Below are 135285 nucleotides of genomic sequence, written 5' to 3' on the forward strand. Positions count from 1 at the left end.
TCAGGTAAGCATCCAACTTCAGCCCAGGTCATGATCTCACAGTTCGTGAATTTGAGCCCTGTGTCAGGCTCTGTGCTGACAGCTCAGAGCCTGGAACCTGATTCGGATTCTGTGTCTCCCTCCCTCTCTGCTCCTTTTCCACTCACACTCTGTCTCTCTCTCTCTCTCAAAAATAAATAATCATTTTAAAAAAGCAAAAACAAAGAAGCACAACACCTTCTCTTTGAAACACAAAGGAATACAAGGTAAAATTTATTTAAAGAGCTTAAAATGTCACTAATGTCTTTAAATTTAAAATGATAATATGACATTAAAAAAAAAAAAAGATGGGTAGCTTGGTGGTTAAGAGGATTAGGTTCTAAAGTCAGGTTGCCTGGGCTGATTCCAGATCTGCTCTACGTCAGCTGGAGGAATTCAGAGAAGTTCAGTCCTCACCTGTATGTGGATATAATGCTACCATTTCATCCAGAGGCTTGTTCTAAGCATTCTATACATATTAGCCTATTTAATCCTCTCAATAACCCTATGGGGTTCCTACTGGTATCACATTCATTTTCTAAATGCCTGCACACCCAGAGTTCATATAACTTGCCCAAAATGGTGGAGGGGTGGCCTATATACCACCCCAAAATATGCCGTTTGGGCATAAGGATTATTTTGAGCTAAAGGCACTTGAAAAATAGCAGGTGCAAGAAGGGCACTCTGACCTGCTCTTTCCTTCCCGAAAGCAGGAGATAAGACCCCTTGTGTCAGATACCAGGAGGAAAGAAGCATTCTTATCACCAGAGGTGGGGAGTCAAGGCCAGGAGAACTCTGTACAAACAGACCCTGTTAAAAAGAACTCTTATCTTCCTTTAGTCTCCTCATCTACTTCACTTTTCCACAATGGCCTCTTTGTTCAACCTGGTATATAAGCACATAGGTTTTGCCACTTCTTTAGGTCTTCATTTTCCAAGGGGTGCTCCTGCGTGCATGTAAAACCCTGTACGCATATCTCCTATTAATCTGTCCTTTGTGTATTTCCTTCTCAGGCCCAGGCAGAGACCCTCAGAGGAGAGAGGAGGAGTTCTGCCTCCCCTCTAAGATGGAGACTCCGGCAAGTTGTGGAACCAGGATACAGAGCCAACAGGTCTGGCTCGAGTTAGGATTCTTATCTGCACTTCACTGCAGTGCCTCTGAGGTGTTCCTGAGGAAGAAAGGAGGTGGTGTGATCGATGGGAAGAGAAAGAAGACACAGGAAGAGAGAGCCAAGACTGATGCTGACTGACATCCTCACAACTTCAGAAGAATAACTATGCTCACAGAAGAGTAGGCACGCAGAGATTTTTCATGGAAGGTGGTGAAGGGCTAGAGCTTTGCACCTGGGCAGAAATGGGGCTAAACAGAGACGGACACAACACTCACGGAAGCTGGAGGAGGAGACAGCCTCAGCAGACATCCAGGGGACTTATCTGGTTTGGATCATTTGAATGAGGGTGACCACCAGCTTCACCTCAAATTACATCACTGTCCTGGAATGATGACGGATGTGATTCTTCACCATGACTGCCAGGGACACCAACGTTACAGGTGAGGTATAGTGCAGGGCTGAAACCCACCCAACTCAGTCCAAGATGGTTCTGAGAAAGCACCCTCAAAATACAGCGTGTCAGCTTTTGGGAAAGTACACCCTTAGGGCTTAGGTATATCAGAGGGAACAGCTGGAACATGAGAGCAGATTAGAGAAATAAAGGGCTGGAAATTCCCTCATGAGTGAGCAAATCTGAAAGTTTCTATGTCTTCTGAGGCTCAGCTAAAGACTACTTCTTAAACCAGAGTCTTTCCTAGAAGAGGAAAGGTCCACAGCAGATCAGCTTCAGCTGCTGAGGCAGAATACACTGGAAACTAGGCCCCTGTTGGGCTAGCTATAACTGAAGCATCTACACGCTTCAAGCTACCAGATGCTAGAGACTTTAGAAAGACCAGCAGCAGGGGGTTTTCAGTTGTGGTTAAAACTTACCTCTGAAATGCTGCAAAGCTGCAGGCCACGGAGCCAGAGAGGTAAAGAAGATGTATAAAGAGCATTAAAAGTTGTAAGTGCTTGCAAAGATGTCTGTGCACTAAACTCACATCCTTTCAATGGCTATTTGATTACAAAAAGAGTAATGCCGATTTCTAATCATGATACAACAGAAAACAGCAAAGCTCTCTGCACATGTGTTAAGACTACAGAGAAACACAGAACAGAGTTTGGAAAACCAGGCTTTGTTGAAGCACATTTCTAAGAATTCTATGTGAGATACCTAAAGACGCAGACGAGAGGCATCCCTGAGGTTTAGTTAGTGAGGCTACTTCAGGAGCTAAGAGGGAAGCAAAACTGGCAGCTTTCAAGGAACAGAAGTTGGGACTGACAGAGCCAGTTCTGACCTGGATGCCAAGGCACAATTCCTGAAGTGGTAAGAAGGGCCAGAGAAGCAGTCATGAGCATGGGACCCCAGTTTATAACCATCAGAAAGTTCCCCAGAGAAACCACTGGCCCTGATCAAACAATGCCTCGCTATTTTGCCTCAGGCACAGGGGATCTGGACAGAGAGGAAACGACACTGAGCACCCGAGTCATTGCCCCTGTCCTCGGACATAGGAAGCAGATTCAGAAACACTGCCACACGGGAAGGGGAATCTGCCAGCGCTGCAGGCTGTGGCCTGCCAGAACTCGACTGTGGAAAAGATGGCATAGTATAAGGTAACATTTAGCCACAAAAAAACTGTAATATGGTCTCCCAGAGATTAAAGCCTAGAAATGGAAGACGGCCAGGCAAATGTGTCCTTTCTGTGAGAGACTGGATCATAAAAAGAAGGGCTAAAGAGGCAGAGACCTACCCACACCTACTTCTACAAGTGTGGAGAAAGAAGCATGGCATGAACCCAGCTCTGAGAGGGCTGGAGCTGAAAATTCAGGATTGCCCTTAAATCCACAGCACCAACCTCCACTTTTCAAGACATGTGAAGCCAATGCGGGGGGACCACGGTCTGAATGCACCAAGATAGAGACCGTAAGAGGTAGGAAACCAGAATCTGGCAAAAGAGAAACCTGAGAAACATCCCACATAGCAAATACCTATGAGTTCATGCAACTCCTCTCAGGGGAGGAGCGAAATTTGGCGGGAGGGAAGTCCAGAGCAGGAGAGGATGTGTGCTACGTCGGAACACTGGGTTTTAGCTCCCCACGCCTGGGGACAGAACTCCTGAGAACTATATATAAAGACTACAAAGTCTGACTGACTGAACTATACAAAGTCTTTCTCAGGGGAAAGACACACAACATGAAGGAAATGCTATTTTTCAGAATTCTCGAAAGAGCATAGTATTTGTTTGAAAGAAAATTTTTTAAAGTCCCCAAAATAGTAATAACTGCAGGTATCAATTTTATAATAGAAAATATTCCAATCTTAACAAACATATAGGAGATGCTATGTAACATATTTTGATTTAAAAAGTATACTTCATTCAGCAAATGATTTATTGGATGCCTAATTTAATTTCAGATGCTAATTTAAGAGGCAAGGTTTGGTGCTATTTATAAAACAGACTTTATCAAGGATCCTTCAAGACTTTTGGTTGTTTGTAGTTAAAAAGGTTGACCAGCTTACCACATAGAAAAAAAGAGATGATTTTTACACATTTAATTTCAAGGATACAGACAAAGTAATATATAAGAGGTGTGTGACTTGACAAAAATATTCTAAGTGACTGGAGAGCTTTATGTTTATAGGCTTCATATACATAACTTATTTCGGGAATTAGTAAGAAAGAATGAAAAAACCAATCATACAATTTTAAAGTAAACTTTTAAAGGAAAAATAATTCATCCAATTATGATTTTGTTTTTGACAAAGGCTCACCTAAAAGGACAAATCCATCTGCTTCTGTCTCTGGTACTGAGGGCTTTTTAGATTCCGGGAACTTTCTGAAGAAGTGAAACATCACCGCTGTCTGAAACAGAAACACCACACGATGTCAGACTCAGATAAAAATGTAAAAAGTCTTAGTAAACTCACAAACATAGAGATATCACAGTGATTACTTTTAGGAATTCCATTACCAGACTTAAAAACATAAGCCCCCTCTCGGTGTCAGAAGACAAAGTGAGAAATTAAGGGGCACAGACTTCCAGCTCAAAACCATGTGTGCCTTGAATCATGCAACCTCTCTCAATTTCTGAACATGCAGGAAATAACCCAAGAAATTATTACATGTAAAACTAAAATCAACCAATAACCCTAGGATCTGGAAGGACCTTGCTACCTGTAAATCAGACCCTGGATGGGAAAAGAAAAACAAAACGAAACCCAAACTTGTCCAGGTTTCTTGTCCTGCCAGGGTCATAAACCTGAGGCCATCGGAAAAAAGAAAGGAAGGCACCTCAAACATCCTCTACAGTTAGTTACTTCATTCAGACACTCAGGATTGTATCCATTGCAACCAACTTTAAATTCCCATCAGTGTAGATCTTTGTATTGGCAAGACTGTGTGCTGCCTCCAGCACACACACACACACACACACACACACACACACACACACACACGTGTGCGCACGCCTCTTTCCTCTTCCTCCTCCCACCTTTGTACCCTCAGGGAGGACACCAACTCCTAGAAAACTACTGGGAAGGAAGTTGAAGGGGATGCAGGACACATCATGTTCTGAGGACAGTCCCTATAAGCAAAGCGATGTAAGAGCAAAGAAAGCACTAAATGCTCACATTTTAATTTTCATCTTCATATATTCCACCCATACCAGAAAATCAAGCCGGGAGGGGGGTGGGGGGCAAATAAAGATTTCATCTGAGCAACGGCCTTCTAGAAACTGAGAAGTGTACTGGGGCTTGTGGAGGTCGACATGCCCTGAGCTGCAGACCTGGGTGGATGACAAAGGAGCTGATTTGTTGATAGAAAACATATTTGGCTGAGTTCACTTTTAAAGGAATAAAAACTGGAGAAGAAGACAAAACATGTGATAAAGAAAATAGTTCAGTAAAGGAAAAGGAACAGCCCCTGAAATTCTCAAAGAAAATGCTTACTGGATATGGTGACGGCTCCAAAAGAAAGGTCTGGAAACAGTCTGGCACCCTCAGCAGAGGACAAGGAGACGTGGCCTGTGTGGAACTGGTGAAAGACAAGGTTAGAGGCAAAAACAAATGCAGAAGATGAAAAGACAAAGAGTGATGTGCTAAGAATCAGTGAGTAAGATCGAGAGAAACCTATGCAGGAAGAAACGGGATCAGAAGAGAACTGGCTGGTTTACAAGCAGGAACATTAGAGAAGAGAGCTCAGATTCAAAAACTTGAAAGACTACAAAGGCAACTAACTTCTCAATCCCAAGCAGTTGAAAATGGAGCAGATAGGCCTCTGAAGGAACAATAGTTAATTAAAACTCAATGCTGGGTCAGGATCAAATCAAGAGGACACAACCACTATACCTGGTATTAAACCTCAATGTGGATCAATGTGGCACACAGTAAACTCCTTCACTTGGGATAAAATGGTTCAAGAAAAACAGATGAAGTGAGTAGGTCTTCAGGTGAAGGCTGGCAGAGAAAAGCACCCTCAAATAATTAAAAAGGGAGGAGGCACGTGTGGGGTGCAAAAGATGAGAAATGTAGCAAATCTGAGAGAGCAAAAATTCTAGGTCTGGTTATTGACACATGAAGCTGACTGGAATCAAAAAGCTGGGAAGCCAACACAATTTTTGAGAGCTGTACGGCCAAATGACTACTACTAGTCTGGATTAAAAGAGGACCACGACAACTGGATTTTTAGGACAGGAAGCTGCCAGAGAAAACTGCTTAGCCCCCACAGCCAGCCTATTCTCCAGTGCCCACTTCAGGGAGAGCCAAGGAAGTTACTGAAGGGGGAAAAAACTCCAAGAGGATGGAGCCAATGGGCACAGAGAACAACTGACTGGGGGCTTCTCCCAGGAAGCAGAATCTGGGGGCATAATTAATGAACATCCTCCACACCAACGGGGGTTCCCTCAAAAGCCTGCTCAGTGGGATTTCAGGATTGCTACCACTCCACGATGGTTGTGTATCTCCCGTTCCCCCCCTTTCTGAATGGGAACGGTTTGGGCAGGGTGTTTCCCAGTTCCACCAGAGTGGGAGGGGACAGAAGGGATGGGTCTTTTTAATCCAGGAATTCTCCAGACCAAGAGATGGCACAAGTGGGCCTGACGGTGAGATAGCGGACTTCAGGCATGATGCTGGGACGGAATGGGGTCATTTGGGCTACTGCCCTTGGGGAGGGGTGAGTTATTTTGCCTAGAGTGAGAAGAGCTTATACGTGATGACCACAAATGAGAACCACGGAATCACGAGGGTTGTTCACTGGCTCTCTGCCTTATGGAGCCGTAGGACTGCAGTTTTCTTCTCTCCCTGGAGGTAGGTGTGGCCATGCGGCTTGCTTATTAGTTCACTGCATCGCATGTCATTGGGGTGCTAGAGCAAGGAGCTTTGAGAACACACAGAGAGAGAAGCCCTTTAAAAAGTGATTCCTGCTCTAAAATATAAAGAATAGCCTTCTAATAGAAGAACTCAAACTTCCAATACTTTTTCATGTCTGGCCACAAAACAGAAACGGAACAAACATGGAAATTACAAAAGTAGTTCTGGTAAAGTCAGTCTCAAGCCCCAAAAGTTTAACTATGTTGTTACAAAAGCCAGGCCAAACTCCGGTGTAGTGTCAGAATCTCTCTTTTTTTTTTTTTTTTTTTTTTAATTTTTTAAAATGTTTATTTATTATTGAGAGGGAGAGAGACAGAGCATAAACAGGGGCAGGGCAGAGAGAGAGGGAGAAACAGAGGCAAGCTCCAAGCTCTGAACTGTCAGCACAGAACCCAAGGCGGGGCTCGAACTCACAAACCGTGAGATCATGACCTGAGCCAAAGTTGGACGCTTAACCAACGGAGCAATCCAGGCGCCCCAAGAATCTCTTTTTAATGAAAGTATTTTGTACAGCAGTTATAACCTAATTAAGTGAAGTATCACAGTTTTTCAGGACCCAAAACATCACTTTTAAACTATATACAGGCTGCATCAGTTTGTTGCTAGTACGACTAAGTGGCAACGCGTAACATGACAGTCCCTGCTTTTAGAACATTACAAACATTACAAAAGGAGAACAACTTAGGTTCCAAGAGTCAGGAAACTTCCAGGCATGAAAGAAACAGAAGAAACAGAAAGAGAAAGGAAGCAGAGACAGTATGAAGAGAGCTCGGAATGGCAGCAAAGGAGAGCTGGCTACAAATATTGATCTGAAACAGCTCTAAGATTGTTACGGAAGTATCAGTCACCCTCACACCCACGGCTCCACCAATCTGACCACCACCCAACTCTCTCTTCAGGGTGTTTTTACATGAGAATAACGTTCCAACACGAGTCTTGGGATTCCCTTGTATGATGAACAGTACTGCTGGCACTAATAATTGATTCCACAAGGTACCTAACATCAGTCTAACCATGTTATCTTTATAGAAATCACTCCATGCATGAAAAGACTATGCCCTGGACACCGTGATGTACAATCAAATTATCTTTATCACATGATATTTTTTCCTATCACTGAAATACACAGGTAGGTCCCCACTCGAGCAGCAGACTGAGATGTCTTAAGACTAGAAACAAGGGGCGCCTGGGTGGCTTAGTCGGTTGGGCGTCCGACTTTCACTTAGGTCATGATCTCGCAGTTCGTGGGTTCGAGCCCCGCGTCGGGCTCTGTGCTGACTGCCAGCTCAGAGCCTGGAGCCTGTTTCAGTCTGTGACTCCCTCTCTCTCTGACCCTCCCCTGCTCACGCTGTCTCTCTCTCTCTCCTAGAAATAAATAAAACATTAAAAAAAAAAAGACTAGAAACGAGAAAGGAGAGGGGAGTAACTAAAACTCCACTAACATGGGGTGACACTGAGCTCCTACAGTGTCCGTCACTGTACCAGAATGTCTTATGTACGCTGTCCCCTATAACTCATGGTCATCTCACCAGGTACACCTAAGTATTCACAGTGTGTAAGTGGAAGAAGTGAAGTAGATTACATATAGGTTCAAGTTTATGTGGCCTCTAAACAGCACAACTAGAATTTTAAATCAAGTTCTTCTGGAATCAAAACTGAAACCTTTTCATCAACAAAGTCCCAGAAACAAGGAGTGCTTCACACTTGGGTTGGACTTTAATACAACGGCTCCCAATATTAGTCACGTCCATTTCATTAATTCCATTTATGTCTTTATCCTGTCCCGTCTTTCCCAAGCCTTGTTCGGCTCTAGGTTCTGAAGTCATTTACTAATTCTACACCATCTAAGTTCAAGACATTCATTTGCTTTCTATTTTATAAACATTTATTAAGTGCTTAGGCCAGATACTGACTGAGTGTTGTAGATGCAAGCACTCAACTTCTACCCGGGAGGAACAAACACTGCAGCCTCAGCCCACCACATTTCTGAGGCAATCTTCAGCAAAAATAAGAGCAATTTACGAGCCCTATTCCCCAAGCAGAGGAAGCCAGTAACAGTCCTGCTGCCCCTAGCGGAGTTTATGGTAAGCGCTAAGCACTCATGCTTCTGATGGACGTGCCTTCATAGTTGGGCTTCTGCTCAGACTTCCCAGTCTCATTTCCTTACTTACAATTTTGAACATTTTAAAAATTGTCTATAATAAGCGAACTTTACACTCATAAATGGGAAAAATACCAACATTTGTACTTAAGAATCCCTTACGAGCCAGCAGCAGCACTCTTGCCTGCTTGAGCAGGGATGCAGGCCAGAGTGAATGTCTCCTAATTCTCAAACATGGAACTCCTAGAGCTACCTTGACAGAGATGGGGATGAAGAATTCACCTGCCCAAGTCACAGGCTGAGAGAAAATACTCGCAAGACACATATCTGTTAAAGAACGCATATCTAGAAAATAGAAAGAACTCTTAAAACTCAGTACTGAGAAAACAACTCAGTAAAAACTGGGCAAAAGATATGAACAGACACTTCACCAAAGATGTGTGGATGGCACACAATCACATGAAAAGATGTTCAACATCCTTAGTCATTAGGCAAATGCAAATTAAAATCTCAGCAAAATACCACTACATACCTATTCAAATATTTACATTTTAAAGGGCTTGCCACGCCAACATAAACGCACACCTAGCGTATGACCCAAACCCTCTCCTTGCAGGTATTTACCTAAGAGAACTGGAAGCATATGTCCACACGTGTCCTCAAACGTCATATAGCATTTTTAGTAACAGCCCAAAACTGGAAACAACACAAATGTCCAAAATCAGATAAATGGCTGATCGGTGGCATATCTCTATTACTGTTTAGTAATAAAATGGAATGAAGTCCTAAGATATGCTATAATGTGCATAAATCTCAAAAAAATAAACAAATAAGCTGAGTGAAAGAAGCCAGACCAATTAAAAAAAAAAAGAGAGTTCATACTGTATGATTCCATTTATATGAACTTCTAGAAAATGCAAACTAATGTGTAGTGATGGAAAGCAGATCAGCGGTTTCCTGGGGAAGGGGGACGTACAGGGAGGGGAGAGAAAGGAGGGGTATAAAGAACTATAAGGAAACTTTGGGGGTAGTGAATATGTGCATTACAGTGATCACAGGGATGGTTTGAGGGGCACAGACATAACTCAAAACTCATCACACTGGACACTTTCAGCATGTGCAATTTATTGTTATGTTTATAAAATACCTCAATAAAACTATTTTAAAAATTCATTATTAGCACAATATCTTAGATGTCATATAACCGTTCAGTTCACAATTATTTGGAAAACTGTCTCAAATCACTTAAACCACTGTGTGTGTGTTAGAGTCTTTGTACAAAAAGCAAAATGCTTCTCTTCTCTATGCATTCACGCAAGACAGAAAAATAAAAGGATAGTGTCTTCACTTTTAATGGTATACAGAGACTGCATATAAAAGGGCCAGCCTGATCACTAGGCAGGGCAAACCCTATTGTTATGAAGGGGCAGAGAGTAGGGGAAGTAATATACCAAGTAATATTACCCATGACAAAAGGATTCAGGCAACCTGGTTTTCTCAATTTGATTATCCTCTTTCCATTTCGACAGACTTCTAGATAATGTGAATACATTCCTCTCTGTGACTGATCAACAAGCAGCCACTTAACTGTAATGAGAATAACATACAAGTCTCCCCTGCTATCTGAAAGGAGACTGTTTCTATGAAAGCTTTCATAAGCCAAATTGGTATAAAGTGAAGAAGCCATTGCCATTTCAATTTATATGGAAAATTTTTTGAACATTCCCAGACTCTAAAATAACCTCTCTTGGGCGTTTTGGATACCTTAGGACACATCTTGCTAAGGCACACACAGGATAAATGCAGATGAAACCCAGATGCTCACGGACTCAGGTCAGAGCTCTGACAGGCTTGATGCTGAGACACTAAGTGTATGTAGTTCCCAGGGAAGGAGCTAGGCGGGGTCACTCTTGCTGCACACAGCCTCTAGAATAGCCCGCAGTAAACAAACAGTGGACACATTTTCACTTTTCTCCTTTTTTCATAGAAGTGAAAAATCCTCTTCAGATTTGTTTCAGTTAGCGAAAATGGGTACTAAAGTAGGACTTTCCTTAAGAGCCAACAGTAGCATACATAATGTGACCTTTCAAAACGCAGGGGATAACTGTATGGAAGCGTGCGTGCGCGCACGCGCACACACACACACACACACACACAGTTTTTTCTTCAGATTTGCTCCAGAAGGATTCCAGAAGGATCAGTGAGACTTAGAAGAACCCTGTTGGACTTCACAAATAGGTAGCCTTGACTTCAACTTCATCTGCTGGGCACGGTACAGACACAAACAAGAAGGAAGGCCTTTCCTGTAAGAAGGGTCCCGATGAACAAAGAGCACAGTGTGTTTAGAGGACAGCAAAGGCAGTGACCTTTGCACAGGCATGTAGATGAGCAGCAGAAATCAGGACTGAAAAAAACAAAATCAAGAAATCAAGACTCCAAAAAAAAAAAGAAATCAAGACTGCAGAAGAAAGGTACAGGCACATTACTGAAAGGGCTGAAAAGTTAAGAAAATGTTAGACTATCCAGAGTGGCAGACCAGGCTCATTTCCTGTGCAGTCTCAGATCTTGAAGAAATTAATGTTTCAGAAAGATTAAGTTTAAAATAATATGCTGAAGAGGCTGATGGAGAGAATGGAGTTAAAAAGTTAGAAAGTTGTAGCAAAAAGGGACTGGATTAAGATGGGAGACGTGTGAATGAAAAAGAAGGGATGTGCAGGAATACAGAGCAGGGCCTAGGGACTGTCAACTCTACAGAACAGACGGAAAGGAATTAACACAAGGGGACTGAAAGGTCAAGCCTGACAGACTGAAGAAAGCGATAGTAGGATAAGAAAAGTAGGAAAGGGAAGTTCACTTTAAAAGAAGAAAACAGGGGCGCCTGGGTGGCTTAGTCAGTTGAGCGTCCGACTTTCGCTTAGGCCATGATCTCGCGGTTCGTGGGTTCGAGCCCCGCGTCGGGCTCTGTGCTGACTGCCAGCTTGGAGCCTGGAGCCTGTTTCAGTCTGTGACTCCCTCTCTCTCTGACCCTCCCCTGCTCACGCTGTCTCTCTCTCTCTCTCTCCTAGAAATAAATATAAATAAATAAATAAATAAATAAAAGAAGGAAACAAAATGAATTCCATTTCAGACAAGCCAGATGTAGGGAACCAGTGACTGGTGCAAATGTAAATATGTAAAGTGTAGTTGGAAAAATAGGACCTAGTGCCCCAGAGAAAGGGAGCCGTTAGCATGTAAGTGGCAGCTAAAATCAGGAACATCAGCATTACTTCAAACGGAAGAATGTATAAGTTCAGGAATTGAGATCATGACCTCTAAGATCTCAAATTATACTATGAAAACGCATACCCTTAATTATCACCAAAGTGATGTGTACACTCCCCTTTCTTCCATATTTTCAAAAACATACTTGGCTGTCTTCTCAGGACTTAAATGTTAACTCGACTATATTGTTTCACATTTCAAAGCTGCAGAAACAACTAACCTCTGCAGCATTACCCAGGGGTGGTAAATTCAAATGCCAAGCAGCTAAGTACGCACGAAGCCAGCCTCCTGTGAGACAGAAGGCGTCTGAAGGGAGAGTGGGCCCAGGCTCCCACAGGCACCTCAAGATAGGGAGGGTAGGAAGGGGGAGAGGTGCTCCGGGAGCCGTGAGGAGGAGCCCATTCACCAAAACAAGGCTTGTGAGGGCTTGAGTCGGGAACCAGTGAAAGAGCTTCTGAAGGTTTTGAGCTAGGAAAGCCCGGAGTCAGATTTGCACTGGCTGTTATGGGCAAGGCTAACACAACAACAAAAATAGTAATCACCACAAACAAACCCAGGACCAGGCTGAAAATGTGGCTAGCTCATCTCTCCTCTGTGAAGATGATCCCAAGGCATCTAGAAAGCTCTCTCCTGAAGGTCTAAAACTGCCTCAGTCTGAGGGGCCCCTTTTAACACCTGTGAATGGGACCAGGAGCCGGAGGTTACCTACTGCTGCTCCCGCCGGCCAAGTCCTTAGAGAACCTTCTAGCTGAAGACACCTCAAGCAGGTTTTTAATATGTCATTCTAGCTGATATGATTTACTTGTAGTTCTTTAATAATCTGTTTTAAAATCTTTTTTGTATATTCTTTACAGTATGTCTCTTTTTTTTAATGTTTTTATTTATTTCTGAGAGAGAGAGAGAGAGAGAGAGAGAGAGAGCGTGAGCAGGTGAGGGTCAGAGAAAGAGAGGGAGACACAGAATCTAGAGCAGGCTCCAGGCTCTGAGCTAGCTGTCAGCACAAAGCCCCGATGCGGGGCTTGAACCCACGAACCATGAGATTATGACCTGAGCCACAGTCAGACACTTAAGCAACTGAGCCACCCAGGTGCCTCTTACAGTCTGTCTTTTTACTGTATTTGTTTTATACTATTTTTATCCTTTCTGTAGTTTTCCTTATTTGTTTCTTTAAAAAAACGGGAGGCAAGATGGCGGAGAAGTAGGGAGCTCCATACATTTCCCTATCCCCCATATCTCAAGCAGGGAAGGCCTGAAGCCATAGGACACTGAACCCCGGGAGTCTGGGAGGAAAAGAGACAGTGTCCTCTGAGAGGACGACCTCATAGTTGCATGAGTGCGGACTAGGGGAGATAAGGTTGGGCAGGGGCCTGGAGACACAGAGGGAGGGGAGGAATCCCCTTCACGGGGAGCCGCTGAGAGTAGAGGGGAAGAGAAGGAGCAGCTTAAGCTGCTCATAGAAAATTAATCGTTGGGCTAGAAAAAGGCATGGAAGACATCAGAGAAGCTACTGCTACAAAGACTATGGAGCTTAAAAATAGTTTTGATGAATTTAAAAATGCTATAATGAGATGCATAATAAAATAGAGGCGTCCAATGCACAGATTGAAGACCCAGAGAGAAGAATAGGTGAATGAAAAGACACAATCATAGAAAAAGAGGAAGCTGAGAAAAAGAGAGATAAACTGATCTAGGAGCACAAAAGGAGCCTCTGATAACTAAGTGATACAATCAAACGGAACAATATCCTTATCACGGGAATTTCAGAGGACAGAGACAGAGGGAAATGTGTTGAAGGAGTACTTTAACAAATTATAGTTGAAAATTTCCCCACTCTGGGGAAGGAAACAAGACACTGAAATCCAAGAGGCACAGAGAACTCCCCTCAGACATAACTTGAACCTATCTTCTGCATGACATAGCCTAGTGAAACTGGCAAAATATAAGGACAAAGAAAATCCTGAAAACAGCTAGGGATAGAAGGGCCCTAACATACAAAGGGAAACCTATCAGAGTGGTTACAGACCTGTCTACTGAAACTTGGCAGGCCAGAAAGGAATGGCAGGAAATCTTCAATGTGATGAACAGAAAAAATATGCAGCCAAGAATCCTCTATCCAGCAAACCTGTCATTCAGAATAGAAGGAGAGATAAAAGTCCTCCTAAATAAACAAAAATTGAAAGGAATCATCACCACTAAACCAGCCCTGTAAGAAATCCTGAGGGGGACTCTTTGAGGGAAATGTTGCAAGGAATGCAAGGTACCAGAGACACCACCACAAGCATGAATCCTACAAAGAACATCATGACTCTAAACACATATTTTTCAATAATAACACTGAATTCAAAAGGACTAAATGCTCCAATCAAAAGACATAGGGCAGCAGAATGGATTAAAAAACAAAGTCCATCTTTTTGCTGTCTAGAAGAGACTCATTTTAGACCTGAGGACACCTTCAGATTGAAAGTAAGGGGATGGATAAATATCTATCATGCTACTGGAAGTCAAAAGAAAGCTGGAGTAGCCATACTTATATCAGACAAACTGGACTTTAAAGTAAAGACAGTAACAAGGGATGAAGAAAGGCACTACATAATAATTACAGGGTCTATCCATTAGGAAGAGCAAACAATTATAAATGCCTACGGACTGAATTCGGTAGCACCCAAATACATAAAACAATCACAAACAGAAACAATCTTATGGATAAGAAAGTACTAATAGCAGGGGACTTTAATACTCCATTTACATCAATGGATAGATCAACTAGACAGAAAATCACTAGAGAAACAATGGGCTTGAATAACACATTGGACCAGATGGATTTGACAGATATATTTAGAACTCTACATCCTAAGGCCATGGAATTCACTTTCTTCTCAAGTGAGCATGGCACATTCTCCAAGACAGATCACATACTGTGTCATAAAGTAGCCCTCAATAAGTATAAAACAACTGAGGTCATACCATGCACACTTTCAGATCACAATGCTATGAAAGTTGAAATCAAAAACAGGGAGAAGTCTGGAAAACCTCCAAAAACACCCTACTAAAGAACGAATGGGCCAATCAGGCATTTAGAGAAGAAATTAAAAAATATATGGAAACAAATGGAAATGAAAATACAACAGCCCAAACTCTATGAGATGCGGCAAAGGCAGTCATAACAGGAAAGTACACGGCTCTCCAGGCCTATTTCAAGAAATTAGAAAAACCGGGTTGCCTGGGTGGCTTGGTCGGTTGGGCGTCTGACTTTCGCTTGGGTCATGATCTCGCGGGTCATAAGCCCCGCGTCGGGCTCTGTGCTGACTGCCAGCTCGGAGCCTGGAGCCTGTTTCGGTCTGTGACTCCCTCTCTCTCTGACCCTCCCCTGCTCACGCTGTCTCTCTCTCTCTCTCCTAGAAATAAATTAAANGAAAAGAGAGAGCACCCAAAGAGACAAAATCATGAATGAAAATGGACTTATTACAACCAACCCCTCAGAAATACAAGCAATTATGAGGGAATACTATCAAAAATTATATGCCAACAAACTGGACAATCTAGAAGAAACGGACAAATTCCTAAATACACACTCACTACCAAAATTCACACGGGAAGAGAGAAAATCTGAACAGACCCATAACTAGTGAAGAAACTGAATCAGTTATCAAAAATCTCCCAAAAAATAAGAGCCCTGGGCCAGATGGCTTCCCTGGGGAATTCTACCAGACACTTAAATCAGAGTTAATACCCATTCTTCTCGCTATTCCAAAAAATTGAAATTGAAGGAAAACTTCCAGACTCATCTACGAAGCCAGCATCACTTTGATTCCCAAGCCAGACAGAGATCCAGAAAAAAAAAGAGAACTACAGGCCAATATCTTTGATGAATACAGATGCAAAAATCCTCAACAAGATACTTGCAAATCGAATGCAACAGCACGGAAAAAGAATTATCCACCATAATCAAGTGGGATTCATTTCTGGGTTACAGGGCTGGTTCAATATTCAAAAAGCAATCAATGTGATACATCACATTGTCAAAAGAAAAGATAAAAACCATATGATCCTGTCGATAGATGCAGAAGAAGCATTTGACAAGATACAGCATCCCTTCTTAATAAAGACCCTCGAAAAAGTCGGGATAGAAGGAACTTACTTAAACATCATGAAAGCCATTTATGAGAAGCCCTCAGCTAACATCATCCTCAATGAGGAAAAACAGAGCTTTCCCCCTGAGATCAGGAACACAACAGGGATGTCCACTCTCACCACTGTTGTTTAACATAGTGCTGGAAGTCCTAGCATCAGCCATCAGACAACAAAAGGAAATAAAAGGCATCAGAATTGGCAAAGATGAAGTCAAATTTTCACTTTTCACAGAAGACATGATACTCTACATAGAAAACACGACAGGCTCCACCAGAAGCCTACTAGAACTGATTCATGAATTCAGCAAAGTTGCGGGGTACAAAATCAACGTAAAAAAATTGGTCACATTTTTATACACCAATAATGAAGCAACAGAAAGAGAAATCAAGAAACTGATCCGATTCACAATTGCACAAAAAGCCATAAAATACCTAGGAATAAACCTAACCAATGATATAAGAGATCTGTATGATGAACACTATAGAAAACTTAAAAAGGAAATTGAAGAAGACACAAAGAAATGGAAAAACATTCCATGCTCATGGACTGGAAGAATACTGTTAAAATGTCATTACTACCCAAAGCAATCTACACCTTCAATGCAATCCCAATCAAAATTGCACCAGCACTCTTCTCAAAACTAGAACAAACTATCCTAAAATTTGTATGGAACCACAAAAACCCCAAATAGCTAAAGCAATACCGAAGAATAAAACCAAAACGAGAGGCATCACCATCCCAGACTTTAGCCTCTACTACAAAGCTGTCATCAAGACAGTATGGTATTGGCACAAAAGCAGACACATAGACCAATGGAATAGAATAGAGAACTCAGAACTGGACCCACAAATGCATGGCCAACTAACCTTTGACAAAGCAGTTAAGAGTACCCAATGGAAAAAACACAGCCTCTTTAACAGATGGTACTAGGAGAACTGGAGAGCAACATACAGAATGAAACTGGACCACTTTCTCACACCATATACAAAAATAAATTCAAAATGGATAAAGGACCTGAATGTGAGACAGGAAACCATCAAAACCCTACAGGACAAAGCAGGAAACAACTTCCTTGACCTCAACCACAGCAATTNATGTTTCATCTATACAATGGAATCTTACATGGCAATGAGAAAGAATGAAATCTGGCCATGTGTAGCAACATGGATGGACCTTGAGGGTGTTATCCTGAGTGAAATAAGTCAGGCAGAGAAAGATGGATACCGTATGTTTTCACTTATAGGTGGATTAGGGGAAACTTAATGGAGGACCACGGGGGAGGAGAAGGGGAAAAATAGTGGGGAGAGGGAGGGAGGCAAACCATGAGAGACTCTTGAATGCTGAGAACCACCTGAGGGCTGATGGGGGTGGGGCAAAGAGGAAGGGGGGAGATGGGCATGGAGGAGGGCACTTGTTGGGATGAGCACTGGGTGTTATATGGAAACCAACTTGACAATAAACTATGAAAGAAAAAAAAACAGGCATGCTAAGTATGAAAGTAATTTCTATTTTGTGTGTGAAGGAGAAGAAAGAGGCATGTTTATTCTTAGAATGCAAAAATATGGAAAAATATATACCAAACCTAATCGTTGTTACAGGATGTGTGGCCAGTTTATATTCACTTTATAGTTCTTTTGTGGTATTTGTAGTTTTCTTTTTTCTATTAAAGGAAAACACAAAGAAGGCGCCTCTGGCATTTCCAATCATAGTTCCACATAGTAATGTGGGCCCAGTATCACCAAGTCTGATATTTCAAACAAAAGCAGAAATCAGATTATTTTGGGAAAAATCTACTTTTTAGCTGATAGCAACAAACTCGAAATATGTAAAAGTACTCCAGAGATTGAATAAATCTTCCACAAACTGGATGTGTCCTTCGGGTACCAAATTTCAAACCTAGACAAGGAATGGGCTTAATAGCTTACATCCAATCAGTATAAACAAAAATTGTGAAGGCTTTGGAATTCAGTGAATATTCTGGCTAGCTTATCCACCTGGGTTATTGTAACCTTTGTTTATCTTTGACCAGGTTATGTTACAACTCTGTAGGAGGTAACCTGTAGAAAATTGACAGCCATGCAAATAATTCCTGCCCACCAGAATGTATCTGGTAGAATGCATTCATTACTGTGGATAGTGACCAGTTTAACACCATTTATAAACTCAACATTCATTTCCCTCTTTGACTATAAATGTGCATGATACTTTGAGTTCTCTTTTGAACCAGTTATAGCTTACTGGTTCCCTCCTTAATGCGTTCAGTAAAGTCTTTGGCAGATTTTATACGAGAGGACTTTAAGCTCTTTTTAGATTTATCCATTAACTTTGGACCACCAATTAGGATTACCCAAAGACTCTCCTCTGTTTTGCCATCCCACACTGGTGTTTTATTTTTGAAGGTTTGTGATACTGACGTAAGAGGGGAAAGGTACAGACACAGGAGAGGATAAGCAAGAGGGGAGCAAGGAAAGAAACTGATGTCACAGACGAGCTCCCCAGAAATTTGAAAGCCAATTAATTAAGCTGAAGCATTAATATAAATTTATTTTATTTATTTTATTTCCGCCTCTCTGATTTTTCCACTTCCCCGCCCCCAAAAAAGAAAAAATACTCAGTAAAGGAAAAAAAATAAAGAACTGAATCTTGGATCTACAGCTGTGTTTCAAACTGCAGGTCCCCGACCTTCGGTGGAAATAAACTCGATTTAGTGGGTCATGACCGCATGTTTAATAGAATGAAATTGAAAAAAGGTCTCAGTTGGTTGAGCATCTGACTCTTGATTTCAGCTCGGGTCACAATTCCAGGGTCGTGAGATTGAGCCCTATGTCACGCTTTGAGCTAACTGTGGAGCCTGTCCCTGCATCTCTCTCTCTCTCTGTCTCTCTCTCTCTGCCCCCTCCCCTGCTCACACGTGCTCTCTCTCTCTAAGATAAAAAGAAAAAAGAAGAAAGGGAAAAGGAAGCAAAAAGATTATCAAGAGAGCATCATATATGGTAAGTAATGTTTTATGAACTTTTGCTTTTGGGTACACGTGGTAGGCATGATATGAAATGTGTTTCTTAGTTTGGGTTACAGGCGAAAAAGTCTCAGAGCCACTAATCATACTTTAGTGCTCATATACCCCCTAAAAGAATTGTGAAAAATTATGAATCCCTGCATTTTTAAGTTAAAGGTTTAGATAAACCTTTCCATTGAAAATTATAAAAGATGCAGTTTCTAGCATATTATAAATATTCACATGTTGAAATAAAAATGTTGTAACATTGTTTAAACTTATCCAATGGAGGGGGCACCTGGGTGGTTGAGTCAGTTGAGCATCTATCTGACTCTTGATTTCAGCTCAGGTTCATGGGATCTGCACTGACAGTGCGCAGTCTGCTTGGGATTCTCTCTCTCTCTCTCTCTGCCCCTCCCATGCATGCTCATTCTCTCTCTCTCTCTCTCTCTGAAAATGAATAAACATTTTTAAAAAATAAAATAAACTTATCCAATGGAATCTAAAAACCAGTGCATTTTAATATCCACCATCAACCATTTAAAAAACACATGAACAAGCTCTTTTCTAACAGAAACAAATTTTACATTGTTCTTTTTTCTTCTGGAAGCAGTATTTCCATTCCATTTCTGCTGGTCTGGAGTAGCTCACACCAGTGCAGCTTTTAGACGTACCCAGATGAATACTAAGGGGTGGCGGCAACCTCACTTCGAAGAGTGCCTGTCCTCTAATATAACACTTTGAACCTTTTCACTTGTCACTTAACCAGAAAGTGACATCATGCACATATATCATAGCCATTAAAAACTGAAGATAAATGATTTAGTAAAACTCACTTCTCAAACATGACCGCATTGTTGCTTTTAGCAAATTGATAAATTAAACAGGCATGATTTTTTAACCAAAACAGAATACCTAAAATACTTATAAAGTTGGAAGATCTCGAGCTACAAATTGATAACTATATAGCATCAGGCAAGACGGGATTCTGGAAAAGTGCAAAGGAGCTCCAGAAAAGGTCACAGTGCCGATTCCAATAGGGCCCAAGCTGGGATTGTTTTTTTCTCTTCATTTTATAGGGTTTTTTTTTCCTTGATCTGGGTTAGGGGTGTTTCCAGCTGATCACCACAACTTGACGACTCTTAACAGTTGGCTGTATCTGCGATGGAGAGCAGCACAGAGGCTGCAGCTGGTAATCTCAACCGCCAGCTTCTCATCAGCATGGAAGATGCATACCGTTTGGAGCTGTTGGCAATCGCTCGCTGTTGACATAATTATAAAACCCTGCTATCATGCAAGCATTACATAATCGGGAATTACTAATTTTCTGGAATTTTCTCTAGCAGAATTGTTTTTCAAGCATATGATAAAGTCATCTTGAAAAGTCACAGGTTGGCCCAAGAAATTTTTAGGACAGAACATTTCTTCTTCTCAGATCCTTTTTCCATCATTGCATACAAACAGTTTCATTAAGAGTAAAATGGACCGCATGCAATTTTACTCTCCTCCATTGCTTTGTAAATAAACATGACCCCCAAAGTCTCTGTTAGAATCATCAGCGAAGTTTTGCATAGTTTTGATGTTGTTGTTGTTGGATTTGGGGATTTTCGTTGGTTTGTTTACTTTTTAATTAGCTGCCCTATTAGTTTCAGGATCAAGACTGGTATCGTGACAGTGAAAAGAATTGGCTGGGGTTTTTCCCCTTTACTGCCCCTTAGTTATAAAAGAAAATTAAAAAATAGAATGCATAGTAATGTCTCCCCTGATTCTATTAATTTAGGAAGGTAAAATCTCCCATTACATTAAACCAGGGTTTCTCAACCTCTTCACTCTTAGCGGTGGGGCCAGATAATTCCTCATCGTAACCAGTTCCTCTAAGGATGGGTGTGATCACCTAATATGTGATGTACTCCAGTCAGCAGACATCTTAATTTCAAAAGGTTTTATCTTCTTTAAAAAAAAAAAAATCCCTTTTTAATGCAATGCATGTAAAAACCATAGATTCTTTTTCTAAAGAAAGATGCGAAATGGTGTGAAGAGAGAAATTTGGAAGATAAAGTTGTTGCCTTTTAAGAGCTTGCAAACAAATTTTGCGTATGATTTATATCATTTTGGTCTCATTCATTCACCAAGAAGGTAATTTAGAGTCAAGTTTTAATGTCACCCTGACTGGAAAGTAATGACACAATGATATGTTTTTATGTTTTAGAAAAGCTACAAACATAATTCTACCTAACAGCCACCAAAAAGCCATTTAAGGTTTTTTTTTTATTATTAATGATTTAGGTAAACTTTACCCCCAGTGTTCGGCTCAAACTCATGACATTAAGATTAAGGGTCACATGCTCTACCAACTGAACTAGCCAGGCATCCCAAAACCATTTAAGTTTTGCTTTAAATAACACAGATTCCAATGAATACAATACTAATTTCTACCGACTGCATTCAATGTTGCTACTCTGAAATGAAAATACATCCTGAAAAAGACTCCAGACAACTCTATCAAAAAGCATCCCTTCACATAAAACAAATACCTCGGGGCATATTTAAATAATGTTCTATGGGAGAATGCAGCCCTAAGGGAGAGTGATGTACAGTCCCACCTCCTTACAACTCTCTGTAGCACAGAGAAACCTAGAATGAATAGAAACAATAATAATAAAACATTCAGTGCAGGTCTTCAAACTGCTCTATCTTCTCCCTTAAGTACATTTAACACGTAACAGGAACCATCACATTCAACTTCCAAATGGACTCACTCCCAAAATCGTCTATAAAAGTCTGCATCATTTGACCTTCTTTTCAACTCATAAACAACAGATTTATATTTCATAATTCTAGAAGCTGGAAAGTTCAAGATCAAGGTCCCAGCAGATACACTGCTTCGTGAGAACTTGCTGCCTGGTCCATACATACACAGCTGTCCCCCGTCACATAGGGGAAGGGGTCATTTGACTTTCAAAACAACCTAAATGTATCACCAAAAGTCTTTACCTCCTCTCCAAATAAAAGTAAACTGCTATGGGGTTATCTGCCAGGCTCAGTCAGTAGAGCATGGGACTCTTGATCTCAGGTTCGTGAGTTCAAGCCCCATGATGGGCATGAAGCCCACTTAAAACACTAAACAAATAAATATACTGCTGAAATACAGCCATTTGTTCACTTGTTCACTTTTTAATTCATTCAACCAACATGCTTTAAAGGCCAAATACTGGACAGGCACAGTGCAAGGCCCTACAGAAACAAAACCAGACAAGGCACTTTCTCCAAATTCAAGGAAGTCCCCAGTCTATTTGCTGCCTCCTGGCCTGCTTCTCTACCACCCCTCCGTGCACGTGAGTATGAAGCATGGTGCTGAGTCCTGGGTAAAAACAGCACTAGCATTGCAAGTAGCTAACAAGTTGCTAATAGTCTAGTCAAGAAGTATTGCTATTTATTGGAAGACTTGTTTCGGACTCCTGAGGAGGGAAAAAAAACTGGCTGTTTTACTTTCTTCCCAAGTTTTCATCAAAATGCACATAAACAGAAGACAAAAACCGGCAACAGCTCTGTCAACCATATGTCAAAGTCTGACTCAAATTCCTATAAACTGCACAATCAAAGGGGACTGACCAAGAAGGACAATGGAGCCAGAATTCATTACTATATTCTCTGTCACTTTTTATGTCTTCTGAAATCCTAGCCAATGAATGACCTTTTTAAAACAGCTTAAATTTGTTTTTGGTTGATTTGACTGTGTGAAAGGATGAAAGTGTTTGTGGTAACGTCTTAAATATGAATATGGTTTTAGGTATGCCCAAGCAAACAAAAGAATAAAGAAATCCCATTAGAAACCAGAAAGGACACAAGTCTACAAATCCACAGGAGTATATGCAGGTACAAAAGAGAACGTTTTCCCTGTGGCCACTCTCAGTTTTAATGGCTAAAAGTCTGTGTTTTAATGATCTATGCCCCATAGGACAAGGACAAAGTCTGGGGCTCAAACACCTTGGGAGGTAGGAAACACAAATCTTCTCTGAAGAAACACATCCTCAAACTAAATTTCAAAGAAATCAACAAAAACTTGCAAGAAGCATAAATTCATGATGAAAAATTACTATACAAATGAACAAGCCACAGCAAGGATAAGTCAACGGAATCAAAAAACTCCACAGAATGAGACCCATTAGGACTGTGGGTGTCAAAACTAGATTATAAACAGATTTACTTTATATCCTATATTTGTAGAAATAAAGGAGACTTGAAACTACAACAAAAGAATACTAATAACAACTCCTAAGATCTCTAAAAGGAAACCAAACAAGGTTTCTAGAAACAAATAAAAAATAGCACTGAAATTAGATAGAGCAAATGAGTTACAACTGCATAAAGAATTAGTAAACTGGAAGATATGAAAGAAATTATCCAGAATTCAAGAATCAATATCAATGAATTATAAAAGAGAGGTCAAGAGTACATGAGAACATCTTCCCTATTTCTAATCAGAAGGAGTTAGAAAATAGGAGAGAGGCACTATTCAAAGGGATGATGGTTGAAAATGCCCCAGTACTAATAAAGACAAGAATTATCAGATTCACGAAGAACAGTGTATCTGCCAGCAAACTAAATGAGAGAAACCCACATCAGGATACAGTATACAGTAAAACTGCAGAACACTAAAGATAAATTGAGGATCAAGCAGAAAGAGACATGACAGCTTACAACATAATCACAGTTTCAAAGAAAAGTATTAGAAGAGTAAAATAGTATCAAAGTGGTTTTTTTTAATTTTTTTTTAAATGTTTTATTTATTTCTAGGAGAGAGAGAGAGAGAGAGAGACAGCGTGAGCAGGGGAGGGTCAGAGAGAGAGAGGGAGTCACAGACTGAAACAGTCTCCAGGCTCTGAGCTGGCAGTCAGCACAGAGCCCGACGCGGGGCCCGAACCCACGGACCGCGAGATCATGACCTAAGCGAAAGTCGGCCGCTTAACCGACTAAGCCACCCAGGCGCCCCTCAAAGTGGTTTTGAAAGAAAGTAACGGTCTATTTAGAATTCTAAACCACAGAAAGAGGGGTAAACCTATTCGTTGAGGACAAGAACGAAATATATTCAGAAAAACACACACCCATACAGTTTATTACCAAAGATTCTCACTAAAAGAAAATCAAAAAGAAGGAAAATAACAGCAAGTAAAAGGTTGAGGTATAAAAAGTAATTGTAAAAATATGATAAATATGTGAATAATTCCAAGTAAGTAGTAACTGCATAAAGCAATACTAATGCCAAGTTTGTGGGGTTATAAGAAATCAAGATAGAACTAAAACTCTAGACAGCAGCCTAAAACTAGGGAAAAAGGTAAATAGGGATACAGGTTCTTGTTGTGACACAGAGTACAGTAACTTTAGACCTTAGTTTCAATACACATGTTGGCCACCAAAATTGTAAAAATGATACATAACACTTAAACTAATACAAAGGAGGGGTGCCTGGGTGGCTCAGTCAGTTAAGTGTCTGACTTTGATCTCAGCTCAGGTCTTTATCTCAGGGTCGTGAGTTTAAGCCCCATGTTGGACTCTGCACTGGGCATGGAGCCTACTTAAAATAAAAACTAACTAACTAATACAAATGAATAAAATGGAATAAGGGAAAAAACTGAAAAGTCAATTGAAAAAAAAGGCAAGAAAGGAGAAAAAATAAACAAAAAAGCAGAACACAGGATGCACAAAATGACTTTAGAAATGAATCCAAAAATATCAATAATAATGAACAGAAGATAGGAAAACTGAACCTCCAGGTATACCGCCAGGTATATGCATGGGCTTCTCTCTCTCAAAATAAATAAAAATAAAAATTTAAAAAATATCATTTATAATAGCAACCAAAACAAGGTTATCTAGGAATAAATCTATTTTTTAAATCAAAACTCTTCTATAGAAAATGATGCAACTTTTTGGAAAGATGTCAGTAAGACCAAAGTAGGTCAAGGAGAGTTAAGTTGTCCTTATATGTTACTTCTCCTGAAGTTAATCCAAAGATTCAATACGATTGTGATCAAAATAGAAAACCTTGCCCCTCCAGACATCAAAAATTAACACAGGGCCACAGTCCTGAAGAGCTGGGTACCAGTGGTGCAGGGACAGACAAACAAACCAATAGAACAGAAGGGAGCTCAGCTGACCCACACATATGGGAAAACCTGGGGGGGGAGGGGGGGGGGCTGAAGGTTTGTTGCCCATGGTGACGCCAATAAATGATGCTGGGACAATTGAAATGAAAACAAANAGATTGAATAAATCTTCCACAAACTGGATGTGTCCTTCGGGTACCAAATTTCAAACCTAGACAAGGAATGGGCTTAATAGCTTACATCCAATCAGTATAAACAAAAATTGTGAAGGCTTTGGAATTCAGTGAATATTCTGGCTAGCTTATCCACCTGGGTTATTGTAACCTTTGTTTATCTTTGACCAGGTTATGTTACAACTCTGTAGGAGGTAACCTGTAGAAAATTGACAGCCATGCAAATAATTCCTGCCCACCAGAATGTATCTGGTAGAATGCATTCATTACTGTGGATAGTGACCAGTTTAACACCATTTATAAACTCAACATTCATTTCCCTCTTTGACTATAAATGTGCATGATACTTTGAGTTCTCTTTTGAACCAGTTATAGCTTACTGGTTCCCTCCTTAATGCGTTCAGTAAAGTCTTTGGCAGATTTTATACGAGAGGACTTTAAGCTCTTTTTAGATTTATCCATTAACTTTGGACCACCAATTAGGATTACCCAAAGACTCTCCTCTGTTTTGCCATCCCACACTGGTGTTTTATTTTTGAAGGTTTGTGATACTGACGTAAGAGGGGAAAGGTACAGACACAGGAGAGGATAAGCAAGAGGGGAGCAAGGAAAGAAACTGATGTCACAGACGAGCTCCCCAGAAATTTGAAAGCCAATTAATTAAGCTGAAGCATTAATATAAATTTATTTTATTTATTTTATTTCCGCCTCTCTGATTTTTCCACTTCCCCGCCCCCAAAAAAGAAAAAATACTCAGTAAAGGAAAAAAAATAAAGAACTGAATCTTGGATCTACAGCTGTGTTTCAAACTGCAGGTCCCCGACCTTCGGTGGAAATAAACTCGATTTAGTGGGTCATGACCGCATGTTTAATAGAATGAAATTGAAAAAAGGTCTCAGTTGGTTGAGCATCTGACTCTTGATTTCAGCTCGGGTCACAATTCCAGGGTCGTGAGATTGAGCCCTATGTCACGCTTTGAGCTAACTGTGGAGCCTGTCCCTGCATCTCTCTCTCTCTCTGTCTCTCTCTCTCTGCCCCCTCCCCTGCTCACACGTGCTCTCTCTCTCTAAGATAAAAAGAAAAAAGAAGAAAGGGAAAAGGAAGCAAAAAGATTATCAAGAGAGCATCATATATGGTAAGTAATGTTTTATGAACTTTTGCTTTTGGGTACACGTGGTAGGCATGATATGAAATGTGTTTCTTAGTTTGGGTTACAGGCGAAAAAGTCTCAGAGCCACTAATCATACTTTAGTGCTCATATACCCCCTAAAAGAATTGTGAAAAATTATGAATCCCTGCATTTTTAAGTTAAAGGTTTAGATAAACCTTTCCATTGAAAATTATAAAAGATGCAGTTTCTAGCATATTATAAATATTCACATGTTGAAATAAAAATGTTGTAACATTGTTTAAACTTATCCAATGGAGGGGGCACCTGGGTGGTTGAGTCAGTTGAGCATCTATCTGACTCTTGATTTCAGCTCAGGTTCATGGGATCTGCACTGACAGTGCGCAGTCTGCTTGGGATTCTCTCTCTCTCTCTCTCTGCCCCTCCCATGCATGCTCATTCTCTCTCTCTCTCTCTCTCTGAAAATGAATAAACATTTTTAAAAAATAAAATAAACTTATCCAATGGAATCTAAAAACCAGTGCATTTTAATATCCACCATCAACCATTTAAAAAACACATGAACAAGCTCTTTTCTAACAGAAACAAATTTTACATTGTTCTTTTTTCTTCTGGAAGCAGTATTTCCATTCCATTTCTGCTGGTCTGGAGTAGCTCACACCAGTGCAGCTTTTAGACGTACCCAGATGAATACTAAGGGGTGGCGGCAACCTCACTTCGAAGAGTGCCTGTCCTCTAATATAACACTTTGAACCTTTTCACTTGTCACTTAACCAGAAAGTGACATCATGCACATATATCATAGCCATTAAAAACTGAAGATAAATGATTTAGTAAAACTCACTTCTCAAACATGACCGCATTGTTGCTTTTAGCAAATTGATAAATTAAACAGGCATGATTTTTTAACCAAAACAGAATACCTAAAATACTTATAAAGTTGGAAGATCTCGAGCTACAAATTGATAACTATATAGCATCAGGCAAGACGGGATTCTGGAAAAGTGCAAAGGAGCTCCAGAAAAGGTCACAGTGCCGATTCCAATAGGGCCCAAGCTGGGATTGTTTTTTTCTCTTCATTTTATAGGGTTTTTTTTTCCTTGATCTGGGTTAGGGGTGTTTCCAGCTGATCACCACAACTTGACGACTCTTAACAGTTGGCTGTATCTGCGATGGAGAGCAGCACAGAGGCTGCAGCTGGTAATCTCAACCGCCAGCTTCTCATCAGCATGGAAGATGCATACCGTTTGGAGCTGTTGGCAATCGCTCGCTGTTGACATAATTATAAAACCCTGCTATCATGCAAGCATTACATAATCGGGAATTACTAATTTTCTGGAATTTTCTCTAGCAGAATTGTTTTTCAAGCATATGATAAAGTCATCTTGAAAAGTCACAGGTTGGCCCAAGAAATTTTTAGGACAGAACATTTCTTCTTCTCAGATCCTTTTTCCATCATTGCATACAAACAGTTTCATTAAGAGTAAAATGGACCGCATGCAATTTTACTCTCCTCCATTGCTTTGTAAATAAACATGACCCCCAAAGTCTCTGTTAGAATCATCAGCGAAGTTTTGCATAGTTTTGATGTTGTTGTTGTTGGATTTGGGGATTTTCGTTGGTTTGTTTACTTTTTAATTAGCTGCCCTATTAGTTTCAGGATCAAGACTGGTATCGTGACAGTGAAAAGAATTGGCTGGGGTTTTTCCCCTTTACTGCCCCTTAGTTATAAAAGAAAATTAAAAAATAGAATGCATAGTAATGTCTCCCCTGATTCTATTAATTTAGGAAGGTAAAATCTCCCATTACATTAAACCAGGGTTTCTCAACCTCTTCACTCTTAGCGGTGGGGCCAGATAATTCCTCATCGTAACCAGTTCCTCTAAGGATGGGTGTGATCACCTAATATGTGATGTACTCCAGTCAGCAGACATCTTAATTTCAAAAGGTTTTATCTTCTTTAAAAAAAAAAAAATCCCTTTTTAATGCAATGCATGTAAAAACCATAGATTCTTTTTCTAAAGAAAGATGCGAAATGGTGTGAAGAGAGAAATTTGGAAGATAAAGTTGTTGCCTTTTAAGAGCTTGCAAACAAATTTTGCGTATGATTTATATCATTTTGGTCTCATTCATTCACCAAGAAGGTAATTTAGAGTCAAGTTTTAATGTCACCCTGACTGGAAAGTAATGACACAATGATATGTTTTTATGTTTTAGAAAAGCTACAAACATAATTCTACCTAACAGCCACCAAAAAGCCATTTAAGGTTTTTTTTTTATTATTAATGATTTAGGTAAACTTTACCCCCAGTGTTCGGCTCAAACTCATGACATTAAGATTAAGGGTCACATGCTCTACCAACTGAACTAGCCAGGCATCCCAAAACCATTTAAGTTTTGCTTTAAATAACACAGATTCCAATGAATACAATACTAATTTCTACCGACTGCATTCAATGTTGCTACTCTGAAATGAAAATACATCCTGAAAAAGACTCCAGACAACTCTATCAAAAAGCATCCCTTCACATAAAACAAATACCTCGGGGCATATTTAAATAATGTTCTATGGGAGAATGCAGCCCTAAGGGAGAGTGATGTACAGTCCCACCTCCTTACAACTCTCTGTAGCACAGAGAAACCTAGAATGAATAGAAACAATAATAATAAAACATTCAGTGCAGGTCTTCAAACTGCTCTATCTTCTCCCTTAAGTACATTTAACACGTAACAGGAACCATCACATTCAACTTCCAAATGGACTCACTCCCAAAATCGTCTATAAAAGTCTGCATCATTTGACCTTCTTTTCAACTCATAAACAACAGATTTATATTTCATAATTCTAGAAGCTGGAAAGTTCAAGATCAAGGTCCCAGCAGATACACTGCTTCGTGAGAACTTGCTGCCTGGTCCATACATACACAGCTGTCCCCCGTCACATAGGGGAAGGGGTCATTTGACTTTCAAAACAACCTAAATGTATCACCAAAAGTCTTTACCTCCTCTCCAAATAAAAGTAAACTGCTATGGGGTTATCTGCCAGGCTCAGTCAGTAGAGCATGGGACTCTTGATCTCAGGTTCGTGAGTTCAAGCCCCATGATGGGCATGAAGCCCACTTAAAACACTAAACAAATAAATATACTGCTGAAATACAGCCATTTGTTCACTTGTTCACTTTTTAATTCATTCAACCAACATGCTTTAAAGGCCAAATACTGGACAGGCACAGTGCAAGGCCCTACAGAAACAAAACCAGACAAGGCACTTTCTCCAAATTCAAGGAAGTCCCCAGTCTATTTGCTGCCTCCTGGCCTGCTTCTCTACCACCCCTCCGTGCACGTGAGTATGAAGCATGGTGCTGAGTCCTGGGTAAAAACAGCACTAGCATTGCAAGTAGCTAACAAGTTGCTAATAGTCTAGTCAAGAAGTATTGCTATTTATTGGAAGACTTGTTTCGGACTCCTGAGGAGGGAAAAAAAACTGGCTGTTTTACTTTCTTCCCAAGTTTTCATCAAAATGCACATAAACAGAAGACAAAAACCGGCAACAGCTCTGTCAACCATATGTCAAAGTCTGACTCAAATTCCTATAAACTGCACAATCAAAGGGGACTGACCAAGAAGGACAATGGAGCCAGAATTCATTACTATATTCTCTGTCACTTTTTATGTCTTCTGAAATCCTAGCCAATGAATGACCTTTTTAAAACAGCTTAAATTTGTTTTTGGTTGATTTGACTGTGTGAAAGGATGAAAGTGTTTGTGGTAACGTCTTAAATATGAATATGGTTTTAGGTATGCCCAAGCAAACAAAAGAATAAAGAAATCCCATTAGAAACCAGAAAGGACACAAGTCTACAAATCCACAGGAGTATATGCAGGTACAAAAGAGAACGTTTTCCCTGTGGCCACTCTCAGTTTTAATGGCTAAAAGTCTGTGTTTTAATGATCTATGCCCCATAGGACAAGGACAAAGTCTGGGGCTCAAACACCTTGGGAGGTAGGAAACACAAATCTTCTCTGAAGAAACACATCCTCAAACTAAATTTCAAAGAAATCAACAAAAACTTGCAAGAAGCATAAATTCATGATGAAAAATTACTATACAAATGAACAAGCCACAGCAAGGATAAGTCAACGGAATCAAAAAACTCCACAGAATGAGACCCATTAGGACTGTGGGTGTCAAAACTAGATTATAAACAGATTTACTTTATATCCTATATTTGTAGAAATAAAGGAGACTTGAAACTACAACAAAAGAATACTAATAACAACTCCTAAGATCTCTAAAAGGAAACCAAACAAGGTTTCTAGAAACAAATAAAAAATAGCACTGAAATTAGATAGAGCAAATGAGTTACAACTGCATAAAGAATTAGTAAACTGGAAGATATGAAAGAAATTATCCAGAATTCAAGAATCAATATCAATGAATTATAAAAGAGAGGTCAAGAGTACATGAGAACATCTTCCCTATTTCTAATCAGAAGGAGTTAGAAAATAGGAGAGAGGCACTATTCAAAGGGATGATGGTTGAAAATGCCCCAGTACTAATAAAGACAAGAATTATCAGATTCACGAAGAACAGTGTATCTGCCAGCAAACTAAATGAGAGAAACCCACATCAGGATACAGTATACAGTAAAACTGCAGAACACTAAAGATAAATTGAGGATCAAGCAGAAAGAGACATGACAGCTTACAACATAATCACAGTTTCAAAGAAAAGTATTAGAAGAGTAAAATAGTATCAAAGTGGTTTTTTTTAATTTTTTTTTAAATGTTTTATTTATTTCTAGGAGAGAGAGAGAGAGAGAGAGACAGCGTGAGCAGGGGAGGGTCAGAGAGAGAGAGGGAGTCACAGACTGAAACAGTCTCCAGGCTCTGAGCTGGCAGTCAGCACAGAGCCCGACGCGGGGCCCGAACCCACGGACCGCGAGATCATGACCTAAGCGAAAGTCGGCCGCTTAACCGACTAAGCCACCCAGGCGCCCCTCAAAGTGGTTTTGAAAGAAAGTAACGGTCTATTTAGAATTCTAAACCACAGAAAGAGGGGTAAACCTATTCGTTGAGGACAAGAACGAAATATATTCAGAAAAACACACACCCATACAGTTTATTACCAAAGATTCTCACTAAAAGAAAATCAAAAAGAAGGAAAATAACAGCAAGTAAAAGGTTGAGGTATAAAAAGTAATTGTAAAAATATGATAAATATGTGAATAATTCCAAGTAAGTAGTAACTGCATAAAGCAATACTAATGCCAAGTTTGTGGGGTTATAAGAAATCAAGATAGAACTAAAACTCTAGACAGCAGCCTAAAACTAGGGAAAAAGGTAAATAGGGATACAGGTTCTTGTTGTGACACAGAGTACAGTAACTTTAGACCTTAGTTTCAATACACATGTTGGCCACCAAAATTGTAAAAATGATACATAACACTTAAACTAATACAAAGGAGGGGTGCCTGGGTGGCTCAGTCAGTTAAGTGTCTGACTTTGATCTCAGCTCAGGTCTTTATCTCAGGGTCGTGAGTTTAAGCCCCATGTTGGACTCTGCACTGGGCATGGAGCCTACTTAAAATAAAAACTAACTAACTAATACAAATGAATAAAATGGAATAAGGGAAAAAACTGAAAAGTCAATTGAAAAAAAAGGCAAGAAAGGAGAAAAAATAAACAAAAAAGCAGAACACAGGATGCACAAAATGACTTTAGAAATGAATCCAAAAATATCAATAATAATGAACAGAAGATAGGAAAACTGAACCTCCAGGTATACCGCCAGGTATATGCATGGGCTTCTCTCTCTCAAAATAAATAAAAATAAAAATTTAAAAAATATCATTTATAATAGCAACCAAAACAAGGTTATCTAGGAATAAATCTATTTTTTAAATCAAAACTCTTCTATAGAAAATGATGCAACTTTTTGGAAAGATGTCAGTAAGACCAAAGTAGGTCAAGGAGAGTTAAGTTGTCCTTATATGTTACTTCTCCTGAAGTTAATCCAAAGATTCAATACGATTGTGATCAAAATAGAAAACCTTGCCCCTCCAGACATCAAAAATTAACACAGGGCCACAGTCCTGAAGAGCTGGGTACCAGTGGTGCAGGGACAGACAAACAAACCAATAGAACAGAAGGGAGCTCAGCTGACCCACACATATGGGAAAACCTGGGGGGGGAGGGGGGGGGGCTGAAGGTTTGTTGCCCATGGTGACGCCAATAAATGATGCTGGGACAATTGAAATGAAAACAAAACAAAACTCACAACACTGGGTGGCTCAATCGCTTAAGCACTCCACTCTTTTTTTTTTTTTAAAGTTTATTTACTTATGGAGAGAGAGAGAGAACACGCAAATGAGTGTGTGTTTGCACTTGCATCTTTGCACTGCCAGTACAGAGCCCAACAAGGCTCAAACTCATGAACCTGTGAGATCATGATCTGTGCTGAAACCAAGAGTGACTGAGCTTAACATGATCTGTGCTGAACTGACTGAGCCACCCAGGTGCCCTAAAGCATCCCACTCTTCATCTCAGGGTAGGGAGTTCAAGCCCTGTGTTGGTCTCCACACTAGGCATGGAGCCGACTTAAAAAAAAAACAAAAACAAAAGAAATTAGATACCTCCCTGACAACATACAGAACTCAATTCTAAATGACGAAGTAATTTTAAGTATTTAAGACAAACTATGTTTTTAAATACATATCTTTAAGAGCTTGTTTTAAGACAAGATGCTTATATATGAGATTTTTAATTGACTTTTTCAACTATATTAAACAAAAAGGGAAAGCATTTTAACTGTAATAAAGGAACCCCTTCCAATAAAAGGGAATAAAAGACAGAAAGAAAAACATAGATAAGTCAAAAACTGGGAAACGTAGCATTGCTATCCACACTAATACAAAAAGCTCTCAAAAATCAGTAAGAACAGGGGCATCTGAGTGGTTCAGTCTATTAAGCATCAGGTCATGATCTCAAGGCTCAACTCGTGAGTTCAAGCCCCGCGTTGGGCTCTGCACTGACTGCTTTGGAATCTGTGTCTCTCTCTCAGTCCTTCCCCCACTCTTTATCTCTCTCTCTCTCTCTCTCTCTCTGTCTCAAAAATAAACATTAAAAAAAATTTTAAATCAGCATAAAAGAGCAAAGAAGTGACACAAATGGCTAATAAATATTTGAAAAGTTTTGAATCTTATTGGTAATCAAAGAAAGCAAATTATGACCACAACAAGAAACTATTTTATCTCTATCAGATTAGGGGTAAAAAACTTTCAGATTTACCAAAAATGTGGATCAACTGAAATTCTCCTACATTTCTGATAAAAGAATAAATTGGTATGACTAGTTGGAGATCACTACAGCTGACCTTTGAACAATGTGGGGATGGGGTGCACACCCTGCCCACTCCCACAATGGTCGAAAATTGAATATAATTTTTGATTCCTCCCAAAACTTAACTACTAATAGTCTACTATTGACAGGAAGTCTTACTAGAAGCCATAAAGAACTGATTAACACATATTTTGTATGTTATATGTATTATACACTGTATTCTTAAGATAAAGCTAGAAAAAAGAAAACATTAAAAAACTTTTAAAATGTTTATTTTGGAAAGAGAGCGAGCAGGGGAGAGACAGAGAGAAAAAAGAAAACATTAAAAAACTTTTTAAATGTTTATTTATTTTGGGGAGAGAGAGAGCGCAGGGGAGGGGCAGAGAGAAGAGGGAGACACAGAATCCGAAGCAGGCTTCAGGCTCCAAGCTGTCAGCACAGAGCCTGATGCGGGGCTCCAACTCCGGAACTCACTGTGAGATCATGACCTGAGCAGAAGTCGGACGCTTAACTGACTAAGCCAGCCAGGCACCCCTCAAAAAAGAAAGTATTACTATTTTTTTAATTTTCACTATTTATTTATTTTAGAGAGAGACACACAGAAACAGCGCAAGCTGGGGACAGACAGAGAGAGAGGGAGACACAGAATTTGAAGGAGGCTCCAGGCTCTGAGCTGTCAGCACAGAGCCCGACTCCAGGCTTGAACTCACAAACTGCAAGACCATGACCTAAGTCGAAATCAGATGCTTAACCGACTGAGCCACACAGGGTCCCCCAAAAAAGAAAATATTGCTAAGAAGATCTTGAGAAAATACATTTACAGTACTGTACTATGTTTATCAAAAACAGATTGCAAGCACGTGGACCCATGCAGTTCAAACCCGTGTTGTTCAAGGGTCAACTGTATTTGGTTCTACTAGTCAAGCTGGAGACACACAGCCCAAGTCCTACTGACGTACATTTGCACAAGTGCACCAACTAATAGGTACAAAAGCATGCATAGCCGCCCTGTACAAAATCACAGTCAGTCAGTAACAGCAAAATAGCAAAGTGAAAAGAATGAACTCCACCTACATACGTCAACCTGGATTAATCTCAAAAACAACCAAAAGAAACAGTCAGAGAATAAATATCATATGATTCCATTTGTAGAAAGGGCAAAACCAGCAAAATCAAACACACCATTTAAGAATGACAACATGTATGGTAAAACTACATAGAAAAGCTTACAGTGCTGAACACGAATTTCAAGATAGTGTTTATTTGTGGCTCCTCTAGAGGGGGATATAACTGAGGAAGCACAAACTGGCTAAATTCCATTTCTTAAGCTGAATGAGTTCATTTCATTTCTCTGGAAACTATACATATCAGCTATATATACTTTTCTCTGTGCATTATGTATTACATAACACATTTAAATGACCCAAAAAACATCCAAAACGCTGTTTTAAATTATTGTTTATCTTTCTGTAGTTTTTTTTAAAAAAGCCATTGGTATGTGAGAGCGGTCTTTTATTTATAATAAAACACTGATATTAGCATCTGGTATATTAAGGGCTGCTTCTAAAAAAAACTATTAAAGATATTCATGCCTACCCTGCCCTTTAGAACACACATCAACTTGTTTTCCAAAACAACACTGCAAAAGAGGCCAAGCTTTTGTGCAAAAATATAAACTTTATTGACTTGCACTAGTACAACCACCATTCTTGCATACACCAACCCACATGCACGCTGCCTCTGCTAAAGAAATCCTTTAAATTTGTTTTGGTGACAGGGAAATTAAAAGACAAATATATTCAGCTAAATAAACACTGAGGGAGGTCATCACTTAATTATGGTACATCTATCTTAAACTGCCACATGAAATCTCAAAAAGAATCTTCTTTGCTTAAGGTAAAGTAGGAGACTCCATCTAGTACCTGAATCTGAATGGTGACAACTCATGATCTTTAGGCAAATTCATGGACTCAGTTTCCAAAAAATAATAAAATTCCAATAAAAAGTTGTTGTCTCCCCCCGCCCCCAATTTTCGCAGCAGCGTTGACAGGTATTTTGATGAGCGCTCATTCTAGAATATCCCGGGAAAGGCAGTACCGACCCCAGCAGATAAAGCCCTGAAATCAACATTCACCTGAGCCAGCTACAGTTTTAAGAATCTCCCCACCCCCCGAATCTCCTCGAAACAAACATGTTATCTTAGACGCGTCTAACGTCCTGGTGCGTGGACAGCAATGAGGGTAAGATTACCGGGGAGTTAAGATGAATCCGTGAATCACATGGACAAAACTTGGCTAGGATCTTGCAAAACAGTCATGTTACCTAACCCTTTCACTTTGTGACCAGGAAATTATGTCTCAGAGAGAAGCGCACCTGCTCAGGATCTAACAGATAATTAAATTCTTCTGAGCTCAGTGATCCTTACCTCCACCCATTCCCCAAAGCTTCAATTTGTTGCTAACACGGAGGAGGTGATAAAACTCGCACCTCCTTAGTGTGGCCAGGTTGTAAGGGCTACAAAGAGTCGAGTCGTCGAGATCATCAGGTCAACTCTTCTTCTAACAGGTGGGAAACAGAGCGGTAAGTGACGCAGCTTAAGCGGTTAAATCACCGACCCTCTGATACCTAGCAGCAGGAGCCTGACAAAGGCAATGGAAGAGCCCTGCCGACCCCGCTTTCCACCTCCAGGAGGGCAGGTGTCAGAAACACCCGACCCCTCTATTTCGGCAAGAATCCCGCTCTTCCCACGCAGAACCGGGAAGAGGGGAGGCGGGGAAAGGCGAAGAGTCGCTGCGCAGCGCCAAGAATGCCGCGGNAGAAACAGTAAGGATGCGGCGCCTCCCGCGAGAAGAGGTACCTGAGGCTAGCGCCGCAGTCCCCCGCCGCTACCGCACAGGAGCCCAACACCCAGCTTCCGGGGTCAAGTCCGGTAGGGAGGCCCGAGACCGCGGGAGGGAGCCTCAAGCCCCGCCCCACCCAAGCCCCGCCTCCATTGCCCACTCTGCGGACGACCCGGGCAACTTCCGGGACGCTGCACGTCACTAAGCAGCCGATCCCCACTTCCGGAAGCAGTCTTCCGCGCTCGGGCCTTTTAGCGCACTGCTGGAGTTTGATTGGTGGAGGGAGAGGGCTGGTCTCCGCCGATTGGTGCCGGCGTCCGCCGATTGGAGATAGGCGCCGCGGGGCGCACAATTTCTGTCGTCTCTTTCCCGCCCGCCGCCGGTCACGCACCGCAATCATGGTGGACGTCATGGAGTTGCCCAGGTCGCGCGTCAACGCCAGCATGCTGGCTCGGTTCATCGACCAGCCTGTCTGCTTCGTAGGGAGGTTGGAAAAGGTGCGCGCGCTCGCCGCCCTGGGGTCCTCGCGGGGTAGCAGAGAGAAGGACCCCGTGACCGCCAGGGTAGCCGCCTCTGGGTGGCGAGGGAGGGTGAAGGAGGAGGCCGTAGAACATCACTGCGCTTCTGATCGCTTCATTTTGCGCGAGGGGACTGTTGGCACACTTTTTAGCCACTACAGCCCCATTTTGGCGCCACTTTCATGGCGCAGCATCGCGACGTTTTAGTATGCGCTCCGTTATGATTCTAGCGCTCTCCACTCAGGTTTTTGGGTTTGGTTTTTTTTTTTTTTGTATTTACATAAAGAAAATTACAGACTTGACTCACATATCTACCTCCTGACCTTTTAATTTAGCTAGACTTGACAGCTTCTGTATTTTTCTAGTTTCCTTCTCATGCAATTTTGTCTCTTCTCAAACCTCGTTTTCTCGTTTAAGTCACGTTGCCATAAGACATTCTTCCAGTGCTTTATAGCACATCTATGTCCCTTCCAGATCCCATACTAGTATGTTTTCTTACACCAGTGTTAAGAGTGCATCGCCATCATCCTGCTGATGAAAAGCAGGCTCCAAGTTTTCCAATTACTGAACCGAGAAAGCTGAGAGAAGGAAAACTACTATAAAGGCTTAGTAGTTCATTTCACCCCCATATCCTCTTCGAGAAATAGGTGGTGTTCGGACTTCACAGGTAGGGAAACTGGGTAGGGGTTGTGTATGGTTAAAACACTTAAGGCCGCAGCAAGTAGCATAGCTGGCATTCAAACCAGATCTGACTTCACTCTTTACATCTAACAGTAGTAGAACCCAGAACTTCTGACATAGTTCTCTCCTTCATCATGCTTAATTTTTTTTTGTTTGTTTAAGATTTTAAGTAATCTATACACCCAAAATAGGTCTGGAACTCACAACCCCGAGATCAAGAGTGGCCACTCTCTATGGACTGAGCCAGCCAGACACAGGCATCATACTTCATTTTTAAAATAGACCTTCCGACGGGATACATACAATTTAAAGCATGGGTGCTAGTAGATCTCAGTTTTAGATAGTATGGACCCTATTTAATTTGTTGTTAGTGCAGGGTTGTCAGATTTAGCAAATAAAAATACAGGACATATTTGTACTAAAAAATATTGTTTATCTGAAATTTAAATTTAACTAGGTGTCCTTTGACCAGATAGGGTAACACGATAATTTGAACCAAATAAAGCGTTCAAAGGCAATTGCTTTGCATCGACTAAGTGTGTTTGGGTCAGTCTGCTGATTTTTATCAAACTTTTAATACTTTTATTTTAATGTTTTTAAAGATTTTGTTTATGTGGTTGTTTTTGTAATTCTGTGTTTCTTTTTTAGATTCATCCCACTGGAAAAATGTTTATTCTTTCAGATGGAGAAGGAAAAAATGGAACTATTGAGTTGATGGAGCCTGTATGTTTAAGTATTAATTTTATGTATCTTACAGTTAATTCTTATATCTTGCTGGTGTTTCTGATTCTTGGAGTGGGTGGATAAAGCATGAGTTTATAAAACTTCCCTGCTGTAAAATTAAACTTTTATCCTCTTCTTACATTATAAATACCTTTACATTTCTAATCAATGATTCTTTGGGCTTCATGATTTTTTACTTTTTATAATGTTGCCTTAAGTGAATGACCATTCCCATTCCTATGAAAGACCGTAAAATCACTTTAAAAATCTTTTAAGTCACTTTTTCATTTCTCAAAAATTTCCCATTTTTAAAATTCTATTTTTGTTTACATGTACTTTCAGTTATCACTTACTGTTTGTACATTTTTTAAATTTTTTGTCCTAATGTTTATTTATTTTGGAAAGAGAGGGAGACAGGGCACCAGTGGGGGAGGGACAGAGAGAGAGAGAGAGAGGGAGACACAGAATCCGAAGTGGGTCCAGGCTCAGCTGTCAGCACAGAGCCCAACGCAGGGCTTGATTGAACCCACAGACTGGGGGATCATGACCTGAGCCAAAGTCAGACGCTTAACCGACTGAGCCACCCAGGTGCTCCTTTACGTTTTTTTTTTTGTTTTTTTTTTTTTTTAATGTTTACTTTTGAAAGAGAGAGACAGAGACTGAGCATGAGCAGGGAGGAGCAGAGAGAGAGAGGAAAACACAGATTCCGAAGCAGGCTTCAGGCTCTGAGCTGCCACCACAGAGCCCAATGCAGAGCCCAGGGCTCAAACTCACAAACACACAAGATCAAGACCTGAGCTGAAGGTGGTCGCATAACTGACTGTGCCACCCAGATGCCCCTGTGTTTATGTTTCAGGTTTATTGTACTCAATTTTCTTGTTTTTTTATGAAGACAAATCCATGAGCTGTTAGTATATACAGAACACTACACATGATATAGAAAATAGAAGGTTCCTTTCAATAGGTCCTTTTAAACAAATACTCCTTGTAGAAAGCTGGACATTCTCAGTATCTTTAAGTGATTTTGTCTTCAACTTTAACTGGATCTTTGGACCGAGGTTACTGCTAAAGGTAAAAGGATTATGACATGCTGATATTAAGTGCTTAAACATTTTTAACAAACTACAATTCAGTTTTTATGTTGGTAAATTTTAAATGATTACCTTACATAGAATGAAAGATTAGTAAACTGTAGCAATTTTCCAAGTTATCAACTTGAAACCCCAAGTTGACAATTTGTTCTTTGTGTTAGCTTGATGAAGAAATTTCTGGAATTGTGGAAGTAATTGGAAGAGTAACACCCAAGGCAACCATCATGTGTGCATCATATGTCCAGTTTAAAGAAGATAACCATCCTTTTGGTAAGTAAAGCATTCTAGTATTTAGAAGTTGCATGTAATTAGGAGGAAAACAATTTTATTCTTAACTTGCAATGCCTTGGTCTTGAGTCTCAATCCTGCCTTCTTTCAGAGGAAAATAGGAGAACATTTTGGCCCACTTTTTTTTTAAGTTTAGTTGTTTTGAGAGCGGGAGTGTATGCGCACATGCAAGTGAGTGAGGGAGGGGCAGAGAGAGAGGGTAAGAGAGAATCCCAAGCAGGACGGTGTGAGGCCCAATTCAGAGCTCAGACCCACAAACCATGAGATTATGACCTGAGCCGAAATCAAGAATTGGATGCTTAACTGACTGAGCCACCCAGGCATCCCATTAAGTAATGCTTGTATATATAGGAAACTTAGTGAAGGTTAATCAATAATTGTGGGAAGAGAAACTTAAAAAACATAGCAAACAAAAATAATGTCATTAGGTTTTTTGTTCTAACATATGGATTGAAAGCATTGAATGCTTTACACCAGGCAAGAACTGTGCCTGTACATTGGAAATCAGAATGAATAGTTGCCTATACCCTATGTCTTATTTTTTAGAGCCACAGGTAAATAAATATGACAATACCTATCTGTTTTAGAAAACAGATCGTGAAAATAAGTTGACCTCTAAAAGGGAAAGAAAAGAGAAATAGATAGAAATCTTTTAGATAATAAATGATGTTACATCGTTCCATTGTAGGTTAAATGTTTGCTCAAATGTTTTTTCCAGATCTTGGACTTTACAATGAAGCTGTGAAAATCATCCATGAATTCCCTCAGTTTTTTCCTTTGGGAGTTGTGGAGTATGATTGATCTTCATGAACACACTGAAGACTGCTAAAGAAGTCCCTGATGTTTGAGGAAGAGATTCTGTGATTTTTTAATAGTTAATTTGTTCTCTTTTTAATTTCATTTACCTGACTTTATTAGATGTTGCAATATCGCACTTTTGACGGAACCTATCTGTATATTGACAGCTCTCCCTTAAGTCCTCATCAAGGATTAGTTCTCCAGTATACATGGTCATATCAAATGCACAGACCAAGCAGTTGCCTTGAGTTTAGTTTTCTGTTTTATTAATAAAAGCTGAAATAGTGCTTGCTGTTGATCATCTCATTCTTACTCTTTTAGTCATGTATTCATTCACAGACTTGGAATTTCATAGCTATAAGGTTAGAACTTCAAACTACCAAATGAAACCCTGGGCCAACTGTATAATGATTTTATTTTATTAAAAGCAAGCAGAATTCTACATCTTTTATAGTTGTGAGTACCTATATCTGGATTCTCCAGAGAATCAGAACCAAAAATACATATATACCAGAACTATTGTATGGATATACCTCTTTTTATCCATTCATCATTTGGGAATTTGGGTGGTTTCCACCATTTGAATATAATGAATAATGCTATCATGAGCATTCATATGTAAGTTTCTGTGTGTACATATTTATTTCTTTTGGGTATATACCTATAAGTGGAATTATTGCATCAAATGGTAAATATGCTTAAGTTTCTGAAGAACTGCCAAATATTTCCAAAGCAGCCGTAGCATTTTACATTCCTAGCAGCAGTGTTTAAGGATTCTAGTTTCTTCACATCCTCACCAACACTTATTATAATCTGATTTTTTTTTTATAGCCATCCTAATAGGTGTGAAGTGGTATCTCATTGTGGTATTGACTCGCTGTTTCCTTTAAAGCTACCATAAGGCGCGCCATTGCTCAGAACTTAAATACTTCCAGTCCTTTTCACTGCCATTATCCCTGCAAGTTCAGACAATTGTCATTTCTCACTTGAACTATTGCAACAGCCCTAACTATAACTGGCCTTCTAATTTCCTGGCTCCTTGGGTCTCCCAATCAATATGGTTTCATTAAATACAGTCATAATCATACTGTAAAGTTCACAAACCAGGTAAGTTTGGAAAACAGAAAACTTCCTGGGAAGCTTACAGTGGAGAAACCTGGCCAATGCTACTTTAATGAAATGATCAAGGTTAATATCACCAGTAATGACGTGCAGAGACCACATGCCCTCTAACGTGATAAAGGCTCTTCACCACTCAGGTATTTTTTCAAAAACCCTTAACACCAGTCTATTCCCAAGAAAATACCAGACCCAAGTTGAATATTCTATAACCTGTCTGATTAGTACCCCTCAAAACTGTCGAGGTCATGCTAAACAAGAAAAGAGAAAGAGCAGAGAAGACTAAGCCTGGATTGGTTCCTGGGACAGAAAAAGACCTCCGAGGAAAAACCGGTGAAATGTGAATAAAGTCAAGTTTAGTTAATAGTCATATATACCACAGTTGGTTTCTTAGTTTTGACATAGGTACCATAGTAATATAAGGTAGCATTAAGGGAGATGGACCCTGGGTGAGGTGTTAGACAAGAACTCTATCTCACAACATCTCTAAATCTAAAATTTGTCCACAAGAAAAAGTATATTTAAAAAAAAAAAAATCTCCAGAGGCTCCCCACTGACTGACTATCTGAGGTCCACATTTCCAATTAGTAGTTGCTCTTCACAATCTGACCATGTCTCACCGGAGTTTCAAATCCTACTCTCCCCTGGAAACTACCATCCATCCAGGACTGACATGCTGTTCTGGAACACACTAGACCCTTTAAGACCTGGGTGCCATTGAACTTGCTCTTTCCTCTGATTGCAGTGTCTGGAAAGGAAAACATTCTCCAAGCTTCCCTAACAGGCAAACAGAGTTAGTTACTTCATATTATATTTCTTTCTTTACACCTCTGATCACGCGTAACTTGCTGATAACCTATTTTCAGATAAATTTGTTATGGTTCTCTATTATATATTTAATATATAATTTATATTATATTTAATTGTATTACCATATTCTATATAATGTAAATACATATATTAAATACATATACAGTAGTTCCCCACTCTTATCCATGGGGAATACATTTTCAAGACCTCCAGTGGATGTGTCAGATAGAACCATCCCTAACTGTACTGCTCTTACTTATACCTACCTATATACCTACCAATGGTAAAGTTTAACTTATAAAGTAGGCACAGTAAGAGATTATCAACAATAGCTAATGATAAATTAGAATAATTATAACAATATACTATAATAAAGGTTACGTGTCTCTCAAACTATCTGCTGTGCTGTACTCACCCTTCTTGTGATGATGTGAGATGATAAAATGTTTACATGCTGAGATAAAATGAAGTGAATAACATAGTTACTGTGATCAGCCTTGAGTTACTATTGACTTGAGGACATATCAGGAGGGTCATCTGCTTCTGGACCACAGGTAATTGAAACTATAGAAAAGTGAAGCCATAGGTAAGGAGGGGACTACTGCACATATATTTAAACTTCAAAAGTCAGAAAGCAAAGTTCCTAGTGTCTCTCCAGAAACAGTGCTATAGATTGCTAGATAGCTTTCCAGAACTTCGACTACATAAGTATCTATGTAGGACCTCAATATACTGCTCTGCAACATGCATTTCTCCTATAATATGTATTGACAATTGACAATTTGCACCCATCATCTCATTCTTGATGGGTGCAAATTAACTACTGTGCCAAGTGTTCCCTCATTTACTGAACCAGTGCTCTAGATAGTCTTCCCCACTAAGGAGAGGTGTTTATAGATGAAAAAACCTGTAGCTAAAAAACCCGTTTTACTGGCATTTCTCAATGCCTAACATAGTGTATGAATAGATTAATCCATCCAGCCTGGTTTGAGAACCAACAAGGCCAAGGAGAGAGCCAATGAAGACAGAAATCCTAACAGGTGGGGTGACGAAGGACAGAAGATAAGAAGTTCAGAATGTATTATAATGGATTCCATAGTGATTATACTAGGAATTAAACAGAGTAAGAACCATGGATGAGGTCAGTAAACAAGGAGGCAAAAAGTTCACTCCAATACAAATTTAAGTAGTTGATAGGACCTTTTAGTGAAGTTGTCCAGAAGGTTATTTGGAAATGTAGGATCAGACAGACATTTGAGAGACAACCTGCTTAAAATATTTAAAGTAGAGTTTAAAGGATCGCCCCATCCCTTATCTGAAATTTCAAAATCCAAAATGTGTTGAGACCCAAAATCTTTTCCCTAAATTCTGGATTCAACTCATTTGGTAACAAAATCCAGTAACAATTGTAGTAAGGCTCCTCATAGTCTTTATAACACTTAAATACTGTAAATACTCATATGCTTCACCCCAGAAATATTAATATGTTTGGTTAGAGGGTGCTGCCTTCTGGGATGGGGAGGGGGTGGATTTTACATAACATATGGCAGATGCAACCTATGACTTCCCTAAAATCCAAAGTTCTGAATTAATCTGACTCCAGGAGTTCCAAGTAAGGGATTGTTCTTAAATCAAAGGACAGTACACCAAGTAAGAGAACCACACAGAAGGAATGACACAACCCGGGGGTTGGGGAAGAGGACTGTGCACTTATAGCACAGCAGTGGGAGAGGGACTGAGTCAGGAAAAGGGCCCAATGATGCCTGACACTTAATAAGCACTCAATATTTACTCACTGAAAGAATACCGTGAAGGGCAAGGAAGCAGAGCTTCAAAGAGTCATCAAGAATGTTCAAAGCTCAATGAACAAGAGAAGGACTGAGGATAAACACTGACATCTCTAACATATATCACACTTATTCTAAGAAGATTTAGGCTATGAAAATAAAAAGGGAGACATATCAAAAAAGGACCTAACAAGTGCAAAAGCACTCAATAGGAAATACAAGTAGGCATTAAATTGAGCTCCAGCTGTCCAGGGAACCTAGGAAAAGGAAGGAACAATAAGCCATACAACTTTCATACCCTTAAATCCATTAGAACAATCAAACTTTTCCCTAATATTAAGTTCTAAAAGGAAAATATCACACATAATCTAATGTGAAGGGTGATAAACTATAAAATCCATGTCTTCAGTAGTACTTTTACAGATGTTCTCCAAATATTTTTTTCCTCATCTGAAAAAGGTAAAATCAAAACAACTTGGAAAGTATCTCTTAATAGGGTGAGTTAACACCAAACTCCACGCCCGAAAAACAAACAACCCAGTAAAGATATGGGCAGAAGATATGAACAGACACTTCTCCAAAGAGGACATCCAGATGGCCAACAGACACATGAAACGATGCTCAGCATCCCTCCTCATCAGGGAAATACAAATCAAAACCACACTGAGATACCACCTCACGCCAGTCAGAGTGGCTAAAATGAGCAAATCAGAGAACTCTAGATGCTGGCGAGGATGTGGAGAAACGGGCACCCTCCTACACTGTTGGTGGGAATGTAAACTGGTACAGCCCCTCTGGAAAACAGTGTGGAGGTTCCTCAGGAAACTAACAATAGAACTCCCCTATGACCCAGCAATAGCACTGCTAGGAATTTACCCAAGGGATACAGAAATGCTGATGCATAGGAGCACATGTACCCCAATGTTCATAGCAGCACTCTCCACAATAGCTAAAACATGGAAAGAGCCTAAGTGTCCATCAACAGATGAATGGATCAAGAAGATGTGGTTTATCTATACCATGGAATACTACATGGCAATGAGAAACAATGAAATCTGGCCATGTGTAGCCACATGGATGGACCTTGAGGGTGTTATGCTGAGTGAAATAAGTCAGGCAGAGAAGGACAAATATCATATGTTTGCACGTATAGGAGGATTAGGAGGAACTTAACGGAGGACCACGGGGGAGAAGAAGGGAGGAAATGATGGGGGAAAGGGGGAGAGGCAAACCATGAGAGACTCTTGAATGCTGACAAAAACTGAGGACTGATGGATGTGGGGGGAGGGGGGGTACAGAGGGGAACACTTGTCGGGATGAGCACTGGGTGTTATATGGAAACCAACTTGACAATAAACTATTTGTAAAAAAAATAAAATAAAAAATAAAAATTTCCTTTGTTATTAAAAAAAATAAAGGTTTTCACCTTTAAAAATAGGGTGAGTTAAATTATTTGAGTGATAAACTAGTATTATTACTAAATTCATAGAATTCTTAAGTTGTCTCTTAAGGTATTCATTTAACATATATTAAGTTACTCAATAAACATTTTGTGTCAAGTCCTGGGCTAGGGAAATATAAATAATGCCCCTGCCCTCTGGAATGTCAATCTATAGCAGTATAGCATAATCTCCAAAGGTGTCTTGACTCAGAGTGATTTAATATTTAATTGGTCTAAGGTTTCAAAGAAACCCACCATGATTACAAACAACCAAATTCTTTAGCTTCTCTTTAGTGAAACTACAACTCAGTTAGTTTGCTCTCTTACATAATTCACATGGAATTTGATTCTGATCTGTTGCTGAAAGAAAATTAATAATCTGATACCACAGGTTATCTTAAAAAGATGATGCTAAATCCCAAGTAATAATAAAGCATATGTTTTAAGTTACTTTTTAATTGTGATGTTGGTTTGAGGTAAGCCACTTATGTTCTTTATGACCCCAATTTGACCTACAGCATAGGGTCTGAGATGGCTAATTAAGAACAGAGGTGTAGACGACGAACAATTTATAGTGTAATACATTCATCTTGACTGCAAGGATTAAATTTGTCATTAGCATGCCATTGTTTCTTCTTTGTGTATTACAAACTGCCAGAAGCAGAGTGCTATGTTCTGTAGCATTTCCTCATCTTTAAAAAAAAAAAAAAGATTTGGACTGAAAACTAGTGACTTTCATATACAAAAAAAATTTTTTTTCCTACATGTTTATCTCTGTAAGTGGGGACTTAAAGAATGACAATAGCTGTGGACTTTATATAATGCATTATTTAAGATGCAAAGATGAGAAGATTTTGAGACAGTTCTCCAACAGTGAGTGCCGTAAGTTGAAAAGAAAATTATATGAGCGGTAAGTCTAATAGTTTTGGCAATACCATATATGAATTGTGACTTAATTAGCCTCCATTTTAAAAATTCTATTAATTTTTTGCAGAAGTCTAAAATATTACCCAGGAAAGTAAGCCAATTATTTTGGCTAAGAATCTCTCATCATAAAATATTATGGTAAGGTAAAGTTTATTTAATCAGAATAGGCTTAAATGAATGGTTTCATTCAAAGACCTTGGTATCTTGTCACTCTAAGTCTTGAAATATAATCAGCAAAGAGAACTTCTTCTGTTGATAATTACTGATTCAAAAGCTAAGTCATTTAATATTCTTAGCTTAGATATTTATTTAGGAACTAAATATTATTTAGACCTTAATATTTATTTTCATTAACTCCTCTTAATACACCAAGATTATTTAAAGCCAAATCGTGTCAAATAAATTTAGCATAACCCTAAGTAAATCAAAATCAGTGTCTCATTTCACTTAAACATCTTAATATTTTCTGTAGCTTTTGAGAAACTAAATATTATGCAAACACTGGGCTTGATGAGAGAATACATCTTTTTAAGAGATACACTATTCTTTTTAAGTGATCAGGGTCCCATTGAGTCAGTTATTTCTTTCATATGGCTCAGAAATGTTATGCCTTAGTCATGTATTTGACCTTTTATGAGAGGCAGACAGTGGACCAGGGGCTCCCTCCTTTTGGAATCTCCTCAGAAATGACTAAATGTTTTCCAGATGAACACACTGTGGACCAAGGGAGGAACTAGGAATTAGAAATCATTGCTTCCAAACCAGGGGAATTTGTAGACTTCTTTTTTCTTTTGGAACCTGGTGACCTGTAGGAATTGACCCACTGAGCAATTTCCTTCACCCTCAGCAGTATGATTAAGTCATGAAAACAACTCAAGATGAGATATGATATTTATTTCTACCCCACTTGTTTCTAAAAAAAAAAAAAAAGAAAGAAAAGAATTTAAGACAGATGCAAAGGTTTCTAGCCTTTCCCTGTTTTCTCATCATAAATTCATGCAATGTGACTTTCCCAAATGTGAACCTGAGTTACCAGTGGAGACAGAATGGGACAGTCAGACAACTGACTGCTGTCATTTGTCACAGGAACATTAATCTGCTAAAACTGGCACTAATATCTTGCTCTAGACCTTCTTAAGGAAAACTTAAAAATAACATTCCAAAATGAATAAAATATGTTCTATGTTACTTTTCTTCCTTTATCTTCTATCTTATAAACTAAACTTATTTAAGATACAAATTTAATAACATTTTAAGCAATACAAAGAATATACATTATCAGTACATATGAACTCAAAAACTATAAAACTTAAGCAAAAATAATAATTCCTGTTTAATCTGATTTACAGTTGATTCTTTCAGCATTTACTTACAGGAAGAACAAGCCAAAAAAAAAAAAAAAAAAAAAAAAAAAAAAAAAAAAAAGAAAAAAGAAAAAAGAAAAAAAAAGAATAAGAAGAAAGCCAAAGAAACATTTGTAAATTTCATCTACAACTGGTAAAAGACATCAGTTACATATACATCTCTGATTCCTTGATCGAAAAGCCTGGAAAGGATTAGAAGATACACCTCTAGCTATGACTCCCCAAATCACCTAGAATACATGACATTTGGCTTCTGTAGTTTTATTTTTTTTTTATTTTTATTTATTTCTAGAAGAGAGAGAGAGAGACAGCATGAACAGGGGAGGGTCAGAGAGAGAGGGAGTCACACACTGAAACAGGCTCCAGGCTCTGAGCCGGCAGTCAGCACAGAGCCCGACACGGGGCTCGAACCCACGAACCGCGAGATCATGACCTAAGCGAAAGTCGGACGCTTAACCGACTAAGCCACCCAGGCGCCCCTGGCTTCTGTAGTTTTAAAAATAAGATCTAGAGATAAGTTACCTGATAAATTATCTCATTGGAAATGAGGCTAAGAAACTGCAGGGACTTGGGGAAATAAAATAACGGACAGCCATTTGCAATCAGAACATGGAGGGATTTATCTAAAGTATATTTCAGAAATGAATGATTTGGATTGATGCATTTGAACTTTAACAATTTTTATGAGTTAAAATCATTAAGTCAATGATATTTAGAAACAGTCCTACTGCCTTCCCTGTTTTCAACAGATTCTAAATTCAGCTACATGTGTCCAGTGTTCACTATATCTGGTTACAAATAGCAATAATTGTTGCAAAGCAAATTACATGGTGGCACAGGAAAACACTCCCCTTTCCAGCAAAGAGGAGAGGGGATTACTTCACTCAGATCGCCTGCAGGTTATATAATGAAGATTACAGACTTTAATATGAAAAAGGAATGTATGCTAAAATAAAAAAAAATGATTTCATGAAAAATGAAAAGACAGATTGCTTTGTTTAGGGGAAAACTTCTAAAGTGCTGATGAGAAGCTTTAGATACACATATTTAAGTGATTATGAGCTATGGAAACTTGTTACTAAGAAACAAACTCATTCATTTCCATAATAGTCATAAGAATGCAGGCATGCAAATAAGAGTTTTACTCATATAGGGCTTGGATATATTACAACATATTACAATACTGCATTTCACATTGATATTGTATAACATTATATAGTTATTTCCACTTATATATTATAAATGTAATGTTACCATTTTATATATATATATGTTACAACCTGGAAATGGGTAATTTCTACTTAGCTAAAGTACACAGATAAAAGTGTTACATATGTTAGTTTTCACCCATGCACTTTGGTAAGAAGAGGTCAAGAGTACCAAATTTAAGCTACTTCAGGAAGCATTTTCATATTTTTCATATAACTAATCTCTAGAGGATGCCATACACAGGGGTGATTACTGCAACAGAGATTCCAAGAATAAACCAAGGAACCATTTTATTTCATCTGTGGCAGTTTATCTCTTTAACTGTTACTCACTCGTTTAAAGTCATAATCTGGGGGCACCTTGGTGGCTCAGTCTGGTTGAGCATCTGACTTCGGCTCAGGTCATGATCTCACAGTTCATAGGTTCGAGCCCCGCGTGGGGCTCTGTGCTGACAGCTAACTCAGAGCCTGAAGCCTGTTTCAGATTCTGTGTCTCCCTCTCTCTCTGACCCTCCCCTGCTCACACTGTTTCTCTCTCTCTCTGAAATAAATAAAACATTAAAAAAAAAAAAAAAAAATTTGGCCACCTGGGTGGCTCAGTCGGTTAAGTGTCCAATTTCGGCTCAGGTCATGATCTCGCGGTTCGTGGGTTCGAGCCCCGTGTCCGGCTCTGTGCTGACAGCCAGCTCAGAGCCTGGAGCCTGTTTCAGATTCTGTGTCTCCCTCTCTCGCTGACCCTCCCCTGCTCACACTGCTTTCTCTCTCTCAGAAATAAATTAAAAAAAAATTAAATTAAGTCATAATCTGATACATATTAAAACTTCCTGGCTGGAGCTTCCCAGTCAGAACTCTGAAATGCCTTTCCTCCCAGAACACAACAATCCCACCAGCATCACTGGAAATGAGAGGACCTTGAGTGTGCTCTCAGACTTTCCTAGAATCTCTTGTCTGCCTCTCTAAATTGTTTCTAATTCCACGAGGGTAGGAATAGGATGGGGGAAACTCAAAGATAGCGGATGAGGGTGAAATAAAGTATCTGAATCATGTGAGCAAATTCCTTACTGAAAAGTTAAATGAAAACGTCTTCACAGTAGAGATTTGTTTCTGAATAGTTAGCCCTCAGGTAAACGAGAGGTAAAATTTTCAGTAAGATTTATTCTAAACAAATCAGCCATGTTTGGTCACTTTGGCTCATCAGTATATGGAGTTATCCTCAAAACAGGGAACGAGGCATTCTGCTATCCCTAACCACACGACTTACCTAAGCACTCTTGGGAAAGAAGGACAAAGCTAGAGGCATCACAATCCCAGATTTCAAGATTTACTTCAAAGCCGTAATAACCAAAACAGTTTGGTGCTGGCAGAAAAACAGACACATAGATCAACAGAACAGAATAGAAAGTCCAGAAGTAAACCTATGCTTTTATGGTCAATTAATCTATAACAAAGGAGGCAAGAATATACAATGGGAAAAAGACAGTTTCTTCAACAAATGTGTTGGGAAAACTGGACAGCTACGTGCAAAAGAATGAAACTGGACCACTTTCTTACACCACACACAAAATTAAACTCAAAGTGGATTAAAGACCTAAATGTGAGACCTGAAACCATAAAAGTCTTGGAAGAAAACATCAGCAGTAATTTCTTTGACTTCAACCATAAAAGCATTTTTCTAGAGATGTCTCCTCTGGCAAAGGAAACAAAAGCAAAATTAAACTACTGGGACTACACCAAAATAAAAAGCTTTTGCACCACAAAGGAAACCACCAACAAAACAAAAATGCAACCTACTGAATAGGAGATGTTTGCAAATGATATATCCAATAAGGAGTAAATATACAAAATATATAAAGAACTTACACAACTCAATACACACGCAAAAAATAACCCAATCAAATTAAAAATGGGCAGAGGACTTGAATAGACATTTATTCAAAGAAGACATATACAATAGGTGAACAGACACATAAAAAGATGCTCAACATCACTAATCATCAGGGAAATGCAAATTAAAACAACAATATCACTTTGCAGCTTTCAGAATGACTAAAATAAAGAAACACAACAAATAACAAGTAATAGCAAGGATGTGGAGAACTGTACGCTGTTTGTGGGAATGCAAATTGGTGCAGCCACTGTGGAAAACAGGTTCTTCAAAAAATTAAAAACAGAATTACTATATGCTTTAGTAATTATACCAGTAGGCATTTACCTAAAGAAAATAAAAACATTAATTTGAAAAGATATCTCACCCTTATGTTTACTGCAGCATTATTTACAATAGCCAAGATATGGAAAGAACCCAAGTGTTTATTGATAGATGAATGCATAAAGATGTGGTACACACAGACGGGTGTGCACACACATGCACATGCACACACACACACACACACACAGGAATATTATTCAATCATCAAAAATGAAATCTTGTCATTTGCCGCAACGTGGATGAACCTAGAGGATATTATGCTAAGCGAAATAAGTCAAGCAGAGAAAGACAAATATGATATGATTTCAGTCATATGTGGAATTTAAGAAAAAAAAAACAAAGAAAAAAATGAGACAGACAAAGCAAAGACTCTTAAATACAGAGAATAAACTGGTGGTTGACAGAGAGGAGGTGGGGGAAATAGACAAAGGAGATTAAGAGTACACTTATCATGATGAGCACTGAGTAATGTATAGAATTATCGAATCACTATATTGTACACCTGAAACTAATGTAACACATATTAATTATAGTTGAATAAAAAAATTAAAAAACCAAACCAAAATGACAAACATGGGTCTCAGTTATCTACATCAACCATTTTTGGGTAAAAATGTCCTCTACTTAGTCCTCAAAGCAGCCTTTGCTAGCTTCTTAAAATATACATAAACCAGAAAAAGACTGAAACTCACAATACCATCACCAACAGCCTAACTTCTAAAATCTGGAAAGAATCTTAAGTATAGAGCAGAAGGAGCTGGACTGAGAAAGGGCGGTGATGGCTCTGTTTCTCTGTATAACCAGTCTTAACTCCGAAGAAAATGTGCATGTGTTTTGACTGGGTGACAAACATAGTTCAGGTAGCTGTCTTAATTTTGAGGTAGATTAAACAGTTGGTCTTACGAAATTCAGAAGAAAGCAGAGACAGGAAACAATGGGAATAAATGAGGGGAATGTACAAAAGAGTGTCATATGCTGGAAGAACATGTCATGTAAAAGTTCCATTCACCCTCACACCCATCAGTCCACCAATCTGACCAACATCCAACTCCCTCCTCAGGACATTTTTATGTGAGAATAATGTTCCAATTTTACAACACGAGTCTTGGGATTCCCTTGTATGATGAACAGTACTGCTGGCACTAATAATTGATTCCACAAGGTACCTAATGTCAGTCTAACCATGTACCTTTATAGAAATCACTCCATGCACGAAAAGACTATGCCCTGGACACTGTGAGGTACAATCAAATTATCTTTATCACATGATATTTTTTCCTGTCACTGAAATACATGGGTTTGTCCCCACTCCAGCAGCCAGATTAAGTTTTCTTGCCATTTCTTAAGAAATGAGGGAGGGAAGAGGAGTAACTAAAACTCCATTAACATTTCCTGAGCTCCTACAGTATCAAGTCCTTTTCCTTGGGTATATCACACTTTACCCAAACTGCAGTCTGTCGCTTTTTGGTAGGCCTGTGCTGACCATTACTCTCTGCCATCTGTTTTAGACATGCAGCCCATGTCACCAAGACATCTAAATGATGATGGTTTTTTCTCTTCATTCTCACATCTACTTGCTGAAAAATGTTTCATTTCACTGTATCAGAGTATCATTTGTCAGTCTAGATCCTTCAACTTCTCTCCTTTCTGATTAATTCAAAAGGCCTCTCAAAAATGTCTTAACTCTACCCTTTTACTTTTTCTCTAACATCAGTAATTTGGCAAATTCATTCATTGCTCACCACTGCATGCAAGTTGCACAATTTTGTAAGTTTACATTTCATACAATGTGACAGTGATTAATAAACAGAATGGGAAGTTTGGAAATCTTAGTGGGTTCCACTCAAAATAAGAACTGAATTTTGCTGTCTACCATGTTTCCTTTCTCCAACTAAGGGTCTATGATGTTAGTTTGATAAGCAAAAACAAAGCAAAACAACCTTAGCAGGTGTGACAGAGTGACTCAGAAGGGATGATTTTGTGTTATTTTTAATGCCATAACTTAAGTCTTTTATTTAAATGCTAATCAATTGTCCAAGCACAACCTTCTAGTGGCAGAATCAATTTCAATAATGATGCTGACGGCTGCAATATGATCAACTGAAGCCTCTGCCACTTGGTACAAAAGAAGTGGAGATGATAGGCAGCTCATTAATCATTTATCCCAGAGATGAATGTGTTCAGTTGCTGATACGGGGCTGTGGGTGAATGCTGCCAAAATGAGAAATGTCAATTGTCAGACCTCATGCATAATAACAGTGGAGCTATTTTTAAGCTTCTTTGAAGATTAAAGTTATGCTCTTTTTCCCTACATTTCCATCACATATGCTTGGCAATTTTGTTCTATGAGAATTCATTTTCACTGCTCAGATATCTCTGCTTGAGAAACTATACACCACTCAAAATCTAGCATGAGATATTTGAAGTTATTTAGAAATCTGTAGAATTCCACATATTGGGAAAGAACTCTAAAAGAATAAAGAAGTACAAGAGGCAAACCAGGAAAGGTACTGAGTAACTTCTTGGCTAATTTTTTCCCCATAGGATGTGTTTTATCAGCAAGGATGATATATGATTTTAATTTCTCAGGTCCCCAGAAGGAACATATTCTATAACTGTTATAACAGTTTCTGAAACAGAGATAACAGAATTCAATAAAACAGACTTTAAAAAGTATTTGTTCTCTAAGTTAGGTGATTGATGTTACCAAAACAATAGTTGTAGCAAATGACCTCAAGGATCTGCCCCCAGAAATCTCCAATTTGTGTCTAATCCTTCCAGTGGAAAATAATGTTCCCTGCCTGGAGGAGTATTCTTTTTTAGGAGACATCAGGATCTCAGCATTCACTGAGTCATACTCACTTTTCCAAAGGGGATTTCATGTATTTCAAAAATCTAATTAAAAAAAGAGTCAATTTGTTCTAAGAGTCACATACCATTTTTGAAGAATGGAAGGGAAAGATAAGATTTAAGAAGAGAAAATGTATTACTTTTCCAAGACCTACTTCTCGCACATCTATCAAGTTGCTGAATGTTTTGCTCCATTAATATACATCTTCACCTATTTGGGGAACATTTATTATAAAGATACATACCCATTGTTTAACTAACAAATATTAAGTATACCCGCTTAATGCAGAATACAAATTTCCACACTGATAGAAAAAAATCAGTTTTTTAATGTTTATTTTTTAAGAGAGAGAGAGAGAGAGCACACACACAAGTGGGGGAAGGGCAGTGAGGGAGGGAGACACAGAATCTGAAGCAGGGTCCAGGCTCTGAGCTATGAGCATGGAGCCCGACACTAGGCTCAAACTCAGGAACTGTGAGATCATAACCTAAGCCAAAATTGGACGCTTAACTGACTGAGCCACCCAGGGATCCCAAGAAAATAAATTTTTGACATAACTAATTATATGTAGTACAAGAATTTGCACCATTCATATTTTTACTATGAGACGGTTATCAAATTACTTGCTACTAAAAAGATAGTTTCACCATGTTTAATAGTGCAACTTCTTAAACTGTCATCAGCAAAATATGTGGCTGAGATGTGATATAAATCTGAGTAAGCATGATTTCTGACATTTGCTATTTCAAACTCCAGATTCTTTGCATATACACCCATGTACACCACCAGCCCCCACGTTTGTATATGTAAATGGAGCTATATAAATAATAGCTAAGAATTTAGCTATTCTTTAAATAAAAAGATGTAAGACCTACAGTTTGCATGAATTCTTACACAAATGCCTATTTCAAGTTTCTAAGACATTCATTTCTTCAAATGCTCCAGACTACTTTGTCATTATGACTTTATATTTTAACGGCCCAACTACTTAGATTCCTACATCTGAATTTCCAGTTATGAACTTATGTTAAGGCAACATGCTTTTCATAAATTGAATGATGAAAGATCACATGTACCAAATTATTATTGCTGTGACTTCTGACATTACATAACTTACATACATCACCAAACTTCACAGACTTGGGGTGCTTCCTTCTGTTTTCCTCTTCTGCACAGCTATGTGCAAAATAGGCACAAACAACAAGATCCTTGTTTTATTCTTCTCTATAATTTTAATCTTAAAGCTGTTTTTAGCAAAGCATTTCAAAACACTGGACAGTTAATAGATCAGTATGAAAACTACATTTTTGAAAAATGGTACAGACCAACTCTACTTCATTAAATTACTTCTAATTAGAAGACAATTTTGAAAGTCTAAAACTGGAAAACAAAATAAATTGACCTTTTTTTGGGGGGGGGGGCCTGTAGGAAGACATGAGATGCTAAAATGATACCTCACAGCAACAATAAATATTAACCCGAATAGATTTGAGTCTGCCGAAAATTATGCTCTGTCTACCATTTTCCATTAGACACCAGCTCCTCCAAGGCAACTCACGGTGCTGCTCAGCCCTTTGAAATCACAACCTGTAACAGTGTCCAGTACACCGAGGCACACACAGAACATAAAGGGCCAGTTTCCTGCCACAGGCCCACAGCCAAAACAGAGGAGTTAGGAAACCTCATGAGAAAGACCTAGGAGAGAAAATACTGAAATAAAGTCATTAATTATGTACCACTAACCTCAGGGAAATCAGAAATATTTTACGGATCTGTTTCCCAATGTGCTAACTGGAGGGCAAAATGCACTATTTTCAAACATGATAGGAGAGGTAAAATTAAGAGAAAAATCAACATCTTTGTGTTATTTCGATATATTATTGTAAAATATGAAATCTAAAAGAATGCTTTCAGTACTAATTTTCATGATATCTTGTAGCAGCTTTCTTCACCTCTCAGAATAATTCCCCATACTTGATTGTTCACTACCATAACAAGATACCACATCAAGGGTAACTTTTACAAAAGGCAGTAATGTGTGTGTGATATGCACATTATTTGTGCATTTATCATTATTATAGAAAAACTAGAAAATACAGGTAAGTAAGAAGAAAACTGTCACTTAAAATCCCACTCTTCAGTAATGAACATGGTTAAAACTTTTGTAAATATTCGTGTTCTGTGCAAATATATTTATATGCTATACATACTATAACTTGCCTTTCCCTTCACTAATATCTCATGAATCTTCCTTTGTCAATAAAAAATATATACTATTTGAATAGTTTGTTAGTATTCCACTGGACATAACAACTTCTTTACTCTTAGTTTTATTAGTTTTTTAAGTTTTCATTATAAACAATACTGTAATGAACCACTTCCTCAAAACATACATCTTTGTGCCCTTATCTAAACTATCCCTTAGAAATACTCCCATATATTCGATATTTACTATGTCGAAGGGTGTAAACCTTAAGGCTTTTGATACATATTGCTCACTTGCCAAGAACACTTGTACTGATATATCCTCTTACAAACTGTTATCTGAGAATGTTCCTTTCCCACATCCATGAAAATGCACATTATTCTTTTTAATCTATGCAGGCAGGTGAGCAGTATCCTATTGTTTTAATTAGCATTAGTTTCTGATTCAACATTTATTTCTACTTATTGGCCACTGTAATTTATTTTGCCTATACAAGTTCTTGATCAATATTATCTATTAGTTGGGTCTTTAGGAGTTTGAGAATATTCCTTATGAATTAAGGGTATTTGTCATGCATGTTGTAGTTTATCAGTTTGCTTGCCTTTTAACTATTTATGGCATTTTTGCCACACCAAACTTTAAGGACTTGGAAAAAAACCAAGGTGTGCCTCCTTGTGCTTTCCTCTTCTGCACTGCTATGTGCAAAACCAGTGGTAACATCAGGATCCTTATTTTATTCCTGTCCATAAAAGGGAAGGATTTCAGTATTTCTCCGCTAGGCATGATGCCAGCTGTTTGAGACAGATAGTAAAACAGAAGGGAAACAATGGAGGAAAAACACTTCCTTTGCATGATAATCACTAAATCTAAAAAACAAACTGGGAATAAATTTTTGAATTTTATCAAATGCCCTTTACATTGAATGACCTATTAACATTTTTTTGTGTTTTGATGTATTAATATTAAATAAAACCTTTCTTCGTCATAGTGGATTTCTTATATACAGCTCATACAGTAGTACATAGAAGTATAAAATAGTAATTAAAAGTACGGACCAGGAAGTCAGATTACCGGTACCTCAATCATGGTTCTGCTATTTACTAGCTGTGTAACCTAGTACAGTGACATCATGTCCCTTTACCTCAACTACCTCAGGTACAGAATGGGAGCAGTAATAGTATACCTGCCTCACAGGGCTACTGTGTAGATCAAATAGGATGACGTGCATGGAACATGGCACATAATAAGTACCAATAGTAACTATTATTTTTTTTTAATTTTTTAAAAATGTTTTATTTATTTCTAGGAGAGAGAGAGAGAGAGAGAGCGAGACAGCGTGAGCAGGGGAGCGTCAGAGAGAGGGAGTCACAGACTGAAACAGGCTCCAGGCTCTGAGCTGGCAGTCAGCACAGAGCCTGACGCGGGGCTCGAACCCACACACCGCGAGATCATGACCTAAGCGAAAGTCGGACGCTTAACCGACTAAGCCACCCAGGCGCCCCATTATAGTAACTATTATTCTTATTAATATACTGTTGGACTTGATATTCACTTTACTTATTATGAATTTATCTTGTATATTCCTAAGGGAAATCAGTTCTTTTGTTTTAGTAATCCATGTTATTTGATCTCTGGATTACATTAACTTTTAAAAACATCTGGGAAGCTTTCCTTCGGTCTCCATACTCAGGAAAAATTAAAAGTTTATCAAAATATTTTTGTAAAATGCTGCTTTGTATATCAGCCAAATAACCTACAAGATTTTCAGGCAAGAGGGAAAACAGGCAGATGATGTAATGGAAAGATTTGGAGTAGCAGAGAGGAGATCAACTGTCGGGTAGCCCCATCTCCGTCATGGCCGTGTGAATTGCAAGTACAAGCTAAGGATGCTGAACTAACACCTATCACATCTCTCCTACCTGTGATGCCTCTGAGCAGATATTTGACATGGACGACTAATTAGTTCCCAACTCATTTAATTACAGCTATCCCAAGGGAGGAAAAAACCTCACAGTATACTTTTATTACCACTACCCACCCCGACATTTTAACTGAAATGAATATGTAAGTGCAATGAAATAGAAGAAAATACATTACACAAAAATTACACAGAGATAAAGCTGGATATGTTCCATTTCAAGACCACGATTTACGAGTTGAATATGGATACAAAAACCCCAAATTTTCAAGAATTACCAGTCAGCTATCCACATGTACCAAAAATTTAATTTCAATCCTTGGGTTTACCCCTGTGTCACATCAAACTCCTAGATGGTTGTTTGAAGGATTTCTTCAAAAAGCAAAAGTATTATTCTAAATACATTATAAACAGACGTAGGTAAGTCCTACCTCAAAAGCAAGTCATAATTTATCCAGATTTCAGAAAATAAGCTCTTGGGAAATTTTTAGTCCTTAGAGTAACACCATACTTTGTTTAAATTATACCATATTCAATTAAAAAGTAAGATAGAGGAGTAACCAATAAAGATGAAAGTAACAATAACTTTTAATCACTACCTTTTATAGAGCACTTAGTATGTGACAGGAATACAGTACTTCATGTTTATTTTATCACTCCTAACCACCCTATGAAGTATTTCTGTACCTTTTAACATAAGAGGAGATTGAGACAAGGGCAAGTCATTTGGCCACTATACTGGGGCTAGGATTATATCTAAATTTCAAAGCCAATACCTTTAATATTTGCAGTCAAATGAGTAGCTGAAATTAAATTTGGCCATATAATTACATTCAGAATTATATTTCTTCTAACTCTAATACTTACCAACGACAATGGAAGGGCACTTTTAAAATATACCGTTTTAAAGAATAACCATCCTGGAAAGCAAATTAAACTGAAAAAGAGCCTTAAAAATGTTACTTCTAAGATTAGGTATCAAATTTGTCATCAAAGTAAGTATGAATATTATTTTATTGGATTATTTGTAAAGGAGTCAAAGATAAATTCTCAATTAGACATGCTGACTTCAACCCAAATTTATTCAATTTTTTAAAAAGTAATAAAAACATTTTTATTAAACACTTCTATTGAACATGTTTAAGTAAAATACCTTGAGTTTATAATCCCAAATACAGGGACTAGTAATAAAAATGGAAAAATAATTTGAATCTATTTTCATGGTCCATATACACTGAAATGCACAACAAATATAATAGACATGAATATCTGGGCTTCAGGGAAAATATCAGGAGACTGACACAGGCATAGAGAATCTTAAAAATGTCATCCCATCTGATTACAAGCAGATTATTTATATACTAGATTTTGTTTTATTATGTTGTATTTCCCAAAATTATAAATATTTTAGGTATAACCCTATTATAAATATAAATTCAATAATTCTATCAAACTTTAGTTAAGGAGAAATGAAAATGTATTATGATAGTTTGACATTACTTAAAGTTGACTTGGCATAGTAAATTTGAAAAGAACACTTCAACTGAAGTGATTTTGAAGGTAAAGATAAAGGTTATATTTAAGTAAAATAAAGTCAGGAAGATTTACTTAAAAGAAGACTGGAAAAAGTCCCCTTTATAGAAATCTTTGTAAAAAAAAATTCTTTCAGTTTAAAAGACTGTCATCTAGGTGAGATGTTTACAGTAGATATGCAACAGATATACAATGTTTTCCCTAAAAAGGGTCTTTTGTACCAGATCTCAAAGTAAAAACTAAATTGAATCCACTTTTGTTCAGTATTTAGGTCACACCTCAAACTAATATAATAAATAGTAATTCTACCAAGTATAATTGCTAGCACGAAAGCTCTGAAAATTCTTTAGCTTAAGATATTTTTCTCCAAAATCTATACAATAATTTTTATGCTTACTTTATCTATGAATAGAACTTCAACTATGAAATTCAATTTGATACTCTGCATATGTCAGATAACAGAGATGCATGCTACAAATCCTTTGTTATTTCTCTCCCAGATATCTAACTATGAAAAGGGAAAGAATAAAATTTTTAAAGAAAGTTCCTGAATTTGCCCAAATATACTTTTTAGAAACTTACATTTAAAGTATAATTATTTCCAAAGTGACTCTGCTCTCCACAACCTTAGAAACAACAGGGCATTGCAAAATAGGAGGGAATATGACAGTGAGACATACTGAAGTAGGGGAAACTGAGTGGTTGGTCACATATAATCTTGCATAGACTTAGTGTTCAGTAAAATGCTTACAGATTATGGGCATAAAATGATGAATTAGAAGGGAGAGAATCTTTGAAGACAAATGAGAACACTCAAAAACAAAAGGCTAAAAAACTTAAAATTTCACAACATGATCCCCTGAAATGGTACATATTTTTCTCTTCAGATGAGATAAAGTTGTAAGACACAGTCTCAATTTTGGCTTTTCTTAGGAAGACAATAATGATCTGTGGCAAAAGATTTCTTATCTTGAAATGAAAGTGTATGAAGGAATAGACTCCTTAAAACATATATACCAACATACCTTGATAAAATTTATTCTCCACTGTGAAGTAAGGGCTCTCCAATTCTAAAGGTAAAAATTGGTCCTTTTAATCTACTTTAAAAGATACACAGATCTTACTGAAAAGATACCTAATTTCAGCATAGAAGATACAGGTTCATGGTCTGTTCTTGGGTTATTCCAAAAACTCTGCTTGCAAAGTGTTCATAATTTTGACAAACCCTATAAAACTCTTCCACAATGAACTTTTTCAACCTACTGAACAGAATTCATGCCCACACTCTGTTCACCTGAGCAGCATTTGTCTCTGTGAAGCACATCAAAATCACTCAAACATCAAATTGCTGATTTGATAGAATGATTTATTTTCCCATTACAGGAAAGTCATGAGTGACTTGTTCTGAGGTACGTTTTTGAGCTATGAAGGACATCTATTAGAAAGCTCCACACTTGAAGGTTTCTCTTTAGGTGATAACATTTTATGGCTGGACAGTCTCTGCAGGTACCAGATTTCCTGTTGTATCCAACTGCATACATTTACATGTGCATGCAGAAACGGGACACTCTGCATGGTCCCTAAAAAAAATAGGTCAAGTAACAATTAAAAATCTAAGTTAAGCATATACATACATACATTTATCTGTATTACCTATCTGTATGTAGAATACAATTTTCAAAATGACATTTGAAAAAATACAGGAATTAAAACCCAAAGAATTAAATAAAAAACAAATGACAAGCTGAACTGGGAAGAAAGTTATTGAAAAGTGAATAGCTTTACCTTTTAAATATATAAGATACCTGATTTACAGTTATGAAGTTGACAGGGATGTACTCAGAGTTTTAATTAAAGCCAATGTGACAAACTGGGTATAAAAGTTATAGCAATGATGAGAAAGGGCCACTGGCACTATTTAAAGCAGAAGTTAAGCATGGCTTGAGTGTCCAGTGGATCAAGGGCATACTTACTATATAACAAGTTTATTTAGAAGGTAACTGATACAGTAGTTTGATATGTATACTCCATCATTTAATTTCTAATTTCAATTACACACTATGGTTGGATATTTAGTTGTAAAAAACTGTAAATGTAGCATCTCTCTAAATTCAAACATTTAACCCATACATAATATTTAAACTATCTTACATAAGTCTTAATTTTATAGTTTCAGATTACATAGGATATCTAATGATAGAAATGCTGACACCATCTTTGTTAACTCCAGTGACAGTGAAAAGAAATTTATCCTTCGGCTATATAAACCTGAACTACTTAAAAGGCCATCTGCTCTATCTCCTCTAACTCCAAGCCTATTAAAGAAGAAATGTGCTGATTACCTGAACCAACTAAGCATATGACCAGCATGTCCACCATGCCTGCAATTGTGACACCATGTGAACCAGTTGTTAAATTGAGCTAATTTTTTATCCTTGCTCAAGTCTACTTTTTCATCTGATTTGGATCCTCCTATGGGTCAAAGAAAATCATCTTCATTAACTATATCACAAGATTTTATTCAAAGCTTTAACTTAAAAGGTATTTCTATAACTAGGTTAAAATACAAATCATATATAATACTGAAATAGCTACTTTAATGCTACAATCTAGTTTAGACTGAAAACACTATTGAATAACGGAAGTTTCCTTACATTTTTAATAGTCAAAAAAAGGAAAAAATATAAATTATCAAACCCACTAAGAAGCAATCTGAATTAACAACCTTCAAAAAATAGTCAGTTTAAAATCTTCCCAGAGAAAATACCAAGCCCAGTTTACAGGTGAGTTCTACTAAAACCTAAATGAACAGGTAATTTGCATCTATACAAACTCTTCCAAAGAATAGGAAAAGAGAAAATTTCCCAATGTACTTCCTGATGCTGGTATAACTTTGCTAAAAGAAGCAAAGATAATGTATGAAAGGAAGATTATAGGTCAATCTCTCTCCTGAATAGACATAAAAATCCAAAGGAAAACATTAGCAAACAGTATTAATTAGCAATTCTACTTCTAGATACATACACTAGAGAAACTTATGTACATGCACAAAGGAGTCGTATGCAGTAATGTTCATAACAGTATTGTGTGTAATAGTAAAAATCCAGAAACAACCAAAGTATCCATCAATAATAGAGTGGAAAAACTGTGTTGGAGTCATGAATGGAATACCAAATATTAACAAAATGTGAAGATTACAGGTATATTCATTAACATAATTAAAAGTAAAAAAAGAAAACCAATGTTGACAAAAAAAGGTAAGTCAAAGGATATATTCCAGAAGATTCACTCATACGGAATTTAAAACACAGACAAAACGAAACATGTGATAGAACCATACAGATAAGCAAGAAACCAAATAACACACAACTTAGGGCAGCACTTACATCTGGGGAAGAGGAAAGAGGTAGGATTAGGCAGGCAATAATGAGCAAAGGCAGTGGTATAGACAGTGTTATCTGAAGCAGGCTAGAGGCTTCACCGATGTTTGATTTATTACGGTACATGATATATGTACTAATTGTGTTACAGTTCACAAAAAAAAATTAAAAAATGTTTTATTACACATGCATATTTATACATGTATATTTTCATACACACATTTACATAACTTTTAGTACTCAAAAAATGCTCATTCGATTAATTCTGGCCACCTTAAATTTTTTTCATTCTAAAACAGATCAAATTAAAATATTTTAAGATTATATATAATTAGAGGCAAGAATAGAAAAAAAATGAGTAAGAATTAAGTTTAACTGAGCAACCGTGTACCTAATAACACATGATGCTGTGTTCATAATTTTACCTAGACTATTGCTGGTCACACTTTAATGACCAAAGAGATAGTCTTACAAATAGTTTTTTAAAATATCCATCTGTTTTTGCTTACTGATATTAAGATGAAAGGATATATAGGTGGATTGAAGAATTAAGATGTAAATACACTGAAATTCTTCCTAAAAGCTTCATAAAAATGATTAACAATGAAAAGGGAGAAGACAAAAATAAAATACAGACCTTTATTTTTTTAATATAGACCTTTTAAAGATAAACTATTTTATATTGTGTATAGTTCATTAGTAACTTTCACTTTGTTTTTGTAACTTCTAAGACACAGAAAGCAGACTGAATCCAGAACAGCTCACTCTTTATGTTCCTCTGATGAAGCTGAAATTATTAAGGTCTACCTCAATGCCATGTGAAAAGGCTTCTTAAAGATCAAATAGCTTTAGCAAACGATGTATCTGATAAAGGATTAATAACCCTTTATCAGAAACTTATATAACTGAACCAGAAAACAGAGTCCTATTAAAAAAATAAGCAGAGAATCCAAACAGATGTTTGTCCAGAGAAGACATACAAATGGCTCACAGACATATGAAAAGACCAGGGAAATGGAAGTCAAAACCACAATGAGATCTGACCCTTGTCAGAATGGCTAGAATCAAAAATATAAAAATAAGTGCTGGTGAGGATGTAGAGAAAAGAAAACCCTCATACACTGTTGGTGGGAATGCAAATAGTACAGCCACTGGGGAACACAATATGGAGGTTCCTCAAGAAACTAAAAATAGAAGTACTCTATCATTCAGTAATTCCAACATTGGGAATTTACCCAGAGAAAATGAAAACACTAACTCAAAAAGATACATGCACTCCTATGTTTATTGCAGGATTATTTACGATAGCCAAGACACAGAAGCAACCTAAGGGTCCATCAATAGACAAACGGATAAGGAAAATGTGGTATACATATATAATGGAATATTACAAAGCTATAAGCCATAAAAAATTATGAGACTGTGCCACTTGAGACAACATGGATGGACCTACAGGGTATCAGGCTAAGTGAAACAAGTCAGACTGAGAAAGACAAATACCATACAACTCCACTTATAAATGGAATCTAAAAAACATGAATAAACAAACAAAAGCAGAATCAGGGAACCTAGGTGGCTCAGTTAAGTATCTGACTCTGGATTTAGGCTCAGGTCATGATCTCACAAGTTTAATGAGTTCGAGCCCCACATAGGCTCTGCACTGACCCTGTACAGCCTGCTTGGGATTCTCTCCCTCTCCCTCTTTCTCTCTCCTCTCTCTCTCTCCTCTCTCTCTCTCTCCTCTCTCTCTCTCTCTCTCTCTCTCTCTCTCTCTGCACTGACCCTGTAAAGCCTGTAAAGCCTGCTTGGGATTCTTTCCTTCTCTCTCTCTGCCCCTCCCCTGCTGGTACTCTCTCCCAAAGTAAATAAATTTTTTAAAAATTCTTAAAAAAGAAAGCAGAATTAGACATATAAATACAGAGAATAAAGCTGATGGTTGCCAGAGGGAAGGATGGGAAAGGTTGGGCAAAATGGGAAGGGGAGAGGGAGATACAGGCCTCCAGTAATGAAATGGTTAAGTTACAAGAATAAAGGCAGAACATATAAGGAATACGGTCAATGATACTGTAATAGTGAGGTAACAGGAAAGATGGTAGCTACACTTGTGGTGAACATAGTATATAACATATAAACTTGTCACATCACTAAACTGTACACCTACCTGAAACTTACGTAACGGGTGTGTCAACTATACTCAAAAAAGATCAAATAGTTGTAACTTTTAAAATATTCATAGTGAATTACAAAGATAAGTGCTACAGACCCAAAGCATGATGGATGGATATCTCTAACTGTAGGTAAAGCAACAGGGGAATGTGTATATCTCAATCTTTAAACTACCTTCAGCTAGCATTTCTATTAAGCACTGTCTTATTTTGGAACCCAGAGTCTTCTGATTTTACATACTAAAAAAAGAATATGCTTATTATAGCTGACCCTTGAAAAACATGAGTTTCAACTATATGGATCTGCTTACATGTGGATTTGTTTTACAGTATGGTAAATATATTTTCTCTTCCTTATGAGTTTTTTAACATTTTATTTTCCTAACATATACTGTAAGAATACAGTATATAATACACAAAGCATACAATATGTGTTAACCGACTATTTATCTTTTCTGTAAGGCTTCCAGTGAACAGTAAGCTACTAGTCGTTCAGTTTTGGGGGAGCCAAGAGTTATCCCTGGATTTTTGACTATTTGGAGGTTGACTCCACTAACCCCCCACCATGCTGTTCAAAGATCAGCTGTATTTTGTTAATTAACTCAGCTGAGCAATCCTTTAAAGACCAGGTTTCCCTAATTTGCCCTCACTATTTCCTATTAGTCTACTTCAGAGGCCCTGGTCATCCAGATGCAACTGCTAGTTCCCATATACTCTCAGTGCTAACACTTACTAATCTCTTTACCCTTGCTTATGCTTTTGACTCTTTGTCTACAACCTGGGAAGGTCTCTCTAAAATTTTCACATATTTAAATCTCTCAAACTTTTTTTTAAAGGACCACCTTAAATGGCATATTCTTTGTGAAGTTTTCTAAATGTCCTTCAAATGGAAGTATAACGCTTTCTTTATACAATATTCCTTATTCAACCCGGAAAGCTAAATGTGTTTCAGAATACAGAAAACTTGGGATTTTAGGAAAATAGTGAGCAAATACTATATAACAACTCAAGGAAAGTCTGAGGCAGCATCCTGTAATCAAAGACCCTAACAGCCTTCTGTCAGTTCTGAACAGGTTCTTTTGTTTGTCTGTATAGTGTAAAACTTTGGATTTCAGATCTTTTTAGAGGTTTTGGAATGATAGATAAGGGATTCTGGACCATTATTTCTTTTCTTAAACATACCATTTCTTATTTTATCCATGCTTATTGTACACTGTAAACTCCATGAGGATCTTTGATTGAGCTCAACATACAGCCTTATCTTAGCAAGTGTTCAAAAATATATTATATAAAAAAAAATTACTGAAGCAAAATAAGAAAAACATTTTTGATGCAAATATGGAAAAATGTTAAGATTTTATAAACCTGAGTGTTGAATATTTATTAAATTAAGTCTCCATATCAGAGACAGTAAAATGTTTTGAGTTTCCTTCAAATTTTAGAAAGCTGATTTTATCCTTTCTTACCTATATCAAAAATAAAAAAGATTGAAAAGCAAATATCTAGCAAAAAATAATAGCACTCAGGCCATTATGGCTTCCTGAGGTAATGGTGTGAAAGATGTACCAAATTTAATTATTTTTATGTATTCCAGTTCATATAGAACTTCTTTATGCAATATTTTGCCTCCTTGTTCTTTCACTGTAGATTTTTAGTTCAAACTATTTTCTATTTACTAGTGTTGGGACCATAAAAATGATCAACATGCAATATATAAAATGAAAATCCTTGATTGAAATTTCAATTAGAACTAATATATAAATTTGAAAATATTACAAATTGCCTTTATTTGCTTAAAGGCATCAAACTTGAAAAATAATTACTCAGCCAATGATACCAGAAAATCTCTTTCACAGATGTTAATGTAACAAATGAACTATTTACATGAACCAACTGCACAGTCAAATTATAAAATTTCATAACTAGAAAGGATCTCCATCTAACACCTTATATGAAAGAAGGATAAAATAAGTCTCAATGTCCCAGGCTGTCACAGAGGAAGAATAAAACAGGCATTCTGACACCATATCCAGTACTTGATTATATCAGTGTGCTAAATACTCAAATGTTTTTCATTAAAATTTTTGCCATAGTATAATTTTCAAGCTACAAAAATAGCTAGAATATTTCTTGCCACTGGACACATAATATTCAATTATCTACCGTTTTCAAAAATTTTTTCTATATGTTTACTATAAGCAGTCAACAATAATCCTAATATTTCTAACCATTAAAAAATATATATATTTACTAGTTAGCTGACATATCCAGCAGAAGCAGCGGCAAAACCTGGAAGTAAAGGGATCTGACTTCTAGACTAACACTTTCTCTATGTATTTCACAGGTAGACTTTGAAGATTATGTAAGAGAGAATGTGAAAGTGCTTTGGGACTAAGAAAAGCTCTTTATGAGTACAAGGTACTTGCTAATAAATGAGGGCACACTGACTTTTAAACATAAAATTGGAGGGAACTCTTAGAAAAAGTGATAAGAAAATAGTATAATTACAGGTTACTTAACAGTTAAACCCTTTTCATGAACTTTAAATTGGCCAGCATTTGTGAGATTACTTGTGATATCATGAATACAGGTTATAATTTTAATGTATAGATTTTATAAATTACAGGAAATACAAAACCTTTAAGCCAGCAAAGCGGCTTGCTCTTAGAAACAATATAAAATCAACCTAGTATGTCTTCTATTTACAACATTAAATCAATTATACAGGAATGATTTCAGTTCAGAAAATTATAGAATTATGTCATACCAGGACAGCTAGAAACAGGTGTTCCCATATTAATGAGGCAAAGCGCACATCGAGGAAGGGGTTTCCGACAACCAGGGCAGCTCGTGACTTTAGATTTTGTTGGTGAACCGCTGACACCGTACTGACTAAAACCTCTGCCCTGATGAGGCACAGTTGAACAGCTGTAGGAGATCGACTTGCCACAAAAATTGCAACTCACAAAAACCTATACAAAATGAAAGGAGGAATAAGTATCAAATTACTCTTAAATAATTGTTAACCTTTATTTTACATTATAAAGTCATTTGGTATCTGCTAAGTTTGACCAGCCCTCATTTAAGATTTCCACTTAGCGGTTATGTTATTTGAGTCCTTCTCTGTTACCTCTGTTTAGTTTTATTTTTCTTATTACCACCGGTATCTGTAGAAAAACTTGTAAATATTAGATAACAACATTTTGGAAATAACAAAGACTTTTTTTTTTAATGTTTTATTTATTTCTAGGAGAGAGAGAGACAGCGTGAGCAGGGGAGGGTCAGAGAGAGAGGGAGTCACAGACTCTGAAACAGGCTCCGAGCTCTGAGCCGGCAGTCAGCACAGAGCCCGACGTGGGGCTCGAACCCACGAACCGCGAGATCATGACCTGAGCGAAAGTCGGACGCTTAACCGACTAAGCCACCCGGGCGCCCCAACAAAGACTTTTGAATTCACAATGGAACATTATAAAATAACCCATTTTAATTTCTGATCCAAAGTTCAATGATTTAATCTCCTAAACAAAATTTTCTCGTAAAGAAAGCACTCTATTCCTGAGACAAAAGGGGTTAAGGATCCTATAATGTCAAATAATTAGAATTTTAGAATAATAGCAACAGAAACTGTTCATTTTGCTTTTACGTTAAATTCCTCAGCTCTTAAACACTTATATAGATTAGTAACAAATATTACCATGTAATACTATTGTACAAAAATTTCGGTTGTTTTAATATAATCACTAATTTCTCAACTTTCTAAAATAAGAAAATAGCACCATCCAGTGTTCACATTGAGGATATACCTGATATTTAATGTCTGAATTTAGATACAGTGATCTCATGTCATGTACTTTATGTGATAACTGAGCTACGGATTTTTAATCTAACATTAAAAGAAAAGTGTCCATGTTTAATTAGACATATAGATATATGTATATACTGTTAGAGAAAAAAGAAAATTCTGCCTTATTATACATAAATCATGCAGAAAAATTTAATACATAAATGGAATTGACAAGATAGTGTAATAGTTTAGGGGCGCCTGGGTGGCTCAGTTGGTTAAGCATCTGGCTCTTGATTTCAGATCAGGTTGTGATCTCACGGTGTGTGGTCACTGCACTGACAGGACAGAGTCTGCTTGAGATTCTCTCTCTCAAAATAAACAAACAAACATTTAAATAAATATATATATAGCATAAGAGATTCTGAAAGGGCTTGGAATATATCTGAAAACCTGAGCCCTAGGATTTAGGTTTGCCTAAGATCCTCTAGGCCTGTGGTAGTTTGCTCAGATGAAAGCTCAAACCACTGAGATGACTGCCAGGAAGTGACCGGACCGAAAACACTGGATGGTCAAGGACAGAGTGCAGTCGGGGACAGACAGACATCAACAGGAACTTAATATAAGCAAAAGAATGAGCTAATGATAATAATTTATTAAACTGAACTCTAAATTTACCCAATATAACATGCTGTAAACACTTCTACTTGGAGCTGGATTATTAAGTACATGTTACAATTTGATTCTCTCCAAAATAATGTACTTACTTACCTGAGCTAAAGGCTTAGAACTGGGATCCAACTTACTCCTGTGAATATCAAACTCAGCTCGTTTGTGCCAAAATCTCCAGGCATCTAATAAATTTCTATAATTCTCAATCCAGTACTGGACTCTTTCATCTTTAAGAACATCTAAAGGAGAACCCTAAAAAGAAAACATGCATTAATACAGTTGTTTAAAAATTTCCTGGCTAAGTCAAAGGATTCCAGGTAACATGTCAGTATGAGTCACACAAAAGAAATAGGGTACCTTTTTGCCAAAAGCTGATTCCTAAAGAGGATACAGATAAAATAACTGACAGAAGCTTCTTTAATTTACTTTAAGCTGGCCTCTACTAATGACATAAATATGTACTACATATATTATCATTATACCTGGCCAGGAAAGTGTAATTTTGTACCTCTTACTTACATTTAAGGACCGAGGAGTCAACAATTCACCTTCCTACTTGAATACAGTACAAAGTGATATGAATATTTTATCCCCCAAATTAAAACTTATACCTTCACAAAATCTGTTTACTATCTAATCTGAAAGCATACCAAAATAGCTCCATTTGGGGTGCCTGGGTGGCTCAATCGGTTGGGCGACCGACTTTGGCTCAGGTCATGATCTCGCAGTCCATGAGTTCAAGCCCCAGGTCGGGCTCTGTGCTCACAGCTCAGAGCCTGGAGGCTTCTTCAAACTGTGTGTTTCCTTCTCTCTATCTCTCTACCCCTACCTACTCAGCTCATGCTCTGTCTCTGTCTCTCTCAAAAATAAATAAGTCATTAAAAAAAATTTCAAAATAACTCCATTACATATAAAATAATACTGAGTCCTGTCCTTTGTATCTGGCGGTGTACTGTGAATGGAGATGCTTTTTTTGTATATCTATTTATCTGAAAGTTAAACCTATTTCTCTCTTGCCCTCAATTAAAACACATTTGTTACCTTAAAATTTAACAAACAAAACAAAACAAAAATGTTCTTCATTCCTTTGCCCCTAGGCCACAGTGAAAAGCAACACTTTCTTTACCTTAAATTTACTTTAGGTTTCTTCTCATTACAAACTTCAATTTCTTGCCAGTAAGACTCTTCCTAAAGCTGTATTCTCCCTGGCAGCTGTGACATTTCACATTTCACCTGTGCTATGCTTTTAGCCCTGTCCAGGATATTTTCCTTAAGTTCACATGAACTTAAAGTAGAGAAAGTATCAGCCTCCAATGATGCTACAGGCATCAATATGAAGCCCAGTTTTAGGGAACCAGTTAGAAAAGTAAAATGTTAGAACTTAGCATCTTTCTTATGGAAAAAGGGAAGAAACCTGCTAACAGTTAATAGACAATCTATCTTTTGACATTCTATCAAAACAGAAGAAGCTTATCTTTCACCTATTAATTAGGTATTAATTTCAATTACCAGAGTAAAATTCAGCAAAATGAGTATGTGAAAAACTCTTGGCTGACAATTTCATTTGTTAAAAAAAGTAAACATCTCCTCTAGTCCTAATAATGATCAACTGGCCAGAACTAAGAACTAAAATAAAAATATAATCCCTAGTTTAAAACGAAAATTCACAGAAAAAAATAAACCTTCATATCCCACACTTTCCCCTTACACAGCAGTACGAATAAACTAAGAAAGAATTTGGTTAATTCATATTTGATAAGTCCTCTCTAGATCTGCCCCCAAATAAACCTAAATTTAAGCTCCAAGAAAATCTGCAATGTAAACAGTTCAGAGATTATGAGTGGGAAGGCTTGAGAAATAACCGGGCTTTCCACAGATCCAAAGTAAGAAAATCTAAGACCAAAGTAAGCAGCTAATACCTGAACTTCCAAAAGCAGTAACCAACATTCTTCAAGAAAAGGTAAAAGAACCCAGATCTCTATAATGCACTACACACAACATCCAGTATTCAAATGAAAAACCACCAGAAATACACGGTAAATACAGTTTAAAGTCAAGGAAAAAGGCGGTCAATGAAAACTGTATCTAAAATAGCCCACGTTACGAGAGTTACCAGGAAAAATCCTAAATGCAACTATTAGATATATGTTCAAAGACTTAAAGGAAAAGTAGGGTTTTTGCTTTTTTGTGTCTTTTGTTCTTTTATTTAATGTTTATTTATTTATTTTGAGAGAGACAGGAAGAGAGCGCACTTGTACACGTGAATGGAGGAAGGGGAGAGAGAGAATCTCAGGAAGGCTCCACACTCTGCACAGAACCCAGCACTGCGAGATCATAACTTGAACCAAAATCAAGAGTCAGTCGCCTGGGGTGCCTGGGTGGCTTAGTCGGTTAAGCGTCTGACTTTCACTTAGGTCATGATCTCGCGGTTCGTGGGTTCGAGCCCCGCGTCGGGCTCTGTGCTGACTGCCGACTCAGAGCCTGGAGCCTGTTTCAATCTGTGACTCCCTCTCTCTCTGACCCTCCCCTGCTCACGCTGTCTCTCTCTCTCTCCTAGAAATAAATAAAACATTTAAAAAAATATATTAAAAAAAAAAAAGAGTCAGTTGCTTAACTGACTGAGCCATCCAGATGCCCCAGGAAAAGTATTTTAATCAGTGTAAAGATAGGGATCTGAGGGGCGCCTGGGTGGCTTAGTCGGTTAAGCGTCCGACTTTCGCTTAGGTCATGATCTCGCGGTTCGTGGGTTCGAGCCCCGCGTCGGGCTCTGTGCTGACTGCCAGCTCAGAGCCTGGAGCCTGTTTCAGTCTGTGACTCCCTTTCTCTCTGACCCTCCCCTGCTCACGCTGTCTCTCTCTCTCTCTTAGAAATAAATAAAATATTAAAAAAAAAAAAAAGATAGGGATCTAAGTAAAAAATGTAAAATATATAAAAATCAAGATTCTAGAATTAAACTATACAAGAGCTGAAATTAAGAATCCCCTGAAAATCTTCTCATCAGGTGACATAAGAGTCAATGAACAAATGATAGCATTTAAACAACCTGAAGAACTTTGCAATTTAAGAGAAACACTAACTTGCAGATCCAAGAAGCTCAGTGAGCAACAAGCAGGACAAAAAGAACTACAACTAAACATCAAGCGTAAACTGCTAAAAATCAAAAGCAGCCCAAGGAAAAATTATACAGGGGAGACAATAATAATAGCTGATTTCTCTTCGTAAACAATGGAGACCAGAAGACTATGAAACCACACCTTTCGAGTGCTGAAAGAAAGAGTGAAATAGACATTTCCAGTTAAGATTAAGCTGAGAGAATCTGTCACCCATTAAACTATACTGCAAGTAATGCCAGAGAGAAAGACCAAAGAGAAATAATACAATGTGAAACTTGTATCTATTGGAGGAAATAAACAGTCCCAGGAATGGTAAATAAATAAGTAAATAAATAAATAAGTAAATAAGTCCATGTTTTCATTCTTCACATAATTTACATAAAAGACAAGTGACTGTTCAAAGCAAATACTATAACACTATTAGCTGGAGTTTATAAGGTATATAGAAGTAAAATAATAGGACAAAGGAGGGAGATGTGTAAATGGAATTACACTGTTGTAACATCTGAAAAGTGTGAAGTATGGAGCCAAAGTGGAAATGTTAGGTGTGCGGTAAAAAAGTATGAATCATGATATGTCAGGCGTGAAGTGTGAAGTATGAGGGGGTAAAATGTAGACTGATGAGGTAGGGATACATTATTGTTAGAGCGAAAGGAACTACTTCAAAAAAAATTAAAAAGATAATGAAAGGGTTAATAGTTAAAAAGCCAATGGGTGAAGTGAAACAATGAAATGTTCAATTAGCCCAAAAGAAGGGAGGAAAGGGACAGAAGAACAAAAGGAAGAAGGAAAAATCAGAGAACAAACAGCATGATGGTAGGCTTAACCTTGATCATATAAACAGGGAAACATCAGAATGGATTTTTTTATGTTTTTATTTATTTTTGGGAGAGGGAGACAGCATGAGAGGGGGAGGAACAGAGAAAGAGAGGGAGAGACAGAATCTGAAGCAGGCTCCAGCCTCTGAGGTGTCAGCACAGAGCCCGACATGGGGTTCAAACTCACAAAACTGTGAGATCATGACCTGAGCTGAAGTCAGATGCTTAACAAACTGAGCCACTCAGGTGCCCCCAGAATGGATTTTTTTAAAAAGCAAGATCCAATTATACACTGTCTGTATATTAAATACATTTTTAAATCTTGTTAAGAAGTTATCAACTCATTTGTACTTGATAGCCATATTCCTCCACTGTGATTTAACAGATGTAATCTCATTTCAGTCAGAAAAAAACTATGCATTATGTCACAGAATAAACACCCTTTCTTCCATGGACAGCGGCCTGATATGCTGGTAAGTATATTATAGTGTGGTTTGTGGACCAGTATCTAGATTTGTTCCTGAGAAGGTAGGGTGGGGGAGGGGCATTTTACTAGGTTTACACCATATACAGCATGCTATCATATTGTATGAAGGGATGCGGACAGGAAAGAGCACACCATGAGAGGGGAAGAAGAGTTGGAGGGCTATGGGAAATCTCTGGGAAATACTCTAAATTTTCACAGTATTTCTATCAAAAGTAAAGCAGAAGGAAACCTTTGCCAGAAATCTGTTTTTACCTGCTGGACAGTGAAAACAGAGTAAATTGATGAACTGGTTACCCCAAATCATGCCCACTGATTACAAAAAGCGAAAATGAGTGTTAAGAGAGTTGTGATATAACTTGCCTTCTGCACTTCAAGTGAGACTGTAGTTCAGATCAGGGAAAGACAACTCCTTTTGTAAAAGGTATAATTTTGTCAACTGGACAAACTAGAGAGAAGTTTCTCTGCTCCATTTGAACTTTATATAAATTCAACACTGAAACTGTCCAAAATGAAAGTAATAACTCAGTAAGATAAGGTAGAAGTCCTCTACAGACCAAGAGATTGGGTTAAAGTTAAATGCCCTCTCAAGATCCTAAGCACACAAAAGGCATAACCACTCAATAAGGGAGGAGGGTGGTTAAGCACTATTTTTCTTTAAGCTGCTGCCACACTGCACTAACCTGTAACATGCAGTAACTTGCTGTTTGGACATCTCCAGTTCTATCGACATAACTCTCCATTAAGTCCACTCCATCTTTAGTAAGGCCTGTAAGCAGTATTCCTTCCAAATTTCCAGCCTCTTTCATTTCGTTGGTCAACTTTTCAATATACCTATTTAACTGGAAAATTCAAAGTGATTTTTCTGTAGTATGTTTCACTATATACTTTGTACTTTCAAAACTTGTACTTTTAGAATAGTGCTACATCTATAGGCCAAAAGCAAAAATAAACTAAAATATTAAGTCAGCATTCTTACACAAGCAATTTTGGTTATGATACACAGGTTTACAATATCTTGATCTAATAAAGAAATTACTTTACTTTTTTAGAATAATTTATATATAAATGTCACATATACATATTTGTACAAAAAGATTAATTCCCTAATCCAATAAGAGTAAATATGAATAACTTCAAATACAGAATTATATCAGTTTTTACCTGACTATCACTAAGGAATTTACAAGCAAATGCCACTCTGTCACGTACAGCAACTTTGTTTTCATACTGAAAAGGAGAGAAAAAGCAAGGAGTTACTTGTAGGTGCTGTTTTATATTTTTGCAGACTACATTACATATCTAATATATTATTTTATTTTCAAATGTATTAGTAAGTTATTATGTATATAACTGAATGAGCCAACCACGTGCCCCTAAGATGTCTTTCTCAATGTAGCCCTCAGGAAATTCCATGCTAAGGTTACTATTTTTGCAAAGTGAAAATTTACATCTAAAATACTGACCAATTCAGTTTAAAAAAATTCCAGTTCAGTTTTCAGTTTTATATAACTCTAACATACAGTTTATCAAATTTAAGATGCATTGTAACCCTTCCATTATAAAAGTTAATTTGGGGGAAACTGAGGAAATCTTTTCTGGGATGCTAAGTTAATCAACAATCTGTGATTGTTGAAATCTGTGAATTACCAGTGAATATACCAATACTGAATTTAAAAAGACTATCAATACATGTGTCTAAACACAAAGTGGTAATTTTTAAACATACCCTTATAAATAAATAGACACACTTCTTTGGTCATGGTAAAACCCTGCTATGTAGGTGGCTGTGGCAAAATTTTCAGGGGTATTGTGATATACTTGTATACTTGTCAATATTATAAAATAATATTTTGAATTTCTATAAATGTAGAAATGTAATTAATTTTGTGATAAATACAAAACAGTGTAAAGTGGAAAAAAGATCCTATTTCCACTGAAGTCATCCTATGAAATATAGTCTTCCTTCTTTAAACATAAGATCATTTCAACTGATACCTACTGTAGAATTTACTGCCAATTATAAAATACAGTACTGTCCTTAAGAGGGAACATGTTTCATACAAACTAGATTTAACTCTTTAGATTCAGTGCATGTGTTACAATTTTGATTGGAAAAGAATTATAAATGTTATCTGCCCCATTTTACAGCTCAGAAAACTAAAATCCAAAAAACTGACTAACTGAAGTAACCATGCTGGAGCAAGGACTATCTTCTGATTTCCAAATTCAGTACTTTTCATTAGATTACTGCAACTTAACAATTTTTAACAAAGGACACACTAATTATTAACACATAAAGTATAATTAGGTACACTCTCAAAAGAGTTTGGAAATATGAACTTTCTACTTAAAGTAAGATACACCTTATCTAATAACCCATATTTAGATATAAAGAAATAAGGGTATTTATAATAGATCACTTAATTTAAACTACAGAAATTCAGTATTTAAACAATACTTCTCTATCAATTTAAAATTTGAACAATCTGGGACACCTGAGTGGCTCAGTCCTTAAGCTTCTGACTTCAGCTCAGGTCATGATCTTATAGTTCATGAGTATGAGCCCCGTGTCAGGCTCTATGCTGACAGCTCAGAGCCTAGAACCTGTTTCAGATTCTGTCTCCCTGTCTCTCTGCCCTCCCTACTCATGTTCTATCACTCTCAAAAATAAATAAACATAAAATTTCAATAATCCACTTCTTTTTCTTATCTTTACCATACTTTACTACTTCCTGAAAATAATTGCTTTATTTCTTCAAAATGCAATATTTAAAGTCTTCTGTTTAGTAAAAAAGAGTAATAAGTAAAAACAAATAAAAAAATTCTTGTATATTAATTTGAAGTGGCTAGAGAAGTTCAATAGTTCCTTTATTAGAAGTTAATGGACGGGGTGGGGCACCTGGGTGGCTCAGTTGGTTAAGTGTCCGGCTTCGGCTCAGGTCATAATCTCATGGTTAGGTTCGTGAGTTCAAGCCCCACATCGGGCTCTGTGCTGACAGCCTGGAGCCTAAAGCCTGCTTCAGATTCTGTCTCCCTCTCTGCCCCTCCCCTGCTCACATTCTGTTTCTCTCTCTCAAAAATAAACATTTAAAAAATTTTAAAAGAAAAGAAGTTAATGGACAAAATTCATAAACTAATGAACTGCCAAAAATGGACATTAACATTTATTAATATTTTCATTAAGATACCTCAATAAAACACATGGTGGTTTGTTTTTTTTTTTTAATTCTTAGAGACTGACACTTAAATCAATCATCCAAGCATTGTGTCTTTTATATGAAGTGTTATAATGGCAAACACAGAAATAAGTTCCATGTTAGAAAGCTCTTTTTAGTGGTAGAAAGAAGTCCAACAATGCACAAAAAGCTATACTACTAATGTGAAGCTTAAAACAGTATAAATGAAACTGATAAGCACATCTCATTTCACTCTTTCTGTCTTTGTGTAAAGAACCTATTTGGTGATTTTATATACATATATATATATATGTGAGTAAAGCAGGAGAAAAAATGAAAGACCAAATAATGAACAACTGAAACAGTTCATATAAGTAATGTGATTATAGATCTTCCAAACTGTATATATATGTCTGAGAATGCAAATACTAACTCAGATAAGATACATGGTCATTCTAATCGTAATTGATCATGTGCTTGTTTACTTAACTAAAAACAAAAACACACACTTCTAAAAACATTGCATTTTGGGTGCCTGGGTGGCTCAGTCAGTTAAGTATCTAACTCTTGACTTCAGCTCAGGTCATGATCTCATGGTTCATAAGCTTGAGCCCCATGTCGGGGCTCAGTGCTGACAGTGCAAAGCCTGCTTGAGATTCTCTCTCTCCCTCTCTCTCTCTCTCTTGCCCTTCACCCCTGTTCTCACTCATTCTCTCTCAAAATAAATAAACTTAAAAAAATGCATTTCAATATAAAATTTATGTTTATATAGTTGTAGAATTCTAGAGCTGTTCTTAAGCTAAAGAATAAAATCCTATGCCCTCTACATCTGTAAATTATATTGTTAAAACTATTTAAAAAATCAAGTTTGTAATCAGCTACCTAACTGTAGAATGATATTCAAGAGCTGCTCAAAAATATTTAAGAATACTTTATTTTAAATACAAAATACTTTAAAATGTAACAACTTTTTATGCAACAGACATTTGAAAATTTTACCAAGGCTAGATAAAAAACTTTTATTTTAAAAGGAGTCTCGTCAAACAGAAATTAGCTTACCAATACTCCATCATAAGATCCTGTTTCACTTGTCAGAAATGCAAACATGACACACAGATAGGGGTTATTTAGTTGTAGTCGTAGAGTGCTGCACATTTCTCTCCAAAGGGAGTTTTTCTCATCTGTGTAACCTGATAAAGCCATTGCTACCACATTGAGATTCAGATCGCCTGCATATTAAAAACAGTCAGCTAATCAAAGTGATCAAAAGCTTAATATCTCCTCTTCCAATTCTTAAACTATAAACCAATAAAGACTGGAAGGCAACATTTACCTACAGAAAAATAAGCCCACTAGAATTAAGGGTTTTGACCCAGACTGGAAAATTTGGCAAGGACCACAAGCAAAAATTTCCATTCTTATAAAACTTTTGCCCATATTTCTAACCCTATGCAGGACCAGCACATCATTAAAATTTCAAGTTCTCATTCCAGGGAGGTTTCTATTCTGTGTTTTTGTTCAGGGTCTAAATGAAGAGAAGTAATACCGTACTACCAGAATCACCGCCAGCCTTATCAAGTTCGTTAATGTTGAGATGTTTCAAAGCATTAATAGTAAATATTATTGTACCTCAGGACTATTAATTTTCAAAATCAGTTTGTTTTCCTATCCCTAGATATAGAATGCGCCATACTTAAGGATGTGTTCTGAAAGCCAGTATTTCAGGGGCACCTGGGTGGCTCAGTCGGTTAGGCGTCCGACTTCGGCTCAGGTCATGATCTCACAGTTCATGGGTCATGATCTCACAGTTCATGGGTTCAAGCTCCGCATCAGGATCTGTGCTGACTGCCAGCTCGGAGCCTGGAGCCTGTTTTGGATTCTGTATCTCCCTCTCTCTCTGACCCTCCCCTGCTCATGCTGTCTATCTCTCTCTCTCTCTCAGAAATAAATAAAACATTAACATAATTTTTTTTGAAAGCCAGTATTTCAGCATTCTTATTACAGTATTATACTTTTAATTTTTCTAGGACAAAATTAACTATCAGAATTAACAAAGTAATATTGTATTTAGACACATGTGCCACAAAGCATTTGTTATCAATAGTCTTCTAAACTGTAGTTCCTAACAGTTCATCCAGGCACAGTAAGCTGCTAACCTGGTAGTCAGCCCTATGACTGCTTACCCTTCTAATGAAAGTTCAGCTTCAAAAGAGAAAACTAAATTCATCTTTATTTTCTACATTATAGCAGTTTTCTTATTCTGTTCCTTGAAACTAATTATTTTCTTTCTTTTCCAAAAAAACCCCAGAATTTTCCATTTTTTTTTTTTTTTTAATGTTTATTTTTGAGACAGAGCACAAGCAGGCGAGGGGAGAGAGAGAGAGGGAGACACAGAATTGGAAGCAGGCTCCAGGCTCTGAGCTGTCAGCATAGAGCTAGATGCGGGGCTCAAACTCACAAGCCGTGAGACCATGACCTGAGCTGAAGTCGGAAACTTAATCAACTGAGCCACTCAGGCGCCTCCCATTTTATGTTCTTAAATAGCGTTGCTCTTCATTTCTATAAATACTTTCCCCAAGTTATTTTGTGCTTGCTTCCTCTGCCTACTTTATTAAATTAGATTTAAGGTCTTTTAAGATTAAAACCACCACCACCACAACAAAGGAATATTTTCCTGAATCCTGCTTAAAACAATTTATTTCCAAGTGGAAAGGAATATCTGACTCAAAAAATCTTCTCCTTAGTCCTTAACTAAGTTATAATCACTGGAAAGATACTTTCCCCAATTGATAGTATGGGTGTTTGAATCTAACACCAAATTTTCCAGGTACACATGACAGGGAAGTATCATGTTCTCAGGTTATTGCAAAATTATAATTATAAATGGTTTTAAATATCAATTCTTTTTTTCATCTTCACATTATCTTCTATTGCACTCACAAATGGGGAAGACTTATTACACTGGAGCAAAAATGAAGGAAGAGGCCAATCTGGGCAAACATTAGCTTTTCAAACTTTTTTAATGGCAAGTAAATTACAGTACAGCTATTTGCATGTTTTTCTCTATGGCACAATAGACCTGTAATGTTTTCAAAATGGACCAATAAGTAAGAATTACACATTCTGAATATTCAGAAGTAATTTGCTAGGTTTATTAAAAATCAACAGATATGTGTATCTTATTTATTTTCAAGTGAAATATTCCTGAAAAGAAAAAAACTGAATTTCTGGATCGAAATTTACTTGCAAAATGTCAGAGGAAAAACATTTACCATATTTCATAGTTTCTTCCTTTTAAAGAAATATTACATAGAAACTATGGTTAAATCACCAGACTCCAGTAAAGGCATTTTTTTCAGATCAAAGTATGGTTTTTATAAGAAGCTATATTAGTCTAACTAAAAGTGTCATTTGGTTTTCTTAAAGTCAACCAATAACCATCCAAAAAATGAAGTATAAAATACACTCAAATGTTAGCCATAAAGAATGCCTGCAAACGGAAGTAGTCCAATGTCCAATACATCTTTAAAAATGTATGTGAACTATCTTTAAAAGAAAAAAATTAAAAAGGAGGCATTTGAGCATTCACTGTAATGTTATTAAAATGGTACTTAAGACACATTTTGTTTTTTACAGACACAAACCAAGGCATAAACAAAAGAGATGGGATATTTACTTTCATAGATACAGTTCTGTGCTCATTTCTCTTTCAAAAAAATTTATCTAAAAACATTGATTATATATTTCAAAGTTCTCAGCATCTTTACTTTAAAGGATTCTATGAACTGCAATTATCTTATATATAACCTAATACCTTTCTCTGAAGATGCCCCTTCATTCAGGATTTGGATTGCTCGTCGAATATCCAAGTTGAACAATGCCACTGCAGCAGCTCTCTCCCATTCCCCTTCTTGCACAAGGGAGTTCAAAAATGGCCCTACATCTACATCCGTTCCTTTCTTTATCCATCCACAAAGCTGTAAAGCTAAAATTCTCTCTTCATTTAAATTCTGAAGATCAGTTTGCTTATCCAAACCGCTCCAATTATGTCTGCTGCTTTCCACCATTCCTAAAAAGAGAAGTATTTTTGTATTAGTTGCTTTATTACTATATCTTGAAATATATTTATAAAGTAAGTCCGGGGGTGCCTGGGTGGCTCATGCAGCTAGGCATCTGACTTCAGTTCAGGTCATAATCTCATGGATTATGAGTTTGAGCCCTGCATCAGGCTCTGTGCTGACAGCTTAGAGCCTGGAGCCTGCTTCAGATTCTGTGTCTCCTTCTCTCTCTGCCCCTTCCCTGATCACACTCTATCTCTCTCAAAAATAAATAAACATTAAGAAAGAAAGGAAGGGAGGAAGGGAGGGAGGGAGGGAGGGAAGGAGGGAGGGAGAGAGAGAGAGAGAGAGAGAGAGAGAGAAAGAAAGAGAGAAAGAGAAAGAAAGAAAAGAAAGAAAGAAAGAAAGAAAGAATTAAGGAAAGAAAGAAAAAGAAAGTCAGTCTATTTTACACAGAAATATTTGAATATCACACTCTGGATATCTGACTTCTTTTTTAAATTTATTTTTTAAACTTATTTTGAGAGAAAGAGAGCACGAACACAGAAAGGGTCAGAAAGAGAGGGAGAGAGAGAATCCCAAGCAGGCTCCAGTGCTGTCAGTGCAGAGCCTGACCCAGGGTTTGAACTCATGAACTGTGAGATCATGACCTGAGCCAAAATCAAGAGTTGGAACACTTAACAACTGAGCCACCCAGGCACCCCTGGATATTTGACTTCTTAACCACAAATTCATGACAGCATAAATATAAAATGCCAGAAACAAAACATATGTTACATGTTGTTAACTACAATAGTTCCGTGAGATACCGAAAGAACTATTGGAAGAACAATTAATGCTTGATGGGCTGAGCTGCTGCTTCAGAGAAGCTTCCCTGATCACCTCATCTAAGAGTGCAACCTAAGAAAACACTGTTTCCTCAATTTCCTCTAGAACTAATGTAAGCTCCCATATTTTATTAGTTTTCGGTCTTATCTCTTCTCCTATTAGACTATATGCTCCAAAAAGGCAGGTGTCTTATTTCTATTTGAAAGATTATCTCCCAGTGCTTAGAATACAATAGACAGACTCTCCCTCTCTGACCTTCTATCTCTCTTTGTATGTATATATACATATCATATGAAAAAATGAGATCATAAATACCAAAGTACTCTGAAAGTTTAAAGTAAATACTAAAGCTAAAATACAATGGGAATGATTTGAAAGTTTTTTCCCTTTCACTAAATCAGAAGACTTTTATATTCTTATTCTCTTTTCATAAGGAATCGAATTCTTCCAGCATTAGATTGTAATCAAGGCATATGATCCCAAAGGTACTAAATAAAGATAAAACAAATAAAGATAAAACTTGACTTAATTGCAGTTCAAATTCTTAAAGGTTCTAGAAAGTTGTACCATCAAAACTGTCATTATAGAATTATGTTATTTTAACAAAAAGTATTTTCAGAATAAACTCAATTATGAATTAGGCAGCAAGAATGTTTAACATTACAAACATCTTTTATTATAACTTATAGTAATTCTACATTTATATACTTACATATAATACAGTAATTATACCTTTGTAAATAACTAGATCAATAGGTTTTAAGAAATAATTCACTTTGTGGTAGGCAGAATTGTAAATTGGGATCCATGATTCTGCCCCCTAGAACCACACCCTTGTATAATCCCCTGCCTCCCCTTGAGTACAGGTGAAATCTGTGACTTGCTTCTAAATAACACAAGATAATATAAGTAAAAGCATTTTGCAGATGTAGTTAAAGGTTGTTACTCAGTTGATTCTGAGTTAACAAAAGGGAAATTATCATGTGTGGGCCTGACTTAACCACATTAACACCTTTAAAAGAGTTGGGAGAAAATGAGGGAGGTTCTCCAGCTTCACTGGAGGTAAGAGCTGCTTTGCTGTGAGAAGGCTATGTGGCAAGGAAGAGTGGGTAGCCTCTAGGAGCTGAGGGCAGCCCCTGGCTACGGCCAGCAAGGATACTTCTGTCCTACAACCTCAAGGAAACAATTCTGTCAATAACCATGTGAGTTCGGAAGAATACCCCAACCTCCAGAGAGGACCAAAGCCTGGCTAACATCTTCATTTTAGCCTTGTGAGAGCAAGAGCAGAGGACCCAGTGAAGCCATGCCAAGACTCTAGACCATGGAAATGATGGTATTTGCATAACAGAAAAACTAATATACTGACCAAAGTTGACTTTAATTATACTCTTCTGAGCAAGGAATTAAAGAAATGAACACAAGCAAAATTGGGAAAATATTAAAAACTGAATCAACTGTCATTTGCAAATCTAATACATACATATATAAGTAATACAAAGCATTATTTCTTAAAGTCCATTTAGTCTAAATACACGGGTAGAGTAAAATTAGTACATAGTGAAAGTCTAAATACATGGGTAAAGAGTAAAATTAGTATAATAGCAAAAGTCTAAACTCTCCAAACCTAATTCACACTTTTAAATAACTTCTTTCATTATATGAAGTTAGGCTGTGGCAAAAGCCCACAATATTATTCATGTTTGGACATATTTTAAGTTATATATCATTACTTTATGAAAAAGTTTCAAGATGAAACTTGAAACTGTAAACTTCTGGAAATTAAAAAAAAATCAGTTAAATAATTACACTTGAAATTATTTATTTTTAACCTTACTGCTGAAAACTGTTGCAATTTAAATCAAGGGGTCAGGAGGAAACTTCTGAAAAGTTTTCTTCCCTTAAGAGAACCACTTGCCCATTGAAAAGAGGAAACATGCTGCTCTATTTGCAACCATGAGGAAAGTTAGTCAAGACAAAAATCACTTTTAGCTTATAAAAGTGAAATTTTAAGAACTATTAGAAAATTCCGAATAATGATAAAGTTAAAACATATGTTGAAAATTAAATACAACAGGGGCACCTGGGTGGCTCAGTCAATGAGGCATCTGACTCTTGGTTTTGGCTTGGGTCACGATCTCTCAGTTCATGAGTTTGAGCTCCACTTAGGGCTCTGCATTGATTGTGTAGAGCCTGCTTGGGATTTCTCTCTCTCTCTCTCTCTCTCTCTCCCCAATGATAAATAAATACTTTAAAAAATTTAAAAATTAAACACAACACTACCTTTCTGAGTAACATTTAAATTTAGATAAAAGGTAGCTATTAAATTTCAAGTAGAATAAGCTGTAGATGTACCATTCAGTATTTTCATATTTCCCATATAAACTTTGGATTGAATGCTGAGGATATTAAATGGTAAAAATGGCTACTTAAGGGGCACCTGGGTGGCTCAGTCAGTTATGCATCCAACTCTTGACTTTGGCTCAAGTCATGATCTGATAAAGGTTCATGAGTTCAAGCCCTGCATCGGGCTCTGTGTGGACAGTGCAGAACCTACTTCGGATTTTGTCTCTGCCCCTCCCTTGCTTGCAGTCTACCTCTCTCTCAAAATAAATAAAAATAAACTTTTTCCAAAAAATAAGAAAAAATAACTATTTCAGGGGCGCCAGGGTGGCTCAGTCAGTTAAGCATCCAACTTTGGCTCAGGTCACGATCTCGTCATTTCCAAGTTTGAGCACTGAGTCAGGCTCTCTGCTGACAGCTCAGAGCCAGGTGCTTGTTTCAGATTCTGTGTCTCCATCACCCTCTCTGCCCCTCCCTTGCTCATACTGTCTCTCTCAAAAATAAACATAAATAAAGAATATTTTGAAAAAAATTTTAATGTTTATTTATTTTTGAGAGATAGACAGACATACAGACAGACATAGTGTGAGCAGGGGAAGGGCAGAGAGAAGGGGAGACACAGAATCTGAGGCAGGCTCCAGGCTCTAAGCTGTTAGCACAGAGCCTGACTTGGGGTTCAAACTTGTGAACCACAAGATCATGACCTGAGCAGAAGTGGGACGCTTAATGGACTGAGCCACCCAGGCACCCCCAACAGGTGAAATAAAACCAGCAATTTATTTTTCAAACAAATTCTCATAGTTTAATAATATTTTAGTTTCTTAGAGTTTTTATTTTACAGAAATTGTGCCATCGAATAAAGATCAATATGCATGACTCCAAAGAGTTCATTAATATAAAGTGGAAATATATCCTCTAAGTCAAGTGCATGGATATCATGTCATGTATTTTGCCTGATCTTTTGGCCTTCTTATGGCTTGATAACTATGCAACTGGTAATTAGGGTTATCAAATAAGCAGTGTAATAATTATTATGCATTTTTAAGTATACAGGCATTCTTTTTAACACATATGAATTTTAAAATTTATGATTTTAATTTATCTTTAACAAGAATTAAAACCTATTTACACATTATTCAATACTAAAAGAACAAAATTGCATCCCTTAAATTTAAGATTGACCTATATATAAATAGGATCAATGTTTTATTGACAGGCACAAAAGAAACAAGTTCATTTAAACATTAAAAAACATTTTGTTTGTGAGGGAGGAATTAAGATGGTGGAGTGAGTAGTAAGGGGACCCTGCGCTTGTCTCGTCCCTCAAACACAGCTAGATCAACATCAAATCATTATGAACACCTAGGAAAATGGTCTGGGGATTAAGAGAACAGTCTGCATAATTTGATGGAGAGAGAGTGGCAGACACATGGTGCAGAGAGGCAAACTGAGGGGAAAAAAGCCACGGTGCTACACATGCGTGGGAGCCTTTTTTCGCGGAGAGGAGAAAAAGAAGGGGAGAGAAAGAAGTGTGTTGGGTTCACACAAGAAAAGCACTCCCCCAAAACCACTGATGGAGGAATCTTGAGTAACTGACTATCCCAAGTTTTTGCAAACAGTGGAGCTGAAATTTTGAGTTTTTGGAAGTCTGTGCCATTTGCTGCAGTAGATCCTGGTTGGTGGTAGTACCCTTAGGGAGATGGAGGGGAGGCCCTGGAATAGACAGTGTGATGTGCAGATCCCCTGGGTTGCAATGAGAGAGAATCATCCTTTCCTGGAGTGCATTCGGATGAGGATATATTGCTTCTCCAAGAACAAAAATCCAGGCTGGCGCCTTTGAGTGACTGTTTAATAGGGGACAGAGGTATGCACAGTCAGTAGACAAAGTGGTCACAGCTTTTCACTGTGTATCATCATAAACTCCAGGCACCTGTATGGCCCTGCAACTGCTTTACCGGGACAGAAGGACATCAGACCCAGCACTACAAGCCTCTCCTTTAGAGGAGGGGAGCAGGTCCACCTTGTGGTGGGTCCTTTAAGATTCAGAGTTCTGAATCCCAGTCCTACACTAAAGATAAAACACTGAAGGGGCCCCTAGGTGGCTCAGTCTGTTAAGCGTCTGACTCTTGATTTTGGCCCATGTCATGATCTTGCGGTTCATGGGTTTGAGTCCTGCATTGGGCTCTAGGCTGCCAGTGCAGAGCTAGCTTGGAATTTTCTCTCTCTCTATCTCTATCTCTCTCTCGGCTCCTCGCCACTTATGCTCTCTTTCTCTCTCTTCTCTCTCTCTCTCAAAATAAATAAATATACTTTAAAAATATATAAAAATAAATAGGAAATATTAAAACAAACAAGCAAGGAAGCAAACAAGCAATAACACTGGAGAGCTGTGGTGCCCAGCATGGCCGGGGAACAGAAGAGTTGAAGGCAGGGATGTGACAGAAGAAGCCTGGGACCCAAGAGGAGAAATCATTCACTTGTCTGTGAGGACTACCTGAACAGAGGTGGGTGCCAGCTCTCCTACCTAGGAATGGAGGAGAGAGAGCAGGGTGGTGACATCTTTCCCCACCCATTGACAGGGTCTGACTTCAGCAAACAACACAGCTCCCTAAGTCAAGACAGAAGCCATTTACACCAAGCCCTGTCCCCCTCCACCCTGTAGGGACATCTTTGCAAATGCAGGTCTGATTGTGAGCCAGTGCAGTGGGCCTCTTCCCCAAGGACCAACACACGCCCCCTCCCCTACCCCCAAATGCACAAGTCCACAGTGCTCCAAAGCATCAGCCTCAATTCTGGTGGAAATAGGACCAGACTTTTTNTTTTTGTTCATTTGTTTTTGGTTTTTGTTTCCTTTTCTCATTTTTTGGATCAGGCTTCTTTTTCTTCCTTTCTGCTTTCTTTTTCTTTGAAACCAGGCTTATAGATTTTTGCTTGTTTGATTTTTTTGTTTCACTTCTCTTTTTTTGGATCAGGTCTTTTCTTTTCCAGTAGGTTATTTTAACAGATCAAAGCACACTCAGTTAAAGGTCAAACACTCCCCACTACAAGCAAGGAGGAACTCTGCAAAGGACTGACCCGGGGCAAGAGCAGCCATATCACAACAGCAGAGTGCACCCAGCACACACGAGAAACACTTCCTGAAGCGCCAGGCCCTGGAGAGCATGTGACCTCTTCTTCATATACCCATTACCATCAGAAGAAGGAAACATAACAAGCTTTCATAACATGCAAAAGAGAGGAACCTAGACAAAATGACACATGGAAGAATTGTCCCCCAAACAAAAATCAAGAAGAAACTACAGCCAGGGATTTGCTCAAAACAGATATAAGTAATTTATCTGAACAAGAATTTAGGTCAAGAATCCTAAGAACACTAGCTGGTCTTGAAAAAAGCATAGAAGACACCAGAGAAACCCTTGCTACAGAGATCAAAGACCTAAAAACTACTAAGGCTGAAATAAAAAATGATATAACTGAGATGCAAAACTGACTGGATATAATCATGAGGATGCAAGAAACAGGATCAAATAGGTGATACAGAAGATAAAACTATGGAAAATAATGAAGCTGAAAAGGAGGAAACAAAACTATTAGATCACGAATACAGACCTAGGAAATGCATTGATTCTATGCAGTGCAATAATATTGTATCATAGGATTTGCAGCAGAAGAGCAAGAAAAAGGACAGAAGGTTTATTTGAACAACTTAAAGCTGAGAAATTCCCTAATCTGGGGAAGGAAAACAGGCATTCAAGTCCAAGAGGCATGCTGCAGTCCCCTCAAAATCAACAAAACACAGGTCAACACTAAGACATATCATACTGAAACTTGCAAAATACAAAGATAAAGACAGAATTCTGAAAGCAACTCAGGACAAAAGGTCCTTAACCTACAAGGGTAGACACCTAAGGGTGCCAGCAGACCTGTCCACAGACACTTAGAGGCCAGAACAGAGTGGCATGATATATTCAATGTGCTAGTCAGGAAAAATATACAGCCAAGAATATTTTTTTAGCTTCACATTTTCCAAAAATGTTTATTTATTTTGAGAGAGAGAGAGAGAGAGTGCGAACAGGGGAGAGGCAGAGAAAGAGAGACACAGGGAGAAAGAGAATTCCAAGCAGGCTCCATGCTGTCAGCACAGAGCCAACATGAGGCTCAATCTCATGACCATGAGATCATGACCTGAACCAAAATCAAGAGTCAGATGCTTAATTGACTGAGCCACCTAGGAGCCCCATCAGCTGAGAATATATAGCAAGAGTGTCAGTCAGAAAAGAAGGAGAAATAAAGAGTTTCCAGAACAAACAAAAACTAAAGGAATTTGTGAACACTAAACCAGCTCTGCAAGAACTGTTAAAGGGGATTGTTTGAGCAGGAAAGAGAAACCAAAAGCAACGAAGAAAAGAAAGGAACAGACAATCCACAGGAACAGTGACTTTATAGGTAATACAAATGGCACTAAATTCATATCTATCAATAATTACTTCTCAATGTAAATGGACGAAATGCTCCAAACAAAAGACACAGGGTATCAAAATGGATATAAAAACAAACAAAAAAGACCCATTTATATGCTGCTTGTAAGAGATTCATTTTAGACCCAAAGACACCTCCAGCTTGAAAGTGAGGGGGTGAAGAACCATCAAAAGTAAGATGGAGTAGCCATGCATATATCAGACAAACTATATTTTAAACTGAAGACTATATAATAAGAGATTAAAAGAGGCACTATGTCATAATAATGGGACCTATACAAGAAAAAGATCTAACAATTATAAAAATTTATGTCCCCAAACTGGAAGCGGCCAAATATGTAAATCATTTAATAACAAACTTAAAGAAACTCATTGATAACAATACAGTAATAGGTGATTTTTACACGTCTGACACAGTAGACCAGATGGACTTAACAGATATGTTCAGAGCATTTCACCCTAAAGCAGTAAAATACACATTCTTCTTGAGTGCACATGGAACATTCTCTAGAATAGATTACATACTGGGTCACAAATCAGGCCTCAACCAGTACAAAAAGACTGAGATCATGCCATGCATATTTTCAGACCACAACACTATGAAATTAAAGTCAACCACAAGAAAAAATGTGAAAAGACCACAAATGTAAGAAGGTTAAAGAATATCCTACTAAAGAATGAATCAATTAGGCAGGAAATTAAAGAAGAAATAAAAAAAAATACATGGAGGCCAATGAAAATGAAAACACAACAGTCGAAAACCTTTGGGATGCAGAAAAGTTGACATAAGAGGGAATATAATACAGGCCTTCCTAAAGAAGGAGGTCTCAAAGACAAACTTAACTTTACACCAAAAGAAGCTGGAAAAAGAACAGCAAATAAGGCCCAAAACCAAGAGTAGAAGGGAAATAATAAAGATTAAAGCAAAAATAAATGATATAGAAACCAAAAAAAAAAAAAAAAAGAACAGATAGAACAGATCAATGAAATTAGGAGCTGGTTCTTTGGAAGAGTTAACAAAACTGACAACCCTCTAGCCAGACTTATCAAAAAGCCACCTGGATGGCTCAGTTAGTTGAGCATCTGACTTTGGCTCAGGTCATGATTTGGGTTCATAAGTCTGGACCTCACATCAGGCTCTATGCTGACAACTTGGAGCCTGAAGCCTGCTTCAAATTCTGTCTCCCTCTTCTTCTGCCCCTCCCCAGCTCATACTCTGTCTCTCTCTGTCTCTTAAAAATAAATACAAACATTAAAAAAATTGTTAAATAAAAAACCAGAATAAATAAAATCACAAAGAAGATCACAAACAGCACTGCAGAAATACAAACAATTATAAGAGAATATTATGAAAAATTATCTGCCAACAAACTGGGCAATATGGAAGAAATAGATAAATTCCTAGAAACATATAAACTACCAAAAATGAAACAGAAAGAAATAAAAAACTTAAACAAACCCATAACCAGGAAAGAAATTGAATCCAGGGTCCAGGACCAGATGGCTTTCCAGGGGAAGTCTATCAAACATTTAAAGAATTGAGGCGCCAAGGTGGCTCAGTCGGTTAAGCGTCCGACTTCAGCTCAGGACATGATCTCATGGTTCATGAGTTTCAGCCCTGCGTCAGGCTCTATGCTGACAGCTTGGTAGCCTGGGGCCTGCTTTGGATTCTGTGTCTCCCTCTCTCTCTCTGCTCCTCCTTCCCCAAGTAAGTAAACATTAAAAATTTTTTTAAAAAACAAACAAGAATTGGGGCGCCTGGGTGGCTTAGTCGGTTAAGCGTCCGACTTTCGCTTGGGTCATGATCTCGTGGTTCGTAGGTTCGAGCCCCGTGTCGGGCTCTGTGCTGACTGCCAGCTCAGAGCCTGGAGCCTGTTTCAGTCTGTGACTCCCTCTCTCTCTGACCCTCCCCTGTTCATGCTGTCTCTCTCTCTCTCTCCTAGAAATAAATGAAACATTTAAAAAAATTAAAAAAAAAAAACAAGAATTAATACCTGTTTTTTTGAAACTTCAAAAAAACAAAAATGGAAAGAAAACTTCCAAACTCATTCTAGGAGGCCAGCATTACCTTGATTCCAAAACCAGATAAGGACCCCACTAAAAAGGAGAATTACAGACCATCACCCATGATGAACATGGATGCAAAAATTTTCAACAAGATACTAGCAAGTAAAATCCAACAGTGCATTAAAAGAATTATCCACTATGATCAAGTGGGATTTATTCCCATGCTGCAGAGCAGGTTCAATATCCACAAATCAATCAACATCATACTCCACATTAATGATTAATGGATAAGAACCAAATGATTCCCTCAACATTTGGGAAAACACATCATTTTTCATTATAAACCCTCAAGAAAGTAAGGATAGAAGGAATATACCTCAACATCATAAAGGCCACATACGAAAGACCCATAACTAATATCATCCTCAGTGGGGAAAAACTGAGAGCTTTCCCCTCAGGTCAGGAACACAACAGGATGTCCACTATTAACCACTGCTACTGTTAGTCCTGGCTTCGGCAATCAGGCAACAAAAAGGACTAAAAGGCATCCCTATTGGCAAGGACAAAGTCAAACTTTCACTCTTCAGACAACCTGACACTCTATATGAAAAACCCAAAAGGCTCCACCAAAAAATTGCTAGAAGTGATATATGAATTCAGCAAAGCCGCAGAATATAAAATCAACATACAGAAATCAGGTGCATTTCTATACACCAATAATAAAGCAGCAGAAAGAGAAATCAAGCAATCAATTCCATTTATAACTGCACTAAAACCCACAAGATGCCTGGTAATAAACCTAATCAAAGAGGTAAAAAAATGTGTATTCTGAAACCTATAGAACAATTTGTTTTTTAAAAATTGAAGAAGACATAAAGAAATGGAAAAATATGCTCATGGATTAGAAGGATCAGAAGAACAGATATTTGCAAATGACATATTGGATAAAGGGTTAGTATCTAAAATCTATAAAGAACTTACCAAACTCAACACCCAAAAAACAAATAATCCAATGAATAGGCAGAAGACATGAATAGACATTTTTTTTTAAAAAAGACATACAGATGGCCAACAGACACATGAAAAGTTGCTTAACATCACTAATCATCTAGGAAATGCAAACCAAAACCACACTGAGAAACCACCTCACATGGGTCAGAGTGGCTAAAATTAACAACTCAGGAACCAACAGATGCTGGTGAGGATGTGGAGAAAAGGGGACCCTCTTACACTGTTGGTAGGAATGCAAACTGGAGGAGCTGCTCTGGAAAACAGTGTGGAGGTTCCTCAAAAAATTAAAAATAGAACTACCCTATGACCCAGCAATAGCACTACTAGAAATTTATCCAAAGGATACAGGAATGCTTATTCACAGGGGCACATGTACCCAATGTTTATAGCAGCGCTTTCAACAATAGCCAAATTATGTAAAGAGCCTAAATGTCCATCAACTGATGAATGGATAAAGAATATGTGGTTTACATATACAATGGAATACTACTTGGCAATGAGAAAGAATGAAATCATGCCATTTGCAGCAACGTGAATAGAACTGGAAGGTGTTGTGTTGCGTGAAATATGTCAGTCAGAGAAAGACAGGTATCATATGTTTTCACTCATATGTGGATCTTGAGAAACTTAATAGAAGACCATGGGGGAAGGGAAGGAGGAAAACCAGTTACAAAGAGAGAGGGAGGGAGGCAAACCATAAGAGACTCTTAAATACAGAGAACAATCTGAAAGTTGATAGAGGGGTGGCGGAGAGGGGGAAATGGGTGATGGCAATGAGGAGGACACTTGTTGGGATGAGCACTGGGTGTTGTATGAACCATGGAATCTACCCCAAAAACCAAGAGCACACTTTACACACTGTATGTTAGCCAACTTCACAGTAAGTTATATTTAAAAAAAACATATATTATTAATATGTCTATACTACCCAAAGCAATCTACACATTCAGTGCAATCCCTATCAAAATAATGCCAGCATTCTTCATAGAGCTATTAACAAACAATTCTAAAATTTGTAAAAGACCCCAAATAACCGAAGTAATATAGAAAAAGCAAAGCAAAGTGAGAAGCATCACAATTTCAGACTTCAAGTTGTATTACAAAGCTGTAATCATCAAGACAGTATGGTACTGGCACAAAAACAGAAACAAAGATCAACTGGACAGAACAGAGGACCCAGAAATGGACCCACAACTATATGGTCAACTCGTCTTCAACAAAGCAGAAAGAATACCCAATGGAAAAAAGCCAGTCTCTTCAACAAATGGTTCTGGGAAACTAAACAGCAACATGCAGAAGAATGAACCCAGACCACTTTCTTATACCATATGTAAAAATAAACTCAAAATGGATGAAAGACTTAAATGTGAAACAGGAAACCATCAAAATCCTAGAGAAGAACACAGGCAGCAACCTCTTTGACCTCAGCCATAACACTTTTTACTAGACACATCTCTGGAGGTCAGGTTAACAAAAGCAAACATCAACTATGTGAATTTCATCAAGAAAAAAACTTTCTGCACAGTGAAGGAAACATTCAACAAAACCAAAAGGCAGCCTACAGAATGAGAAAAGATATTTGGAAATGACATATCTGATAAAGGGTTAGTATCCAAAATCTATAAAGAACTTATCAAACTCAACATCCAAAAAATAAATAATACAGTTAAGAAATGGGAAGAAGACATGAACAGGCACTTCTCCAAAGATGACATACAAATGGCTAACAGACACATGAAAAAATGCTCGATATCAGTCACCATCAGGGAAATACAAATCAAAATCACAATGAGATACCACCTCACATCTGTCAGACTGGCTAAAATTAAAAAGTCAGGAAACAACAGATGTTGGCAAGGATACAGAGAAAGGGGAACCCTCTTACACTGTCGGCGGGAATGCAAACTGGTGCAGCCATTCTAAAAAGCAGTGTGAACTTTCCTCAGAAAGTTAAAGATACAGCTACCCTACAACTCAGCAACTGTACTACTAGATATTTATCCAAAGTAAACAAAAATACTAATTTGAAGAGGCACAAGCACCCCTGTGTTTATAGCAGCACCATCAACAACAAGCCAAATTATGGAAGGAGTCCAAAAGTCCATCAACTAATGAATGCATAAAGACAATGTGGTACACATACACACACACACAAACACACACACAAATACCATATGATCCCACTCATATACGGAATTTAAGAAACAAAGCAGATCAACATAGGGGAAGAGAAGGAAAAATAAAATAAGATAATCACAGAGAGGGAGAGGGCAACTGGGCAGCTCAGCTGGTTAAGCACCTGACTCTTAATTCTGGCTCAGGTCATGATCTCAGGGTCATGAGATCCAACCTTACATTGTGATCCCTGCGGGGTGTGGAGCCTGCTTGAGATTCTCTCTCTCCCTCTCCCTTTGCCCTGAACCTGCTCACACATGTGCTCTCTCTTGCTCTCAAAAAAATGCAAACAATGGAAAACAAGAGAGAGGCAAACCATAAGAGACTCGTAACTATAGAGAAATACTGGGAGTTGTTAGGGGAAGGTGAGTGGGGGGATGGGCTAAATGGGTGATGGGCATTAAGGAGGTCCCTTGTTGGTGTTACATGTAACTGATGAATCACTGAATTGTACTCCTGAAACCAATACTACACTATATGTTAACTAAGTTGAATTTAAATAAAATCTTGGAAGAAAAAACAACATTTTTAAAAAACTGGTTTCAAATACTAGACCAGGCTATCAGACATTATGCTATTTGCAGATAGTAATTTGTGACATTTGTACATCTATATAATAAAGTAGTAAAAGTGTCGTGTTCATATTGGATAGATGGCTGACCTATATTTATGACACAATTTTCTGCCATCTTAAAAGGAAGGAATTATACTTATTAACATTATGAACACTGCTCCACAAGACTGTACGAGACATTCCTTTAGAGCATGGATTCTCATTCTGGTTGACTTCAACACTCAGTCTGTCCAACAAACCAGTCTCTCTGTCTCTTCGCTTCCTTACCTCCAGAGGTTCACACCTCCAAGACTTTACTCACTCCTTTAATGGACACACTCCAAACTGATCCTCTTTCAAAAGAGCCACTTTCTGACCACAAGTTCATAGCCTTTCAGAAATCTCTCTTCTAAATTTTTCAACCTCACAATCTCTTGGCCCCTCATATTTTTACTTGCCAGTCTCCTGTCATTTCCTTCCCCAATACCAACAAATGAATCATTCTCTTGCCAGTACCCTTAATTCTCTCATCCATTGTCCTTTATTTTATCTTCTGATTAAAGAACATTGTCCCACAATCCTCCCATGTTTCTCGAGACAACTCTGGTTCCTTTTCTCCATGTCTTCTATTACCTTCCTGCTCCTTCTCAACAAGCAAACCTACCACAGAGAAAAGAGAGCCATTGAGTGGTTAACTCATCAGCCTCCAGTCATTCAACATTATACAACCTACACACCTTTCCCCTTTCCCTCTGGAGAAAGTGTACATCCTCCCTTCTAACACTAATCTTTCACCTGTGCTCTGGATTCCATTCCCTCATATTCCTAGGAATTTTGCTCGTCACCCCCTTCTCTCTGCATCTTCAATCTCTTTGCATGGACTTACATCAGCATATAAACTTTGCTTAAATCAATCCCACATTAAAAACAAAGCAACACAAAAACCCTCCTATGACTCTGGATTCACCTGCCACTTATATTATATCTCTTTTTAATCCTCCTTCATTTAGTCAAATTTCTTGGAAGAATTATTTAAAATGGATGACTTTACTTCTTCAACCTAGTCTAAATTTCTTGCCCAGTGCACAGCTCCACCTATCTCAAATTCAACTTTCCCCAAAACAAAAAATTTTCCCCCTCAAAGGCACTCTTCTCAGGTTATTCCTGTTTAATTAACTAGTACCAGTATTCACTCAGTTTCCTAAGCTAAATATATGTGCTTTCACTTTTCCTTCTCCTCCATCTCCTTTACTCAATCATTAAATTTTGTCACACTCTCTAATTTACCACATTGCTCTTACTCCTCTGCCACTAACTTTGGTAGCAACACGCTCATATCTTGCCTAATAACTGTAGCTTTTATCTGAGCTTCCTGTTTGATCCTCTCTAATTCATTCCACACATAGTGACAGCTCTAAAACACAAATCTAATTTTGTCAATACTCTTTGAAATCTTTCTTTGTTTCTCCTTGTTACAGGGTTAAGTCTCCCTAAATTCTTACCATGATTTCTAATTCCTGAGTTACCCCATTGTTTACCTTTCTAGTCAGCATTCTTTCCTCACTGTTTTCTCTCACACTCTGTTCTAGCAATACTGAAATGGGCTATGGTCCCTCTCCTCTGGGTTAATTGCATATGCTGCTCCATGTCTGGACCTTGTCTTTGCCCTCCCAGGGATCCCTCTCCAAACCTTACACCCAGACTAGCATTCTTCTATACGTAAGTGTGTGTTGTTCCTCATGTTAAATTGCCTATGTACTTGTCCATATTCTGAACTAGAATGTAAACTTCCCAGGAATAGCGGTAGTCTACCTTGTTCAGTCTCTACGAGGGAAGAGACTTCTCTTGTTGACAGTTATAGCTTTATTAGTCCAAGGACAATTCTTGGCACATAACAAGCAAATAATAAACATGTGCTGAATAAACTGACCTCATACTGTAATTGTAAGAATTAAATAAAGTAACATGGGGAAAGCAATTAGCATGATGTCTAATTCATAGAAGCACTCAGTATATATTATTTGTCACCAAAGTTAAAATTTCACTGTGTGCTCTACTAAACATGTGTATTAGATTACTGTGAGCAAGCTGGCTCAATGTGTTGAATCACTACAGATACAATTAGAGAGAAAAGTATGGCCAGATAAAAAACTGAAGTCCACAAGTGCTATCTTTGACAGTTATTTCTCTACTTTTTATTTTGGGGTTGTAAAAACAAAAATAACAAAACCAAAACAAAGAAAAAGCTAAAAGTCTAACAGTGATGAACTCTTTCCGACGTAGTTTTTTTAATCTGGGTAAAGACTACTTTTGACTCAAGTTAAGACATTCAGTTTCTCCCTACTGCACCAGAAACATATAAAGATATTCTATTTTTCCCCTTGCTTTTCCTCAGAGGTAGTTTGTAGGTTTCTCCCTAAAATCTATCAAAATACAACAAAAACATTAACCTCAGAATAACTAAGAATGCAATGTGGCCTGACCTACCATATAGCAAAAATACTAAAAATTCTATAAACTCGGTGTTTAAGTCTTTGCAGTAATAGTTCTAAAGTCATGAACCAGGGTATGCAGCTTTATCTACAGGGATATGACAGTATATCTGTCCTTTTATTTATATTAATAAAAATGGAAATTTCTAACTGGACTTATTTATTTATAATACATTTATAATGAAAATTATTTTTTGGTGGAGAGCTAGTGAGAAAATACCCAAATTAAATTGATCAGATAACAGTCTATTGCATCTTCAGCAAAGTAGAACAAATTAACATGAAAGTCCTTTAAACATTTTTTAAAATTATTTTTCCTTTGGTACAGTNAGCTTGACTTTGGCCCAAATTTGATTGCTATCAAAAGCTAGATACTGAATCCTAGATTGGAGAAAGGATTAGAGTATAATCCACAATTCAGTTCGGATAAAAACGATAAGAACAACTGTTCAATGAAAAAATAAGTTTGGTTCTTTTGACATCTTTATCTTATTCTTAATAGTTGATCAATTTCAACCCTACATTAATTCATACATTCATTTAATCATGAAATACTCTTTCAGGCAAATCTCCTTCAGGTAAGGCCATACTTCATGACATAGTTACCCAGATCTTGCCATAGATAGCTAAGTGATAGTGTTTGGACAGCAGAATTAAAAAGGATCTCCTTCAATTGTGTGTCTTTTTATTTAGTTTTTAGAAACAAAATACCATGATAAAATCCAAACCAACCACCAGGATCCTATAAGTCATATAATGTATAATACCTCTCAAAGTGAGCCTTCAAAAAAATAAAATTGGGTAAATGAATAGATTTAGAAAGACACTATTACTTCAAAGAACTAAGACTCCCTCCAAAAAGAATTTTGGATATAAAAACAATTAGACAGTTAACTGTACTAAAATATCTAATCAGAAACCAAACCAAACCAAAACTCTTTATGCACATTGTTGTGAAATAACTAATAAAAAGTAGGAAATAAGTACAAAAATTAATTATAAATATTTTAAAAAATTAAATTTTCTTACCCAAAGACGATTTTACAATTGATTTAATTCCTGCATAAACCAATGATCCTTTGTTTCCTGGAGACTTCTGATCCATATCTTCTGTATACTGTTTCATAAGTATTTAAATGCATAGGAAATACTAATGATGACACATAGTAAGATATTTCAGAGCTAAATTTATTTTGATTTGGAGCCAATTCATAATAGGTATCAGTGAAAGTTAGTTCTACCTTATTGTAGATATACTTTTCTCCTTTCTATACAATCTATAAGGCAGTATTTCAACCTCAACAGTTTTAAATAATTTTACTAATTTTAGCATTATGTAACTTATATTTGCATATAAAACATTCAGAATAAATTTACAGACTGACCTTTCAGCAAATTTTAAGAACATCTCTACCTGATTCATCTCACAAAATTCACAATGAAAAGGATATAGTGCAGAGTATACCAGAGTGACTTGAGCTGTGGATCTTCATTTCCAGCTAAAATATGGTTTCTCCACACCTGTTCTGTATCAAGTCCATACCTGGACAAAGCCCGAAGGCGCATCTTCGTTGCTATATCTTTATCTAAAGAATTATCATTTTCTTCTTCTGCACACTCATACAAATGACGACCACAAGCCCACATTAAAGATGTAATTGGGCTCCAGGCAAGAGATATCCTTTCAAAAACAGTGAAGTCAGACATTGTTCGGTTGGGAGTTACAACTATCATTCGATTTTGACTTGTTGGATGCCAAGCAAAGGAAGCAATGTAATTGTCACAAGGTTGCACACTTCTTTCAATTATTGTGGGTTCAGTTTCATCTCCAATGGGAGTGGGTGTGTGCTGCATATCATATAATCTAATAATATTACTATCCCTCGTCAAAGTGGCAAGCAGACCAGTCCTAGTTGGACACCATGCTACTTTTGTTAAGGGCTTTGGTTGCTCAGTCAAAGTCAAAACTGGCTTCTCAAATTTCCTTAGATCCCATATTGCAACCTGACCTTCATAGAAGGAAGCAACACGATCATGGAAGTATGGGTCTACTGTCACCCCCTGAACAGCTTTTGTATTTACAAACATCTTTTGGCTCGTATTCCGAAGATCAAATATGGCTAGGTTACGATGCATACCCGCAAGGAGAAGTTTCTGGTCTCGTGGAAGCCAACAAAGAGAGAGACAAGCATCATTCTGTCCCAATTCATAAAGAGGTTTTGTAACTAATAATGTTGTTTCAGTTTCACCTGCTGAAAGTCTCACTTTCTCCATGGGAACTATATCAGGAGTATATTTGCTGCAAATATCCCAAATCAGCACTGAAAAATCAGCTCTATGTTTATCTAGCCCAGCAGCAAGCCAGTTACTATCCAATGGATTCCATGCAAGGGTATTGCATTGTCGGGCATGTTTTGGGACAAATTCTTTTCCTATCAAATCTTTGAATTTTGAGTTATGATCCTGACCAAGACTTGTAAGTACAACTCGACCATTTGCTTGTCCAACTGCCAGGAGGCATTCAGGATCATAATTGAGATACCAGGCAACACATTTCATATAAGGTGTATCTGAATTTATTGATAGTAATGTAGCCGCAGAGTCTTCAGATAAACGTAAAGATCCAGCTTTGAGTTCTGAATTCACAGTAGATTCCACGTGATAAAGGCTCAGTTCTGAGTCACACACAACAAATCTATCAACTTGGTGTGGTGCCCACAATATATCAGGTTTGGTACCGCTCATGTTTAATGATGTGCTCAAATAGTCCAGTCAGGTCCATTCACTGAAAATCTGTTTAAAAATAAAAAGTTTTAAAATGTTAACAAGAGAGAGGGGCCAAGATGGTAGAGAAATTGGGGGATCCATACTTCCTGCCAGCATCTCTCAAAGAAGGACTGAAGCCAAAGGACTCTGAACCTCAAGAGTCTGGTAGGAAAGGAGACAGTCTAGGAAGAAGACAGCCTCATAAGTACATGATTGCAAAATGGAGGAGATAAAAACGGGCCAGGACATGGTGGCGAGGGAGCCCCTTCTGCAGAGAGACAAAGACAAGAGAAAGAGCGGCTGGGGAAGTGCAGAAGTATATCTGGAGAAGAGAAGAACCTCGGACAGGATGGAGAGATTTCTTATCATCCCATCTCTAACCACAGTGCTTTCGGAAAAAGATCCCATCTCTAACTGCGGAGATTTCTTTGGACTGAGTGCCCTGGTCCCGTGCCAGATCAGGGGACAAGAGAAATTCCCCCCAAGTAAGGCAGTACCCCAGAGGCACAGTGGCTGTGGCCTGTGGGACTACATTTCAGGAGGCATCATTAATGTGCGGAGAGTGAGAGCTTGGAACACAGCTGGGCATCTGCACCCGTGGCACAGTGAGGACGGATCTGAAGGAGTGATTTGGCGCCCCTGGTCCCAAGAGAAGGGCCTGGGGGATCATCATTTTTTCCCCACAACCACCACAGTGGGGCCTCAGGGATCGTCTGTGGGGCCCACAGTGGAATTGGGACCTGCCTACACCAAACCACGCCCATTTGCGCTGGGTTACTGCTTTTTTTAGGAGCGAAATAGATGCTGTGCAAACAGACAGCCCCTCCCCTAAGACCAGCGCTGATGCATTGCCGTGATTACCTCTAGATCAATTCTTGCTATTCAGATACTTTATCCCTTTGCTCATTCTTATCTCTCCCCTCCTCCAGACTGGTTATTCTGGTTATAGGTTTGCTTAAACAGACATATTTAATCCATCCCCCTGATGCATGTTCCACACCTCCTTCTTTACCTTCCTTTCTCTCTGGAATAATCAGACTATATCATTTCTCTGGGTACATTACCTTTGTTTCTTTTTCCTCACTCCCTACCCTATTCTCCTTTTTTCTCTCTCTGGATTAAGCCTTTTAGTCTCTCTGCCTGGTCAATGTTCATTTTCTCTTCCTCCCCACCCCTGTCATTTCTCTCTTTGTATATATCCTCTTCCATCAGCACAGCCTTCACCCTGCTCTTTATTTGTAGCTGGGAATTCTGGTTTTATGCTCTTAGACTGTCCTTTGTTTTTTGGGCTTTTTTTTTGAGTTTTTTGTTTTGTTTTATTATTTTTGTCGGTTTGCTTGTTTGTTTGATTTGTTTGTGCATTTGCATGCTTTTGTTCCGTTTGTTTGTCTGTTTTCCTTTCCAGGGCTACTTCAAGAAACAAACTAAAGCACACATGGCGGAGAGTCCAAAACATCACTATGGCTATGTGGTTACTATGGTTACTATGATGTAACCAAAGTCACATCAAGAGAGAGAAAGGGACACTCTTAAAAGAACACTTCCTGAATGGCCAGGCCCTGGACAGTGTATGAGCCTCCTTTAATATAGCAGTACTCGCTGGTGCAGAGCACATAACAAGCCTTTAAAACTTACAAGAGACAGAAAGCTACCCAAAATGATGAAACAGAAGAACTCTCTTCAAAAGAAATTCCAGGAAGAAGTGACAGCTAAAGAATGGTCAAAACATAAGCAACATAACTGATCAAGAATTTAGAACAATAATCATGAAATTAATCGCTGAGCTTAAAAAAAGCATAGAAGACAGCAGAGATGCTATTACTACAAAGATCACATATCTTAAAAATAATTGTGATGAATTAAAAAATGCTGTAAATGAGGTGCATAATAAAATGGAGCCAGCCACAGCACGAACTGAATAGGCAGAGAGGAGAATAGGTGAATTAGAAGATACAATTATAGAAAAAGAGGAAACCGAGAAAGAGAGAAATTGATCCAGGAGCATGAAAAGAGAATTCAAGAACTGAATGATACAATCAAATGGAACAACATCCATATCATAGGAATTCCAGAAGAAGAGAGAGAAAAGAGCTGAAGGGGTACTTGAACAAATTATAGCTGAGAACTTCCCCAGTCTGGGGAAGAAAACAGACACTGAAATCCAAGAGGCACAGAGACCTCCCCTCAGACGTAACTTGAATCGATCTTCTGCACAACATATCATAGCAAAACTGGCAAAAAATAAGGATAAAGGGAGAATTCTGAAAGTAGCTAGGGATAAACGGGCCTTAACATACAAAGGGAGATACATAGGGTTGAAGCAGACCTATCTATTGAAGCTTGGCAGGCCAGAAAGGAATGGCAGGAAATCTTCAATGTGATGAGCACAAAAAATATGCAGCCAAGAATCCTTTATCCAGCAAGCCTGTCATTCAGAATAGAAGGCAAGATAAAGGTTTTCCCAAACAAACAAAAGTTGAAGGAATTCATCACAACTAAACCAGCCCTACAGTAAGAGATTCCAAGGGGGACTCTATGAGTGAATTGTTGCAAGGACCACAAAGTACCAGAGACACCACTACAAACATGACACCTACGGAGAACACAATGACTCTAAATCCTATTTTTCAATAATAACACTGAATGTAAATGGACTAAATGCTCCAATCAAAAGACATAGGGTATCAGAGTGGATAAAAAAGCAAGATCCATCTATTTGCTGTCTACAAGAGACTCACTTTATATCTGAAGACACCTTCAGATTGAAAGTGAGGGGATGGAGAAATATCTATCATGGTATTAGAAGTCAAAAGAAAGCTGGAGTAGCCTACATAACAGACCAACTGGACTTTAAAGTAAAGGCAGTTACAAGGGATGAAGAAGAACATTATATAATAATTACAGGTCAATCCATCAGGAAGACCTAACAATTATAAATGTCTATATACCAAATTCAGAACTCCCAAATACATAAAACAATTAATCACAAACATAAGCAACTTATTGATAAGAATGTGCTAAGTGCAGGGGACTTTAATACTCTACTTACAGCAATGGATAGACCAACTAGACAGAAAATCACTAAAGACACAATGGGCCTGAACAAAACATTGGGACAATTGGACCTGACAGATAGATATATTTACATCCCGAAGCCACAGAATTCACTTTCCTCTCGAGTGCACATGGTACATTCTCCAATAGAGATCACATACTGGGTCACAGAGCAGCCCTCAATAAAATATAAAAGAACTGAGATCAACCATGCACACTTTCAGATCACAATGCTATGAAACTTGAAATCAACCACAGGAAAAAATCTGGAAAACCTCCAAAAGTTAAAGAACACTCTACTAAAGAGTGAATGGGTCACCAGGCAATTCAAGAAGAAATTAAAAAATATATGGAAACAAACGAAAATGAAAATACAGCAATCCAAACTCTTTGGGATGCAGCAAAGGTAATCCTAAGAGGAAAATACATTGCAATCCAGGCCTATTTCAAGAAACTAGAAAAAGTGCAAATACAAAAATCTAACAGTGCACCTAAAGGAACAGAAGCAGAGCAACAAAAGCACCCCAAACCTGGTAGGAGAAGAGATATAATAAAAATCAGGGCAGAAATAAATAATATAGAATAAAAAAAAAGTAGTTGAAACAGATCAATGAAACCAAGAGTTGGCTTTTTGAAAAAACAAACAAAATTGATAAACCTGTGGCCAGGCTCCTCAAAAAGAAAATAGAGAGCACCCAAACAGACAAAGTCATGAATAAAAGTGAATTTATTACAACCAAGCCCTCAGAAATACAAGCAATTATCAGGGAATACTACGAAAAACTATATGCCAACAAACTGGACAACCTAGAGGAAATGGACAAATTCCTAAGCACACACGCTACCAAAATTCACACGGGGAAGAGATAAAAAAATCTAAACAGACACATAACTAGTGAAGAAATCTAATCAGTTATCAAAAATCNCCAAGCTGTTCTAAAAAATAGAAATGGAAGGAAAATTTCTGGACTCAATTCTATGAAGCCAGCATCACTTTGATTCCCAAACCAGACAGAGACCCAGCAAAAAAAGAGAACTACAGGCTAATAGCCCTGATGAATATGGATGCAAAAATCCTCAGCAAGATACTAGCAAATTGAATTCAACAGCATATAAAAAGAATTATCCACCATGATCAAGTGGGATTCATTCCTGAGTTGCAGGGCTGGTTCAATATTCACAAATCAATCAACATGACACAGCACATTAACAAAAGAAAAGATAAGAACCATATGATCCTGTCAATAGATGCAGAAAAAGCATTTGACAAAATACAACATCCCTTCTTAATGAAGGCCTTCAAGAAAGTCGATAGAAGGAACTTACTTAAACATCATAAAAGCCATTTATGAAAAGCCCACAGCTAATATCATCATCAATGGGGAAAAACTGAGAGCTTTCCTACTGAGATCAGGAACACAGTAGGGATGTCCACTCTTACCACTGTTGTTTGACATAGTGCTGGAAGTCCTAGCATCGGCAATCAGACAACAAAAGGAAATAAAAGGCATCAGAACTGGCAAAGATGAAGTCAAACTTTCCCTTTGTACAGACAACATGATACTCTACATGGAAAACCTGACAGACTCCACCAAAAGTCTGCTAGATCTAATCCATGAATTCAACAAAGTCACAAGGTACAAAATGAACGTACAGAAATCTGTTGCATTTTTATACACCAACAATGAAGCAACAGAAAGAGAAATCAAGAAACTGATCTGATTCACAATTGCACAAAAAACTATAAAATACCTAGGAATAAATCTAACCAAAGATGTAAAAATCTGTACGCTGAAAATTACAGAAAACTTCTGAAGGAAATTGAAGAAGACATAAAGAAATGGAAAAACATTCCATGCTCATGGATCAGAGGAATAAATACTGTTAAAATGTCAATAATACCCAAAGCAATATACACAATCAATGCAATCCCAATCAAAATGGCACCAGCATTCTTCTCAAAACTAGAACTATCCTAAAATTTGTATGGAACCACAAAAGACCCTGAATAGCCAAAGTAATATTGAAGAAGAAAAACAAAACGGAGGCATCACCATCTCAGACTTTAGTCTCTACTACAAAGCTGTCATCATCAAGACAGTATGGTATTGGCACAAAAACAGACACATAGACCAATGGAATATTATAGAGAACTCAGAACTGGACCTACAAATGTATGTCCAACTAATTTTTGACAAAGTAGAAAAAAGGATCCAATGGAAAAAAGACAGCCTCTTTAACAGATGGTGCTGGGAGAACTGGACAGCAACATGCAGAAGAATGAAACTGGACCACTTTCTTACACCCTACACAAAAAGAAACTCAAAATGGATGAGGAACCTGAATGTGAGACAGGAAACCATCAAAACCCTACAGGAGAAAGCAAGAAACCCCCTTGACCTCAGCTGTAGCAATTTCTTACTCGATACATCTCCAAAGGCAAGGGAATCAAAAGCAAGAATGAACTATTAGGACCTCATCAAGATTAAAAGCTTCTGCATGGCAAAGGAAACAATCAACAAAACTAATAGGCAACCGATGGAATGGGAAGAGATAGTTGCAAATGACATATCAGATAAAGGGCTAGTATCCAAAGTCTATAAGGAACTCATCAAACTCCACACCCAAATAACAAATAATCCATTGAAGACATGGGCAGAAGATATGAACAGACACTTCTCCAAAGAGGACATCCAGATGGCCAACAGACACATGGAACGATGCTCAGCATCCCTCCTCATCAGGGAAATACAAATCAAAACCACACTGAGATACCACCTCACGCCAGTCAGAGTGGCTAAAATGAACAAATCAGGAGACTCTAGATGCTGGTGAGGATGTGGAGAAACATGCACCTTCCTACACTATTGGTGGGAAGGTAAACTGGTGAAGCCCCTCTGGAAAACAGTGTGGAGGTTCCTTAAAAAGTTAACACTAGAACCCCCCTATGACCCAGCAATAGCACTGCTAGGAATTTACCCAAGGGATACAGGAGTGCTGATGCATAGGGGCACATGTACCCCAATGTTCATAGCAGCACTCTCAACAACAGCCAAATCATGGAAAGAGCCTAAATGCCCATCAACTGACATATGGATCAAAAAGATGTGGTTTATCAATACAGTGGAATACTACATGGCAACAAGAAAGAATGAAATCTGGCCATTTGTAGCAACGTGGATGGAACTCGAAGGTATTATGCTAAGTGAAATAAGTCCAGCAGAAAAAGACGGATACCCTATGTTTTTACTCCTATGTGGAATAGGAGAAAGTATAAGAGGACCATAGGGGAGGGCAAGGGGAAAAAAATTGCTAAGGAGAGGGAGGGAGGCAAACCATAAGAGACTCTTAAATACTGAGAACAAACCAAAGGTTAATGGAGGGGTGGAGGAGAGGGGGAAATGGGTCACAAGCATGGAGGAGGGCATTTGTTGGGATGAGCATTGGGTGTTATATGGAAACCAACTTGAAAAAAAAATAAAATGTTAACAAAATACAATCCTAGATGAATAAACTACTTGGAAATTCAGGAAATTCTCTATATGGATACTCTGTTTCTCAACATATTTCTTCTAACTGCTATGAATTCATGATAATGTTTATTGATTAAAAAGAAAAATAATAAGGGCACCTGGATGGCTCAGGTCATGATCCCAACTCAGTTTATGATCCCAGGGTCCTGGGATCGAGCCCCATGTTAGACTCCGTGCTAGGTGTGGAGCCTGCTTGGGATTCTCTCTGTCCTGCTGCCCTTCTCCCCTGCTTGAAGGAAAGAAAAGAAAAGAAGAGGGGAGGGGAGGGAAGAAGGGGGAAGGAAGAAGAGAGAAGGAGAGGAAAGAAGAGAGAAGGACAAAGAACTTCTCCCAATAAGAAGAGGTGGTAAGACTCTGAGAACTACATTTTGGCCTTATTTCCCATGATCAAGTATTTTAATTGCACTGTGACTACTAACTTCATTAGCCTCAAAGCTAATATAACTTCAGTATGGTGAGCAAATTAATAAGCAGCATCCTTTTAAAGGGGGTAAAACTTTAAAAAGTTGAGTCATGTTATTAAGCAACAGTTTAGAGCAACACTATCCCAATAGAACTTTCTGCAGCGATAGAAAAGTTCTCTAGCTATACTGTCCAATAGAGTAGTTACTAACATGTGGCTACCAAGCACTAAAATTGTGACTAGTACGTTTTTAAATCTTATTTACCTTTAATTTTTAATAAATAGCCACATGTGGCCATCATAATAGACAACGGAGATTTAAAATACAATGCCATTATTAAGACAGAGGTCTCTTTCTCAAGTTTCAACAATAAGAAGCAACTCTATATGCAGAATAAATAGTAGGATGTTTTGAGCAGAGTTGACTATTATTCCCAGCTCTGACGTGCATTAGTTATATGCCTTGGAAAGGCCTTTGTGATTGGGGGTCCTTTCGTTTTCTCATCTATATAACAAAAGAGTTGATTAAGTGTTTGCCAAACTTCATTCACATGATATCTATTTTTATTTAATATTTTTACTTAAATTGACTATTTTTAAAATCAGAAAATCGATTTTAACCTATCATAATATCCATGAATCATGGGTATGATATGCTAAATATGTTAACTATACTGGAATCTTTTAAAAATGCTTATGTTTTACCTAAAATTATCCTGTTTACAACCAATGGTACACACACTGCATTTGAGAAAAACTGAATGAAGTGATCATTAAAGGCTCTTTCAGATTTCAATTCTATAAACTTTGATTAATATTGACATGGGATCTTGAAAAGATAAATATGAGAGTCATTAAGGCACAACTAAAAATAACTATGTTAAAATGGTATTTTTAAAAAAGCTACTTTACAAAAACGTAAATATCTGTTTTTAATCAATTCTGGCTAAAGGTTATAGCTTGGATTAAAAACAAACAAACACATTTAGTATCTTTATGGCAAATGGTAGCTGTACAACCATGATGTCAGTTTTTTTTAATAGTTTCTTTTTTTCAATTTTTACTTACTTTTGGAGGGAGAGGGGCAGGGTGAGAGGGACACAGAGAATCCCAAGCAGGCTCTGCACTGTGAGTGCAGAGTCCCGGGTCCCAACTCACAAATCGTGAGACCATGACCTGAGCCAAAACCAAGAAGAGTCCAATGCTGAACTGAGTCACCCATGCATCCCATGTTGTCAGCTCTTAAAAGGTAAAGCTATGATTTGTTCATTCATCCCCTATACAATAGAGAACCTGTCACGGACTCCTAATATGGATATACTAAATAAATTCAGCTCAAACATACTTCCTTTACTTTTTGATCTTGTAAAACTTTTTTGTCAGGAACTATTAGTCCAGGATCCAATAGACTCATACAATTTAAATGATTGAGAAAAACCTCTAAGAATTCATATACTGGTTTATTTCCTTTTTTCAGGCTCTAAAACTCAATATCAATCATTTCAGTTATATTCTTACTAGACAGACCCTCAATTTCTTCATTTCCTTGACTTTAGGCTTACGTTCCCCAAACCTTAATCAACCCAATTATTTACTCTTCTTTCCTCCAATCAGGCAGCCAAGTTTCACAGTGTAAGGACTGTTTCCATAGAAATTAAGGTATACAACATGTCTGGCCTATGGTGCTGATACAGATTTACTCATCTGTATACTCAGGCCTTTATGAAATTCATCTTTATGTAATATCACAGGGAACTTTCTAAAATGCAAACTTAACCAGGCTATAAAAGCTCTGCTTGAAACCCTCTAATGGTTTCTAACTGCCCTCAGCACAGAGTTCCAAATCTTCAATATAACCTATAAAGTCCTAAATCCTTTGGCCTCTATCTACCGCTTTGGCTTCAAGGCACACCATTTTCCTTCATGCTGTGTTCTAGCTACACTGTTCTTTTCAGTTCCTAGACTGCTCTCCTCCCCCCAGCCATCACCACTCTTTTGCAAATGCTGTTCCCTCTGGTTGAAGCATTTTTCCTTCCCTTCCTGGTCAAGTTAACACCTGCTTGACCATCTCTCAACCATCATGGTTGATATCAAGCATCCTCTATCCCCTCCCCAGTCTGTCAGGTTACTTAGATATGTATTCTCAGTGAACAGTATTCCTTTCCTTTAAATCACCCTGTCTCCCCTACTAAATTATAAGCTCTGTAAGAGCAGGAAAAGTATCTTTTGCTCTCCATTTGTACCTCTGATACCCATGCTAGCTACTTAGTAGATATTTAACAAATACCAGCGCTAGGTACTTAGTAGATATTTAACAAATATTTGTTAAATGAATGCATTTGTTAAATGCTCCATCTGACATTTCCCACACTGCTATACCCAAGTTTTACCAATCTTCTCATGCTTTAAGCTATATTCTTCCTAGCAGAGACTGGCTCCAGCCAAGAACAAAATGCCCACTGTCATAACTGGTTCCAATAATGGGCAAGAGCCCAGAGTAAACCACAGTGATGCTAAGAGAGGATCACTCTAATACCTGTTTTTCATTTACTGTGTAAATATTGGACATAGTGTAAGTGCTAAATATTGTTCTAAATGCTAATAACATGGTAGTGGATAGATAAGCTCCCTGGTTGCTATGGACTAAATTGTGTCCCCCCTATTCATCCTGAAGCCCTAATCTCCAATATGATAGTATTAGAGAAAGAGCCTTTAAGGGGGAGATTAGAGTTAAGTGAGGTCATAAGGGTAGACTGCTAAACTGATAGAACGGGTGGCCTTACAAGAAGAGGGAGACCTAGAGAGCTCTCTCCCCACCATGTGACAACACAGTGAGGACCCAGTGAGAAGGCAGCTATCTGTAAGCTATCATTATAATAATGTAGAAAATAGAAATAATGTAAGCTATCATTATTTCTAGAGCTGAAGTTATGTCCAATCTTAAAGAGAGCTTAAAATTTTAGGAATGTGAAGGAAGAGGCACCTTACGCAGTAGGATGTAGCTAAAACAACAAAAAACAGGAACAGATACTGCCAAGTAAGGGTTCACACTCATGCCTGTACAGAGGAAACCTCTTAACTGGAGGTATCTGGAGATCTAGCCTATCTTCCTATCTTATCAACAGGACTGTTTAAGTGTGCTTTTAAGCACACTTTTAATCTCGACTTCCATCCCATAATCATATTCTTTATATGGATGATTTATAAGAAAAGTTGGTGGCACATTGACAAATCCACCATAAAAAACACAAATCAAGAGGTGCCTGGGTGGCTCAGTTGGTTAAGCGTCCAACTTCAGCTCAGGGCATGATCTCACAGTTTGTGAGTTCAAGCCCCACGTTGGGCTCTGTGTTGACAGTTCAGAGCCTGGAGCCTGCTTCAGATTCTGTGTCTCCCTCTCTCTGCCCCTCCCCTGGCTTGCACTCTGTCTCTCCCAAAAACAAACATTAAAAGTTTTAAAAAAAACACTAATTCGAAAGTGTTACTATAATTTTTAAAAACTCTGATTTGCATAACTCTCAAGGGAGGACCATCAGCATATCTTCTGATGTAATTATGCATGTACAATGTTTATATCACCATCCATAAAATCTGATTACAGTAATTTACATACAAAACTTGAGAGTCGGACTGGCAAAACCCCCTACTACACATAGGAGTAAAGTGAAGGCCAGATGTTTTGGTTCTTGTCCAACACCTCCCAACTCCCATGCCAGATAACTACATAAGAAAAAAAAAATCAACTACATCATTTGCAGGGCCTAGTGCAAAATGAAAATACAAGGCCCTCTTATTCAAAAATTATTAAGAATTTCAAGGTGGTGACAAAAGAGTATTAAGCCAAGTGCCAGCCCTTCTAAATGAGGGGTCTTATATGACTGCATAGGTTGTATTAACACAAAACAGAGAACAGAGCGATACCTCCATAAGCACCCTTTTAAAAAATGTGTTTGTTTACAATCCAACACACAGTATAGACGGATCCTGGCTCATGAACATAGATGAGTAGAAATATGGTGAAGAGCAAATGCAACTGAACCTGGAGTCAGAGGACCTCCAGCCACTCACCGTCTGTTAATACACCAAGACTCTAACAGAGAGAACACACCCTACCTTCATGTCACAAAGTTGTGACAAACTGAGTTCTTTATATCACACAGCTGTTAGTGTCACTATGATTTCCTTAAACAGCCCTGGAAGTTAATATTTTCAAACGTTGGAAACACTGAAAAGTGGGAGGGGAAGGGGTGGTATTATATATTATATATTACATATTATATAACATCTTCACCTTCAAGTTTTACAAATGTTCACTTCCCGTCAATGGTTTTGGCCACAGGAAAGCCATGCTGAGCTTGTATTCTTCACCAGAACATCTGTAACAGCACTCTCGGAAAGAATACAGTGCTAGCCAGATTTAAGTTTCTAGCAGCCACACTGAAAAAGTATAAAGAGATGAAATTAAACAATATATTTTATTCTGCCCGGCCTATCAAAAAAAAAATTCTTTTCAACATGAAATCGATGTAAAAAATTGCTTTTTTGTTTGTTTTGGGGAGGAGTGCCAAGGCCTATAAATCCGATAGGTATTTTATTGTACACTTAGAGCACATCTCAACCCCGTGTGGCTATTGGGCAATGAAAATCCATAATACTAAGTGTACAAGGTATCCAACTACCCTTTCACATTCTTTTGTTGTTGTCTTCTACTTTTCTTACCATAACAAATACCAACAGCAGCAGTTTCAAGAAATGTTCACCCTCACCATCCTCAAGGAGATACACTGCACAAATTTCCCTTTAAAGATAGTTCTACAAAAGGCCTGCAAATGCAGGCATTTGCAAATCATTTCAGCAATGCTCGTGGCACACGTCAAAGACTTTATTCATCCTCTTACGAATTTCACTACACATACAAGCCGAAAACACAGCTAACCGGGTGACAAGCCCTTTAGGAAGTATTTAATAAAGTACAACCAGAACGAGGCTCTTGCTATTCCGGGTAAATCAGGAATCTGAGGGCCACTCCCACGCTCCAGACACCTGGCTGAGCCTCCCGTCCAACGCAAGGACGAGGTTCCGCACGCACTCGCCGCGCGGGTGGCTGCAGCGCGGACTCAGCGTCCCCGAAGGGGTCCGAGCGCGCCCGGGGGCCGCGTGCAGCGCCCAGGCTCCCAGCTAGGCCCTGCCGGCCGCCCGGCGCGGTTATCCCGCAGCGGGGAACGCGACGCCCCGCGCCTCGGCTCCGAGATGGCCCCTGGGTCCGCCCCCGCCCGGGCCTTTCAACTAGGCTTTCCCGGGCTCCCAGCGGAGGCCCCGGCACTCCCGAGCCCACTATCCGGGCCTCCGTCTNCACTTCCGGCTTGGTCACCGCCCCTCCCGCCGTGGGAGTCCGGACGCGGGAAAGATGGCGGCCGCAGAGGCGCGGCCAATAACCTAGGCCACCCTGCTGGGACCCACGACCCTACCACCGCGCCTCCGGCACACGCGGACGCGCCTCGGCCTCGCAAGNCCGGAGGCCCCGCCTCTGCGGCCTGCGGGAGGTACCCCAGCACGCGCACCTGGACTGAGTCCCTGAGAGGAGTTTTCCCAAGTATTATACATACTTTATTTATTTATTATTTTTTTTTACAAATAGTTTATTGTCAAATTAGTTTCCACATAACACTCAGTGCTCATCCCCACAAGTGTCCTCCTCCATGCCCATCCCCCCCTCCCCCCACATCCATCAGTCCTCAGTTTTTGTCAGCATTCAAGAGTCTCTCATGGTTTGCCTCTCTCCCTTTCCCCCACCATTTCCGCCCTTCTTCTCCCCCTTGTTCCTCCGTCAAGTTCCTCCTAATCCTCCTATACGTGCAAACATATGATATTTGTCCTTCTCTGCCTGACTTATTTCGCTCAGCATAACACCCTCAAGGTCCATCCATGTTGCTACACATGGCCAGATTTCATTGTTTCTCATTGCCATGTAGTATTCCATGGTATAGATAAACCACATCTTCTTGATCCATTCGTCCGTTGATGGACACTTAGGCTCTTTCCATGTTTTAGCTATTGTTGAGAGTGCTGCTATGAACATTGGGGTACATGTGCTCCTATGCATCAGCATTTCTGTATCCCTTGGGTAAATTCCTAGCAGTGCTATTGCTGGGTCCTAGGGGAGTTCTATTGTTAACTTCCTGAGGAACCTCCACACTGTTTTCCAGAGGGGCTGTACCAGTTTACATTCCCACCAACAGTGTAGGAGGGTGCCCGTTTCTCCACATCCTTGCCGGCATCTCGTGTTCTCTGATTTGCTCATTTTAGCCACTCTGACTGGTGTGAGGTGGTATCTCAGTGTGGTTTTGATTTGTATTTCCCTGATGAGGAGGGACGCTGAGCAGCGTTTCATGTGTCTGTTGGCCATCTGGATGTCCTCTTTGGAGAAGTGTCTGTTCATATCTTCTGCCCATTTCTTTACTGGGTTGTTTGTTTTTCGGGTGTGGAGTTTGGTGAGTTCCTTATAGATTCTGGATATCAACCCTTTATCTCATATGTCGTTTGCAACTATCTTTTCCCATTCCGTTGGTTGCCTATTAGTTTTGTTGGTCCAAGTATTATACACACTTTAGGTCGTTTAATTAGTTAAATTTCCATTAACAGTATATTGCAGGCCATACATGGAATAGAAACTCCACGGCATTTGGTTCACATTTATTCATTCATTTACTCATTCAACAAACACCCCTTGAATGACTATTGTGTACCCAACACCGTCCTGGTATGCTGGGGAACTGAAGTGAACAAAAAAGAAGTAGTCCCGGCAGAAAACAGGGATGCCTTGTAAGGTCTAACAGTGCTGGATCAGAGGCGCCTCCGTAGTGTAGGGAGGTCAGGAAGGCTTCCTTGAGGACACCTAGGGTGAGACTAGAGGGATGAATTTGGGGAGGAATTAGAAGCAGAAGGGAACGGAAAGGAGGGAATTGGAAGAGAAGAGACTTGTGGAGCAGAGGAAGAGTAAATGCAAGTTGAGGAGGGATGGCATTGCAGTGGGGAAGTGGTCAAGTGTGGATGGATGAGCAGAGGAAGTGGGGAGAGATTAACATGCTGTATCAGAAAGGCATTTGGAAACCAGGGTAGTGGGTCTGTCCTAAATACAATGACGCAGTCATTGAAGGTGTTTAACTAGGCAAGTGGTATGATAGTTTTTCAGGAGAAAAGGAAAGGATAGGGTAAGGGTCCCAATGAGAGATTATGGTAATCCAAACTACCAGGGATATGCAGGGTGGGAATGGAGGGAAGTGTGTGGGGAATATTTAGAAGATGGAATGAACAGAGCTTGAGGGACAAAGTGAGGGAGGGAGAAAGAAGGTTCTAGGTTTCTGGTTCCCATAACCGAGTGAATGGTGCGGCCACAAGTGTCACAAGCAAGTGTCGCAAGTGTCACAAATCTGACACAGGCTTCCTTGAGATGTCTGGCAACCTTTGCTTATCTGTTCATGCTTAAAAATGGGTGTTTGGGGGTTTGTGGTGATTGGTGTGTAAATAGCAAAATGAGCTTAATCCTGATGATCTTCAAGGCAAATCGTTTGTTGTTTTTTGTTTTTTAATGTGAGAGTAGTAATTCTTTTTTTTTAAATAGTTTATTGTCAAGTTGGTTTCCGTATAACACCCAGTGCTCATCCCCACAAGTGCCCTCCTCCATGCCCATCTCCCCCCTCCCCCCCACACACCCCCATCAGTCCTCAGTTTGTTCTCAGCATTCAAGAGTCTCTCATGGTTTGCCTCTCTCCCTCTCCTCCCCTATTTCCCCCCTTCTTCTCCCCCACAGTCCTCCATTAAGTTCCTCCTAATCCTCCTATATGTGCAAACATATGGTAGCTGTCCTTCTCCAAGGCAAATCATTTTGGTAAGAGGATGAGTTTGGGCAGAGCATTGCCTGAAGTGGTCTGAGGCATCTTTTCATTCCTGCCTTTGGAGAAGTGGAGGCTGGAGAAAGTACTGAACTGCTGTGGCGGCGTGGGGGATACCACAGGATTCATCACCTCAAACACTGTCTTGCCAGTCTTCTCAATGGTCTAGCCCCTGGACCCAAATTACCAAATCAATATAAGTCTCTTCCTTATCCACTCCTATCACATACATAGCAGAGGAAAACATTTCCTCTCACTGTCAGGAGAGGACGTTACTTCCTACTTCAGAAAGAGAATGTAAGGTATTTGGTAGGAATTTCCCACAGCCTCCTATACTCTTCTCTTTCCTTCCCCAACATCATTCACTCCCATTCTTTCCTTCTTCTAGTTGACACAGAGGAAAAGGAGGGCCCCTGTATGTTCCTCTTCTGGGACCTCGCACCATCAATTTTCTCCTTTTCTCCACATTTCTACTGTTTCTTTACTTTCAGCATATGTTCAAGTCACCCCCATTTTTCTCCTCAAAGGAGAAAGTCGTACTGACTTTTTCTAATCCTATATTCTCCTATTTTCCCCTGAATTCACTCTTCTCAGGCCTTCATGCCATCGTGCCATCAAAATTGCTCTTCATTTGCCTGTAGTTGTCTTCCCTTTCCAGAATATATGCTCCACATCACCAGTTTTCATTCTGTTATACCTCCACTCCCAAATGTTAGCAAGGCACTTGGTGACCCAGTTAAAAAGGAGAATTCCTTGGCTTCCCTTTCAGCTAAGTGTGGTTATATCAAAAAGTTGTGGGGGCATCTGGGTGGCTCAGTCATTTGGGCCTCCGATATCAACTCAGGTCATGATCTCATGGTTCATGGGTTTGGGCCCCGCATTGGGCTCTGGTCTGACAGCTTGGAGCCTGGAGCCTGCTTCAGATTCTGTGTCCCTTTCTCCCCCTCACACTCTGTATCTCTCTCTCTCTCTCTCAAAAATGAATAATAAACATTAGACAGGGAAAAAAAAGCTGTGGCCAATGAGATATAAGTAGAAATGGATCATGTCCCTTAAAAGAGAGAAGCTGTTGACATCTACATTCCTCTTCTCCCTTCCAGCTGTCTGGAAGATAGGGGGAAAAAATGCTATAGAAATGGAGGCTATATATTAAGGAAGACAAAACTTCCCCCTTCCTCTAGGTCCCAGACTAATTCGGAAAGCAGAGGTACACCCTCCCTTGGATCAACCATAGACTTCTGGACCATTACACAAGAGAAAAAAAAACTGTGTTCTCTTAAAAATTACTGTTTGCTTGGACCTATTTGTTATAGTGATTTGGCCTATTCCCTGATACCCAGGGACACCGTCTATTTTATTCTCTACTTAATCTCCAGAGCCTAAAACATTTCAGAGCATAGGGCATGTGCTCAATAAAACTTTGTTGACTATACTTTAAATACCTTTCTCTATGCTCTCCTTCAGCTAATATATTTTTCTCCTTCCTTTTCCATCTAAGCTTTTGTGAAAGTGTGCTTTTCTCAGGCTGCCACCTGTTTCTTGCACTCTAACATCCCTATAGGAATAAGTGACACTTTTCTCGTTCTACTTGGAAATCGATTCCCCTTCTTCACCAAATGGCATTCCTTGTTAGTAAAACTGGATCGCATCCCTTGGAAGAGAAGCTTCTTGTCATTCACTTCCTCCTCTCCCTTCCTGCCATCTGGAAAATGGCAGACAGCATTTTCCTTGTGAGTAGGGAACTTTTGGTATAGAACTTCGGACTTCCTATAGCTCCTGCTGCATAATATATATTCAAAAACATTTACTGAGTGGGAGAATGCATTGTGTTTTTTGAAGATTAAAATGTGTCAGAGAACTTAATAGACTGCTCTGAGGTTACACTAGTTGTTTTTATGAAATATGCATTTTGTAATGGATGCCAGAGTTGCTATTGTTCAGTCTCACGGTGTTTTTGTTTTGTTTTTTAATTTGAACTTTTGTGTCCTTAACAAGATATTGTTCTAAGTTCCTTTATATATATATTGTGGCGATCCCTGATAGGATTTGTTTGTTGTGGTTTTAAACCAACAAAGGACAACAGTTGAAGAACTGCTGATTTCCTTCTTTAACAAAAATTCTTTAAATGTTTATTTATTTTGGGGAGAAAGAGACAGAAACAGAGAATGAACAGGGGAGGGGCACAGAGAGAAAGAGGAAGACAGAGAATCCGAAGCAGGCTCCAGGCTCTGAACTGTCAGCACAGAGCTCAACGTGGGGCTCAAACTCATGGACTGACCTCATGGACTGATCTCATGAGAGATCATGACCTGAGCCAGTTGGACGCCTAACCGACTGAACCACCCAGATGCCCCTGATTTTCTTCTTATTTAGTGCTGCCCTTAGAAGGAATTTAGTTACTATTGGAACATTCTGTGGAGTCTGTGACTGGCTAATCCCAGCTCCCTTTATTTTGTGCACATGCACAAAATCAGTCTGTACCTGAGAGCAAGTTTTGCTTTTAGGCATCAGAAGGATATTAGAGCCCTGGAAACAAGTGACGTGGCTTAAGTAATTTTTTTTACAAAGGTTGAAGATGAGAAGATCTGAGAGATTTTTTTGAGACATAGAGAGAGTGGGGGAGAGAGAGAGACAGACAGAGAGACAGAGACAGAGAGAGAAGACTTCAAACAGGCTGCATGCTGTCAGCACCCAGCCACCTCCATCTCTTGAGCTGTGAGATCATGACCTGGGCCTCGATCAAGAGTCAGAAGCTCAACCAACAAACCCAATTGTTGGACACCCCAGGTGTCCCAATGTGAGAGATCTTAAAATAGTGGTCTTCAAAAACTTCAAGTATAGTCCAAAATCAACTGTGTGAATCAGTATACTTCCTTGTATATTTTGGGGGGATTACATCTAACAATATCATAATAAATTAACTTAGCTCCAAGGATATGGTTTATAGTACATTTTAATATGTAAATTATAAATAAAATTGTTACATCACACTTTAAATGTATTTGACAAAATTTAAATACGTTAGAGTTTCTTACAATCATTCATTTAAAATTTTTGTGATAAGCTACTCTTTAATGGTAGGAAACTTTATATTATTCTATTTTTTTTCTTGATCTTGCCCTTCCATTTTACCTTCTCCTAGAATTCTTTGTTTGATAACAAACAACTATATGGCATATACCATGTGCCAGATGCTTTACAACACAGGCTCGTTTAACACTGCCTCGGGTTAGGTGCTCTGGAACCATATTTCAAGATGGAGATTAGGATGTAGGACACTCATGAAGGACTGTTGGGGTCAACACCTCTGGAAGGCAGAAGAAAGACACCGGGTTGGGCAGAGAGAAAAGATGAGCTGTGATTCAATACCTACAAAGGTCTCAGCCAATCCACGAGAAACTTTGAAACTGGATTGGCCCTCCAGAGTTGTCTTGAATTGAGATAAGGGACATTGGACTTTATTCCACCCCACTGATGTGGCTATGTCATTGATGTGACCTGTCCCTTGAACAAAATGTGGCTTTGAATGAGGCAATTTTCTCTGCCAAACAGCCCCCAGACACAGCTGGCAGCTGAAGGACATCTCATGGCAACTTTCCCAGCAGCCCAAGGACTAAGTCATTTATTACTAAAGGGCGACATTTAGGAGAAACACTATGGACTCTACCACGTCTTCATCATGAGGACAATATTGTTATTTCTTCCCTGTTACAAATGAGACAAAGGAGACACAGAAATGTTAAATAAATTGCCCAAGATATTTCTTAAGTGGTGGAGTCCCCAAGGATATGAACCCAAACAATATAGCCTTCTATATTGGCTTCTATATATATGTTTCTATTGGCCCAAGTACTTATCAAATGGAAAAGCCACTTCATCTAATTCTGTTATTAAAATAATCTTTTAAAACAGAAGTTGGCAAAAAAAGGTTATTTTTTTGTTAAGGGCCAGATAGTAAATATTTTCAGCATTTTAGATTACTCTGCCTCTATCACAACTACTCCATTCTGCCATTGCAGTGCAAAAAAACCCATGGATGGTACATAAACAAAGGGGTGTGGCTGTGTTACAGGAAAAAAATATTTATAGAAACAGGTGGCAGTTTGGATTAGTCTGTTAAACCTTGTTTCAGAAAAACACTTAAAGATAGAGAAAGCACTCATGGTTTATTGTTATAGGAATAAAATAATACCAAATGGAGTAAACATAATAATTCTAACCTTATTTTTTAAAGATCAGAAAGAATTATCCCAACATTTTATTAGTAGATTTCTCTGTGTGATGGGCTTAGAAGTGATCGTTATTTTCTTCATTATACTTTTCTATGTTTTCTGAAATAAAAATGTAAAAATTTTAATGAGAAAGAAAACCAATGAATATTATTTTAAAGAGTATAGTCGGAGAATGAATTAGGATGCTAAATTCCATAATGGTAGACAGATACATCATAATCTTGTACCCATAGGATTAAGGATACATACTAAATGTTTCGGAAGCTGGAGCCATTCTAGTATATTTACTGTAACATGGGCAGTGCTAACATTTCCTGCTTTGCTCACCACTTAACAGGGTCTCTGCTTCATTTGTGGGTAACTTGGTATTATGGAATGAATGTGTGCGTGTCCCCCTAAAATCAATATATTGAAACCCTAACACCTATGTGATGACAATAGGAGATGCAGCCTTGGTGAGATAAGGTCATATGTTGGTGAGATAAGAGTGGAGCCCTCACAAATGGGAGAAACACCCTTACAAAAGGGACCCCAGAGAGCAAACACGATTTTCTGGACACATTGAAGTCAGCACTCTGAAATCCAGAAGAGGGTCCTCATCAGAACTTGACCAGGCTGGCACCTTGATCTCAGACTTCCAGCTTCCAGAACTGTGAGAAACACATTTCTGCTGTTTGTAAGTCATGCAACCTATGGTAATTTGTTAGAGGAGCCAGTACTGACTAAGAAACTTGGCTCATCCCTTCTGATGATCACTGAAGCACTAAAGCAGCAGCCAGCAAAATAGTATCAGACACCGCTCTTAATTCTAGCAAAACACAGGCCTGGTCTTTTCCCCTCCTTGAATGAGATTTGAGTAAATCGCACTTGGGCTTTTGAAACAGATGATGAGGCTAAATTCTGCTCGTCTCTCCCCTCCCATAGTCATTGCCCTAGTTTTGGTCTTAATTACTGCTCACCCAGACAGTAGTCTCCCAACTGGCCTCTCTTCCTACCTTTATTCTCTAAACCATTTCCTCTGTGTAGCCAGACTGATCTTCCTCAAGCACATCTCAAGTGACCCTCTTACGTAGAACTCTGCATTGGTTCATGCTCCCTGCAGACCAACATCGAACTCCTTAGCCTGCAGTTAAGTCATCAATACTGTAAATCTTAATGGTCCGTGAGAAGGAATATTTGTGTTTTTAATGGATCAAATTAATTTTAGAATTACCTAAACCAAAGCCCAAAGCAGTTGTGAAGGCACGCCTCTCTTGGTAGTAAGATGAGAAAAAGATTCCCAGAACCATCAGTGAAATTTAGACGTATATCTAACGATGAAGACGATGCATTCACAACCAGGGTAATTTTGAACAAAAGACCAAGTCACAGAAAAACCAAAGCTTATCTGATAGTCCTGAGTCAATATTTTGGAATGTTTCTGATGTAATCTATGATGTATGACTATAAAACCTTTTAAGGGATAATTAGTTTGATTCTCATGTTCAAAATCCTGGACCATGAGGAGCTTATTTGAGAAGCCAAGCCTGACATTGTTAGTAAGTATAATTGCAACCCCAGGAAGAAATGCAAGAGGTAAGAAACCAAAAGCATAAAGAGAATTAGAATTGGAATCAGGATAGAAATGATGAGGAAAAATCTACTTCCTAAAGTCTAACCCTTCTGTAACTTTTGTTATAAGTCAGTTTTATAGTCTTTAAAAAGACAAATGTATTTTTTCTTCTTCTGAAAAACATTTAAAAGAATCTGCTACTCTAAACTTGAGAAGAAATGTTCAGTTTGCAACATTTATGAGTTTGAGGGAATCTAGCTTATTAAATTAATATATTTTCAATATATATGTTGTATAAATGAGGTAAAATATGTACTAATGATTTGAAGATTAATAAATTACATATAATACTGGATAGTCCTCTCCATGTAACATGTACGAAAGCTTCTGGGATATTTTTTTAAAAATGTTATCACCATGAAATTTTCTCCATTCTGGCCCAATATGTTTTCCCCATTTGATCCCTTAACCCGTGCCTAGTTCTAGCCCTACTGAATTGTGCCTAATTATTTTTATATAGCACTTTTCCTGTAACATGTCTGCTAGAGTAGGCAGTTAGATGCCCATGAGCAGGAGGGGAGAAAAGAAGGTGACAGACAGACAAATGCCAGGGACCACCTGGTCTCTGCCAAGAGACCACCCCATTTCCCTTAGACCAACCCCGTTTGCTGCTTAGCACAGGCTGATAAGCAGAAGATACGGGCTACAGGGACTTCCCCAACTTTGGAGCATGCACACTTAGTAAAGACCGTGTGACCTAGTAATTCCGAGGCTGTAATAATACCATTATGATACTATTTGCAATGAGGTTTGAGCCCCCAACATGGGTTACGCTTACACTCTCCTAGGAAGATGACTAACACAGACTTGTCCAAAAGGTTGGGGGGGAGGAAACCAAGGCAGACTCAAGATGGAGTGATAATATGATAAGAGGGAGGATACAAAATAAACCTCATAAAAGAACACAATGAGAAACTTGGGGTGCTGCTCCCCCCCCTCAGATCAGCCCTCTCTTCTGTTTTTGGAGTGTACTTTCGCTTCGCTAAATAAAAGACCTTTGCTACGTTAACTCTCTATCTCTCTACTGGGTCTCTCAAATGAATTCTTTCTTTTGAGAAGAAAGGAACTAAGGAATTTCACAATCCACTGCCCAGTAACATGCCTTTGTTCCTTTTTTTTTTTTTTTTCCTGGAATGCCCTTCTCCAACAATTAGAAAAATTAAATTCTATTCATCCCTCAAGATGTATCACTCAGTTCATCTTTGAACTCTCCCATTGCCGGAAGTAATGTCTATCTTTCCAAACTCCCTAGCACCTTGCCTCCTGTTCCTAAGATCTTTTGGCTCTTCACACACACACACACACACACACACACACACACCATTATATACTGTAATAATTCTACTGCCTATTATACTGCAACATATTTATATGGTTTATGAATTCCTTGAGAGTGGGATACATGTTACAGTCATCATGGTTCCCCTCATTATGTATTGAATCATGATGAAAGGAATGCATGATGAAAAATTATACAAATACATGAATGCTTCCATTCCAACTTAAAAATTTAAAAATACTATTGTGAAAGCAGTATTGAAGGAAATGTCTTAAAATTCAAATATTCCCACCATTCCCAACTCTTTTCATTTCTCTGTTTCTAATTCATGATTTATCCAGGCTCATACAACATGTTTGTTTGAGTAATAAGATGTTAAAATGGAATTTGTCATTTCTAGTATCTGATTAAAGCCCCACTAGCCTGGAACAAAGTAATAGGTAATAATTACTCCCACATTCCAAAGTGAGATGCTACCACCTGTAGATTTTGTAGACTGAAGACCCCAAACCCTCCTGAAGGGGGCTTGGAACTGAAGAATCTGAATTTCTTTGGAGAAATTCATGCCCAGCAAGTCTTACTCCTAATTCCCTAGTGCTGTTGTTCATGGAGGGTTTGATCTGTGCAAACTGGAACAGAGACACAGGCAGAGAACATGATGGTCTGCTGTCTGAGCCATGCCTGAAAACGCTAAAGGCTGCCTGGTTGTTCTGAAGCTGGGCAGTGAGAGGAGCATCTATTGGAAACAACCTTCACTCCTGGAGTTTGCCAGGGTAAACAATGCCTCAGCATACCCTGTAGACAAGATGAGAGCCAGAGGGCAAGAGAAGCAGCAGAGCCCAGTCAGTAAGAGGACTTTCTGGTGGGACTGAGGTGACCTCAGCTGAGAGACACTGAAGGTGTTCCTCTGGGAATAGTCTGGTGTGAGAGGAGGTGGAATTCTACACCCCCCATAGAAGAGCCGAGTTTAAAAGAACTTGGGATGAGAGATTCCCAGTAAAGCAGTTTCCCAAAGAATGAGGGACAGCTCCACAGTGGAGAAAGAGATCACTTGAATACCTTCCAAAAGCACAGCAAGACAGTTAAGCCACTCTTTCCTGCTGGTCTACCTGCTCTTCATGAGTGTGTGAACGGCAGACAGGCACAAAATGGGGAAATGGGAATCCCAGCTGTGGAGAGGAGAATCTTCAAACTCAGAGTTTGGGCTACTACATGGGAATAGACATTTTGATATGGGAAGCAAATAGTTTTTATAATTAAATGTGAAAGAAGTCATTTTTATACAAAACACTGACCCAAAGACTCATGGAACCAGCTGGTGATTTCGTCTAAGTGGCAAAAAAGAACATATATATATATCCTGGTCTCAAAAATAGAAACACAAGGAAAGTGGGGAGTAAAATAAAGTTTTATAATGCATCCTATGACATCCTGCATATTCAACAGATTGGTGATATTCAAATGGAATCAAATGGGCAAAAACTGTATGCAACTGAAATTTCAAGTTTTTAATAAGTTAATACAAATAATAAAATATAATAGGGGTGCCTGGGTGGCTCAGTCGGTTGAGCATCCAACTCATGACTTTGGCTCAGGTCGTGATCCCAGGGTTGTAGGATCAAGCCCTGCATTGGTCTCCGCCCTGAGTGTCGAGCCTACTTGAGATTCTTTCTCTCTCTGTCTGTCCCTCCCCCAACCCCCACATTCACATGTGCTCTCTTTCTCTGTCAATAAATAAATTAATTAATTAATTTAAAAAATATATAATAAATTACAAAAATATTTTGCACTCTCTATACCAAAATATTAACTGAAAAGTGTCATGTTACACAAGGCTGAAACCTATAGTTCTCCAGGTTATGCATTAAATGCCTCTGGAAGGGTCATTTGTACTTATTCTGACAGTTGTCAGCCAATAAGTCTTGAGAAAAAAGTCACTTCTCGAATATTGGGTATGATCCTGTATATTACATGTATAATACAGCAAAGGGAATGGTACTGTATATCATTAGAACCATTCACACATGGTGTATAAATTAGGCAAATGCTCAAGCTATTAGAACATTATTTTGTGATGATGGATATTGATACAGGAAACTTGGACGAATGTGTGTTAGACTATTTCAGCCATCATTTAGGATAAATCTAACTTCTTCTCCTATGGGGGAGTGTGAATAATGGGAGGAAGAGATACCAAAAGTTATACAGTAACATAAATACCATAGAAACAGGAAAGAAGGGGCATATTTGCTAAAGAAAATGGAAATATCAGTCAACATCCCTGTGAGAACTATAGTCAGGCATCAATTGCAACCAGAGGTTGACTAAGGATACAAGAATTTGGCAAAAATAAATGAAAGCATTCTATGAGAATCAATTTGTTGTGTGGAATTTATAATACAGAAATTTGTATATCTTGTTATTATTTGTAAATAATACCTATAAATATACTACACACTCTTCATATCAGTAACACTTATAATAAACTTAACATAAACTTGTGTACATATGTACACACACTTTTTTCAGAGAACCAATTACTAAATACTCCAGCAAACCACTGGATGCTGTACTTTTTCATTTCCTTCCCTTTCCTAAGCCAATTATGTAGTAAGCTCTTTGGTTCTGTTTCCTAAGTATTTCTCAGAACTGTTCACTCTTTCCATCCCCGCTGCTGGTATTTGAGAGCCTTATCTTTCATTGGTATTTTGCTAAGTTTTCTAATAGTTCTCTCAGTCTCCAGGTTTGCTCTCCTGCAATTAATTCTTCACACAACCAGCAGAGCAATGTTCCTAAAATGAAAATGTGATCAAGTCACTCTTGTGCTTAAAACTATTCAGTGGCTCCTTGTTGCTTTCAAGATAAAGTCTAAACCCCTTAACATGGCATCAGAGAAATGCCTATTTATCTTCTGCTCCCTGGACTTCCAACCTCCATGTCACAGCATGGACTGGGCACCCTTTTCACAGGTCTTTTTTATAGATATTATCATACTGTATTGTCATTACCTGTTTTTTTTTGTCTAATATTCTGTTATTAAAATTTTCAAACATACAGAAAAGTTGACAGAAATATACAGGAAACTCACCACCCACCATCTAGACTCCATGATTAACATTTGATCTATAACTGACATATGTGCTTTATCATATATGTGTCCATCTTCACATGCCTATATCCATCTTCTTTTTATTTAATGGATTTCAGAGTAAGTTGCCAGTAATAGTACACTTTGCTTCCAAACACACCAGCAGAGTATCATTAACTAGTGTTTGTCTTTTCATTACTTCAAAATATATATTTTTGGTAAAACTGGCCTCTGCCTTTTACTTCCTTATCTCTTTCACGGGGCTGAAGCAACTGGGTCTTATTTGTTTTCTTATCCAATGACTCACATGTAGTAGGAACTGTATGTGAGTTAATGTTTGTTAAATAAATACGTTTGGAATTTCATCAGATGTTAGTTTCTTGATCCATACATAAAAGTAACTTTGCCATCGCTTTGAGTTATTCTCTTATTCCCTTCCCCAGAAAATTTTATAGAAATCAATTACATTCTACCCATTCAGCATCAGAAGCAATTAAGAATTTTAATCTGTTAATCATGGCAGACAAGCTGCCCCTCGCGCTGTGTCTTTCCACAAAGTCCCACAAGGTGGTGCCCAAATATCTTTTTTCAAGCAATAGTCCCTCAAGACCCAGGGTCCATCCTAATTTGTGTCAGTATTTGGCATTTCCGAATTTGGTCAATCAACATCATGGAAAATATATAATTAAGTAAAAATTACTTCTGTGAAAAAGCATATAAAGAGAGGAGTCAATATGGCAGAGTAGTAGGGGACCCTATGCTTGCCTTGTCCCTGGAATACAGCTGGGTAATCAAATCATTCTGAACACCCAATAAATCCAGCTGAGGGCTGAGAGACCAAACTGCACAGTGAGAGGGAGAAAAGCGGCCACATGGAGGAAGTAGAGGGAAGCATTGCATTGTGATTTGCTGTGCGGGCTCTTATCACCTGGATTTGAATTCTGGACTCTAGAAACTGCATATGTGATCTTGAGCTAGTCGCAAAATATCTTTGTCCCTCAACTTTCCCATCTGTAGAATGAGAATGATAAAATAGTACCTACGTCCCAAGTTGGTTCAACAGGCTGACACTTGCAGCGTTCAGCTAGACCACCTGCTTGGAACACCTGGCTTCTGCTCTCCAGACCACTTGTCCCTCTCCGTGGCCAGTTCTGGGAGATCGTGCTGCTCCAGGAACACGTGTGCTGCCGATGTCCACAGCAATCCCTTGGCCTGCTGGGCGGAACCCCATCTCCCTACCATTGTTCACGCTGCTTCATCTACTGAAAACTCTCTCTTACTTTTCTGGTTACTAAGTTTTCCCCTCCCTGCAAAACTCCTCTCAAACCTTACTAAATCCCCAAATCCATCTTGGTGATCTATTTTCCAGGTTGGCCCATCTGTTCTGAACACCTTCAAACCAAACAATCCTTGCACTTAAAGTGCTTTGTATTTTAAGTCCTGACACCTAGTGTCCTGGCTTCCAAATGTTTTAAGTAAAAAAGCTTTCTCCTTCAAAAAAAGTTATATGTGTGTAATTTCAGAATCTATAGTTCTGGATATAAATAATAAATAATGATTATAATAGGTGCCTTATATTTGTATAGAGCTTTATTTTATTAAAAGATTTTTCATATCCCAAAATAGTAAAAATATTAACTCACCTCAGGTCTCTTTCACTGTAAACTTTGCCCATGAATAATTTCCTCTTCTTGCAGAATTTAAAAGGATGGAAACTATATAGGAGAAACTATATAATTTAGATGTAATGCAAAGAACAGCTGACTCGATTACTTCAAATAGGGACAATATTCTATAAGCAGAGTTGCCATGGGATGGTATAATGTGGCATAATGTTACTTAATTTTCTTAAAACATTTTAGTTCCAGAAATTTGATTATTTTAAAAACTTCCTTTTGGGGGATATTCTTATTAAATCCCAAATGTACTAACCACAACATTCAAATGGGTGTTGAGTTTCTGAAACTTACACATTCAGGTGATGATACCTTCTTATATTACTGGCTGTATTTTGACTAGGTATCAATAACATGCACAGTTCATCACTGAAATCTGTAACAATCCCCAGCTACTCAGGTGAAACTACCCAAAGCCAGAGGAGACAGCTCTTCAACAACTGGTGTTCATTGCCTTTGATGGCCCAGGCATACACAGTGAGATGTGAGACTCATTACATGCAGGAATTTAGCCCATGATAATTTGTCCTGAGCACTTTGCCCCTTCAGTAAATCCATAGTTTTCAAACATATATTGTTGGCCAAAGACCAGCCTCCTTTTTCTCTTGCTGTGGGACAAACCCGGACGGTATGAAGGCCGAGAAACCTCCTGGGGGCTTCAGGATTAATGAAAGATGTACGGCTACTACACAAAGATCTAAACTCTATTTCCTCACCGACTCATGGTAGGACCTTTGGGTGGGTCTCAACACCTACCCTCTAGTTTATCATCTGTGAAATGGAAATATCAAATGAAAGCTGTGTCTGTTTCCTTCCAGTTCTGATATTTGATGCTATTCTTTGCCCCTCATACAAGGAAAGCTCAAATACCATCTAGTAGGGAATTAAATAGTTCACCCCAATATAGTACAACACTTTCTAATACCTGAAAGTAAAATCAACTAAATGAAAAATAGAAAATATTTGCCCCATTAAAAACAAGAGTTTGGGCAACACTTAAATAGATATTATCTTTCTTTCTGGTGGACTCTGCATGAAAAAGTTAAGACTGCCCTATTCACTAACTGAAGGGAATAATTTTTAAAAGAAAAAAACCTGAACATTCAAACCTACAGTACCGTAAGACCTAAGCACTTTTGAGACATTTATCAGGCAGGAAAATTGCAAATTTTTCCAGATAGCACTCTGGTTTTTTGGCATGAATTAATTTGCTCTTAGTAAAGAATAAATACAGACAAAGAAGAAATATCAATACTGAAGAAAAATTTCAAAGAAAGATTTTAGCAATCATAAGATTGGGAAAGTGGGAATTTATGCTGTCACTGTGGACTAGGGCACTATGTGTTACATTTGTGACACAATTACTCAAGCTGGAGACCAAATGGCAAACAATGAATCCAGATATATCAGGGAGCAAACAATACAAACCGTCAGTGAGTAAAGAGAACGTAGAAGAGTCAACTCAATCAGAACTTGGAGAGGGGAGGAGCCTGTAGTCACACTGCTCCAGACTGAAGCAAGGACACATTGCCTCTTTTATTACCAGAGGTAATAAAACCCTTCCTTGTTGTGTTTGAATACTTTTAATCCTTTCCTTAGTTGATAAATAGAACCAAATCCATTTGGGTATCCCTCTAATTTACGGATGAATGACATGAGAGAATGTTCAAGTCATAGTGTCAGAGCTGAGAAAGATGGTGAATCCCAAAAGCTTCAGAGCTTTGGGGTAAATTAAAAAAAAACTACTATCTCAAGATTTTATACTGAAAAAATTAGAAGGGGACTTCCAAAGGCAGATATCTCCAAATTGAGTAAAAAGGTCTTTGACTTCTCCTTTCTCACTTGATAATGTTTTTTTCTACTCTGGATCAGCACTGTGAAACGTGACAGAAATTGGGAGAAGATTGTGAAACATTACTCTATAGCTTGGTCTTTGTCCAGATGTATAACTTCAGTAAAAGTTTGAGCTGATATGTTACTTAGCCTTTTCATTATTTCTGTAACCTCAAGCAGATAAAACCTTGCAATATACACAAGTCATCCCAGACTTTGATTCTTTTTAAATGTTTCTAGGACTTCCAAACACCATCACTACTGAAATAGAGACTTTGGCACTGGTACCAAAACAAATAAAGCCAACATAGATTCTACTGTGGTAGAGTATTAAACATGTTTGAAAAAGACAAAAAAAGATTTCTTGTCTGGTAAAAGTTCTGGAAGAGAGCAATCTATTATATCACGGTTCTCAAATGACTATGAATACTAAAAAATTACTTTGAATAATCACTCATTCAATAAATATTTTGGGGGTACTTATTCTAGGCCATTACAGTAATAATAGTAAAAATAGTGTGCTTCTTTTTTCTATGAAGACTTTGCTACAGCCAGCACTGTGCACTATAAGTGATAGAAAAATTAGCAATATTAAGGTAGATGTTGTCTAGTGGATGTATAAAGGAGGTAGGGCCCCTATAAGCAATAATAAAGGCATAATGAAAATTTTTCAAAAAGGACTTTGCTACAGAACAACTGTCAGAAGGTCATGGACTCCAAGTTGCTTTTTCTAGTCATTATCATTATCCATGTTCCCTTATTTGGACTGTGTATGTCCAGTTGCATACTAATTCAAGACCACCCAGTACGAGCAAGACTGCAATCTTCACCCATGACATTTTGTTACTCCGCATGTAAAATCAATCGCCTTACGTAACTAGCGTTTTCATGTAAATGGACAGAACACAGGATTTTCTTCGGACACGTCTACCCAATCCACTTAGTGCTGATTGCCACACCTGGGAATGAAAGGTGGCAAACGCTGGGTGCGGGCTACCCTATTTGACCTTGGAGGATGCAAGGAAAATGATTAACAGGCAGGATTCCAAGCTGTCACCAACCTCAGAACAGTTCCAAAGCAGGAGGGTTTTAGTCCATTTTTCCCTCCAGGAGTTACCTGGCTGCTTCTTAGAGGTATTATTACTGTTCTGCAAGTTGATACTCTGCCCCAGAAAAAAGGGAGTTGACCATCTGAAAAAAAAGCCACGTGCTTGTCTCGTCATTCTCATCTCACAAAAGCGAAAAGTGTGGTTAACATCCAGACTATTTAAAGTGTGGCTGCTTTCTGGGAAATTCCATCTGTACTTCTGCATGGTTACCTACTGTTACCAAAGCCTTAGAAAACTTTCTCAGTTCCTCACATACTGCTTTGTGGTGCAAAGACAATGAAAACATGAACATTTACCCAGATACGTAATTTAATAATGCATTAGTTGTTTTAAGTGAGGCTCAGGGTTCATATACCTCTGAGTTAATATCCCATTCTAGCATTCTCTAGCATTAGTACGGCAGTAGGAAAGTTAACAACATTCTTCTCTGCCTCAACATCCTCATCTGCAAAATGTGAATTTTTATAGCACTTACTGTACGTAGGGGTTGATGCTTCGGGAGGGCTAAACGCCATAATGTGAATAAAGCTTTTAGCACCGTGCCTCACACCTGATAAAGTGTTTATGAAGTAGAGGCTATTATGTTACAGTAAGTGTATCTGTAAATGTCAAAATGCCTTCCTAAAAAAGCTAATTTTAAATAATTATAATATGTATTCCTATCTCTGATTATCTTGCTACTCTCTGTGAGGCAATTCGTTGAGAAGTCTGTCTGTTAGTGGTCTAGGAGTCAAGTGGCTTCTTGGCAGTAAGGTTTGCATTGATAAATATCAACTTAATATGGGTTGTAACCAGAAGGTAGAAAATAAGAAAAAAAGAGAATGGAGCCACTTCAGTGCCTACCTTTCTGGGACAGAGAGCTTAGAATATTGACCACTGTAAACCTAGCTCTTATGTTATAGTTTGGAAAGATCTTGATAAATAATTAAATTCACTCCCTCTCTCATTTCATAAATGGGAAACTGAGGTCCCCATATTAGAGACAGAACCAGAACTAAATTCACATCACTCTTTCACTGTATATTATATCAACTGTAGTATGAAAAATTTCAAAAACCACAGACATAGAAAGGCTAGAATAATGAACTTCTCTATACTCTTCAATAATTATCAACCCCCATTGCTTCTCTTGAAAAACCAGTTTTGCATCAGAGTCTGTTGTCATTTATACTCTGTCACAGAGCTCTTCGGAACCAATATCACACAGAACACACCCCAGGCAAAGAAATATAGAAATAGAAGGAGGATATGGTCTGAGAAACAAAGGCAGGCTGTCAATAAATGCCGAAAATGTAGAAAATATGCTCAAGTTATTTTTATAACAGTCTGGAGAGCACAGACTTGTTCCAAGAGGACACTGTTCCTTTAAATTACTTACTGATCCCACCCAGATCTTGCACCCTGGCCAAATGCCTGACCACTCTTGCTTTAACTTAGGCTAATAAACATGTATAAAAGATTGCAAAAGTTCCAAAAGCAAAGATAATTTTTATTTCCACAGCACAGAACAATATCTAATAGCCAACTCCATCTCCAACAATGGTCCTTGCTGTTGGCATTTGCTTAATCAGTCTTTAATTCCTGTTTGACAAACTTTATAAGGTAAGACATAACTGTTTTATTTTAATCACTTGAAATCAGAAAGGACCACCTAGGCACCTGGTTTGCATACTTATTATGCAAAGAAGGCTGAAAATAATTACTGATAGAAATTTTTCTCTATTCTCTGCCATTACTTTAAATTAATTATTAGAAAAATATAAATGATTGTTAAAATGTAGGCATTTAAAATTTATGTCAAAGTTATTTGAAAATTGATTTTTAATTCACAGGCTACTACCTAGCATTGCAATGAAATTAATACCTTTTGGGATGTCTTTTTCTTAATTTGGAACATATTTTTATAACTCAGTATTAATTATAGAATGTTTGATAACTTGGTTAGTTTGGCAATTTGAATAGAGTGTTCATACGATAATTTTATCTTTATGTAAAATAAATGCTATGCAAACACTGTGAATACAATTGGTAAACTCTGCTGAAAGAATTTTAGTTTTGAAAAGTCATAAAAAATAAAGCCTCTTGGATTTATTGATTCTGATATTTACCCCAAATAAACTTTAGGCAAAAAAAAGCAAATATATAGCATTTGGTTAAAGATAATCATTGTTTCTACATTTAAAAAATGCAACTTATAGTAAACATAGAGGTTTATATTTCTTTTATTTAACTAATGCCATTTCCCCCTGACCTATTTTGCTTGTATATGATGTCTAAATGAGCAAAAGATAAGAATTATTGAAAACTGAGGCAAAATAAAGCATGGCAAAATTATTAGAAATGGGTGTGCTCTTAACATGCCAAACTAATAAAAACGAAAGAGATTTCTGGAAGGCAGTGGAACTAGAAACCAAAAGTATAAGGGTATCCTCAGGCTACTACCAGGAAAGAGAGAGAGATAGCAAAACTGCTTTGGGCAAGCCGGATAAAAATATCAGAGCAAATAGTATAAAATATGAGACATTGTGATCGTTGCTAATGATGAGGTTGTGATAGTGAGCATTGTATAGGCAAACCTTCAGGTGCAAATTCATGGTTATGTGACCACACACACACACACACACACACACACACACACAACTGTATGAGCAGGTGCTTAGTTTTAGGGGAGATGAGTTTTTATTTAAAGACAGCATTTCCAAAGCCCAAAATGAGGCTAAGAAATGAGAAGAAAGTGGTTTTCTGCTCAGGGTCCTGCATGGGAAATCACCTTCTTTGGATTTATGAAGAGTTGTACTGACCTTGTATCTTGTAAAATCTCTTGTATTTTCAATGAAATTACATTCTCAGTCTCTTATTTCCAGAACATCTGAGACACCTCTTCTGATAATGGGCTCGACAAAAGAGAAAGGTCATATGTGATACCAGGGACGTGGTGTTATTCCCCTGGCCTGCCCCACCCCCTGAAAATGCAATAGCAGCTGTGTTTTGCTACAGAGTCTTCTTTTTACACTAGTCTTCAGTTAAACTTATACTTCCTTCTGTATTCTTCTCTTCGGTTAACAAGGGATTACTTGAGGGAAAGATGTCCTTTATGTGTTCTATTTCCTCAGCAAACTTCTTGTTCTTCTTCTTTTTGGAATATCCAGCTATCTTCTCATCTTAACATACCTGATCTGAAGAACTGTTGACACTTGGCCAATTGCACTTGATGCACTTGCCCATAAAGGAGCTTGGCCAGACTGATACAGAGTCAGCTTAATAAACTTCCTGCTAGATGATTACCTGAGGAGCAGATCATGGATGGAGCCATCCATTGGTTCATCCTCAACCCAACAGCTTTGATTCCTTTTTGCGTTTCTCTATCTGGCATATATGAAAGAAGTCAGTGATCCATTCCATTCCTCATTGCCTTTGCATATATTTCCACCTGCTATTTGAGCCTGGAAAAATCATGTTCATGATTTCCCAGATCCCATTCCCTGGAGGAAAATGTGATTTCCTTTTCCAGAACTTCTGAAGTCAGTATAGTTTAAGAAGAAGAGCATTTCCAAACCATGCAGAACATTGTTTCAAAAAAGCCTTCTTGTTCCTTGGAGCTCCAGTACACTGAGCTAGCCACATGCATGTCTTCTCTTGCCAGGGAAGCCGGTGGGTGTAAAGGTCATCTGGAGGATAGCTGGGCATATTGAGAGATGAAAATGGCTGAAGATTTTAATACAGGATTAGATTTTTCATTGATAATTGACCTAGAAAAAACAGTTTCACAGGAAGGTTCAGAGGAAGTGTGTTCTGATTTCAAGTCTTATTTCTATCAGTTCTTCACTGGAAGAATAATGCTGCTGAGCAAATCTACTATTTTTGTTCCATACTCTTTTGATTCATTGGATATACAGCTGTAGTTCAGCTTGGAACTCTGTTGTAGATGAAGTTTCCAAGAGTTTAAAAGACTAATGATTTTCTATGGGAATACAAAGGCAATTTCATTTTTGACTAGCCTTTCGAATTCATGAAATTTGTGAATTGAAAGGATGGTGATTCTCCACAACCCTGTAAAAATATTGAGATCATCAGGAATTAGTTATAATGAAACAACCATGTAGCAATCTGATATCACCTTGAAGAATGTGGAATGTCAAAACAGACCCTATGCTTGAACCAAGGTCATCATACAGAGTGGGACTGAAGGGTTTTTTTTTTTATTTTTTGAAAATTCTATTTATTTTATTTTTTTATTTTTTTAAAATGTTTTATTTATTTCTAGGAGAGAGAGAGACAGCGTGAGCGGGGGAGGGTCAGAGAGAGAGGGAGTCACAGAAAGGGTCAGAGAGAGAGGGAGTCACAGACTGAAACAGGCTCCAGGCTCTGAGCTGGCAGTCAGCACAGAGCCCGACTCGGGGCTTGAACCCACGAACCGCGAGATCATGACCTAAGTGAAAGTCGGACGCTTAACCGACGAAGCCACCCAGGCGCCCCTATTTTTTGAAAATTTTAAATGTTTTTATTCATTTCTGAGAGAGAGCAAGCCAGCGTGAGCAGGGGAGGGTCAGAGAGAGAGGGAGACACAGAATCCGAAACAGGCTCCAGGCTCTGAGCTGGCTGTCAGCACAGAGCCTGATGCAGGGCTCGAGCCCACAAACCATGAGATCATGACCTGAGCTAAAGTCGGACACTTAACCGAATGAGCCACCCAGCAGCCCCAGGACTGAAGTATTTTTAAATGGCCTTTCCCACTCTCTGCTTCCCATAATAAAATAGGAAATTCAGATTATGTGGCTGTAATTCTTTGACTATAGAGAAATATTCACTAATAAATGTTTGGTTGTGATACCATGATTTATTTGGATTAAAAGCTTCTAAAATCTCAGTGTAGATGTTTTCCTGAAAATACAAATGAAAATTCTCTTCTCTTGCCCCATGCCAGTTTACAATTCTGCTGGCTTGAAATTAAAAAATAGCAAACATTTTATTTTACCGAAGTATTTATAACTGATTTTTCTATTAAAGGTGCTACAAGACAGATGACTTTTCACCACCTGCCATGATGTGGAACAGACATTTTGTCTTCTATCTCCTGCTTTGGCCAGCTTTTATGAGTCAAACAACACATGGACAAAGAAAGAAAGGATCAAAGTCCAATTTACTTGCAAAGAAAAATGACCTCCAGGGTAAAAAAAATATATTTTTTTGTTTTTAGTGATTAGTTTTAGCCTGTTAAAATAACAGTATGATTTTTTTCCAAGTAGCA

General features: G+C 38.2%; 4 protein-coding genes across 6 annotated transcripts in view; 2 read left to right on the forward strand and 2 right to left on the reverse strand.

Moving 5' to 3' along the window:
• The window catches only part of UMAD1 (UBAP1-MVB12-associated (UMA) domain containing 1), a 227118-nt gene extending 190454 nt beyond the window's left edge, over nt 1-36664 (reverse strand). The window contains exons 1-3 of one of the 3 annotated variants that reach the window (XM_077765348.1): nt 36572-36664; nt 5058-5142; nt 3882-3972 (exon numbers count right to left, since the gene is read on the reverse strand). In XM_077765348.1, coding sequence (XP_077621474.1) covers nt 3882-3963 — 82 coding nt within the window. In that variant the 5' untranslated portion in view covers nt 3964-3972; nt 5058-5142; nt 36572-36664. Of the gene's footprint in view, nt 1-3881; nt 3973-5057; nt 5143-36139; nt 36494-36571 lie in introns of those variants that run through there. The other 2 variants (XM_077765347.1, XM_077765349.1) reach the window with 2 other exon arrangements.
• A 219-nt stretch (nt 36665-36883) lies between these two features.
• On the forward strand, nt 36884-40940 carry RPA3 (replication protein A3). Its single transcript, XM_077765325.1, has 4 exons — nt 36884-37051; nt 38402-38476; nt 39729-39837; nt 40574-40940. The coding sequence occupies exons 1-4, from the start codon at nt 36953-36955 to the stop codon at nt 40654-40656; spliced, it is 366 nt and encodes a 121-aa protein (XP_077621451.1). The 5' UTR covers nt 36884-36952; the 3' UTR covers nt 40657-40940.
• Nucleotides 40941-61375: 20435 nt separating this feature from the next.
• On the reverse strand, nt 61376-111750 carry MIOS (meiosis regulator for oocyte development). Its single transcript, XM_077765350.1, has 11 exons — nt 111608-111750; nt 99012-100353; nt 98590-98688; nt 81433-81687; nt 78678-78847; nt 75604-75669; nt 75123-75281; nt 70124-70276; nt 68339-68543; nt 62369-62498; nt 61376-61606 (listed from the first exon to the last, which is right to left on the reverse strand). The coding sequence occupies exons 2-11, from the start codon at nt 100303-100305 to the stop codon at nt 61510-61512; spliced, it is 2628 nt and encodes an 875-aa protein (XP_077621476.1). The 5' UTR covers nt 100306-100353; nt 111608-111750; the 3' UTR covers nt 61376-61509.
• A 23331-nt stretch (nt 111751-135081) lies between these two features.
• COL28A1 (collagen type XXVIII alpha 1 chain) overlaps nt 135082-135285 on the forward strand; it is a 170543-nt gene continuing 170339 nt past the window's right edge. Inside the window, 1 exon segment of the mRNA XM_077765326.1 lies at nt 135082-135205. Coding sequence (XP_077621452.1) covers nt 135082-135205 — 124 coding nt within the window.

The sequence above is a fragment of the Crocuta crocuta genome, unplaced genomic scaffold (genome assembly GCF_008692635.1).
Source record: "Crocuta crocuta isolate KB4526 unplaced genomic scaffold, BGI_CrCroc_1.0 scaffold14, whole genome shotgun sequence".
Taxonomy (NCBI): domain Eukaryota; kingdom Metazoa; phylum Chordata; class Mammalia; order Carnivora; family Hyaenidae; genus Crocuta; species Crocuta crocuta.

Coding starts and splice junctions, on each gene's coding strand:
- RPA3 (XM_077765325.1), top strand. CDS start 36,953: ATGGTGGACGTCATGGAGTTGCCCAGGTCGCGCGTCAACGCCAGCATG. Junction 37,052..38,401: donor TCGTAGGGAGGTTGGAAAAG/GTGCGCGCGCTC, acceptor TTTCTTTTTTAG/ATTCATCCCACTGGAAAAAT. Junction 39,838..40,573: donor AGAAGATAACCATCCTTTTG/GTAAGTAAAGCA, acceptor TGTTTTTTCCAG/ATCTTGGACTTTACAATGAA.
- MIOS (XM_077765350.1), bottom strand. CDS start 100,305: ATGAGCGGTACCAAACCTGATATATTGTGGGCACCACACCAAGTTGAT. Junction 78,848..81,432: donor AGGGGCATCTTCAGAGAAAG/GTATTAGGTTAT, acceptor TTTAATATGCAG/GCGATCTGAATCTCAATGTG. Junction 75,670..78,677: donor GATCTTATGATGGAGTATTG/GTAAGCTAATTT, acceptor TCTCCTTTTCAG/TATGAAAACAAAGTTGCTGT.